Consider the following 144,179-nt stretch of genomic DNA (forward strand, 5'->3'; position numbering starts at 1 on the left):
GGGGTGCTCCAGTCAAATCCATGGCCTTTTTGAGTCCATTGCTTTCTTTACCCCCTCATGGCTTTTATTGGGCTCCGCAGGGTGGTTTGGCAAGGCGGGTGATGGCCAGTACCTGTGTGGGATGGCCAGGAGCTGCACCTTTGTGGGGACAGGCAGGAGCGTGATGTTTTGGAAGCCCAGTGCGCCAGGCCACCCACGTGCCAGGGGATGTGGTGGCAAGGTCAGCTTGGGCAGGTGATGTAGGGAGCCCTAACCCCAAAATGCAACGTAAAACATGACAAGCAGACACGGCGGGGAACCGGCTCCTGTATTAATGAGAGAGTGGCCATGCTGCTGCCAAAGGACCCTGCCTTACGGGAGGGGGAGGCAGGGACGCAGGCATGGGAGAGCAGCCAAGTGCCTCATTAGCTCGCAGGGGATGATGCTGAAATGATGATGTCCTGCCAGCCCACCGCTCCTTTGCCTGTGCCCCTGCCTGCTCTGGGGGGATGAAAGCAGAGGGGTGAGTTATTGCTAGGAGCAGAGGAGGGCTGGTGGGCATCTTCTGCCTGCTGCTGAGCAGTCCAGCAGAGAGAAGCACTAGCTTCTGTGTCCTGTGCCAGCCTGCTTGAGCGTGGATTTCACGAGGATAAAAAAAATGTGGGTTTTGCCTGGTTTCCTTGGGATTCTAAAGCCCCACTCCACATGGGAGCATGTGGCTGGGCAGGGAGCTCTTTGGGCAGCAAGGTCCTAGTCCAGTAGCAGGTTGCCCTTCTCGGTTCACCCAGAGGTCTCAAGGGGGCTGCAGGTCATCCTGCCTTGCTGGCCCCTCTCATGGAGGACCTGGAATAGCCAGTGCAGGATCAGGGGCCGTGGTGGGGGCAGGCTAGAGCTGGCGGCAGGCTGGGGGTGTGGGGTGGCACGTGCAGCCAGCGCGAAGGATGCTGGCCTGAGGCTGCAGGTGGGAGCTTCGCCTGGGCAGCGGATGAGTGAACCCCTGCTAACGAACCCAAGGAACCCTGTGGCGAGCAAGCCCCTGGCAATGCTCCAGAGCCATCAAAGGGATTCACCTGCAGATGACTCTGGCACCATGCCTTTCTGGAGCCTTCAGCCAGCGGCTGGCTCCCACCCAAGCACCCACACACCCAGCTGTGCTCAGACCCCCTGGCACCAATGGGCGTTGGGAAAACCCCCACTATTCCCACCCATGGGCAGCAGCAGGCAGGGGCTGCCTGCTGCCATCTGCGGGCTGCTGCTGCCCCAGGAAAGCAGGACTGGAGGAGATGATACAGAAATAATTTTACTTGTGCATTAATGCCTGTGGTGGGTTACAGGACTCTGTGTTGGAGAAATAATCCCCTCGCATCCTACCCTGGCGATGTTTTTTGATGGAGTGCCACCAGCACCAGCCCCAAAGCTGGTCCCAGGCTGGGTACCAGGTGATGGGAAGTATCCAGGAGCCATGTGCAGCCCTGATGGCTGACGACCTGCTCACTGGTGCACCCATGGGCACAGCGCTGCAGAGCCCAGTGTGCCCAGGCAGTCTCAGCATTGCATGATGGGGATGGTGGCACTTCTCACCTGACCAAGGAATTCAAATGTGTTGGTGCTGCAAATTAAAACAAGGCTGGGGGAAGAGCTGGCTGCAATCATGACCATCGCTCATCCAGGTTCAAAGCAGAAGTGCTGCATTTTTTCCTGCGCTGGTGATGGTGACATGCCAGTCACACTGCTGCTGTCAGTCATCTCAGCCTGATGCTCGTGAATTGAGGAGGGTCGGGATGTGCCAGAGGCTGGTTCAAAGCCACCCACTTCAAAAGCTGCCTTTCGGCCCTTTCAGAGGTTAGTTTCATTTTCACTTATGTGTTGGGGCAGCAGGATTTCTTCTCAGTGGTCCAACACTGTGGTTACAAACGTGGTCACTCTGAGCTGAGAGCCACATGGGGTTTTTCCTCTTTTTTTTATTTTCCCTGACTTTGATGAGAAATATGATGATTGTGTTCCAGTTGTCACTACACTTGATAAGGATGACCGAGGAGGTAAGTCATTTACCAGTATCAGGGACAGAAAATGACTAGTGGGACTCTAAGCTCGCTGTATTAATGGCCCTGGAGTACAGGCTGGCAGGAGCAAGGGAAAGCAGATGAAACTGCCTGCTTTTTGGCTCTGGTCCTTTGGTACATGTCATTGCTCAGTTCAAAATGTACTTGGAAAGCAGCCCAGCCTATATGCAATTTCTATACTAAACTCCCAAATGCAGAAAACCACTGCCCAAGCAGTGTCCATTTATCCCCTGCAGTGAGCTGAGATGCTTAACTTATGTTAGGAAAAAAGAAATGGCAAATTGTTTACAAACTAAGATCGCCTAGATGACAGAGCCACTTCTGAAATGCTCCCCAGTGGTGTGCATCTTGGGGAGCACTGGTGGTGGATGGGCAGCACCTCTGCCTCGGTGGACAAGGAGCTGTATCTGCAGGGACCAGCTTCAGAAATTCCTGCTACAAAGCAGAAGTACAGGGCTCTTCTTGCACGTCATGTTTGTGGAGGTGAGGTGGCTCCATCCCCCAGCTTGCATTGTCTTGTGTTGCATTTTAATCCCAGGGCTGGTGCTGACAATGTTTGGGCAGTCCCAGAGTGTGGAGTCAGCAGCTGGGACAGCGTGTGTGCCGTGGGACTCTCGTTTCCCTGCCACACTCACACTCACACTCACGTGGACAGCTTCCTCTGGGCTTGGGGGGGGAAGTCCAGCCAGCCTGGGCTTCTGGCCTCGGTGGTGGAGGGGGATCTCCAATGGTAGCTGGAGAAGCTTCATTTCCGCAGAGAGCCCAGCGTCTCCAGAGCCCTGCACAGGCACTGCAGGCATGGGACAGATTTAGCGTGAACATTTCCTCTTGTGTCTTTCCGCGGGCAGGATTGGTGCTGTGCACTGCTGACCTGCGCCTGCTCTGCACCCCACCCAGTCCCCGCTCACCTGGGCCCTTGCAGGCCCAGGAGGATGCGACCTTGGTTGGTCACTGAACCAGTATTTGTGCGTCTGTGTGCACTCGCATGTGTATCTAACCAAGCAAGCCCGCCTTATCTCTGCTCTTGCCACACTGAACTCAGCTGCACCAGGTGGATCCTTACGAGGTTTTCCTTGCTTTACTTTGTGCGTTCGGTGCACACAGTGCTCTTGCATTGCTCCCTGGAGCAGCACGAGTGTTGCAGCTTACAAATCTAGGCACATACTTGTCTAAGCATTGTCTCTGTGGCGTTTTTCTCCCCCCTAGTAACTTTGTGAAGACCTGAATGGCCAACCCCCTGGACAGGAAAGCTCATTGTGTCCTGCATGGACACCACAGGGTGTTTGGGAAGCTCTGACCCACAGCTATAGTCAAAGCGTTTGGTAACTACAGGGAAAAGAACTGTCAGGCAGGCAGAGATGAGAGCAGGGACTTCCCAACCCTGGGCACTTGATCTAGCCACAGCACTCACAAACACCAGCTTCTGCAGCCTGGGAAAGCAAGCAGAGGCCAGCCAGCCATGGCCTTGCTGTCACCCATCCTTGTCACCAGCAGCTGCTGTCTGATTTTTATTCCTCCACCCAAAGGTCCCTGCAGCTAAGGGCCTGAGTGTCCCCAGGTGACTGATGTGAAGAGCTGGTGCCCTGTGCTGGTGGAATGATCTATCATGTCCCATCCATGAGCAGCTCAGCTGTACCCCAGCAGCCAGCTGGCCACCCTTGCTGCTTAGCCCCGTCATGCACAGCAGGCTGCAGGGTGGCGACCTGCAAACTGGGCAAGAGGCAGCACTGAGGGGGCTCCGGCCCGAAGTGGCCCAGGGGGTTTGGGAGAAGGGACTTGGTTGACAGTGCTGCTGGCACCTGCCCTGGGTACAGACATTAGCTGATGGCTCTGAAGTGTTCTACCACCTGTTCCTGCATGGGCTCACAGGAAAACAAGCCAGGGAACCTCTGAAGTGAAGCATCTTGTGAAAGAAGCTGCTAGCATAGACCTTGCTCAGCTCAAAGCAGGCCAAGTCCTGAGCATCAAAATGTCACTAGACATGGCTTTTGCATCTGTGGCTGAAGGACATGTTGCTGTTCTTATCCTGGCAGATCTTTCAGCCTCTTTCAGTGCTTTGGTATTGGAAAAATTGGCTTTATTCAAGGGTAGTAGAAATTCAGAGAACTTGATGGCATGGTCTCCTGTTAGGCATGACACACGCTACCGTCTCATGGGGCAGTGTCCATAGGCAAAGGCTTCTTCCTGGTCGGTGGGGAGACTCCATACCCTTGGGGCAGACATTGCCCAGACATCAGCTATTTATCTTGTCATCCCCTCTTGTCCGGCCCAACGTACAGCGTTGCTTGGTCTGAAGCAGGTGGTGCCCAGGAGCACGGCAGGGCTCTTCTCAGTGGCAGCTGCCCTCTGCTCTGCACCCTGGCTTCTCACAGTTCCTGAACCAAGAGGAAAAGCTAGGCTATGGCCTTCAAACCACCGCACCACCAAGGCACTAAGCTTCTAAGCAGTTGTCTACACCGTGGGGGTGAGGAGCTTTTAACCATGTGTTCCCCCCTGCCTCAAGGTGGTCCCTCTGTGGGACAGCATCCTCAGGCGAGACTGCGCGAATAACAGAGCTATCGCAGCCTACCCGCAGCAGTCATTTGTAATTCTCGCTTTCCCTAACCTACATGCATATTTAAAGATCAGTTAAGTAGATGAAACCTTAAAATCCCGTCTAACATGCTTCTGCCTGAGCACAGGACCCAGTGCATCAGCACAACGCAGTCCTGGGGGGCTTCTGGCTGCTGTCTGGGGAGTGATGCTAAAGCCCTGGATAGACCAAGTCACAGTAGAAGGGAGCCTTGAACATCACTCACTCCTTGACGTGTGAAAATACTGGGGGAAAACCTGATTTTCTCTCTGGCAATTTCTCATGGTAAAATGAGACGGCTGGGCTGAAGAACCCATGCGCTGTGAACCCGTTGGCTGACAGTGGTTTGGCAAGGCCTGTCCCGGAGCTGGCAGTGCCGGCTGGTGATCTGGGTGGCCACAGCTCCTTGCCGAAAGGGTTCCCCATGGCAAAGCTGCACCTGCTGAGGTTTGTCCTTGTGCCCCCAAGCAGAAGCCTGCCCAGGCTGAAACCAGGGAAATGTGGTGACCCTGATGACCTGCTGGCGATGTCCTGCCCAACAGGAGGAGGGTGTAGCTGTGGCAAGCTGTGCCAAATGCCACTTTGTGCTTTCTTTAGCTCACACCATGAACCCACTATCTGACACCTCACCAAGCATTGCTTGGGCCCCTGGGTTATTTTTTTTTGTAGGGCAAGTGCAGCCCCCGGAGGTGAGAACCCATTAAGTCAGGGGACCTCTGGTCAGGTTTTTCATGGCATACCAATGTACAAAGCCATTTCTGAGCCGCTGAGAGCGTGTGCAAGAGGAGGAAAGAGCTGTCAAAAGAGCTTATTTTGCTTTCCCTTGTTCTTGCTTCCCTGAATGCTTCATGCCTTTCTGCGTGACTGGAAGGCAATGTTAAACTACCTCTCCCCATCGCAGTGTCCCCATCTGTAAAAACAGGAGCCGATACCTGCCGATTTAACGTGGGGCACGGCAAGGGTGACTCCTAATGACTTTAAAAGTGCCTCAGAGACAGCAAGTGTAATAGGCAGCCTAATAATTAGCACTGTTATTTGAATACAAGCCTGAGTGGCTGGCAACAGGACTGCACAGTAATACTCTGAATCCCTTCATCTAGTACCTGCCCCTGAATGGAGAATTGGTGCTGGCATCTGGTGCAGGATTCGCAGCTTTCGATGGCAGCTGGGATCCAGGCTGTGACTCAGGTATTTTGTGCCCAGATCAGTCACCTCATCAGTCCAAGATTAATCATGCAAATTCAGCCCAAACACTGCTACAAAGGTCTTTGCTGGCCCACCTCAAAGTGAATCACTCCTTTTTTAATACCTACCTTTTCTTTGATGACCTCCCTCACATCAGATCTTTTTTTTCCTGCTAGATCACCTGTCTTCTAAAAAAATAATTACAGCAGGGAAACCTTTGAAGTTGTAGCAGAGAGGCAAATATTGTTTGTATTTTACCCTGCCTATTAAGCACGTAGCCACATCAAAGCCCTCATTTACTTTGCCATGGTATTTCTAAAGAAAACTGGTTAGGAGTTACACACCGGTGAGCTGAACCGCAGCCATCGCAGCGAGCTGGCCCTTGGCTCAGTGTGCACAGGCATTTCAGCACGAGCGCATCCTTCTCTCCCCTCTTAGCCTCCAGCCCAAGTTTGCTGTGACTGAGACAGCAGGTTTGTACCATCAGTGGCTGTTATTAGTCTGACAGCTGTTTGCTAGGGAGGTGCATTTGGGGCATTAAGCTACCTGATGCTTTCAGTGGCAAGTAACTTTTTAGTTCAACTGCAAGAAAGGAAGAGTCCAAGCGGAATGCCTTTGCCTGCACTCTGACTAGCAAAAGAACAGAGAAAAAAAGAGAAAAAGTCCAAATGGGTCTGTCCAGAGGGAGGACTGTAGCATCAGACTCTCTGGAGCCACCCTGAAATCCTTCATCCCTACCTTTTTTATGGTTTGGGACTGTTTGCACCCCATCAGGGATGCTCTGGCAGCTGCACTTTGTACTGGGCTGACCACGTGCTGCTCCCCTGAAATTAACTGGCATTTCTGGGGCAAATTACACAAATGGATTTTTTTAAGCATGATTTTAAAACAAATGCAAATAATTCCGTCAATAAACTGAATCAGTAAAGGTTCAGCTGTTGGAGAGGGGTAAAAAGGGAGCAGGGCACTGCATGATGATACTGTGACCAGCTGGGAAATGGTTAATGGTTAAGTCATTAGTGGTTAAATGGGGCACCAAAACAACTGGTTTTGGGGTTACCTGTGGTAGGGAACAGGACCAGTCGTGTTTCTGCAGGCCTGCCAGGCTGCTTGGAAAATGGGACATGAATTAACATACCCATTTTTATCTGGTTTAGCTATTATTCAGCATTTGGGCAGCTGTTTTCCTCCCTAATCATAAAGGTGCGCTTTAAAGAAGCAGAGGGCAATATGCCCTGGGGGATCTGGGGCCAGAGACCTGCAGCCAGAAGCGGGGTCCAGGCTGAGCTGAGGTCCCAGCCCCGAGCGCTGGAAATCTCCCTGAGCTCTGGGAGGTGCCCGCAACAGCTGCCTGGGAGGGTGATGCCGGGGCCAGCCCTTCGCTCCCTGCCTGCAGGGTGAGCTCCTTTGCTTCAGGCCAAGCGACGCCTGGTTTCACCAACCCTGATGCACCTACTGGGGCTGCAGATTTGAGTCCGGGTCATGCTCAACCTTTTCTGCTGCTTTTCCAGGTGCAACAGTGAGTTTTGCCGATGCCGAGCACCGCGCATGGTTTGACCCCACACTGTGGCAGGCTGTGTCCCCCGGCGGGGAGCTGGAGCCAAGCGGGAGCATCTTTTCAGTGGATGAGGAACGAGTCCCGTGCAGCTATGATGATGTTATCTTCCAGCCCGAAACCTCCTTCCGGGTAAACGTTGACTCATCACGGCAAGTGATTCACGTCCGCAGCCTCTCTCTCATGGGCCAGGTAACATGGGGATGATGAGAAACCAGCTTGACACCTCCTTGCCAGGGCCCCAAAGTAGGTCAGGAGAGGAAGGACCACCAGGGATGGAGGAGCGGTGCTGTACGGGGAGGTGGGGCATTCCCACGGTGCTGCAGCTTCAGGGGCTGCTGCTGCTGTGGATGGGCTCGAGGATTTTTTTCCTCTACCGTTTTGTTATCGCCTCCCTCCCTGCAGTGTGGGAGCACAGGTCATCTCACTATTCACATTGAAAAAAATAACGGCCAACGTGCATGGGTCAAACCACCAGAACATGACATCTTCTCTGGCATCCAGGGGCTGCCCCCTTCCCAGGCATGTGTCCACAGCTGCACAGCTGAGGGCCCCTCTGGGGACACCTCCCTGTCACCCCAACCCTAACATGGCCTGTGGCCCGGCAATCGTCTCCCAGCTTTGCTTCGGTACTGTTCTCTAATTGATTGGAGGGATAATTATAGAAACGCTGGCAGTCTTCTGTGCTTCAGCCTAGGAATCAGGCACACGCCGAGCCCCATCCCTTGCCGGTCGGAGGAGTGAAAGATCACAGGCATCACAGCAGCAAACACAGGCTCCTTCCAGGAGTGGGAGATGCGGCAGTCATTTCATAACTTATTTATTATCTCTACACTGCACTGCCTGGGATCTGTCATTTTGGGGGCAGGCATTAGGTAACTGCTTTTTGAACAATAAACTCAGCCAGTGTCCAGGCAGGTGCAGGCAATTCTAGACAAGGCAGCACCTCGATGGAGCTCACCATGGGCACATGTAGCCCCAGGGATACAGAGGGGAATGCTCTTGGGTGCTTGGAGTGATGCTGTTCCTGCTGATGCCTTGGGACTACCCCATGGCACAGCATCCCCCTCAGATCTGCGCCCCACCCCCAGGACTGCAGCTGGCTATGCACTGGGGCAGAAGCTGCTGCGGAGCAATGAAAGGAGAAGGTGCTTGTTGGTTTCCTAAAAACTGAGCTTATAAGCTACATTGGCCCTTTGGAGCCAGCCCACTCCTTGCTTTGCGGGGGGTATTTTCAGCCCAGGGCATGAGAAATCCTCCTGTTGTGCCAGGGCATGGAGAAGCCTCCTGTGGAAGACAGCAGGTGAGGGAATTGCCAGCAGCTTGGCAGGATGAGGCTGGTCCGTCCAGCTCAGCCTTTGCTAATGCCAAGCCCACTGAAACGCTTCCCAGATGGAAGGAAAACACCTCAGATCCAGCCCCTTCCTCCCAGTAACTAAAAGCTGATAACTTGAATTCTCTGGGCCAGCAGAAAGAGTGAAAGCAAGAAGAAAAAAGTGCCCAGCCATCTCATGACTTATTTATAGTCCTTTTTGTTTGTTTGTTTTTTAAATTAGAAAGGGTTTTTCTGTTGGCCCTGTGGAAAAGCCCGGGTGGGTGTACTGGCAGAATTTTCCTGCTGCGCTCACTGCCTGCGATGGGGCTGCCCTAAGGTGGCCATCAGCCACGGCACTGGGCACCAAGGCGGCAAGGCCAGGTGCCTGGGGACAGTGCTGGGACCCGGCTGGGGATACTCACCCGCTTTGTTGCTCTTTTCCACGCAGGAGTTCAGCAGCCCAGAGGCCTGGGCTGGGTACCTGCGGGATCCCTCCGCCCCGCTGCATTTTCACGGCAATGGTACTCTCCAAGTGACAGGCACCGGCTGTCCTGACAAGTCTGGCTGTGCCTGCGGGAACGCCCCGGTGAGTCCTCCCATTGCAGTTTGGGGGGGTGCCATTGCAATTTGAGGGATGAGTGACTGATGCTGCCCTGCTCTCCTTTAGGATGGCCACCGCATCTGTGCGGCCCTGCTTGGGGTGTCAGGGCGGCAGTGCCCGGCGCCGGCGTGCCAGAGCCCTTTGCAGCCCCTTGGCCACTGCTGCAGGGTCTGTGGTGAGTGGGGGGCACAGCCCTATTCCTCCTACCTGCCACGTCAGCTGTCCCAGCCCCCTGCCCCTGGCTCCACATGGGAAGGCTTGGTGCGGGGCATGCTGCTTGCTGTGGGATGACGGTTTGCTGTATCACTGTTCCCATGGGTCCCGTTAGCATGTCCCACCTGCATCCCCTGTGCCACCCTCCTGGGGCATCTCTCTGGAGCATCAGCCTGGCTTTTGCGAGCCTGTTCTGAGCTGCAGCCCTTTGTCCCTGCCTCTGGTTTATCCTGTCAGGATGTCACAGCTCATCAAGTTAATAGGGCTCTGCTGAGTTTTTGCAGTGGAAAATGCACCTGTTTCACCATAATGTCAGCTTCCCAACAGCAAGTTTGTTTCATTTCATTTAAAATAAAACCATGCAGATTGACAGTGTTCCCTCTGCAATGGGCGCTTCTCCATTAATCTATCTGGAAGGTTGCTAAGGGGAATTTTTCACACGCAATTGTACCTAGGTATTTGGTATATCATACCAAATTCATTAAAATGCCACCATGCATTTCTCTGACAGGTTTCTAAAAGCAGAGCCCTTTATAGCCTTTAGGAGAATTTCATCATTTCAACAAATGCTTACTTGCATTTTTTCCAAGGCAAATATTGGACTCGGTGACTGCAGTACAGTGGTATGGGGAGCGAAGGTGTCCCCTCCTCTCTGTCTTCCCCCCCAAGCCAGAGTAGTGTTGCTGAAGTGCAGCCTTGCAGCCCCAAAGCCAGTTCTATGCAGAGCTTCCTGGAGGGATGTGTGGGAGAAAGATTTCCAGGGAAAGCTTCCCTCCAGAACATGGTGGTAACCAAAAGCCTTTCATCAAACCCAGTTGATAAAAAGACTGTTGAGGGAGGGAGAGGTTTCCCTGGGGCAGAGCTGCTTGGGCAGGGCTGTGGAGCCACCTCTCCTGAGCCCAGCCAGACCAGTTGCATACTGGAGAGTCCCCAGTGCCTTTCACGGCAGTCGGAGCTGTGCTGCCGCAGCAGCTCTCTGCCTGGGCTCAGTGACAATGTCGCATCTGTCTCTTTTCGGGCTGCAGGAGCCACTGTTAACCTGGATTTCACTCCCGATTTTGACCTGCAGAAGTACCGGGACAGAGTGGTCCAAGCCTTGCTGAGCCAGGTACGTCACCCTGCCAGACTGGAAGGGGCTAACGGAGCCACGAGCCACCGGCCACATCTGCCGGTGACTTGATGCTGGTGGGGCTGTCTAGTAGGGCACTCAGTGCCAGCACTGCGGGAGGTTCAGCCTCACCCCCCACCACCCCGCAGGGCTCACCCCCCACATTTGGCCTCTTGGATGTGCCAGCTTGCCATGGGGGCTGGTGCAGTGTCCCTTGTGCCCCACCACAGCCACGCTGCCCCTCTCACCACAGGGCAGGGACAGCTGCCGACAGGCAGATGGGGAAGGATGCAGGGGGACTTGCTAGAAACCCTGGTCTAGAAAACACAGGAGGCCAGGTCTAGATAACGTGGGAGGTCAGGCCATGCACCTGGGGTCATGCAAACCTGCTGCAGGGGATGCTGTGGCCTCTGGGAGATAGCTCCCAACGCTGGGCTGCTTTTTCATTCCCCAGTAGGCAAGCACTGGGTGGGAACCCGCACTGGTCAGCGTGCAGATGCATGCTCTGCCAAGCATCACTCCATGCTACTGCTTGTCAGACACGGCATGACATCCCTTCTCCTGGCTGGGAGCTGCCAGAGGAGGAGGTGTGCTCTGAGTTACACTGGAAGGATCGATATCAGGGTATTGCTCCATTGATCCTGAGCTGAAAGCCTGCTGCCTGCCCTCCTTACAGCTGCACATGTCTTAATACAGCGTTTAATGGGTGTGCTACATGAAACTGCTTTCTTGGCACGCTCACCTCCGTGGGGGATGCTGCATGCCAGGTGCTGGTCACAGGTTGGAAAGCAGAGGGGATATGAACCTCTCATCTGGGAAACGCAAACACAACGGCACTGAGGTAACAGTGACGGCTAGCATGAAGATTTATAGGTGGGCCTTACTGGTGCATCCATAATGGCTGTCTATAAAGGTGACTAATTTCTGCCTACCACTCTCATGGGCTTTATGCATCTCCTTGTGTTTTGAAAAGCCCAAGTACGCTGGCGTGCAGATGGCCATATCCAAGGTGCACAAAGAGCAGACCTTCCTGGGAGTCATACCTCGAGGTTCCGTTCCTCTCATCCAAATTGTGCTGATTGATAATGGAACAGGAGCGCAGATGGGCACCACTGCAGAGCAACTGGCAGCAGACATCGTGGAGGACACAGCACAGCACGGTAATAGTGCCGTCCTCCCCGGCAGGTCCCCCGCAGGCTCACATAAACCCCCTGCTGTCTGGAGCTCCTTGTCCCCTGCCAGCAGCCCACGTGTCCAGCTGGGCTTTAAATGTCTCCAGGAACGGAGACTCCACTAACAGCTCCAGGCAGCCTGTCCTTGCGATTGACCACTGCTGCAGTAAAGCAGTTTCTTCTTATATCTAAATGGAATTTACCGTATTTCAGGTTGTGCCCATTGCCTCTTGCCCTGTCACTGGGCACCGCTGAGAAGAGCCTGGCTCAGCACTCCAGCTCTGTCTTGCCAGGGCAGAGCAGAGGGGAAGGGTCACCTCTCTTGACCTGCTGGCAACCCTCCTCATCCTGCAGCCCGGGATACCATTGTCCTTCTGTGCCATATCTGGCCATGGTCAGCTTGGTGCCCTCCAGGACCCCCGGGTCCCTCTCTGCAGAGCTGCTTTCCAGCCAGAGCGCTGCACGTGCAGGCAGCCACGAGAGCTGGCAGATGCTGATGAGCACGTAGATCACAGCCAGGGGACATGGTGGTTGTTGTGTACGTAGCAGGCTCACATGGGCTTGTCCCAGTTGAGTCAACCCCTGTCCCCGGGGAAAGGTGATGAAGCAGGTGAGCAGTGCCAGACTCAGCTGCAGGCTCCCTCTGCCTGGTCTGTGGGGGGATGTGTCGCCCTGTCCAGTTCTCACCCCTATTTCTTCCTGCTCTTTCCCAGGTGAAACACTGGGCATTTCAAGTGCCAGACTGGAGGTGGCCACTGGCAGCACTTTCAGCGGGCAAGTGGGGAGCCATGCCTTGAGCAGGATCACAGCAGGGATGGTCTCGGGGCTGCTCTTCTGTCTGCTGTTCCTTGGGGGCATGTTCTTTCTCAACAGGAAGGGAAAGCTAAGGTAGGTGTGGGGTTTCTGCTGGCAGCATATTGCCAGGCTTCTGCTTTGGGCCATCTGTCACCCCAGGCTGTCCTTCCAGCTATCCTGGTGGCACAGGAGCATGTGGTACTGCCCAGATCTCCCACAGTGGTGGCCATGGCCAGGCAGTCTGCTATATTCAACATTACTGGTTCATAGAAGCATAGAATGGTTTGGGTTGGAAGGGACCTTTGAAGATCGTCTAGTCCACTCTGCCACTGTGGGCAGGGACACCTTCCACTAGCCCAGGTTGCTCAAAGCACCATCCAACCTGGCCTTGAGCGCTTCCAGGGATGAGGGATCACAGCTTCTCTGGGCAACCTGTTCCAGTGTCTCACCACCCTGATACAAAAGAATTTCTTACTTACATCTTCTCTCGGTCTACCCTCTTCTAGTCTAAAACCATTGCCCTTGTTGTTCCTCATGGTTTATTGGAGGTGAGGTAGCTGAAAGGCACTTCTGTACCCTTGGGCTGATACTTCAGTCTCCTCCATGACTGGGAGGATTTGCTTCTTGGCATGGTGCAGCATGCCCTGGAGGAGCAGGGCTGCTGCAGCTCGGCTGCAGCTCTGCACAGCCTGCACGTGCTGCCTGGTGGCACCTCCTGTCCCTTGTACCCATCAGTTTGCAGCCCTGCCAGGGGGTGGAGGACTGAAACTGCCAGTTGCTAAATAGAAATGCATCAAAATAATGCAAAACAGTCTTTCCACAGTTTTGTAGCCATGAAAGGGAGTGTGAGCATCCAAAAGCAAATGCAGCTTCTGGTGCATTAGTTGCTCATGCTGCATGGAGAGCGGTGTGCATGTCCCAAGGGAGGGATGGCAGGGCACATGGCCTGACTGCATCACAGCTGTGAGCTGGTCAGAACCGCCTCTTCTCCATCACCTTTTCTCCTTGCAGCTTGGAGACGGGCTCTGGTGGTGAATAGGGCATCCCAGCAGTGCCCATAGCAGGTGCTTGGGGCACCCACTTCTGCTCCTCGCTCATGCACCCACCTTCATGTGGAGGACTTTGCAGGGTTTAGTGGCAGACCTTTTTGTGCGTGAGGCCATCCTCTGAGCCGCTATGGCTTGTCTTACCTCCCTGAACATGGGTGAGTGGGTTTAGACCCTATGCATTTTATAACCACGGGGGTGGGAATTGCTCAAATTGCATGTGCGAAGTGCACTGATGTCTGCCAGGGGATGATGAGCTCACCAGTGCTCGGGCTGGACATGTCACAGGCTCATAAGTCAGGTTGTTTCTTCCCTCCTGGTTCCTCCAACGGGGTTTTCTCACTGCGCGGCAGCAGCCGTGGCCAGGAATGCTTGTCCTGCCGCTCAGCACGTGCTGACATGACATTTCCTAGCAATAAACCCGCGCCTTCATTTAATTTCTAAATAAAGCTCCCAGTTCCATAATTGCTACTTGATGATTTATCTTCCACTGACACTTCTTTGGATGCCGGACAGGCCTTTGAAACCAGCTCCGTCAGCAGCAGGAGGGAAATTCATGTATCTACAGGAGACAGGGATGAACCTGAGCTCAGGCTACGTCCCCAGCCGACCTGCTCCTGCTGCGCGTCCCTGGGTGACTGTCCCCGGCTGTCCCTGGCAGGGCCCTTTTGGGTGGTGCTGCAGAGCATCGTGAAGGCATCTGATACCAGAGGGATGCTGCAAATTGGGCAGGAGGTGCTGGGAGCCTGCAGAGCCTGCCTCCACACAGCAAAGCTGTCCTGACCACCAGTGAATTTAGCTTGTTTCCACCAAAAAGGGCCTGGCACAGCCTCCCTGCAGGTAGACAGCTCCTCCAGCTGTGTGCGCAGAGCCTGAAGGCACAGGGTTTAAATATCCATGGGCTCCCAGGACCTGCGGGGTCATGTGCGAGCCCACTGCTTAAGCCCACCCGCACCAGGTGCCTGCTCCAGGGAATGATGTTTGGTGACTGGGACCCTTAGGATAAGAGTAATGAATACAATAATAAAAGGAGTGATGATGATTAAGAGGATAAAACGATAACATAAAAATAATGTTAAAAGTGATTAGTGTTTGTTGAGATTGCAGTGGGAACTGGTGTCAGCTCCGCGGCAATTCATTTTAGGCCACAGGGGGAGAGTGATGGCTCCAAAGCAAAGCCTGTGCTAGGGTTGTCTGCATCTGACAAACAATTCCCTCCAGGATGCAGGTCCCAGACATCCAGGCTTAATGTTTTTTGCTGGATATGGCAGCTTTTCCCTGGGAAAGGGTACAAACATCCTATTTCAAAGACAGCCTGATATTTGCCCCCTAGTTTTCCCATCCACCTCTTGAAAACGCAGGGTTTTGACCAGGGTAGCTGCTGGGATGTGGGGGATGTGGGTGGGTGATGCCCAGGTCTCTCCTCAGGTTGCCTGCCCTGCACCTCCACCGGCCCTGGGACAGAGCAGAGGACCCGGCGTCCCCTGCACCAGCCAGTGACAAGGGCTTCGACAACCCCATGTTTGACGTGGTGAGTTACCATTTCCCCAGGACACAGGGCTGTGGGCAGGGGGTGGTGGGGGCCCAGCCAGAGCCCACTCCAGTGCCAGTGGGGGGGCAATGCAAGGTGCAATGCATCTGGCAGGGTTCCTCCTTTCCCCAGGCCAGGAGAGATCTGTGGGACGGTCCCGCCGTCCTGCAGGTCACCAGCTGTACGGACTCAGTGCCTGGGTGGGTTTTGCCAAGGGTTTGGCTTCTTTCCTTGCCCATCAGTTGCCTTTCCTTCTCTCGGTGCTGCAGGAGCCACCAGTCACTGACCCTGGAGAGGAGATACCGCAGGAGATGGCTCCCAAAGACCACCAGGTCTTCTACTTCAACCCTCTGTACAATGCAAGCGAGACAGAGGCCTGATTCTGGGGGCAGCCACCACCTCCCCGGGGACACCATCGCCTCTCCAGCCCTCACAGCCCCTCACATCACTCCTGGTGGGATCTAAACCACAGGCAGATCCCAACTGAATAAAAGTGTCTGCACGATGAAGGAAATGACAGCAAACCTTCGCCATTAGGGATCAGCCACACAGGCACAGCCTCTCTGGTGTTGCTTCTGGGTTTTAAACGGGATTTTGTAAGTATCAGTCCTATTGAGACAGTTTGACATTGAGATTTGGGTCCCAGGTGATATCTGGAGAAGCTGGGGTCTAACTTGGCATGCTGTGCTTTAGCCATACCATGATGGATTTGCCAAGGGCATGTGGCAGGTTGAAGGATGCATCCCTGGATGTGTGATGGAGTCAGTGCTCAAATGCATTTCAAATGCCCAAATACTTTCAGGGCTTGGACCTCTTGGGTTTAAAAGGAGATTATTTTGCTTTCCAGCAGTGTGCTTGGTGTTGGGGGATCTCTGCTCAGGGTCCCCTCTTCCTCCTGTTGGGGACCTCACTCCCATCCCCTGGGCACTGGCACAAGGTGCAGCCCTCAGCAAGTATTTCCCTCCCCATCCCCTCCACTGAGCTACCTGACTCACTCCTTCCCTCTGCATCTGGGCTGACAGCTGTAAGACCCCTCTTGGCTCTTGGATTTGTCGTGCTATTCCCTGTGGCGAGAGACTGCATCTTCTCCTGGTCCAAGGGGAAAGAGGTTTGGTGCGGGTGCTGGGGGTGCCGGGCAAGGATGCAGGCTGGCACCAGGCATGCTGGGGGTGCTGAGTAGGGATGCAGGCTGGCACCGGGCATGCTGGGGGTGCCGGGTAGGGATGCAGGCTGGCACCGGGCATGCTGGGGGTGCTGGATAGGGATGCAGGCTGGCACCGGGCATGCTGGGGGTGCCGGGTAGGGATGCAGGCTGGCACCGGGCATGCTGGGGGTGCCGGGTAGGGATGCAGGCTGGCACCGGGCATGCTGGCCAGTCTCTAATGAGAGTCAGGGCAGTGGTGCCGAAGGGCCTTGCTAGCAGCGGTGTTCATGGCCTGGCGTGTGTCAAGTACCCTCAGCTGCCTGCAGTGTCAGGCAGCACATCCTTATGGGAGCAGGTCTGATGGGTGAGGCTGAAATTATGGAGATGTATGCAAATTGATGCAAATTTACACGGTACTGGGTTTTCAGCAGGGCTTGTTGGCGTATTCCATGAGGAAGCAGCTATTTTAATTTTATTATATTTTGTTCTTGTCTCTGGAAGACATAATCTCTTCCAAAGGCCTGGGAATTCATCAGAGCCCTGACGAAGGGTGATGGGCAGCATGTGGCGGGGAGATCACCTGGGGCCCTGCTGCCCCCTGCCCACAGAGGGACTTCAGTAACGAGCAGTACGAGCAGTCAGGACACAAAACACAAGCCAGGCAGGGAACAAGACCATCTCCAAGGCCCTGGTTGCTGCCATCGCTCTGCAAGTGGGACAGAGCCCGGCGGGGAGGAGGTCTGTGCTCAGGTGCACACTGCTGGGATTTCACCATGCTCACCTCTCTTGGGGGTGCCCGTCTGGCAGTACTGGGAGGAAAAGCGACTTGCCCAGGCAGGAGCTTCTGCTGTGGCTGTCGGGCACTTGGCGCTGAATGAAATGGTCACCAGCCAGGTCAAAAAGCAGAGAAAGCCATTTGCTGCTGCAGGAGGTGGCTGACATGAGCAGGTGGGGAATACCCAAGTCTCACCATCCCGTGGTCCTGCAACAAGTGCATCTCTGTGGAGTCTGTGGAGAGCAGTGGCCCAGGGACAGGTCCCCAAAACTCACCCCACAGCACACAGTCACCCCCATGAAATGAACCTGAGGAAGACACACACACACACACACACACACCCCCACACCCACACCAGCCCAAGCTCTTGTCTGGACTTCACGAGCCAAGACAGCACCCCGCAGCTGGGGGAGGGGGTGCCAGTGCAGGCACAGCACAGCGCAGGGTGCAGGGCAGCGCGGGCAGCCCGTGCATTGCTCGCCATCAAGGCGCTGGTGCCGCAATGTTACCATGGTGCCTGTGAGAGCAGCCGCAGCATCCTCTGGCCCGGACCGCGGCTGGGTCTGGCTGCAGAGAGGGAGGGATTCGTATCCGTAAGGGTGCTTTACTTGCTGCCTCTGAGAGCCTCTTTGTGCTCTTTTCCCCCTTTCAAATCACTTCATGGCAAGTGCCTGTACCACCTCTAGCTTACAAGCCTTCAAGTACACACATACAGACGATTGATTTTGCCATGGCTCAGGCCAAGGCAGTGCTGTGTGCTGGAGGCTGTTGTACCAGGCAGCCCCGCACACCAGCGCTGCCACCTCCAAGGAGAGCTCAGGGCCGGACCCCAGGGAGCCACCGGAGGGAACAGCCTCCCTCCCCGTGCTGTTCCTGGGCCTCTTGCTCCAGGACTGCACAGGGTCTTGGCGGTTGCAATCCCCACAACGTGCGCTGAAGGCAAGAGCATCCCATGGCCACATGTTTGGAGAGGAAAAAGACAACCCACTGGCAACAGGAGGGAGAAGAACCCACTGGCAACAGGGACCACTGCACAAGATGGCAGCAGGATAGTATCTCCCCCCTGTGAGCTGCTGAAGACCACGGTGCCGCATCCCACCTGGGCGCGCAGGGATTTCAGGGTGAGGAAGGCAGGCATGTGCCTGTGCGGTGGGATGGCCTCCAGGGACGTGCAGCTGGCCACACAGCTGGCACAGAGGGAGGCAGGCCACCTTCCAGCAGATCACCGCCTGGTCACCCCTCTGTATTGGGGTGTACAGATTTGCTGTTGGCAAGGCTTCATTTCTAAAACGCATTACCAGCTCGAGGTCACTTACAATAGAGGCTTTAATTAAAGTAGAGATCAATTTTTTTCAGCCTGCTAGCAGAGCACATTCTGTACTTTTCCTTCAGGAGCCACGTTCACTCACTCGTACAGAAAGCATCACAGGGAGCAAGGAGCTCTGCAGAAAAAACGGAAGCACCAGAGTCAGTTTGTGGTGCTGGGGACCAACAGCTCCCAGAAAACCAGCTGTATCCATCACCACTCTGCGCCCCAGAGCCCAGCGCAGGCAGGGTAACACAAAGGGCTGCAGTACCTAAGAGTCTCTCCTGGGATCCTGCCTAAACAAGGAATTTAATGCTCAGACATCTTCGGTAAGCAGCGCATCAGGTGGGTGGTTTATGCCACCTCGTCTGTGCGCAGCACACGGCTGGGCACCTGATGGCTTTGTTTTGCTCTTGGTCCTGAGAGTCAGGGAACCCCTGCTGTGACAGACTAATGCAAAATGCATTAGTGTTAATGGCAAGATCTCAGGAGTAGCTGCTTCCTGGGGTCTACCTGCGCACTATTAATGGACACCAACTCGTGTCAATGTGCCTTCCCTCTACGGGTTACAGCTGCTCACAGAAGTTGTGCAAATCTGGATTCAGACGGTGCGGCAGGCAGGAGAGCTTAAAATACCACCGAGCCTACAAACAGACTTTGGCCAATGCATTTTTTTAATATTTTTTTTTTTTTTTTTTTTTTTTTTTTTTTTTAGCAAGAGGTAGCAGCAGCGAAAGGGAGGGGACTTGGCAGGGTCTGGCAGCACCAGGGTGCAGGAGCTGGCCAAGGCGCTGCGGGGTTGCAGCAGAGCTGTGGCCGTCTCCTCCATCAGCATTCAGGGCTCCGTACTGCTCTTCCTCAGGGGACTGCAGAGCAGGGACTGCATATGAAACTGGAACGCAACCGATGCTGCAAAACATCTGAGGGGTTTATCTATGAGAAAAAGACCAACAGAGCTGCATAAACCTGTGCAGTCAGGTGACAAAAAAGTGCTGCAGCTTATTGGGGAGCAGGGGAAATATTTGCTGCAAGGATGGGGAACGGGCTGATAGCTGAGTTCATGTTCCTCCTCTGGCTGGAGCGCAGCACTGCAGCTCTCCCTTGCTGAGCACGTCCTGCTGTCTTCTGCTCCTGTCCTCAGCTAACCCTGCCGGCAACGCTAGTCTGAGCATCATTCGCCACTGGGACATGCTCTGCCAACATCTGGCTTTCCCTGGCATCCTGCAAAAGCGCGCAGCTGATGTCCGGTCTCGTCATCACCCCTAGTCCCCAGAAACACATTCAGGAGGGTTTTGCAAGGGAGCACCGAGATCGTGCTGGCTCTTTCCAACCACTGCACCTTCCCTCCTGCCTCCCCGATGTGGTACCTGTGCCCACTGCACCCCTTCCCCTGAACCAGAGCCCCTCCAACCCCAGGCTGCTGCACGGCCCCGCTGGCGGTGAGCCCAGGCCACGGGCAACAGCTCTCAGCCTGGCGGCGAGGGGGGCAGCGGCTGCAGCTCCGGCCCCCCGAGCTGTGAGGAGCCCAAGGCTGCCGACAAGAGAAAGGGGAACGGAGAGGGAAGCGCACATCCGTGCGAGCAGGCAGAAGGCAATGCAGACCTCCTGCCACTGCAATGGAAGGCAAGGGCAGGGCAGGCGAACACTAATATTGGTATGTCCTCACTTCTGCCTGCCGGAGCTGCTTCCTACAGAGCAGGCAGGGTGTGAATTGAACATGAGATGTTCCAGTAGCCTGGCATGCAAGGATACAATCTATTTTTTCCTTTTAAAACAGGCTAAACTCAGCAGCAAGACCAGTCGCGGTGTGACACCTCCCTCCGACTGCCTAACTGCACCCGAAGGTGCAGATCAGTTCCCACAATCACCTTTTCCCTGAAACGCTTCCCTGCTTCTCAGCGCTTTAGACTAGCAGTGCCAGCTCTTAAGACCTTTATGCATCTGCTTTCTCCCAGGGATGCCTAATCTGGTGTCACGCAGAACGAGGATGCCTGGAACTTTGGCATTTCCACACTGAAGTCCCCTCCCCGTGACTTTGCTGTGTTAAGCACTTACCCTGCAAACACAGAGCGAGTATTTACACAGCGGTGTGTCCCCAGCAGGTTGCAGCTATTTCGGAAGCTGTTTGTTCTCGGCACATCTGTGCTGTAGACAGAGGTGTTGGTAGATGCTACCCAAGAACTAAACTTGTAAGTGACACCAGGATGTATTCCAAAATACACAGCCTTTTGGGACAAAGATCTGTGCTGGAAGTGACCAGCACGTTCTAGCAAGTGGTACACCCAGTGGCCCAGCTTTGGGACCTGATGTAATGCCTCTATGAAAATGGAATGGGCAGAGGAACAGGCAGAGACCAAATTATCCTCGTTCCTTGCACAGCCCAATTCCTCGCTTGCGATACTAGACTGGTAGCCTCCAGGGAGATGAAAGCGCATCCTCAGAGGAACGTTTCACATAGTCTCGAATCTCCCCACTTCTGAAAGTTCTCCCAAGCGCTTAGGAGGACTCTTTAGGTAACAAGAATCAAAAACCTTAAGGGAATAGAAGATTTGCAAAGGGCTGTGGTGGAGGACTTGGGGGGGGGGCGGAGAAGAATAATGTATTCATACTGAGCAATTAATTTATTTTTCTAGAAACGTTCTCCTGCTTAAATTATAACCAAGCCCTGGCACTGCTGAGTGCTATGATTTAATACCCCCATAATTAAAGACTTTGTTGTCATCCAAAGTCCTCACTGTGCAGAGAAAATCAGCTCAAGAGCAGTAGAAATGTTTTTTTAAAAGTCAAAGGCTGATTAGCATGAATACTTGCAAGAAGGCTTCCGCCACACAGCCCTCAAACCTGCTGCCAGCTATCACTCCCACCCTCGGGACAGCGTGGGCGCGCGTTCCCAAGCTGGCCCACCCCAGCCTGCCAGCCTTGCCCAGGTAGGTTTGGTCCAGCAAGCAACAGAGGGTCCAAAATACCCACCTAGGCCCTCCCCATTAACACAACCTGAAGTCGGAAGGGCGAGACAAAACAAGAAGTAATTCAGGAGCAGAGATGCTAACCCAGGATACAGTAGAAAAGATGTTGGCTCTCTTCAAGCTACAGTAAGCTCTGTGGTGCTCAAATACTGGAGCACGAGGGAAGCTTTAAAAAACCAAAACCAACCTATATTAGGGCTGCACCATTCACACACCAATCCTTGGAATGTCCCTAAGTGTTTCTTTGGGACTACTGCTTTGACAGTAAGTCAAAAGTCTTTATTGTTTTATCGTATTTAAGATGCCTGAATAGATCCTGCAGCCTCCTTATGATGCTCCAGCCGTAAGGAAACAGTCATATAATTTACAAAGGAATTAACAGGGCCAGCGTCTCAATGAAATGACAACTCTAACACAAACAGAGGGCACAAAATTTCAACGCTGTATTCCACCAAAAGGACTTCCATTGCTCCTAAACATGCATTTACGTCCAGAAACACACACCTTTCTCATAGCATTCAGGTACGGAGCTTCAACGTATCTTTCAGTTTATGTAAAACGTCCATATGAATGAAGTGAATTTACCATGAAACTAAAGCAAGTGTCAGTGGTAGACTGTTTTGACATGTCAAGACAGACGACTATGAACTTTAAAACCTCCCTCTTCTGCTTTATTGACAGGTAAATTGTTCAAAAATGTTCTCACAATTCAATAATTACAAAGACTTAGACTTACATTAAAAAAGTAAAAACCAGAAAACCCCCAAAGCAGTAGTGTCCAGCTCTAACTGAGCCCCTTTATCAAGAATCTGAGAAAAAGAGCAAGTACTGTCGAACACTTAACGTAACAGGATTAAATGTTGACTAGAACACTCAGTTTAAACTAAAGATAAGTGCACGTCTATACAGTGTTTCAGAAAAGAACATTAGCCATTGGTATACCATTAGCCCATTTAAACCAAATTTTAAATAAGTGACATCCAACTGTCAAAAAATTGGCACAGAAGGCACACTAGTGTGACAATGACAAACTGGATATGCCAGCCACTGAATTAATTACAAGCTTTTAATGAAACATGGTCACAAATCTTTGATTACTAAATGTATAATACATGGAAGCATGAGATTAAATATACACGCAAAACATCACCACTGCACGTGGGCCATAGCAAAATATACAGGAGTGTGTTGTGCATTTTTCTACATGATCAATACTTGATTAATAATCATGGGGTCTTCATGCAGGTGAGGATACAATTAATGAGAAAAGCAGCACCCCCAGTTACAGATCCTTCACGTTCCACTTTGGTAGCCAATAAAACAGACTGATGTTTTAGTGCGATATAGTCCCTTACATCAAGCAGACTTCAAGGGCAATGCGTCCACAAGAAGGCTTGCTAGCTAAACAATGTAGTGTCCTTACACCAAAAAACCCAGGAGAAATAACTTCTCAGAAGGAGACAGGCAGGAACTAGGAGTAAAATTTTTTTTCACAGCAGTAATTACCTATGTTTTAAAAGCCCTGACTAATGACTGATTGATGAGGACTAAAAAGCAGGGTATAGGTAAAAGATAACTGGCAGTAGTCCTATGTACAAGACTAAAAAGTTGGTAGAAAGATAGAAAGACAGTTATGCAGCTGTATATGTAATGGCTAAAAGAATTAAAAGGCCACAAAACTATAACCAACTTTTAACTTCCTGGTGATTCTATTGAAGCTGGAAATGACCTACAGCTTCCTAGCATTCTCCTTAAGATTTAGGAAACAAAGAGTTACGGGAGAAAGGAAAAGTGTATTCATCTGAGGATGTAACTAGACCTGCTCGCATTTCCTATTTAGAGGTCCAAATTGTGTCTAAAAGGATTTCCTGCTAATGAGACATTACATCATTCTATAGAAAAATAATATTCCTGATATTGTAGCAACATTATCAGTATCTCTCTCTATTTCTTTTTCGGCATAAGAATAAGACTATTTACTGGTGGCCTTAAATGCTCCTATGCAATAAAACTGTCACAGCTGTGCAGAAAGGAATCAACCGTAACTGAGCAGTGAACAATTCTGCATAAAAAGCTCAATCACTATTTAGTAAAGAATTTTCTTCATTTTAATAGTTTGTATCTACAATCTGGATATATAATTATTCTTGTACAACACTAGAGATTCAGTGTCAGTCTTGGCACTAGCATCTGAGACAGCTTTGCCCTGCTCTTGGAATACTCCATGGAGTAGTGGATGATTGAAGCCAGAATGGTGAGAGCAGTAGTGTTATGCATCACAGGTTGACTGGTCCAGTCCATCCAGCGTAAGCTGATTCCTATGAGGAGAGTTGGGACTTGGGGGACCACTCGGATTTGAGCTGTTGGATGGAGTAGAATGTTTGGTGGAGTCTGAATCAGGCTGTTAATGAGAAACATAAAAAAAAAAAAAATTGCTTACTTAAAATCAATTCTTCACACTGAAAAGCTTTCAAAGGCACTCAAAATTTGGGGTGAGCAACACCTACAAAGCAGTGTGTATTAGATTCAATTCATAGCTAAACATTCATACAAGTAATTCCATTATTATCAACAGGCTGCAGTGTAGTCCCTGAAGGTGACCTTCTGATGTACCAGGAATTATGGCAAAGTACGTGGAAACTGCTACATCTCAGGCTTCTCTCCTTTAGCCATTGAAAAACTTTCCTGATGGAATGCATCCATCTGTCCACTGTTGCTCTGGATTTACCACCCTGTGTTTTCCAAGCAATTTTTATAGCCCAGGAGCAGATCTGTCTGCCCATACAAACCAAGTAACAATTACAGTCAAATCATCTTCAGTTTGGTGAGAAGGAAAGAAACAAGCATATGAACTGCTTACAAAACAGCAACAGTGACAAGCATGTGAAATGCCTGACAAAAGAGCGAAGGCTGCCAAGTATCAGGCTGGAGATCTGGAAACAGAATATGTTTACTGGAGACACCCTATGTCAATGTCTAATAAAGACAGTCTATCCACAGTTATTTCCCCAGCGTTACACTGGTTGTTGGGTATTTGCCTTCACAGATTGGTCTCACTTCAACAGGATGGCTGGCAAGAGTCCCCGCTATTTTTGGTGAGCTGCAACTCTGAGCACTGCACACGTTCACTGCTGACGAAATACTGCATTTCAGGAAAAACTGGTACCGTTGCAGCAAGTTATTTTCAAGAAAGGGAATATACGTTTAGCAAATTGATTGAAAGGTAAGACCCTTCAAGAATGCGGTTCACAAGGTTTTGCATGGCTCAGACAATAATAAGATCATACATAACAAGATTATCCTAACATGATCCAGTTCATGCTGCGATAAAGCCAAAAGCCATGGGAAAAATAGTATAAAGCCAAAAGGTGTTATTAAAGCCTCCCTTTCTGAGTTTCAAACTACTCTTTGTTTTAATTCAAGAAGTCGTAAGAAATTGTAAGACCTATCGAAAAAGAAAATACTATTGTAAAAACCTTAGAATGCACCATTACTTGTGCCTACAAACAGCAATTATTAGACCATGGAATGTAACGGAATTTGAGAAGGATGCTGTACAATAACTAACTCGAATGACATAGACTGTCATCAGCACCTTTGAAAACCCAGGCAGTTTCAAAACCTGCTGTGTTTACAGACCCCTATTTTCACATGCTTTTAATGGCTTACTAAAGGTGATAAAGGAAATGGGAGCATGGCTGTGATCAGAACTCTGAGCACACGCTTTGACTTGCGGTGTCCTAAGGCATCCTGCAGAACTCTGGTTTCAGAAAAGCACCCTTCAAAATCCAGAACATTATATGGGCCTGTAGTTGGGTACCAAAAAGTGCTAAAAAGAGGCAAAGACCTTGATCTAGGAATTTGCCTCCCAGGAATAATTCCTAACACTTTCCTTGCACAGGCAGTGCTTGAGCAAAGCTTGGAAGAAGCTATATCCATGATAAAGCAAGGAAACAGAACTCATACATCTTCTCTCCTTAGATTCAGGGACGCCAGTTTTGTACAGCCAAGACATTTTCAATCTGGTGACTACTGGCGTATACTTTTACTCCTGTTATAAACAGTTCTATGTTTTTTTAAAATATAATTCCTTCTCAAGTTACATGACAAAGTGTCTTCCTTAAGGCAGCACAGAAAATTACTTAACTAGTTGTATTACTTTGCTATTCTATGCTAATAGCCTAGAGAACATTTTTAGGAGCTTTGAGGACATTTCATCAATTAGTCAAATTTCCCTTGCCTACAAAGCTTAATCCAAGACATAATACTTCTTAAAATACCACCATAAAAAGATCTTTTCACAGCTTTGCTTTTGTGCTGGCACATCTAACTTGTAATCATATATTACAGACTGGAGAAAACATTTGTGGAAGGAAAACATCTCCATAAAGAACTCAGTCTTTATGAAGTATTTCCTCAGAAATTTAATTTATTGGAAAAAGAAAACAAATCTACAGCAACAGGATAGCATCAGTCTCCATTTAATAACAGCTACTTTACCTCTTTGTCGAACTCCTGGTCAGGATCAGACATACTTCGGGAAGGCATGGCTCCTCCCACATCACTGCCACCTGGAGAGGAAGAAGGAAAAAAACCAAAAGGCAGGTTTACACCTCCTGTTGAAACCATAAATTACAGCTCAGAAGTGACAAGCTTGCGTCCAGCCTTACTTGACGAGGGCCATGAAATATAGGTTTTGTTCCTCTGCTGCTGCTGCCGTGAGACATTAGCTGTAGATGGACATGGTTTTTCATCCTGTGCAGGAGGTAGGACACTCTATAGTTGAAATGAAAGACCTTGTTAGCCAGCAACAAAAGCTATCCTACTAGGAGTTGTTACTCATGAAAACTTTACTGTGCTTTTGAAGCTATTACAACCCAGTGTTGGTAGAAAAACTGAACTTACTTGACCACATCCACATATTTTCAGTAACAGACACAAACCCTGAGAAAGACAGAGAAAGAACTAAGCCCCATAGCAGCCACTGGAACCTGTCAGCCAGCAAACCCTCTATTAAAGGGGCAGGGACTGTACCAACAGTTCTGCTTTCCTTCCTCCTCCTGCTGAAAGGACAAATGCATTACCCTCATATACGCTAGCTGAGAAGGACAAGAGAAAGCCTGACTAGCAGCTATAAACAGAGGGTATAGATCATAAAAGTGTACCTTTGCACCTTCCTCTCATGGATTTAACACTAATAGCTCACCAAATGCTGTATTTGTTAAATACAAAATAAAAATAATGCCTATAAAGCACTGCAACTTACGTGCATTTTAATTACCTCCACAGCATCAGTTTTTCCCCCCCTTGTTTTTGCTCTAGAATTGGCAAAGTGCCACAAGCACACCATTCCAGTTCCTAACAGTTTGTAGCTACTCCTACCCTTGCTAGGGAAGCAGAGGAGGGACAGGAAGAGGAAGAAAGCAGAGGGGAGCCTTGCAGTGAGGAATGGTCACTCTGGAGAAAGATTTCAGCAGAGATACAGCTCATGTGATAGACATGCTCAAAGCCTGTTGGAGGTGATATCAGAGCAGAATGTTGAGAGGATGAGGACGAAGGAAATTCATTCTGTTATTTTAAGAAGTCAAACAAGGAAAAGGAAGGAGGAGAGACTGATTATTTACAAACTACTAACAAGCTCCTGGCAGTGATATCTATCTCTTTCAGTCTCATAAGTCAGCTAACAGTATTTCCTTGCACAGGATTTACAAGCATTGCTCATCACGAAGGTCCACCTTTCTCAAAATGATTAAAAGAAAAATCTGGTACAGAGATAATACTTGAGCTCCTTATTGCTCATCTTCACAGTTTTTTGAGCAAGAATAAAGGCACATACACCTCCCTCCCTTTTAAATGTATTTTACCAGTGGGAGGTCCATGAGAACCTGCATTCCATCTCCTGGTCCCATATGAGCCACGTGGTTGAAATTCGTTGGGTTAGAAATCATCTTTGACCTTAGCTCAGGGTCTCTAAGCATTTCCCTAAAAGAACAGAGTGGTTTTTACTATTAGCATTCCCAGTCTGCATGTTATCATGTATAGTAAGTTACACACCACGATTAAATTCTTACCGCCTTTGTTGCAATCGCTCTTCCTCAGGAACCTTAAATACAAATCTTCTTTTGCTCCTAGTCCGAAGCATTTGCTTCTTGCTATTGTCAGATGTTTCTGGCACACTGAGGACAGCTCCTGCTGTAATATCACAACACAATTTCACATACATAGGTACACCTTGACCCAGACGCATCCAATACAAGTTTCATCTCATGCAAAGGTAACGTGACTTAAAATTACTCAGCTTTGTATCATTTTCCCATTTCTCCCCTTGGGCAGTACTCACCTGCAAACTTGTTCTTGAAATATATTAGTCTTGGTGGCTCGCAGTTGAGGAGATTCAGCGTGCCGTCCATGTTTAATGGTCTGATCTGTTTTGAGGAAGGAGACAGAGAATTAACTCAAGCCTAACATACACTGTGAAGAAATATCTAATTTGGAATTAACCCAATGAAGATCTATATTCAAAGAGAATTACTTACCCTTCGCAGACCAATAGTCTGGACCCATTCCATAGTGTTGACATCAAAAACATCAACACCATACTCACTATATACTGTTACATATGAAGAATTGCAACCTGCGTAGATTAAAAACAAACAGAAAACCCTAATGTGGTTTCAGGAAGTCCAGAACTGACACATATTTGAGCACATTTCAATAGTTAAAAGTTTTCCACTATGTGCAAGACATATTTTAAAACACTTTTTTCCCAGCCCCACTTTCAAACAGGTATTTTTGTGATAATAGATTTGCTAACAACTGCCAGCATCATGGAAAGATTTAAGTTTGACCCTTTCAGTATTTTTAAACTTCATATTATGATTTCATGAAATTGCAAAAAAGTTTTCAGATGCATACGAATTTGCTACTTGGTAGGAACCCAGCAGCTATCTTTTCTACAGATGCAGATTACTTCATTTCGGAAGCAGCAAACTAACTATACATCTGCTCTGTGCACGGGAAAAGAGGGCCACCATCTGTGAGGTGGGTCATGAAGTCATGATGTGGATCTGTTCTCAATTTCCTTCCTCTTTTGCTAACAATTATCTAGATTCAGATATTAGTGTGCAAGTTACTTTTATCAGGTTAACCAGGAAAATGTCACAATGTGTAAAGCCCACAACCCATTTTCTCTTTTATTTATTTTTTTTTAAAACGTAAAAGGCAGACAAGTTTATTGTAGGTCAAATGAAAAGCAGAGATCCCTAGAGCCTCATATCAACATGCATCTGCTCGTGTAAAGACTGTGTCCTGATGTAAAAAGCGGTTACTAGAAATTTATGGGAGCTAATAGGGAAAAGAGCTGCTTCAACAAACAAAAGAAAAATTACCTAGTAGGTCACTAAAAATACATCACAGAATCTCCTGAGAAGAACTGAAGTAAGGTTGCCATGCCATTTTTTAAATTTGTTCACAGAAAGCCTTGGACAGCCGTCATAAGTATGTATCCCAGAAATTATGTACGGTCAAGTAGTTATTAGATGGGGTCACAGTTGGCTTGGCTGTCCAAATCAAGGGAGACCACTGAGCATTCAGAAAGAAACACCAACTGCTTCTGCCTGGCCAGCTGGTAGCCAAGGCCAGCACTTACCAGTCAGAGCTGATAAGCTGGATCAGATCTCAGCTGGTTCCCAGAGACATATGATAGTGTCTGCACTGGGCTTGCTCATGCTACAGCTTGGAGACCTGCTGGCTCCCAGTCTTTGCACTGCGCTCAAGTTAAGCAGTCCCACAACGCCTGCACTGACTCAGCACAGAACCAGCACGTGAAGCTGGTTTAACTGCAACCTGGACAGGCCACCCGAGGTAATGGAGCTGACTGCGCTAGCGCAGACCTCGGCCTCTCCTAGCATGAGGGACTGAACGTCCTAGAGACAAATTCTCCACCATATCCTAACACTTCTCTGTGACATGGTCCTTTACCACAGCAGAAACTGCAACAGGGGGAGAAACCACTTCCACTTTGACTAGCTCCTGATGGGGCAGTTAAAAAAAAAGCCTACAACACTAGTGGCAGACACCAGGACTGAGGAAGGAGGACCGGGCTAATGAAAAGGGAAGTAATCCAGTTTCCTTTGGCAGCAGCAAACGTTGCTCCTTCTACAAAAACAGCCCCAGGCTAACACCACTCAGGACTGCACACACAAGGATGCTGTACAACAGTTTACAGTAAGAACAGCTGGTAATAATAACAAAACCATTAACTAGCAAGTCTAGTTTGCTGAAATGCAAAAAACTGTAAAGCTGATAAAGGAAAAGGAAACATTAGCTTTGGCTAATGGTGTTTTAAAGTAAATTTGCAACTACATTGTTTCCTTGGGCCTTTGCTTTGGAATTCTGGACAGAATTAGGTCAAAGTAAAAAAAGCAAACAATCTCAGTTCAAGACAATTAAAATTAAACAAACTGCTATCAGGGCCTGACCTGATCAAACCAGCATGCACCTGACTGCTTGCTGTACTGTTCAAACAAAAAGCTACTTCTTGCCTTCAATCATTCAAAACATTTCAATTGCTATTTGAGCTCCAAATAGAAATCCCAGTTTTATCACAAACTGCCTTTGACTACCAAATACTGAAAAATGCTCTGCATGTGCTTCTGTCCTAACTAGCTGCTAAGTCAATGCTCCTGAAATGAAAAGAGTGGTTGAAAAATTACCCTCCACCTGCCTATATTATTTTTGGAAATTCTCCCCCTAAAAACAAAACCAAAAGGAGAAAAAGTGCTACCAGTTCTACCAAACCCAAAATTTTTACTGCTTATTTTGTGATCTTCATGAACCTTTAGAGTTGTTCTTCAACCTTCTATTGTACTTTGAGTATAGGACACAGAGGACATCCTACAGACACCTAGACATTTACACTCTCTAGGGGAGCAAAAATCTTCACAGAATTTCACAGACCAGTAGTCTTGCACTGTCCTGCCTCCAGGACTACTCTCTGTAAAAGTTGTTTTGCATTCCATATTTTGTTCTTCTGTGTCCTGTAACAAGACAGAGCTTCTCTTCTTGCAGCATCCAGGATCTCAGTCCAGGAGATCATAAAGTCCAAAACTACCATTAGGAAGAACTATGTATCCTGTTAACTCATCAAAACTTCAATTGTAGGGATTGAAAGACAAACCAAAGCAAAATAGAATACAATGCTGATTATTTCAAGACAAGTAAAGCAGCAACAGGGATATGGCAACAGAAAAACATATACATACTACAGGCAACAGGAGTTGCAGGCCACATTAGTTCCTGCATGCGTGACCTTCGACCTTGCGAATCGACGTACACTCCCATATGGCTGAAGCAAAGCAGGTATTCCTCATTACTGAGCTCCACAGCACAAAGGGCATCAAAAGACTGCTGTGAGAGGAAGATAAGCGAGGGGTCATTAGGATTTACCAGGTTTATAGATTGTCCATCTCCCTGGATGGTCAACAGAGAGAACCCAGACTGGTAGCCAACACAGAGCTTGTCCTTGAACACTGTCATCCACTGTACAGTTCCTGGAGCCTGAATTTCACTGAATTTTTTGTGGAAAGGTTTAGTTCTGTGAATTTCATAGCAAAAAACTTGTCGTTTAACAGCCACAAACAAACAAGTTGAAGAACTCTTCTTTAGTGTTCCAGTTGTAATCAATTGGCAGCCTTTAGTTTCTGCAAGCTTAATGTCAAAGTTTCCTTCTGACCCATCCAGAGAGGCCCAGGGGTAAAGATGAACATGATGGTTCCGACCACAGATGAGGATGATAATTTTCTCTTTGGGAGCAAGCTCTATCTGGTACACCTTCTTGCAGTCAGCAGCTCGGACTATCACTGCAAAGGAAAGAAAAGCTGCCCTAAGTTAAACAAGAAAACCATCAGGCCTGGAAACATTGCAGCGTCACATACTGATGTCTGAAAATGAATCTAAACACAGACACCAGATAAGAAAGAGCACTTATTACATGTTTGATGCTCTGTTATTAACTCTTAGAACAAATGAGGAAACAAAGCATTCCTGTGACTCTATTGAGTTACAGGATACAAAGTCTCAGCAACTCGACAGAAAAAGGCTGCTTAACATCTGGGATAAATGGAGAGTTTTTTTATATAGTGTCATCTGTACTATCTATACACTGCAAGATGCCCTCTATCTTCTGAAATGGGTCCCACCTTCAGGAAAGTATCGGTATCTTCAGTAAACTATGGAGGAAGACCAAATTAGCAAAACACAAAGAAAAGAAACAGGAAGTATTTAATGCTGATAATGGAGGATACAAATTTCTGTACTGCCGGCAAATGTCTCAGCCTAATACAAAAGCAGTACAGTAAGTGGGTGTTAAGCACCTATATGGAAAGGTAAAAAAAGCTGTGTGAGATGGGAAAAGGATAAGAAGAAATGGGCTTAAGCTGCAGGAAAAGATGTTTAGGACAGGCACCAGGAAAAGCCTTCTCACAGTAAGGACTAGTTAGGCTGCCCACGGAAACTAGTTTCACTGTTTGAAGTGTTTTTTAAAACTGAGTTAGAGGCAGCTAAGGGGGTTATGTACAATGTGTTCTGCTTTTGGGATTGTGGGTATACAGGCACTTTCAGGAAAGCAGTGAGCATTTCATGGGTTACAGGTAGAAGAGGCTAAGCGATTCCAAACTAGGAAACCTAGTACGCATAAGCTAATTATATTAAAATGTTACTTTCATTTTTCTGTTAGCATTCAAAATATCTGTGAATGATAATAATAATAATAAAAAAGAAATATTAACTGGAATTTATATGCATTTTTTTCAGTAACAGTTGAGTAACTTTGCCAAGTTACCAAATTCTGTAAATTCTGTAACAAGACTTTGGCTGTTTAAATCACAAAGCTTTTGTGGCATCCTCCCACTTGCACAAATAGATGATATGTCTGAAGAAACATTCTATGAAATAACCAGCTGTTGGAACTTTGCCACCAAGATTATTTTTTTCCCCCCCCTAGCTCTAACTCCAGCTTACAGTTTACACTATTTGTCAAGAACTAAGTGATATTCTGACCAAAGACCTTTGATATTAGCAGCTGGCAGTTAATTAACACTGAAAATTACAACTGCCATAAAATGGAAAAGAAATTACAATTTATAAAAATGTTATTAACACGTAGGAACTGGACACAGAAAACTCCTGCAAAACGTCTTTTAACTTAAACCCAAAACTTACAATTCATTTTCACATTTACATATGACACAGTGATACAGATAATTGTTCCTTTATGAAATGACCTTTCAAATTAAATGTACGATTTTCTTTTATGCAAGAAGCTGTACTGGAATCTTTGGAATTATCTGCATCTATAGTTACGTTTATATCTAAGTACTTACAGAATGATGACCACTGGAAGTTTACTCAAAGGAATGGCATTTATTACTGCCAAAAAGAATTTAAAATATCTGTTTTCTCCATGTATAAAGCAGTTTCTCCTGGAACTGGACAATGGCTTATTCTAAGCAAACGGAAGCAATAACGTTTTGCTTTTTGCCCCAAAACCACATCCCTAACTTCATTTGATTTTGCACATCAAGTCTTTCAGAACCTGTACTCACTGCTTTACTTGACACTGAAATGCAAGTTTAGCATGACTGCAATCCAACTGTCAAATCGCTACAAACTAAATTGCCTTGAAAAAGGAAATTAAAATTCTTCCAAAGCTATATTTAAAGAAGTATCCTTTTTGAAATTTGAATGACAATGACTAAAAACAGTCAAAAGGATATTTCAGGAGTGTCTCAGTGATTTTTCCAAGCTGAAAAAGGCACCTTTTATTTTTACAAATCTGTATCACTGACTTCAATATCCTCAACTTCCAGATAGTTAAAAGACACCAGAAGAACCTAAGCTCAGACTTTATAAACAAAGTGAAAAAAAGGTGAAGAAAGCATTAGGTCTTTTGTTAGAAACAATCCTATCAGACAGCCATGGCTGTTAGCTCTTACACCACAGAAAGTATGGATTTAGAATGTTGTCTAAATTTAGAGTGCCTAATGAGTTATAAGAAAGTATGAATTTCACAAGGTATGTTTGGTGCTTTTAAAGTCAGAGAGAAAGAAATAACTTGGAAGAGATAAATAATAGTAGATTACTGTGTCCTAAATCTGCATTGCTTCTTGAAAATATATTACTTAACTTCTGTAAAAAAAATGTTTAAAATTGCATTTTGTATGGATTGACCCCAAACAATCCCCATGCTCATGTGCTAGTAGTTCTTTTGGTCTCCGTGCTCTCCCCACCATACCAAGGCATGTCTCCCATTGTTATCTGTATTTGTGCTCAGTATATCAGGTTAAAGGGAAAAATTAATCCCTTACTCCCTAGCTGTGATGCCTAAGAATTCAATGACAGAGGGATATGCCTGTGCTCCCCAGTGACTGTGCAGCATACGCTTCGCTGTGGTACCCGAAGCACACTCTGTGAATTTCTGGAATGCACATGCTAAGTCTTCATGAAGAACAGGCTAATCTGATGCCATTTTTCCCAAAGCAGAGGGCAGAGTGCATCGAGAACAGGAAGGAAAAAGCAGGTTCAGGAAGAAGCATAGGGTCAGGGAAATAAAGAGATAATGGAAAGGGACAAGCAAGGCATTTGCTTTGGCCATTATTGGTTTGAAACAGAACATGAACGGCTGTCAAGTTTCTGGAAGAAACAATGATACATGGTGGCTTTAATGAAAAGTCTACAAATGCTTGTGCTTATTGCACTAGCTGTCTAACTTCTAATATATGTCAGTTTAAGTCCTCTGATGATGCAGGTTGGAGTAAGTCTGTTTCCACATCAAGTTTTTCTCACTCAGGTTCTATTTAGTAAGTGCCTGGTAATTGATTGTGCATCAACTGCTGCTGTGTGTGCTGTGCATGTTCTGTGTGCTGAAGCGTTTTGTTACCTGCTATGGGAACACAGTTAAGGTGAGATTGTGTCAGAATATGCCCAGTAACTCATCCCTTTAATTTCAGCCAGTCAACTGAACGTAATGGTAACGACCAAATTAGTGCTTATACCTCACACTCACTTTTCCTTCTCATCAGTTAACTGAGTGCTTAATACTTACTATACATGAAGGGCGGTTGTTGTGCAACCTATGTTGTAACAGCACTAAAAGTTATGGAGCTCATTATTCCATATGTAATTACTGCAAGCATTATGGCCTAACTTACCGTCACGGGTCACCTCTATCACATACAGTCCTTCTTCTGAACCAATTGCTATTCTATCTCGATCTAAATCAGGAAGGAAAAAAAAAAGGCGATTAATTCAGCTACACTTAATCTCACATTTTTCCAGCTGTTCAAAGCAAACAGTCTGTTTTACATTTCTGGACAAACAGATTTTCAACACCAAATCAATTTTGCTTAAGTTCATGCAGTCTGTCAAAAGCATGCTATATAAAGTATTGCTAAAACCATCTGTTAAACAACTAAACAGTATCATTTACTCCAAGTAGATGAAGAAATCTGAATATGAATGCAAGATTAGCACTTCCCCCCATTATTAAATTCCTATAAAGAAATTCAGCTGAGAAATTTATTTCAAGGTGTCAGTGCTCTCATTACAGAAGCCCAACTAAAAGCTCCAACCCTCACACACTTCAAAAAGTTAAACCAAACATACCTACAATAGCAGCAGCTAAACTTGCTTTAATAAGAGGCAGTGTACTGTCATAGGCTTCTTGTGGAATATGCACAACCTGGTTTTTCAGTCTGTTTTTGTGCAGGATAGACTGCAACCCTTCCAGGATTCCAACCCACTTTCTCTTCTCATTCTCATTTTCCGTCAGGATCAGTAGAGAACAAGACTTTGAAGGCAAACCTAAGAGAGAAGCTGTCACCTTTTAACAGACAGAGAAAGTGAAATTACTAAGAAAATAAAGGCCCTTTTTGTCAGTACTATATACTTCACAGAACTGTGGTAGTAAAATACAGTTTTTCATAACAATGTGATGATGTACCTGAGAGGTATGCAACATCGCACACAGCTAATATGACCACAGTGCTTCAAAAACACCCCACACAAGCCACAGCAGTTTTGTTTGAAAATACTCAGTCTTGCTCAGTCATTCTGAATCCTAAAATATGGGCAAGGAACGCTACATTCCTTTCCTACAATAAGCAATACATGGCAGTAAAGGGCTCCTTCCTGCTCTGAACTGGAATTTCAATAACATGCCATAATTTGTCCTGATCCCTCCCCTCCCCCCATCTTTTAATAGCTCATTCAAAAAGACACACATGCTTTCCAAATCAGATGCATTTAAACTCAATGGTATTGCTATGATCATTTCCAGATTCTGATTTTGCTACTTAATTTTCACAATATTTGTCCAGGGGGAAGAGCACATCATATCTGCATTAAAAGCTCTGGAGAAAAGCAATGATTTGAGACTGAAGCACTGTACTGCCCCACTTCTTCGTGTTAAAAAGAAAATCACTACGGCTTCACTAAATTTTTGGGTAAATCATCCTATAGGTATCAAAGCAGAATGTACTCTGAATAGAAAAATTATTCAGGAACTTCCTGTCACCCAAAGTACGCACTAACTAATTTCTTAATATTAGGTTTGTGTCCTGTATAAAGATACAAAAGGGTTTGTGAGATCATGGGAACTATGCTTTCAGTCACAGACAAACAGGTCACCAGCCAGTATCAGCCCTCAAAACACACTATTAGAATAACAATAGTTAAACAGAAAAAAAGCAGCAAAAGGTGCAAAAGTGCAAAACTGAAGGTGGCAATATGGAATAACACACCTTCAGCTTATATGCCTTGATAAGAAAATCATCATAAATAATAGATGATGCAGTTATGCAACATACACTGAAAGAGTGAATTAAGTAATAATATTCATCTTAAAAGATAGAATATATCTGAAAGTAAACTTGGGACAATAAGATGTCAAAGACAGAACTCCAGAAGTAAGACAACAGTGAAAAGCAGCAGGAAAAGAACTGAGTAGTTTGCAGTTGCTCATAGCTCTTATTACTCTGCATCAAGCTTTGCTCACGTCTAAACTGTAACTAAGCATTAACATTTTAAAGATGGATAGAGGCATAATGGATAATACTTCTAAATTTGACAACCAAACCAAACCAGACTTCAGCTATGGTCTTCCCTTTGAAGCACTACCATGTATTACTGCTCAGTCTTTTGAAGGTGGCATCTTACATGCAGTTAAATGTGGAAAAAAATGGGAGAGCTGGTCATTTTATATATATATATATATATACACGTATGTATATACACACACACATATATATATATATAATTATTCATCACACAAAAATCCAGTATCTGATATGAAATTCAAGGCTTCTTAACTCCAACTGCTAAGCTATGGAAGGACTCCACTACAGACACTCTCACATTATTATTAAAAATGTATCGACGGCAGCACTCAGATTGCAGCGTCTGGATGCAAGGATGGCATCCAGCTTTAAAAACTGGTTACCAAGGAGAGATGTTGGAGTCTGAGATAAGTTCTTCCTCTTCTTGATTTCATGGAGGGTCAGAGGTTGCAATATTTTAGTGTCTGGCAGCATTCTGATATTGCTTTTTTCTGGCGGAAGATCCAAAAGAAATGAAAATCTCTCTTTGGTGGGCCACCAATATCATCACGTGTTATGCGAAATAATACATAAGAAAGAAGGACCACATTTTTACAGAGGTGATGTAAAGTAACAGTTTTAACTGTTGCACAGAAGCTACTCTATGTCAATTATGTCAGCAAGATGCAAATCTAGGATTAAATGAAATTGAGAAAACAGACTCACTGCATCAGATATTACTGGTTTCCAGTTTCAGAAATTCCTTCTTTTGAAGGAGTACATAAAACTAACAAAAGAGGTGGACTTTGGCAGCTTCCTCTTGTCCCTGTCAACAGTGTCTCTAGATGGATATACTCACCAACCAGGCTTCCAGCTAATTCGTCAGATCATTTTAGCAGGGGATAATCTCATCAAACTGTGCAGACATTTTGTTACGTCTATCCACAGAAGTATTTTTACATGGGGATACTTGACAAAAGGGGTTTTTTTGGTTGGGTTTTTTTTTCTTTTTTCTTCTTAGATACTCTTATCAGTTAAAAACTGCGGGCAGAAATTAGAGCAGCAAGTCAGGCAGGCTAAACTGTATGGATGCCTCATCCTTAAACGAATCAACCACCATTCTGCATAGCTCATTTTCTCTCCTCAGAAGTCCTTTCCCATAGTATTCCACATTTGCTAATTTGAGAATAAGAGCAGGCAGATGGGAATAAAAAAGAAAAAAATTAGAAACAAGTAAGAGGAAAACCAAGGTAAAAGTAGTAGTAAACTGAAGGATGAAAATACGCTTCCGGAAATATTTCTACAAAAATGAGGAAAAGGAAAGCCACAGAAGCATTTAAGTAGCCAAGACATTTTCTAAGTAAAACTCTAAAGGACCAAATGATTGGGACTGCATATGACTGCCAGCTCTTTGGCTTCCATGTTTCACTGATTTGATTCTGTATGACTGATGATCACACTGAAAACTGAGATTCTGAATTCAAACGCAAGGGATTATAGATGTTGGCTACCACCACACCTTTCTCCATATTTTAAAATTCCAATTTAAATATAATTCACACAAAACCTAAGAAAGAACCTGTGTTAAAAACTAAATACAGCATTCAGATACAACATACAAAGAAGATATTATAACTAAGCTAATTATTTTATTTTAATTTTTGTCTGTTATACTTAAATATGAAATTAAGGAAACAAATATCAAATGTTGTGGGTTTTTTTTATACAAGTCAATACATGGAAAAAAGAATCAGTGAGCAGAACCCAGCTTCGCCTACTCTGTTACAGCACCAGTCCCTTAAACAAGGGTCCTCCCAAAGCTAAGAAAGAAAAACCAGGTCCTGGTAACACCAATGGAAGAGGAGACAAAAAATATACTTAATTATAATCAAGAGAATAAAAAAAGCCAAACTTTGTCTACAAAGAAGCAGCAAAAGACGTAGAACTTTGTTTTTTACAATTCAGTTCTAAGAGGAGCATCATATTGTTCTCCAACATATTTCACCACCTCTTGTAAATTCTTATACTTCGTAACTTGATAAACATTAAACATGGATAACTTACTTCAGTATCAAAACAAAACACTAGTGTTTAAGTTGTATTTTCTTTAAAAGTAAATTGGTAGCCATACCCTGAATATACAAGGGATGTCTTTACGAGTTGCGTGTATTACATCCGATGCTAGGACAGAGCTCACACAAAAATCTTCATCTCTAGTAAGAAAGAGAGCAAGAGAATCACACACATGCACACACTAACATTATTCAGCAAAATCTAATTGACCAACTGTTTCAATAGGCTGCAATCTCCTAACACCACACAGAGGTCACAACTGTAATCACTGCTTTGTTATGCTCTAACCATCCCTGACCCAAACAACTCACAAGCTTTAGTTACATTTCTACAGCATTTAATACGTGAAACTCAGTCCACCTGAAGTTAAGTGGGGTGGCTTTATGTAGTTTTTGTTTACCAACCACACCTATTCTACAGTTAGCAGCAAGAATATTGCTCTTCCAGCCCAGCAGACACATTATAAATGAATAATTCATACCTCAATGTGTAGCAAGAGAGGGGCCTTTGGAAAAAAAGAAAAATCACATAAAAAGCTCTTGGCAACATAATTATAGTTTGTGGGATTCAAATAAGGGTTTTCAAAACAGCTGGATTTTATTCTCTATTACATTAAAATAAACAGACATCAGAACAACTTTTGCATTTCAGAGTGCTCCACCCCAGAGGGCTTGTCTACACAGGCCTTTTTAAACTGAATTTGACCAAGTTGATCACCATAATTGCCAATTTTAGTGCAAAGATGACAGTAATGCCTGGAACTTGCCCATACTAGAATTTAGAGCTGTGGTGGTTAATGTCTATTAAAACATCTAAGAATCCTCAGAAGACAGACTCAAAGAGGCAGCTACAATAAGCAGATAAAACATGGGACAAGTTGGTATCGTATCTAGCTGAGCTGCTTCAAACAATGTACCGATGTGAATGCTGTTATCTGCAATACTTCCGTGCCTCTGCTCCCACGGCCAGCATGTCAGAGAGCTGACACTGACAGCTCTCAGAATAAATGTGAGAACAGCAGTACCAGTACAACCCCAGAGTACTGTCTGGAAAAAAAAAATCCAGGTGCTTGTGAATGCAAACTTTATATTCAACATAGATAAAAGATGCTGTAACATTAAAAGGTATTACACTTTCTTGATATTTCCACAATTTGAAATATAAAACCTTCCTGGTTACTCTGATCAATGCAAGCTCCAGATCTTTTGTAGACAGTGTTCAGTCGTTCCCTATCAAAAAATAACTCCCATGAGAAGGCAGGGTCAGAGCCACTTCCACTGTAAATTAGTTGGTGTTTTTCTGAAGACTATTTCAGTTTTTCTAATGTTCCTGAAATTACTGGCTATGGGATGATCTGTGACTCAATGTTGAGGTCAGAATGCAGGAGAAAAAATTATCTACCAAAGTCTATTTTATTTGTTTTCCACGTGTGCGTATGGAACTCTAGGAAGAAGCATGCTAATAGCGTAAATATTAGTGACTGTAGTATGAGTGATTTCTTGTTGAGCCAACTCTTTCAGCTTACGCAGTCTACGTACAGAACACATGGGTTTTCTCAGACCAGAGCTCCCATGATCTTAAAGTTTCTTGTGTACTATAAATAAATATTCCTGTTAGAAAAAAATACAGAGGTTTTCTACTTTGTCATAATAATACCAACCTGAGATCCAAGACCTGACTTGCAACAACTCCAGGTTGGGTGGATTTCCCTTCAGGCACATCATATAAGAACAGCTTACAGTCACAGACAACTGCATAAGCCCTCTGCCACCCCTTCTTAACTCCTGTAGGCTTTGGGACCTGTGAATAAATAACTGATTGCTTATTAAATGTAAGCACATGTAGTAGACACAGAAAGCAGGGACATTTAGAAAAGCTTATATTTAGGATCATCAGAATTAGAACACGTTCTACTTGCCCTTCAAAACGGAGTGAAAAATGTCAAGTAATCAAGCAATTATTTTTCTTCCCTTAAGTTCAACCATTACTTGATACAGTTTAATAAATATATTAGGTACCATGAGGACAAACAATGGGGCTTGTATATGCCACAAATGGCACAATGGTAGGACAGTTTACCTTTTACATTATGCTTACATCAACATTGACAGAAACTCTTCCTTAAAACATGCTTCCCCCCAGTCCTACCGCTGCTTATGAACATTGTAGCTACTAATCTACCAACCTCTAGCTCTTGTAGTAAAACCAACCATTTATCCCACATCCAAAGCAAAAAAGGTTAAAGAAGTTACAGAGATGGCACACAAAGCTTCAGGCATTAGCACAATTTAAGAGATCTGTTTAAACATACTTAGAGGTTCCAAGCTGCATAGCTGTAAGTGAAGTTTAGTATTCTTCTCTTATCCAAGAACAAAAGACTGTTACCTTGACATAACCTTTATAGGCGGTTCCTATTCCTCTTTGCACATCTACTCCAAGAGGCCTTTTGGCTTGCTCAGGGGGTATGGGGCAGACCTGAGGTGCACTATCCTTGCAGGAAACATGGCATGCAAATGAACACACTAAGTACAAAAGAGAAAATTCACAGTGAAATGCATGTATGAGTCAATCATAACATGAGATTAACGTAGTCTACCCTACCCTTAAGCTCAGCAAATTAATTAATCACACTGAAACTGGCAGTCAAATAGCAGTGTGATAGCCCACTACGCTAAAGGAGTGAACACACCTAGATATCACATCAGACTCTTCAAAGTGCTTCTATTTTCTCTTTTAAGCCTATTACTTCCATAAGGGGCAGGAACTGAGTCCACATTTCAAGGCAAATTATGAAATCATTTTCCAGAAGGAAAAGGACTTGGTCAGACTTACTGGTGTTAAGCGGCAGCTAACCCACTCAGAAGGAAAGGGTATTAATAAAGGAGAAATAAAAATTATGGGGCAGTGATAGGAGACAAGATAAATATAGAAGGTGTTTAATTTGATCCAAGTATACAAGAATACTGCAAAGACAAAGTAAAACTAAACTGACCAAAAACCAGAAAGGGTTATACTAATTAAACACAGGCAATAGACTTGAAGCATAACAGTAGAAACCAGGAGACAAGGACTGAAGCACTGCATGGGGAAGGGGGCATGTATTTATCTCCCAGAGTTCAAATAAGGAGCAATCATCCACACTAATAGTTGTATCCTTTCTTACCATTTACACCACTTTGCGCTGCACCAAGGGACAGAGGTCTCTAGGTCACTTGTCTATAGAGTACTTCACACAGAAAGAAACTCAACGTATGCCACTTCACGAGACAGACTACAAGGACTGCGGAATGAATTAACATGTCCTATCGAGGCATCTGACCCACAGTTATAGGTCAGATCTTTCCACAGAGACTGCCTGGTTTGTCCCAGCTACCCTGTTTCTACCAGTAGGTTTGGGAAGGCAGCAGGAGAGTGGCACAGCGCTGTGATCTATCCAGTGCACCCTCCTAACCATACTGTTGGAAGTGGGCATCTGGCAGATACCTTATGTGCATCTAGTCCCGTAATTACAAAGGGTCGAAGGATTCCAGGAGACCTGGAAACAGCCTGCTTCTGCTGGAGCCACTGACTGAGCTACAAAGCCCCTTCTCACCATAACTAAGGGAACAGCCAGGAAGAGAGGGCACCCCACAGCAGGCTGCCTGGCTCACTCTTTTGAGCTACAGCCTGCTCCCAGGAAGACAGGGGTTACCAAAAAATCATGCACTCGAAGTACTGCAGGAGCTCCCCAAGACGAGATAATCAATTCAGTTCTTTCAGGAGGCATCATAATTATTTGGGAGTGTGCATACCAAGGCACACCAGTTGCAGAATAGGGAAAATCCACAGGATATAGCCAGTTCTACAGGCCTCTGGAAGTGCAACTGTGTTTTACCGTTGTCTCCAGCATTAAAAAGACAAGGAACTGGGAAAAGCAAGTGATTGGGAGCAGAACATGGCAAAGTTTTGTTCTACTGGAGTCATCTCTATTCTTGCAGGAAGAGATGCAAAACAAGAATTCAGAACTGTCAGCAACAGGAGACAAAAGGCAGCCCGAGGGCAAGTGCTGGCAGAGCGACAGGTGCTCCTGGGGAAGAATCCCACCAGAAGATCCTCCAGGAAAAAAGCCCTGAAGGGCAGATGAGGCAATCTGAATATGATACTCAAAGTGTCAGTGGAGAGGGTGCCACTAGGAAGAACTAAGCTGGGCACAGGAATAAAGGTTATTTATACTGTAGTCTCTTCAGCAGATTTGTGGACTACTTGCTGAGTTCATGTGTCTAATCAGAATATGGGTAAGTACTGTCAAATAAAAATACCTCCATATACTCAAAACATGGAATTCAATAGTGACACAAGCATTAGAGGAAGCATTTTAAATAAAACTAACAGACAGCAAGACAGGCTACAGGCCAAAAAACCTAGCAAATAGTCCTCCCAGTGTACAGGGTTTATGATCACAATAGCACAGAGCAGACAGCCTCAGATTCATGTTACCAGAGCATTCCCACAGTTTTCTCCACTACAGAAACAGTCCCAGCTTGCCCCCCTCCAACTCACACTGTAACAGCACTAAAGGTAACAGAATTAATTAGTAATATGAAAGGGAACCATGAGGGCTTATATTAATTCTTTGACTTTAGAAGTTTAATGATGATGCAAAAGAAAGGAGAACCATTCAGTGGCAGCCACCCCTCTTTCATTCCCTCCCCAAAGAAATGGTTGCCTTAAAATATATTAGTGTTTTGGGATGATTTTTTCAGGGACTTGCTGAAAATATAAAAAGTTTAACTGACTCACCGTCACAGGCATAACCTTGTCGAACTAATCCCACCATAAGAGAGGTGCAATGACTACACTGAGTAGGGCTTGTGAATGACTTGATACTGAGCTGGTGAGCTTTAGGCTGAAAGATACATTCAGGATAAAAAAAAAAACAAACAAAAAAACACAAACAACTCTTCACTTCCCGTACTTAGGCAATGCAAGCATCTCCCTTCACCACCCTCCAGTATATCAGAGTGTACATTATGAAACTTGGGCTTCTCATAAGTAAGCTAGTTTGTAAAAGCTGCTGTAAGACAACAGTAATAGTTTTATTTCCAACTACTTAAGACACTCAAACTCAAGCCTACAAACAACTATTTTTTGCCATCCCCTCTGACAAATCAAAACTCATCAACTTGCATTTGGAAAGATCTGATTAAAAACACAGACCTAACAAACAAAGACATGACAAACCCAAACAGACAAGAACAAACATGGAGGGCTGATTTATAAATGGTATTTTTTCCTTTGCTCTTTAGAATAAGGTTAGCACAGTCCCCCTACCTTTGGTACAGCTAGAGAAATGGATTGAATGGTGGGGGAAGGAGCAGCAGGCATCCTCTGAAGCCGAATTGGTTCCTGAATCACAAAAAACTGTAATTGAGCAAAATGAGGCTTCAAGAATTTGTTTCAAGACTGGGGTGGCAAAGCTTGTGTTCTGATTTTTTATTTTTTTTTACATTATCAACAATTCAATCGTCATAAACATTGCCATTCTGATTTAATAGAAACAGATTGTGTTTTAAAGCACTCACAGGAAAGCCTGCACACTAACAAACAAGCAGCAATACAGAAAACATATGAAAATGAGGTACATCAACATACACAGAGCCAGCAAAAAGGTTTCATTTGCAACTGTCCCAAGAGCAGGTGCAATTAACACTGACACATTGCAAAAAAGCAACATTCAATCCTACATCTTCATAATGAATGCTACAATATGTATTTATCATAAACAAGACAAAGAGACTTTCTAGTGAATTACTCTTCAGGGTAAAATAACGGCTCTCTTACTTCTTGTTGTTGCTCTGCAGTTACAACTGATGTAGATGGTGAAACTTCTGATTTGGGACCCTGTGTTTCCTGCTCACTAATAGAACTGGTCTGCAAAAGTGACAGCAAACATGTTAGATACAGTACCACAGATCTGATAAAGTGCTCCCACATCAACAAAATAGAAACAAAAACCAATGCTGACTTCTATGTGACAGCACACATGCATCTAACAGCTTTCCAATCTGAAAAAAAAAATAAAACTTTCCTCAAAACAAACTCTGCCAGAAGAGCTGTAAAGCTGCAAGTACTGAAATGCAAAACCTCATAGCAGGCAGCATAAATGCTGCAACAGCCACCTACTCCCAGCAAGGCTGTGTCTAATCTCTTGCATGCAGGTATGGAATGTTTGAGAAGCCTGGCACTCATCCATAAAATAGTTTATTTCTCATGGTAGCTTTCTACACTAGGATTTTTCTAGCTCACAGCAGCCAGCAATTCTACCACAAGAAAAATTCTTAAAGTAGTACTACATAATATTTTAAAAAGTTGCTTAAAAACAGCTGGCCTCTGTCATTAAAAGATTCAGAGCTACATAATCACATTGTCTTGTATTTCACTAAAATTTAAGACGAGTATCCATTACAAGCCTTCTACTAATTTCACACTTCAATTAGCAACTACTATTTGCCAGCGCAAGGGGGAAGTATGCTACAATTCCAGAGCTAAAGAAAGCTGGGTGTGGAAGTAGAATACTGTATTACTGTACTCTGAGGACATCATGAAAATCATGATTAACAAACACCAGATTAGCATTTACACCAATGATGTAATTAGCACTAAAGGCAACAAGTGATGAAACACGCGCTTCCCAGTCGGTTTAGACAGGAAGATGGTTCAAGTTCATATTAGCTCACTGAATATGTTCAGATATTTGTTTGGGGTTTTTTTTTTGTTATGAATTGTTTGGAAGGGCTGGGCCATTTAACATCAAATTGTACCACTATGTAATATGAACTATCTAAAAATGCTAAGTGTGATTCAGCTTTAGCTATAAAGATTGTCAAAATATAAAACAGTAAGACTGTAAAGAGGTATTAAAAGAAAACTAAACTAGTTCTATTTAGTGGATTAAGTTATAGAGAAGTTAAGGAAGCAAAATATCTAGTTTTAGAAGGCCATTTTTACTATGACAGGTCACAACAAAATAAGGAGACAAAACTACTAACAAAAACTTACTTCTTCCCAAAAGGCTAGCAGAGAAGATGTAGACGAAGAAGAAACAGAATCCTTTGTTGTAACGAATATGAGGGATAAAAACGATCACTTATCACCCACAGGAAAATTTCAGATAGACTATTAGTAGGCTAGTTAAATGAAATGTTTTATATGGCCAAATGGTATTTATTCAAACTAAATTAACCCAGAGCAGATGACACGGACTATCTTTATAGATACACGTGGAAAAAAAAATGGTAATGGAAGTCATTAAGTACAGTATCAGCAATCTTAATGTAATTCATCAGAAAATGCCACCTGCATTTCCATAGCAACTATGTATTTATTTCAGGACCTGTAGAATGGAATCTTGATTAGTTACGGGCTTGATATTCCACGTTACTGATTTAAGTATATCTGGTACTTTTTAAAGGGATGTTTGAAAACATCAAGGTCAGTAGATAAAAATTATTATTCAGATACTAGCATAAATCATGTTTCTCTCTTTCCCTTCAACTCATCCACATAGTACATCTTGCTGCTTCAGCAAGAAAGCCAGAGTGGACATTTTGTGACTGGGAACAGCACACACACAAAGTGTATGCAATATCATAGCATGTCCATAGGTTTCCTTTTTAGCAACAGTGACAATTTGGGGGAGGGGGGAAGACATATTTCAGATACAAAATATAACCATACTGATGAGGTTTTAACCTGAGCCCCTTTAACTCTGCTCCATAAACTTAACAGATTATTCTTTCCAGTTCAGTTGGTTTTATCTTGAACTGTCTGTATGTTTTGCAAACAAACAAAAAAACCAAAATAAAATCTTCACAGATCAAGAGTTCATGAAGTAAGGAAATGTGAGTCAATGTTGCATTTAACAGCTGCTTCCTCTGGGAATGCACAAACCTTTTCAAGTGAAATGCACACTTGGAGCTGTGATTTGTATGATTAGTTTTCCAAGGATCAGAGGGTGTGTGATGATAAACTTATTAAACCAACATCTGTGCGTCCTCTGATTCTCTTCCCACTTCCATCTAATCTAACCACTCCATTAAGATCTGGAGCCAACAGTTTTACATATCTGCTTAAACGCTCCTTGAACTGTGTAAATACTTTTTCTTATATTAACCAGCATCTTCCCACTGCAAAACATTTAATCCCTTATTTGTAACAAGGTGTGCCAGTCTTCCCCAAAAAAACTGAATATATATTATTTAGCCAAACATTTGAGATAAATCTAAACAAAGAAGCTAGAACGGGAAATAATTAATGTGAACTTCTGGGAATATTTCCCAAAGGTGCCAGCTTCTCTACAAAACACCAAGCAATCTCACATCTACTGGGCATTCAATTCTGTGTCACACTAATTTGGCTAATACACCAAACACGCCACACAGTGCCCAAGTGTTACTTTTATGTAATAAAAATATAATTCAGTTATCACATTTTAATAGTTAATTTATGTAATCACTCACTCTGAAAGTCAGATCACGTGCAAGAGGAGAGGTGTTGAAATATTCAAAAATGGAATCTTGAAAGTCTGGAAGTTTGAGACCTAAAACCCAAAGCAGAACAGGCTTAGCTAAAAGGCAACATCACAAGTGGTGTTAGAACTCTGTTAAAACATGGTAATTTTAATTACCTGAATCTGTTCTGTATTTTTCTTCTAGCTTTTTCTTCAAACCTTCCATCTCTTCCAACAGTTCCCTATTTTTTGCTTCTGATTCCTTTAATTTACTAAAGCAACAGAATATGATCAAAATGCAAACTGAAATATCTCAAAAGGCAGGAATGCAAGTGCACAGAGTTGTTAGTTTCTGGTCATACATGTCAGAGTTTCGGAAGATGCTTTTTCTTTTCTTTTTTGGAGGAGTGGTGGTGGGCTTTTTTTAAATACCTTTTTTTTAAATGCTGATTAATTTTATTTTTCCCCTGAATAGGCACCTTACTACTTGACTAGACAGTGAAAACTGTACTTGAGACTCACGCTGTCATTGCAGATATCTGCCGAACAAAATTATTCTAATAGCAGTTTGGCTTCTAATTCCCAAGAATGTCTGCTCTCCAGGTAGTCCAAGAAAAGGTACTGAATTTGCTCTGACACCTTTTTCCTCAGGTGCCTGAGATCAGTGTCTATTTATCAAGCTACTCAGAGCAGTGAAACATTTACTTGAAGAAATGTTTATAGTTCTCATTCGACTATGTAAGAACTGTAAGTCTGTAGAATGGGATCTTTTTGGCCAAGTCCAATATCCCAGGCACAAGGGGCCGTTTTAAGAAAATTGTTACTAATCTAATCAACAGTTTAGAGCAGTATGATAAAACCTAAACAGAATCAAAGCTCTTATTACCTTTCAAAAGACATGTTTGCATCTTTAACTTTTCGTAGCTCTTCTTGAACCAGTTGTTTAGCACGAATTTCTGCATCCAGGGCAGACTGTAATTCCAGCCTAGCTGACATATCCAACTTCTGACTGCGTCGCACTTTCCAAAGTGGATCCTGTTGCATTAAGTTATTGAATATTAATATCAACATCAACTGTCTAAAGATATTCCTGTTCTTGTTCGAAGACATAAATTAGCTTTCACACCAAATCAGATAATGCTGTTTTAATTAGTCATGGGCACTATACCTGCTGCATGGAAATCAGTCAATAGTCAGGCTTTGTTACACGAAAACAAAGTAACAAGCAATTTTTATGGTCGTTAAGCCACTAATACAATAAACTTGAAACCAAAATGCTGGATTACTGAGTATGGAAGCCAAATTGAGAGAACCCATTGAAAATGGCTAGTTTTCATTGTCCAATCTAGAAAAAAGTATAAAACTTGCATACTGGCATATTGAATTGTCAAACATGAGATAAATGTCAGTATTTAATGTAAAATGTACTTACATAAAACATACAAAGAGTGGCAAAATCACAGAAAAAATTAAATAATCCAGTTCTTGAGATACCCAAGATACCTACAATGTGTGCCTAAGTAATTCTTACACTTACTAAGTAGCATACACTATACTTCTGCATACGCCATGCAATTCCACCCTACTACCCCTGAAAAGCTAATATTCCAAGCTTTTCCAGTCATTTTTCAGTGTGGACTACATTTTTGATATTCCCTAATGGATGCTTCTCTATTCACACATGAAGTTGCAAATAACAGTCATGAAAATGAGAGGCATTTTTTTATGTTGAGAAATAAATGCCTTAGATCAGGTTCTGCTGAAGTTACAAAACCAGCTGTAATACAAAGAACAGACAGCATTCTTTATTCTGGCAGTAGCCAAGAAGCAAATGCCAACTGCATTTGATCTGATCTTTCTTCCTATAAAACCACTCAAGATTACAATTGTCTCTTAAAGATGTAGGCAAATGTTAGCTCATAGGAAGTTATAGCTTTCTCTTATTCTCGCCTATTTGTAGGTTTGGAAGGAGTAAGTAACTTCTTATCCGTATAAACCAGCAGCAGATGGACTCTTCGCATGGCAGACTGTGCTGACTGGCATTGCTAGGGTCATGGGCTTCCATGACTTGCTGCAAATGGCTCTCCCTTTCCTGATGCAGGTATTTAGTACCTGCCAAGGCAAAACAAGTGTTTTTGTCTTTAAAACCATACTCCTTTGTGAGAGCTCTTGTTTTGCAGTTGTTTTGGGGAATTCATGTTACTATTGTATGTAAAAATTATGGCATAAAGTCTCATTGTTCTGCACTTAAATAAAGCTACTTAAATAAAGCTCTCAGTGTGTCACTAGTTTGTAAAAATATCAACCAGCTAATACTTGGTCAGAAAAGAAAATCTGCTTTTTTATCTCACTGTAACAGCAATTAAAATTATTCACTTGCATCTAACAAGGTGAAGTACATTTCTGTACTCCCCTTTAATGGTTTAAGTTATTATTTCTTCTCTCTTCTGTATTGTTTAAAGCAGTTTGTTATGGCAGATACTAGTATGAAACAACCATCCCTGTAATTATCAAATTCTGATCAGATTGTCCCTGCCCATGGCAGGTCATTGGAACTAAATGATTTTTGAGGTCCCTTCCAACCCAAACCATTCTGTGATTAGCTAGATGGATTTCTCACAAGCAATAGATAAAAACTGGAAAGCAGAGGATTTATTATAAAAGAATTCTGATTATGAACATATAGCTGGAACTAAAAATGTAGCTTCTTAAGATATCCCCAGGACAGCCTGAATGCCTGCTGTTTTCTTACCAGTGTTCGTGACCCCAGACTGGAACTTCTCAATGATTCTAGTTCTTCTGTCATCTTGGAAGCTAATGCTTGGAGATAGCCACGAGCATCCTTCTCATCACTTACCCTGTTGTGTAGTTACAAAAAAACCCTTAATTAACAGTTTCATCACTCATAGCACCAAATACTGTGCGACCAAAATCAGAGTGCCTGCACTGGATTTAGGGACACAACAGAAATGGACAGAGCAGGGAAAAGTCTCCCAGCAACAGAAAACTGAATAAATCTTAGATTGCCTGCTTTAGGTTTTTCTTTTATCTGATTCTCTTGATTGTGGCAGTTGCTAGGGAAACTGAAGTTTCCCTTCCACCATCAGCAAGAGTTCTGCAGAGATTTACTGTTATTGTTTGGAACATGATCTGCATATTGCTTGCTCAATTTTTATAAGGCTACCTTCAAGTCCTTCTTGTCTGGCATACTGAAAATACTTGCACACAGCTTGCTAAAACAGCAAGTAACAGAGGGAAGAAATGACCTGTGAATTAAGTCCACGTGCTTGTCTAGTACAGCTAGTGAGGTTCTATACGTTAACATGGACCTTTTAAATCAAGACTATCTTCCTGAATGAATTTATCGAAATATTTCAAATTGGGTGATTTAATGATCGCTTTAGAGACAGAAGCAAGTTGACAGCAAAACTCTGTTCTTTGTATTTAATGTACTTGTACAGTACTGACAATTTCACTTGTCAGTACTATTCAGCAATACTAGAAAGCAGAAGAGAAATAGCTAATCAGCACACAGAAGTACCATGCTTTTGTTGATCCCAGACACAGAGAAAAGGGCCTTGCTGTGTGGGGGGGTGGGGGGGGGTGGGGTGGGGAAGCTAATCAGTATTTGAAGTTGAAAGTGGCCATCTAGATCTCTAAAGAGCACATACCACTGAATAATTTCTGCGATCTGAGCTTCCCAGTGAGCAACAGACTCCTTTTTTGCTGCAAGGTCTTGGAGCTCATCTTCTAGCTGTCTGTTCTGTGCTGTTAATTTGTCCACAAAGGAGCAGAGCTGAAACAGAAGATGTCAGCTTCAGACTTTTAAAATATGCGTATGTCTACACACCTATAGAATCTGAACAAATAAGACCACACTCTGCTATCTGGAAGTTCTAACACAGACCAAAGAAATGGGAGGGGTTCTTTTTTTGTGGAACCGGAGATTAGCTCCTGAGCATAGAACACCATATTGCCAGTTCACACAAACCAATCCAAAACAAAGGAAAAGAAAAAGCAGGTATAGAGATCATCAAGAGGAATGAGGTTCAACTGTAAGTCATCAGGAAGTCAGACAGTCTTTGTAAATGCTTCCCTCTCTGTGCAGCCTTCATGAAGAAATCAGAAAGTGGTGCCCTGAGTTGTGGGAATCAATCCCACAAAGAGCAGTACTGAGATGCTGCAGCTACTATTTAGATCTCTGACATTTATATGGTGAAAAGGACATTTTTAAAATTCTGATACTGCCTGAACATTCACAGATCCTGTTCTGATCAACGAGTAGACTAATTCAACATCAGAAAGTAATGAAGAATATTATTTTGTTTAAACGTCTTTCCTAAAATAATTACCCGTTCGTTTTCTGTTGTTAGCTTTTTGTTATCTTCCAAGAGCATAGATCTTTCACGCTCATATTTCTCTTTCATTGTTCCTACCGCTTCCTCCATTTCACTGTGCCTAAGGACAAGAAATAGAAACACTTATACCATAACATTCTTGAACATGTAGACTGGGATTTTTAAAAAGGAATCAACAGAGTTAAGGTGAAATACCAACCCGCACAGATACCTATGTAATGCAATACACAAAACCCAGAAATCCCTAGTTAATGAATCATGCCCAAAAGCTTACCTCTCTCGCTTTGTTTTCTCTAATTTATCCTTTAATATCATGATTTCTTTCTGCAGTGCAAGTTGATGGCTCTCTGAATCATGTACTTCCTTTTTCACATTTTTCACTTCCAAAACATGTGATGCTTCTCGTCGAACCAACTCCTCTTCATAGAACAAGATTTTCTTTTCCAGCTCAGACTTAATTTTGGAAAGCTCCTGCTGATGTTCTAGTGTGGCACCTGCTGCCCGGCCTCCCTGCTTCAACTGCAGAAGAAGAAGAGAAACTATCAGGAAGAGACTATAATCTTTATACTTTGGGAATATTATTTAAAATTGGAATTGTCCAATCGGTGGCACTTGGGAAAAATTTTTATTTGGACACTGAGTAATTTAAAAGGTACCTGCCTCTGCAAGCATTAAGCCCCATAAGTGACTGCTCTGCTTACATGACGCTAATAAGGGGTTCAAATGGGTTACAGAACAGATTTGTACCATGCTGGTTTAGTATCTGCTAAGAATTTACATAAACTGGACATTTTCAAGACATTAGTGTCTGATGAAGCAGTGAAGTGTTTCAAGCAAAAAAAAAGCAAATAAATCTGAATAGGTTAGGCCAGGTTTCCAGTAATGCCATAGTTTTTAGGTTTCCCACAGGTATTAACAGTTAAGTAAGCAAAAATATTGCAGGTCCTGTGCCACGAGTAAATATTTGTCACAAAACATGTAACCTTTAGAGCTTCCAGTTCGTTTTCCAGTTGTTTGGAGAAGACCTCACTGTGCTCACGAAGCTTGCGTTCTTTTGATGCTTCTGCTACAACTTCTTCAAGTTGGGCTTCCAGCTGTAACAATAGCAACTTTAAGTCATTTCAACATTAGATCGTGCTATCTGTACCATTCATTTCCCTTCCTCCGTACAGATGAGCAGCAAGTTTTCCTTTATTTCTATTTTACATTACACCACTGTAACAATCATCTCAATATCGTAACAACTTGTTTACCTTCAGTGATCCAGACATCCATCTCATGCAGTAGAACTATTATTACATGACTTTTTGTACCAATATGAACTAGGCAAGTATGTGCAGGGATAACTGCAGAGCTTCTATTAATGCTAAGAGAAGGAATGGTGCTAGGAAGTCATTGCAGTTGTGAAAAAGTCTCTCACATTTACAGGTCAGCCCCATGCCTCATTATCTGCTAATGCAGTTTAAAAATCCCAACCTTTGAGACAAATTATTGCAAGATACTTCAGATACAAACACTGAACAATTTTACCTTGCAATTATGGAACAAAATAAGCTTCATCATCCATTTATTGACTTCAGAAACTAAGGCGACTTTTGCAATTCAAGCAATAGTGGCACAGTTTTAAAACCTGACAGGAAGAGTAAGATTTGTTTTTCTGCATTTAAATTCAACTGGAAATATTGTTTTTTAAAAGGATTGTATTTAAAATTATGGGCCAAGATGATGAACTTACAGACTATGTTCTGAATAGAAGACTGATACAGCAGTTAGAAAAGGGAGAATAGAGAAATTTGTTAAGAACAAAGACAGGAGATTGTAAAAGCCCTCCATGGAAATATTTACCTGAATAAGCAACAACACTTGAACGCCTGCTGCGCTCCGCTCTAGAGACGAGATGTCACAACCCTACGCATCAAATATGGTACCACAGCCTTTTTGCCTTTCCCAGTTAACTAGCACTTCATGGACAGAAGTCTGAGAAACCACCTCTTACTACGTTTTCATAGACTGCCCTTGAAAAGTTTTCTAGCAATGTTTATAAAACTCTTGAATTTAATTTCATCCAGAGAATACATAAAAATTGATGATTTTTCATTGATTAAAACACTGGGTTAACCGCAATAGTCGTTTCTTATGCTTTCTCCTGGTTATCCACTCCATCTTATGTAAAACTATAAACTACGTAGAACACTAATTGGAAATTCACTTGCTTAAAGATATTACATGCTCTACAATGACTAATGACAGAGGAAGGAAAACCATATATTTAGTCTGTATCACTATTCCTCCCTCCAGCTGAAGAGAAAAATTCAGTTAGAAGAAGTCATCAAAATACTCCAACCAAAGCACATGAAGACACTAAGCTTTTTAGGTTTCAAGCTGACTATGAGTCAGAGTCCACAAGAAGCAAAACACAAGAACTAAGAAGCTGGGCATATAGCAAGAATAACTTCCTCCAGATTAAAGTCAGCCTGAGCACAAACAACAGCAGCAAAAAAAGACAGATGACTTGGTTTGTTTCCTGATACATCAGTAAAACATTGAGAAACAAATTCAAGATCTATTTTGTGGACTGTAGCAAAGTTATATAGAAGAGTTACTGGGATAATTTCTTACAGATGAAGACAAAATAAATTATCATGAACAGTCCCAGTTTTTCAATGCAATCACGTATGAGAAACTGGATAAGCAGCAGGTGAAACACATTATTGTTAGCTATTTTATCAAGCTACCTCTTTTCTCATCTTCTCCGATTTACGGATGTCCTGTCGCATAGCATCAATTTTCTGCATGCTCACTTCCACCTCCTCTTCTTTGTCGCGAAGTTGCCGGGACAGCTTCTGCTTTTGAGACCGCAAGTCTCCCATCCTCTCACTGAGCTCAGAGAACTCCTGCACAGCTAGCTTTCTTTGTTGGTGGGCATCCCTCAATTCTTTGGATTGTGTCTTTAATCTCTCTGAGGCTTCTACAAGTTGCTGTTTTAAATTAAAAAAATATCATTAAAAGAAAAAAAAAAAAGGATCTGAATTCCATATATTCCTTCCAAGAAGAGAGGAACTGGACCTAAATAAACATGACTTGAAAGCTCAATCACCTCACATAGCTTCTAATTCTTAATTTACACACCTTTTTTTTTTTTACTGGCTAAGCAGCTGCAGTAACATACCAAGACAGCATTTATTGTGCTTCTAGTGTGGCAGCTCCAAGAGCACCTTTGGTGTTCCAGAAATCATTCTTATAAATCTGATCACACAAGGCCACCTCACTTCTAAATAACTATAGATTACCACCATGTACCGGCACAACAGTAGTCTTTTCTAAAGCAATGTTTGAGCACACAGCATGTTCAGGGCAGCCAAATACACTGTACCAGCACTGAGATGCTGCAGCAAGTCTTGTAGAAATTCTTCAGAAAACTGAGGAAGATTCCTTAGAACAAACTGTGAAGGTCCAGTACTTTAATTGAAAGTATGAAAGTTGTTTCCTTTACAGCAAGTAGTTTAACAAAAATTAACAAGATGAAAATACAGGTTTATTTTCTACATAAAATCATTTGAGAGTAGGAGGAAAAAATATAAGAAAAAGAACAGAACTAGACAACAGAATAAATGTATACCAGCCAACAGACTTCTAAAAATTTCTGCTGTTGGTAGCAGTATTGCAGAAGCATTTATTAACTTCCCAAAAGGGATGTGTTCAAACCAGGAAGAGCATATTTGACTTCTCTGCTACTCATACATTCAGGTAAATAACTCTTAACAGTAGTTAACACATAGAATAGAGACTGTTAAATTCTAGCAGAGAAAAACCCCAGAGATTTTGGGCCATGGATTGGGTTTGGATCCATCTAAATGCCACGTGAACAATAGGTTGCTAGACTTTTCTAAAACTAGCTATTTGAATACAGGTAGCTTGTTCTGATATCCTTGAAAGTGGTATGTAGTATATGTAAACCCCTATTTACTGTATTGCAAAGTCTTTTCCTGACTTAAACTAAGATACTATTACATTTCAGGCAGTGGACAAAGGTGTAGTTTACATAACAGTAAATAATCTCAGCAATTACATAAAAGTCATCCAGCCTTAAGCAGTAATTGAACCTTTTGGCATTACAAAGAGTAAGTGGACTCAAGCTGCAGCAGTGACCTAGCTCTATTAACTCTTGAGTATGTATGCTTTTTGGTACTACAGGATTGATAACTAGCCATACATCCGAGTTTAACCCCTGTGTATATAATCATAGAATCATTTGGGTTGGAAAAGACCTTTAAGATCATCAAGTCCAACCATTAACCCAGCACTGCCAAGCCCACCACTAAACCATGTCCCTACACATCTTTTCCACACCTCCAGGGATGGAGACTCAACCACTTCCCGGAGCAGCATGTTCCAGTGCTTGACAACCCTTTTGGTGAAGTAACTCTTCCTAATAACCAGTATAAACCTCCCGCAGCACATCTCATCCTATCGCTTGTTATCTGGGAGAAGAGACCAACACCCACCTGCCTACAACCTCCTTTCAGACAGCTGCAGAGAGCAAGAAGGTCCCCTAAGCCCCCTCTTCTCCAAGCTAAACAACCCCAGTTCCCTCAGCTGCGCCTCGTAAGACCGGTGCTCCAGACCCTTCACCAGCCCCGTTGCCCTTCCCTGGACACGCTCCAGCCCCCCCGTGTCTTTCCTGCGGCGAGGGGCCAAACTGGACACAGGATTCCAGGTGCGGCCTCACCGGTGCCGAGTGCAGGGGGACGGTCACTGCCCCGGCCCTGCTGGCCACACTGTGTCTGACACAAGCCAGGATGCTGTTGGCCGCCTTGGCCACCTGGGCACGGTGCTGGCTCATGTCCAGCCATCACCCAGCACCCTGAGGCCCCTTTCCACTGGGCAGCTTCCCAGCCTCTGCCCCAGCCCGCAGCGCTGCCTGGGGCTGGTGTGACCGTGCAGGACCCGCACGGAGCTGGGTGGAACCTCCTACAACTGGCCTTGGCCCATGGATCCAGCCTGTCCCCATCCCCCTGCAGAGCCGCCTGCCCCCCAGCGGGGCAGCGCTCCTGCCCAGCCCGGTGGCCTCTGCAAACCGACTGAGGCTGCACTCGATCCCCTCGGCCGCATCGTCGATAAAGAATCAAACAGGACTGGCCCCAGCGCTGAGCCCTGGGGAACACCACGTGTGACCGGCCGCCAGCGGGATGTAACTCTGTGCACCACCGCGCTCTGGGCTGGGCCAGCCAGCCAGCTTTTCACCCAGCCAGCCTGCGCCCAGCCAAGCCCTCAGCAGCCACTTTCTCCAGCAGAACGCTGTGGGAAACGGCGTCAAAGGCTTTACCAAGGTCTGCGTAGACCAACATCCACAGCCTTTCCCTCATCCACTAAGCGCGTCACCTTGTCACAGGAGATCAGGTCAATCAAGCATGACCTGACCTTCATAAACGTGTGCTGGCCGGGCACGGTCGTCTGGCTGTCCTGTATGTGCTGCGTGACGGCACTCAGGATCATCTGCTCCATAACCTCCCCTGGCACCGAGGTCAGGCTGACAGGCCTGTAGTTCCCCAGATCCTCCTTCCTGCAGATGGTGTCACATTTGCTAACCTCTGTTCACAAGCAACAGGTTCCGCAAGAGCCTTCCCTCACTGGCTCCCTCGCCAGCTGTTCCAGGCAGTTGTCTTCCACACACTACAGAAACATCCTGGACTGTTTCCTCTCTGCTATGTCGTATTTCCAGGAGGCACCTGGTAAGTTGAAGTCCCCCACAAGAACAAGGGTAGCAATTGCGAGACTTCTCCTAGTTCCTTGTAGAATATTTCGTCTGCCTCTTCATCCTGGTTGGGTGGCTTAAAACAGGCTCCCACCACGGTATCTGTCTTGTTGGCCTTCCCCCCAGTTTTTAGCCATAAATACTCAACCTTATCATCACCACCATCAAGCTCTAGATAGTGAAAACACTCCCTAACATAAAGGGCTACCCCACTGCCTCTCCCTCCTTGCCTATCCCTTCTGAAGAGTTTATAGCTATCCACTGCAGCACTCCAGTCATGTCAGTCATCCCACCATGTTTCTGTGATGGCAGCTCTATCACAGTTTTCCTGATGTACAATGGCTTGCAGCTCCTCCTGTCTGTTGCCTGTGCTGCTTGCACTGGTGTAGATACACTTCGGTTGGGCTGTTGATCCTGCCACCTTTTCGTGTTGAGAAGCTCAGATTCCTATGTGACCATACTCAGGCACTTTCATAGTTTCAAATACGTCAATACCCTTTGCATCTTTGCTCTGCATGGATGTCCATGTCTTGCCTCCACTGAGATGGCAGACCAAAAACCTTGCTGTCACACCATCCCTCAAACATTGGCATACCACCCCCAGGCTTATCTCAAGTGAGCCTGGTTTTATCCCTTTCCCCCTTAAATCTAGTTTAAAGGTCTTTCAATGAGCCCCGCTAACTCTTGTGCAAGGATCCTTTTCCCCCTTGAGACAGGTGTACCCCATCTGCTGCCAGCTGGCCTGGTGTCACGTAAACTGACCTGTGATCAAAAAACCTAACATTCTGTCAGTGACACCAGGCTTGGAGCCAGGTAGTGATCTGCTGGCTCTTCCTGTTTCTTCCCTCCTCATTCCCTGCAACTGGAAGGATAGAGAAGAACACTACTGGTGTTCCTGATCCAGTCAACCCGAGGCCCTTAAGCCTCTCTTGATTGCCCTCACACCTCTACTAAAACAGTTAGGAATAATTCAACAGTTAAACTAAACCCATTCTTTAGGTGTTCCAGCAGAACACTTAAAAAAGATGACATAAGATGCCTATCAACTTCCAAAAAAAAGAAAATGTGCTACTTTGGAAAATGACTATAGTGTTAATGAAATCAACAGGTTCACTGACATTCAGTATTGTTTTAAAAAGCAGCATCTAAAACACCAAAAGTGCAATCACAACAGAACTGTTCTATAACTACTTTACATGGCCATTTTTAAATATATCTAGCTTTTGATCAATACCTTATGAAGGTCCTCCTTTTCTTGCCGCAGTACTCTGCACTGTTTTTCTAGTCCTTTTAACTTGTGTATAGAGTCTTCATGTTCTTGTCGAAAAGCCACTGCATCCGCAAGCTGTCCTTCCAGCTTGCTTATATCTGTAGATTAATACATACTAAATGTAACTGGTCCAAAATTTACACCAAAATAAAGCAAGCAACATTACTGAAACAAACTGGTATTACTTTCCTGGGAAAATCAACAACTTCCCTATTCCCACCATTTTAGACAGTTTAAGGTAATTTTGGGGCACTGACATCTCCAAATAATTTTAATTTTCTCAGACGATTAAAGAAACCCTCCCAAAGACTGTGATCTCTAAGTGAAAAAGCCTTAGCACAGGGCTTTGTTTAATTTTTGAGGAATATAACTTCTAGCCCTTGAAAACATTAAAATAAACTTGAGTTGTTCTAATTCCAGTTCTAGCAATTTGTCTCCTAAATAGTTTTCATTATATGGCAAGCAAGGCTACAGTCAGTCATTAGTGCATCCAGCAAAACAGGAAAGGATTATTTATTTCCTAGAGTAGATATGAACTAACGATCTCTGAATGGAATACCATCCTGCACGAGGCAGGCTGGAGACCCAACTGCCCATATTCCTGGCAGGATGTTCTCTTGGTAGTTCCCTCTTTACTCTCAAAGAAAATTAAACAAATTTGGTTTGCAATTATCGCCTTGAAGTGCAAACTAACCATGTTTATATACCTCTGCTCAGTCTTACGCCTGGTAAGAAAACGAGCTACCATTTTCCGTTTGGTTTTAATTACTACTTCTTTTAAACAAATAAATAACTTGCACAGGGAATAACTGCCTCACTCAAATTCCACTGATGTCTGTGGCAGAACAGGAAATTAGGCCTATGTATTCAGGGACCCCAAGCACTGCTGTAACAATTAATGTATTATTCCTTTTCTCACTTCAGCACGAACCTCCTCCCACTCTACATGAACCAATACTACTTCTTTTTAAGCCAGATCATACTGCTAGTTTTTATATTTAACAGGACACCATTGGCTGAAGAGCCAAATAAACCTGAACCATTTGCAGAAGGAATACCTTAATCTATTTGGACTCAAACCTAACTCCAGAATAAACAAGAATAGCTTTTTGGAAGGATAATCTATGTAGGAGAGCTGAGCTGATCTTTACAATGCATGCACCTACAAAGGGGGTATATTGCCAAACTTTGGGGGACGGGGTCAGCATCAGCAACTCAGCATCTGAACATTTACGCTGTAGTATAGGTCCCCTATAAACCTCTCAGCCAAGTCATTAGGATTCACAGCTACTGTTTTGTTTATCACTAACTCCCACTTAAAAATTAGCGACTACCCAGGAGGTTTGTACGGATAAACTAATAGCATTGTCAAGCAACAGATTTTCGGTGATCTGGATGAGTCAGTTTTCTCTCAGGACAGATGCCAATATTTTTCTGCAATGCTCAGTGCTTCCTAATTAATGCATCACCAGACAGAAACATAAAGGGAGCAGGAGCTCAGAAACATTTAAATGTGAACTATTATTATACATCCCCCCACCTATCCCCTTATGTTACTAAAAAGCAGCTAGTATTCTCTCCCCACTGTCTCTTACACCGGCCTCCAAGCAAAATTCCTCCAAAACAACACTCCTCCCAAAAGGGAGGAGTAAGAAAACAGGATCTCCTGAGATTTTTAGGGAAGCAAACATCACACAAAGTATTTAACTAAACTCATCCACACAATTCATTGTATACTAGACTTGCCATGCTAGTATATGCTATAAGGGCAAGCAAGTGGAAGAAAAAGTGCTCAGCTGGAAAAACCAAAATGCCTTTTACTACTGAACAAGACTTTTAAAAAATGTTTTTTTAGCACCTCAATAACATTAATTCTACTTATTGCAAAAGCACAGTACATAATGTTACTAGGAATAGAAAAATAAATTGCTTTACTATAATTACCATGCCAGAGGCTTACCTGTTAATTTGTTCTTCAACCGTTCAATTTCTTCATTTAATTTTTTAATCTCTTTATCACGGCTTGTACTTACTGTAACACACACTGGACCTTGGAGGTTCTGCATTGTCTGTGTAGATTCTTAAAATCAGAAAAGAAAGGAAAAGGTTTTCAATAAAATACATTCCCAGTTCCTCCTAATGAGCAGAACTAAGAATCCAAACAAATATAAACCACTAACCTTGCAGTTTTCTGTTCAAATCCTGCTTTTCTTGCTCTAATTTCCGTATTTTCTTTTCATAGCCTTCTATTTGTGAAGTGTTCTTTAAGTCACGCTGCACATCTGTATCTTTGGTTACAGTGTCAGACTGCATTGCACTCTTTAGAGTGCCTCTATCAGATAAAGAGCTGAAAACAAATACATAAGTTGGAACATTTTAATAAATACTCACAGCAGTCTACAGCAGTGACATGCTGGGATTCCACCAAATACACACCTTAAAGTTACAAAAACAATTAGTGCAGTAATTGTTACTGTTAAGACAATTGTCAAGGTAGACAAAGTTGTTATTCCCTAGCTACTGTGTATGCTGCTGTAGAACTACAGTGTCTGCGTTCAGGGCTTTGATGATGTGGATGTACGTTGACTTTACAAAGTGTCTGAATGATTGAAAGTGTCAACTCTCCCATGCCAAAGGTTACTACTGCCTGACAGAAAAGCAAGCAGGCAAGCGTGCCTGCACTGAGCATGCTGATGAAAAAATACCCAAAAGTTTAAAGTGTGACAAAGATAGATTTAAGTTAAGCCACATGATCTCACTGAAAAGCATGAGATGTGTGTACTGGGTTCTTTCTGAAATAGTATTGCATGGGGTAACACACACCTCAGCAAACGGAAATAATGGAGTAACAAACAGGGCAGAATAACTTTATGATCAGACACAAGTATACATTTGAGGGATCTCTGAAGTCAGATGGAGACCATTTCAAAGATGTGCAAAGTGAGCCACTTTGTCCATGCTCAGAACCATCTGTGTTAGCTTAGCTTACCAGCAGGACTTTGAAGCAATAAGCTAATCCTGGACTACTCCTGGCAGACATTAACATGGACAAGACTTGTTCTCAGGCTCTGAATGCAGGAACAGCAAGTTTGTACCTCATTTCAAGTGACACATCTAGTCCCTTAACTTTCATTCATTTCAAATAGATAAAATATTAAATACACAAGGATCTAATCTTGGCAAGCATGATCAAAGTATGTTCATCACTTGAAAAAAAAGGGGATAAAGGTTTTTCTACAGGTACACCTATGGAAATCAACCTTTCCACATGTTTACAAAAATGAGAATTTACTAGAATTAGCTGCAATTGGGAAGCAAGTTTAATGAAAAACATATCATTTGCTTACCTATCAGTTGTGTATGTGAACCCAACGAATGGTAAATGCAATCCAGAAAAGCCTGTATGAGAACTTGGTGGCACCACATCCTGCATGAAAAGAACATGCATGAAAACCCCAAAGAGAACCCCTACAGAGCTAAAGGCATTTGATTTAGCCTCAACAGTTAAAGACAGACAATTAAGGGAAAGACTTTTCCTAACATATACCAACTGAAACTGGCAGTTATGCTCCGTTGTACAACATTCCATTGTCCCTGAACGCACTTTGTTTTAGATTAGGTCACTTAATATAATGACCTGAATTTAGGAGCCTCTTGAACCAGCACTTGAAGGGCAGCATTTCAACAAGGTCAAGGCACAATGCAATCAGTAAAAGAAAATGTGAAATTTCAATTCCCTAATTAAAGTGACCTGACACCAAAATGCCTACTGTTTTCATATGCTAGTTACTGTTAGATATGTAATCAAAAAATGTGCCCAAAGGTCTTCATTTCTTGGAATAAAAGCTGATGAACAAATTACCACAAAAGCCCTCTGCTTCTCCTGACCCGAGTCTGTAAAATACTACACAACAGAAACAGAGGAAGGGAACACCAATGTCCCCACTCCAAAACCACAACCTCCTGGTTCTTAAGTCAGTGGAGAAGTACCAGCGTGAGGTCTCTCACCTGGACAGCTGTGACTACAAGCTGCATGGGGAATATATGTGTATTTCTAAAGACAGATATATTTATTTTTTTCATCACTAAAAAGGAATCAATCCAAATACTAGCTCCTTGCAAAGGTAAACTAAAAGGGCAATTACCTTTTTTTTTTTCCCCACCTAAATATGTTTTAACTTTGACTGACCATGTAACAATAGTCCGTTTTGGCAACTGCTACCATTTAGAAAAGCAGCTCACAATTTCTGACAATGCAAAATGTCAAAGGGATGAAAAACTTGATTTTTTCACATTCAAAATTACTTATTTTTCATCTCTTACATTACTTGTTTTGAAATAAGTTCTCACTACTACCTCACAGTGCAGCAAGGTTGCACACTTGCATTAGTAATATTTAAAAACAAAGACTCACTGGATTTCTTAATACATCATCATCTACATCAAAGTTTGAGGTGTCAGAAGGACTGCTAACATCTGGAATGTAAGGTGCTTCTAGGTTTCGGATGTTATCCCAATTAAGTCCCTCAAAAAATGCATGAGACTTAAAATCCTCTATTCCATTCTGTCCCAGTCTACGCTCCCTGCTGCAGATAAGTCGCTGAATAAGATCTTTTGCTTCTTCAGATACATCTGTAACATGGGATGGAAACTGAAATCGTTCCTAGAAAACAAAACAAATAGAGAAATTTTTAGAGAAGGAATCTATTACATTCAATAGTAGTTTCAAAAAGAACATGCTAAATTACACCAATGAAACTGTTAATTAATAATAAAACGCTGTTCTTCTAATTCCAGCAAGCAGTGGTAGAGCATAATGCAAAACATTCGGTGACAGACTTTTTGTCTTAAAATGGATTTTGAGGACAAGTAATCATTTCTCAATTTCTATAATACAGATCTGTTCAAAACTAACTGCAATTACAGTAACTATTTGAAAAAGCAGACTTTTTTTTTTATGACATACAGGAATTTTGACACACTACGATATATTAAAGATCATACAATAAAGGCAGATTCTCACTGGTATTCTTAGTCACAGACCCACTACCTCCCGAAGATGTACTCCTTGAGATTTTATGATTTCAACTCTTCAAACCCCATGATGGTAGTCAATTCTTTACAAAATGTTGTTCTATTTAAGGATGTATTCTTCTCATTTATAGGTTAAATAACTGTTTTTCTCACCCAAATCTAATCTACATTTAGCAAAGACTTACATTATCATAAACAAAAAAACGATCTAAAAATTGTACTTACCACTAACATTTGAAATTACTCTAGATAAAAATTGGGAAAAACTTTTCTGTATTTTAGCTTGCTACTACTACCACTGTATAGTCAGGAAAAGCTTTTTGGTTTGGTTTTTTTTTTTTCCCAATAAAGGACAACAGCATGTATGTACCTTTTGTAATACAACTTCTCGAATTTAAAATGAGATTAGGGACCAAACCAGCATAAATGAAATTAAACTTTAAGCTTCTGTTGAAAAACATACAATCGTATTGATTGTGTATCCAAGTAAGATTAAAATATTAAGTCTGCAGGATAACAGCTTCAAAATTCTTCCCAAATAAGTTTAAGAGCCAGATAGCCAGAGTTTACGCTGGTTACATTTGCAACCAGTTAGCTCACTGAAGAAATTAAAGCAAGAGAGAGATTAATATTCATCACAGCAAGGGTGTCAGCTCTGGCAAGGATTTCACGTCTTGTCCATCACTGCTTCACTGTGAGAGCACAGCATTGAAAACACCAGTAAACTGCACTCATTCTGGGGAGAAGAAAATGCAACAATACACCCTATGCAACAGCTTCTGGCTGCCTGGGATGAGTATGCACATAAACACATCCTCTTAATATAGCTCTTGAAAGGACACCATGAACTAGTTTAGTTTACTCTTCTCCAGTGTTCACAATGCACAAAATGCACTGAGAAATTCCAACACTTCTCTGCCACTTTGACCCTGGACAAACCCCCGACCTCATGTCCTTCATGCAGCTCAGCTTCATGCTCTTCTACCACTTCCACTCTGGGCAGCTCCCCCCGACTCATGTTCTTCATGCAGCTCATGTCTACACTGGTTGACTTGCCTGTTCCCCTTTTTGTACTCAGTATGACAGAAAATGTGCACAGCTGTGTAAATAATGCATTACTTCATTTCTCTTGCACAGTCCAGAGGAAACTTTCAATGCGCCTAACACAAGATTTGGCTTTAATTTCTATTTTGTGATGAGTACTTAGATTTTCCAACAAGAACATTAGCATTTAGAGAGAAATTCCAGTATGACAAAGGATTAAATTTCTGCAGTTCAGAGAGACAAACGCTCCTAAAACCTGAACCAACAAACCTACACAATATGGTCCTATAACATCATCAAAAAGCAAAGAACTACTATCACTTCAATATCTTTAAGTGATAACAGTTTCTCTGTAAACATTATGAACTCAGTGAATACATAGAGATTTAACATAGCTCTTACTTCATGATTCATAATCTTTCCATAGGTTTCCACTAATGACTCTGCATAAAAGGGTGTTTCACCATACAGCATTTCATACATGCAGACACCCAATGACCACCAGTCACATTCAGGCCCATATTTTCCCATTCCATCTTCCATTGCTTGCAGTATCTCCGGGGAGATGTAGTCAGGTGTACCCACGGCTACAGATGACTGTACCTTAAAAATAAGGCAAATATAATTCTCGTAATTTTTATGGTTCTCTCAGCAACTTTCTCACTCACACACTAGTATTTCTGCCCAGGACACATGATTTTGGAGAAGTTATAAAAGCACAGCAACAAAATAAATATTACGAAAGTATCAAAGACTTCAAAGATTAAGTTCCAGTCTACTTCTACATAAAATTGGTTAATATATTTTATTAGGAACACAGTAGAAACCCAAAATAATCACAGCTATTGTGAAAGCAGAAAGACAAGAGGAGAGTATGTTTTGCCTTTGTGTCAGTTTGTATTTTAAAACTGCAATTGGCTGCCAGAAATTGAAATGAAAAACTAGTAAATACTGAGTTCAAGTCCTATGCCCCAATTTTACAGTTTCATTTGAAGATCACAAAACAAAGTCCTTGGGCAAACAGAAACAGTCCCCCTATTTTTATTATGTCAGAAAGTGGTTTAACGCTTATTGCATAATGTGCAATTGGATTCAATACAGGGATAAGGTGGGGAATTGCCCTGTGGCCAAGTATTATGGAAACCCTGACCATCAGGGCAGTGGCAGAGCAATTCTAATCTCTAGGAATATGTTCTCAGGCTTCACATAGAGTTCTAATGGCTCCTTCCAATTTATTTTGCACTTTAACATGTTAAATCCGTGGCAGGCATTTTATGATTACAGAAACTCAGCAAGACCTGAGTTTATGCCAAAAACGGTGAACAATGTTTCATGCCGTATGTTGCCAGGACTGACACCCATGCAAGCACCCTAAACTAGACAAACCAAAAAATGTCACGAGTGATTTAGCTTTTAGGGGTGTATTCAATCTGGTGCACAAGATGCCCAATTACCACAATGTTGCTGTTCTATTTGTAAAAAGCATATAAACCAAATTGCTTACTAATTGTAGAATCATAGAATCATTTAGGTTGGAAAAGACCTTTAAGATCATCAAGTCCAACCATTAACCCACCACTGCCAAGCCCACCACTAAACCATGTCCCTACACATCTTTTCCACACCTCCAGGGATGGAGACTCAACCACTTTCCGGAGCAGCATGTTCCAGTGCTTGACAACCCTTTTGGTGAAGTAACTCTTCCTAATAACCAGTATAAACCTCCCGCAGCACATCTCATCCTATCGCTTGTTATCTGGGAGAAGAGACCAACACCCACCTGCCTACAACCTCCTTTCAGACAGCTGCAGAGAGCAAGAAGGTCCCCTAAGCCCCCTCTTCTCCAGGCTAAACAACGCCAGTTCCCTCAGCTGCGCCTCGTAAGACCGGTGCTCCAGACCCTTCACCAGCCCCGTTGCCCTTCCCTGGACACGCTCCAGCCCCCCCGTGTCTTTCCTGCGGCGAGGGGCCAAACTGGACACAGGATTCCAGGTGCGGCCTCACCGGTGCCGAGTGCAGGGGGACGGTCACTGCCCCGGCCCTGCTGGCCACACTGTGTCTGACACAAGCCAGGATGCTGTTGGCCGCCTTGGCCACCTGGGCACGGTGCTGGCTCATGTCCAGCCATCACCCAGCACCCTGAGGCCCCTTTCCACCGGGCAGCTTCCCAGCCTCTGCCCCAGCCCGCAGCGCTGCCTGGGGCTGGTGTGACCGTGCAGGACCCGCACGGAGCCGGGTGGAACCTCCTACAACTGGCCTTGGCCCATGGATCCAGCCTGCCCCCATCCCCCTGCAGAGCCGCCTGCCCCCCAGCGGGGCAGCGCTCCTGCCCAGCCCGGTGGCCTCTGCAAACCGACTGAGGCTGCACTCGATCCCCTCGGCCGCATCGTCGATAAAGAATCAAACAGGACTGGCCCCAGCGCTGAGCCCTGGGGAACACCACGTGTGACCGGCCGCCAGCGGGATGTAACTCCGTGCACCACCGCGCTCTGGGCTGGGCCAGCCAGCCAGCTTTTCACCCAGCCAGCCTGCGCCCAGCCAAGCCCTCAGCAGCCACTTTCTCCAGCAGAACGCTGTGGGAAACGGCATCAAAGGCTTTACCAAGGTCTGCGTAGACCAACATCCACAGCCTTTCCCTCATCCACTAAGCGCGTCACCTTGTCACAGGAGATCAGGTCAATCAAGCATGACCTGACCTTCATAAACGTGTGCTGGCCCGGCACGGTCATCTGGCTGTCCTGTATGTGCTGCGTGACGGCACTCAGGATCATCTGCTCCATAACCTCCCCTGGCACCGAGGTCAGGCTGACAGGCCTGTAGTTCCCCAGATCCTCCTTCCTGCCCTTCTCGTAGACAGTGTCACATTTGCTAACCTCTGTTCACAAGCAACTGGGACCTCCCGGGTTAGCCAGGACTGCTGATAAATGATGGAAAGCAGCTCGGTGAGCACTCCCACCCGCTCCCTCAGCACCCTTGGGTGGATCCCATCTGGCCCCATAGGCTTATGTGTGTCTAAGTGGTGTAGCAGGTCACTAACCACTTCCCCTGGGATTATGGGGGCTTCATTCTGCTCCCTGTCCCCGTCTTCCAGCTCAGGGGGCTGGGTACCAGGAGAACAACTGGTCTTACCATTTAAGACTAAGGTAAAGGCAGCACTAAGTATGTCAGCCTTTGCCTCACCCTTTGTCACTATCTTTCCCCCCACATCCAATACAGGATGGCGATTCTCCTTAGCCCTCCTTTTGTTGCTAATGCATTTATTCATAGAAACTTTTTTCATTGTCTTTTACAGCAGCAGTCAGATTAATTTCTAGCTGGGCATAGTTAGGCCTCCATTTTGAATGACTTATACTTCAAGCCTGTCATGGCTTCTAGGTTCCTGGTCACCTGTGATTCCAAGACATAAATAATGTCAAATTTCTATTATTTAACAAAGGGTCTTTGGACAGTTCACAAAAATCCCATGAGGACTCAAATGGCCAGTAGGAGAAAAGATGAAGGACAGAAATACATAGCAAAGGATAATAATAAAACAAGAGGATGAAGATGTCAAAAATGTTTTTATAAGTATGTTGAGTTGTACTCTTCCCTCAATTTTTAACAGGTCAATAAGCTTACAATCCATCACCTCCCTCATGTACACTGGCAATGTCTAATAGCTTTAGGACCAGCAGCTCACTTAAAAGCTCCCACTACCAACATCCCAGTTAAATTTTGCTTCATACATACTGTGCCATCTTCACTCATTTTCAGACAGGACCCAAAATCTGCCAGTCGTATGTGGCCGTTCACATCCAAGAGAACATTATCAGGCTTTATGTCCCTGTTATAAGAGAAAGTGAAAAGATTTGACTGTATACATCATTGGCTCTGTTTGTAAAGATTAATCTTGCACAGAACAGGAAAGAATTTTATGTTGGATACCCACTGATGCATACTCTTTTTATTGCACTACTTACAACCCCCTCCTCCTCCTGCCTAAAACTTTGCCCACAAAATTGAAGCCTTGGATTACATCAGATTTTCAATCTCATCAAAGTTGAACTCTGAACAGTCAAACAACCAAGCAGAACAATCACTGTGAGTCATGCCAACTGTAACAGATAGGCAGTTCACTTCAACATAATTTCAAGATTATATGCACCACAATATACTGTTTAAAGGGAAGAAAGATAAAAGAGGAAAGGCAATCTTTTAATCTCATGATTTATGCCAAGATTTGTAACTAACTTCTTACTTCTTATCTAGGAAGTTTTTTTCCTGCTTCTCTAAATTTTATCCAGCATTGCTTTTGGCCAGTAATTTTCATTTGCTATTCAAGACTTTCTACACGCTACTGCACAGCACATTTGCTTTTATGAATACCTGAAGACCCTTGCATCCTGTGTACATGCAGCAGTTACTCTAATAAGCCACTGAATTCCTCCAGCTCTGGGATTAAGGCAATGCCATTTCAACAGGATGCAGTAACATTAGAAAGCTTCCAATATCAAACTGTGTCTTTCCTGGTTTTATATATATATTAGCAGGGTATAAAATGATACATAGAATTTTAAGGCTACTAAATGACAGGGAGCTAAAACTCCCATTTCATTCTAGCTCATTACTTTACATTCCTTTTTGATATCAGGAAGGTAGCCAAAAAGGATTTACTGAAAAGCATGTTAACTGAATTTAGTCAACCAATTAACCACATTTTATTTCATCACTTTGTACTAAAATTCACACAAAGTATTAGTAAAAGATCAATCCTTCAGATAACTTAAGACAGTCCTGATACATACTATGCTCTTTGTTTTTTTTTAAATTAATAGCCTCAAAATATCCCAAGTGATTTTTAAGAGCACCTGGCCAATATGTTTGGGAGGCGGCAAGAAAGGAAGAGAGAAGAGCAAGTGCAGAAAGCAAAACAGCAAAACCAGCTCAGTTATCCACCAATTCCACAGGCAAAAAAAAACCATCCATGTCTTCCAAGGTAACATATACCAGTCTCCTTCCCTTTCTTTAGCCAACACTATCCAGGATCAGCTCCCAACAGCCTAGCATATCATCATGCCTTTTTAGAATAGTTATCTAAGCTAGCCAAAAAAGATAACCAAACCTATAAAATGGTCATCTTGTGTTACTTAGGGTTATTTTAGATTTCATATTTATTCAAATAATACTACCTATTAGTACTAAATAAAACCGCATGTGCTTTACCTTAGATCCACCAGTCCTGTCGCACTGTAAAACAATGTGGTTTTTTTTTTCAAATGGGAAGATCCAAATGCCACTACATGTGCCCAAAAACTTAAAAATTGTACAACAGCTTCAGCTTAATTTTTGAGGAAGAGAGCAGAATTACTAGGAACAAGGAAAAAAATGTGCTCTAATACACCTTGCTACATAGATGTGGAAGCTGACAAGGTCTGATTTTTAAGGTGCTGAATTCCACTTTCACACTTGAGGAAACTTACGAGAAAAACCATGATAGGTTTAACAAAGGGTCCTCATGTGTAAAAATCCTGCCAATCTGATAAATCTTTTCCAACACAAACTTGAATTAACACTTTTTAACCAAGGGCTAATGCTTTGAAATTAATAACTGAAACTTTACTAATACTGGTGCTCATTAGCAGTATTAAGACAAAATAGTAAATGCTAATCTATGCCTGTCAACATAAATTAAATGCATACTTAGTTGTTATAATAAAGAAAAATATGCACTAACCCAGAAAATCAAATCATCTCGCTATGTTTTCCCGATAAATTCATTCATCATTTTCTGTTGTTAAACTCATTCCATACATTTCAGTTCCAGATATTGTCAACACTTTCTTACAGTCCCATAACCGCAAGCCAAGCTCAGCAGGTGCAGAGGACTATTAAAACTTATATAAAACTATAAACCAGTTTGGTTGGTTGGTTTTTAAAGAACACTGCTCACTGGGCCTTCCGAAGCATAAGCCAATCCCATCCAACACATCTGCATGCAAAGTAGAAAAGCAGAGATCTCGCTTGCCTAAGCGAACACTGCTTCTGTTCAGAAAAGCTTAATGCCTCGTCTCTGAGCTCCACTGTTTCCTATCTACAGCTAACAGGTCATATAAGCCTTTAAAGGGTCCTTGAAATCCTCTCCAGAGCAATCATGCTTCCTCCTAATCAATTCCAGTTGCCAAGCAGTAATTTCTTGGGCATTCATACATCTCCTATTCAAAGCATATGTTTTGGCCTCAAAGCCATTCATTCCTTCTGCCACCAACAGACATTCATTCAGCCCCATTCAAAGATGTAGCTGGTCAGTTAGTCAGGCCACCTTCCCGAGAAATGGGTGCAATGGTGCCTCTAGTGAACTCTGAGTTCAGAACATTTTAAAATCCCCACACACTGTCCATGTTTACTCACAGGTGTATTACAGAGTTTATCTTTGATCTTTTAAGGTTTTGAAACAGCTATCAAAGTCCAAACAGAAGAGTTCAAAGCATTATAGTTTGAGATTTCTGTGTCTTTTAAACATTAATTGTAAATAAAAATCCAAGAGGAAGCCAAAAAATGAGCATATAAAGTGTACTCTACCTTCCTGACCTGCTTCCTCTGACAGACAACAAGGAATATTACATACTTTTAACTACTTACTACAGAACACAACCTAAGTTAACATGATGGTAGGCACTGATCCGGAATACACATCCTTGTGCAGAAACAATTAAACTGGCACATGCCTACTCATTCCAAAAACGGTTTGAGGATGATCTGAGGTAAACAGATGCACTGATGTTATCATGGGCTTACTGTGCGTAAATTTTGCAGAATGCCTAAACATTTGCAGAGAATTCAAACTACTTTAAACTTCTACACTGGCTTGGACAAAGGCAGACAAATATTCATTAAATGAATTGAGAATAAGTCAAGAAGCATGATTAAAAATAAAAGCTTTAGTAAAAAGTTAGATAAAGGTCACTGCTTCTAATACCAATCCATCAAAACTTGATATTCAAATGTAATAGCTTATACAGCTATTATACAGTATATAATAAGCAAGTACTCACAGTAGTTTGCCTGTGGCTACAGTGCCCATTTGTATACGTAGCAATACCTTTAGGATTAACTTAATATAACTGTACATATATTTTTTGCCAAGTGAGACAGTATTTTACCTGTGCACATAATGCAGCTCATGTATGGAATGTATAGCAAGCACCATTTCACCAATGTAGAACCTAGCCATATCTTCAGGAAGCTTGTCTTCAAACTTACTGAGAAGTGTCAGTAAATCACCACCAACATAGTAGTCCATCACTAGATACTGAAAAGGGAAAAATAAAGCAGTCAAGTACAGAAACACAGCTGGTAAAAAAAGAAAAAAACAGAGTTCATTAGGCAATCCCTGAAAAAAAACCTTTCACTGATTTTTTTTCTCCCTGTGCCTGGGGAAACCAGTCAAAATTTGTAATCTTTTTAATTACTTTTATTTGCTTATTTAGTGTAAAAAGGTATCATATTCCTTTAATACACAAGAAGGATGACACATCAGTATTCAGTTCTTATAATAAAAAAATAAAAAAAACAAGACACGACAGCAACAAACAAGTAAATCAGTGTGAGTTTATTTCTGTTTTATCTACAGTGTCACACAAAGAAAATGCTCTCGTATCACCAAAATTAATGGAGGTTATCAACCCTTAAACAGGGCATTTCCAGATGATGCAGGAAGAAAAAAACAATAGTTAAAAAGAATACTTAATGCAATCTAGTCCAAAATATATCTTTTATTACTACTTTTACTTTTGGCACCATTTTAATACTACTAGTTGTTCCAAAAGTAGGATTCATCATATCAACATCTTCAAACACTCATCTTGGCACATGCCACATCATAGATGCATAACATAGCTGGCAGGACCTTGATGACACTATAGATTAGGGATGCCCATGACAAGCTAGAAGCACTGTCAAGCCAAAGGCACTACAGTGGGAAATATAAAAATCAAACATTAATGCCCTTTCGAATATATTTCAATGAAAAAGTAAACAGCCTCCTAGGCCCATCAGCCATTATTCTATCCACGGAAAGGACCAGCACAGACAGGGTAATGTGAAAGAAAAGGACTCTGACTTGCTATTTGTTTCTCATACCACATAAAAATAACTACGGTTTTAGTTATTTCCTAGCAGTATCTACCTAAATACAGACAACAAATAATCAAGTATGACTTTATCCAGTACTACCAGTCCTGAGCAATTTTGTTCACTGCTTCCCAAAATGATTTGATACCTGGTTTTAGGAATAACTTTACTTATTCTGGAATTAACTTTTCAAAGCAGTCATCTTATCTTTCTCCTCAAGGTAAAGTTACCTACAATCTACTGTCCCTGCCACAGATTTATCTTCCACAAGGGAAGCAAATTAAAGAAGATAGGAACCCAAAAGAATATAAAGTGCAATATTAACCATTCCCTCACTCTCTATTGGCTTAGAAGACTGACTCCAAAAGGCATAGGTTTTGATATTTTTCTCCATCTTATTCAAAACATAGCTTAACCTGACAGGAAAATTTCATCACTTATGTTGAAATTAATCAGCTCATATTGCGCAACCATCAAGGAATTTTAAACATGTGTTGTAACACTGTACACATGTAACAATTGTGTTTGAAAACAAAAGGCTACAGATAGGAAGCAGCGATCTTTTAAAAGGGATACTGTATTAAAAGTATTCTATCACACATTCAAGGCTAAGAGAGCTTCTAGAGCCTTCTGTGGGAGCTAAAGTATCCTGCCTAAAAGACAAGGTAACACACTTTCCTCAGCTCCCACAGCATTCATTAATCAGCAAGAACTCAGCTGACTCATGAAATGAGGCACTTGGATCAGAAGAAGATGATGAAGCCTCTTCTGTAAGAAAGTCAAATTTTACTCATCTCCCAATTCACAACGATCTTCTTGCCAGGAGGCACTTCTCCCTTCACATGGGGTTAAAATAAAGGCTATTCTGATGCTGAAATCTGAGGTATCACATTTCTTCCAAGGAAGTGACTACATCAAACACAGGGAGAGTAGTTGGAAATCAAAGGGGAAAAAAAAAAAAAAAAGACATCAAAATACTCTCTCATGAATACTCAGAAGCCTTTAAAAGGTTGTCAGCAGGCAGACACACATAAGCCTTTCTATGTGAATGAGACTGGAAAATAAAGTTTGTCTGTTAAGTCACAAAAAGACTAACAGATCTGAATCTGGAAGAACTTCAGGTACCATGTATGTTTCTAATATTCATGGACTATATTTTACCTATACCATACGGGCTTCAGCAAAAATCACCAAAGGCTTACTTAACCTATCTTGACTCAAGCTGTCTCTACGAAAGCTTTCTAAACCCCACACTAACATTTCCATGCAATGTCATTTAAGAACTGACTGTTTAGAAAACACTACCACGTGGTGTATTTGCCTCTAAAATATTTTAAAACTACAGGAGCAGAACCAGAAAATTAATTCCAGAACAGAATTTTTGTAGAATTTTGTGTTTCTTGCTTATATTTAAGTTCTGCATCATCACATGCTCTACTGATATTAAATAAAAGAAATAAAACGCCAATTACTTTTAAACCCCAATTACTTCTAGAGTCTCCAAGGGCAGCTACTACTTTTCTACCTTAACATCTTACCTTCTCATTATTTATCTCATTCTGAACCCTTTATCACGCAGCCAGAGGAGGATGGCAAAGCCCTAGGCATTGGAAAGACACCAAGGTTCTCTTTCTGCTTTGGGATTAGCTTATATGGTTTTGCATTTTTAAAAAATCACTAATTTGAATGCACAAATATCACTAGGAGCAGATACCAGAACCTAGAGCTTTCTTTTTCAGAGGACCAATGTCCACTCCAGGCTGGAGAACCAGGCTCTCTTGTCTGTTCTTGTTTTGTTCTCAGCTTTGCATTCCCACTCTACAAGGATCAAGGATGAACAGCATGGCTAAAAAGTAAACCAATCTGCCCAGGTTCTAACACGGCAGCACTCTCTCAAGATGTGATAAAACATGGCTATAAACTTCTTCAAGCTGAGCAGAGAACTGAAGAGAGATCTTTTAGCCTCTGGACAAGTAAACCACTAAGATAGTACGGAAGAGAACCTTCTGCTCTGTTTTTTGGATGAAAATCACACTGAAAGGTGTTTCACTTTTTCTTCAAGCATCATTTACAATAGAGTGACTGAGATGCAGATACACTCCATCTGTGAGCACCAGACACAAGATGGATGCTGAGTAACAGACCAAATTGGAAGGCAGCATCTTAGCACATGCAGAACTAGATCTCAGGCATGCTGGGAATCTGCTGACTTTGCCTGCCAGGCAGAGTTGTTGCTTTCTTAGATACTGGATCTCAAATTAGATGCTAGATCTCTAAATTCTGCTGTCAAGTGAAACTTCAACATCTAAATATCTTCGGGAACTTCAGGAAAAGGAATGTATTATATTGCCATAGCTTGCTTGGAACAGATTTGTGTAAGATGGTATCAACACCACTATAGCCCTCTCTGTACTGTCATTACTACTGCTTGCTACCTTGCACAGCTAACAATTTTTTGTTAGGTAGCTGCATTCTTACAAGCTACTTGGAAATATGTTACAGGATCTTAGGTTATTTATATGCAAGTCTGAAGGCTCTTTGGTTCTGAGGGGATTTGCAATTACGAGCTATCTTCATGAGGCAGTGCCACAGATAACTAAAATTTGAGAGGTTGAAAATCTCGATTTATCACAATGAATTCAATGGACATAAATGAGGGTCTAAGACCTGACTACTTATTTGCTTGTGATGTGCTTGTTACTCTGAAAATACTTTTAACATGACGGTCAAAATGATTTGTTTTGTTTCAGCACTTGTGAAAATGTTTGAGTATTTTCTGTTTCATATGCCTAGTTCTTGAACTCATTGGCAGCCTTTTATCAATACCTTTTTATTATTATTTATAATCATGAGTTGCTTCTGCAGTACTATCTAAAAAGGTTAAGAAGGTGAAAACTTTCACATTACAACTATGTCAGTGAAAGAAATAGTAGGTTTGCAAACCCAGCCTCAAGCAGCCACACAGAAGCTCTATGGTTTAGTATAACTGCAATATGTTGGGGCTTTACTGACTTCGCTCCTGACCACTCTCTCTCGACTCCCATGACTAAGGTAAACATAGCTTATATGTTATAGCTCTAGTAACCCATCATTAAAAAAAGTAATAGGAATAATGACTTTCTTTATAAACAGTTGCTGAAGTCTCTCAAACTACTGAGATGACCAAACTGCTACTTTAAAAACTTATTTTATTTAAATATTTTTAAGAAATAGGCTGGTTTTTTTCTTCAGGCTTTTAAAACACCAGTATAATCAGTTTTATAAATAGAGTTCGCCATTTTTAAACAAAATCTTGCTTCAAAAGACATTCTGAAAGTTTAAAATAAAATTAAAATACTTCTTACTCTGACAGAGTTAATACCTCTCAAATTATTTAGTCACAGCATTATCCAATATTTTATGCAAGGTAGATTAGTTAATTTAAGGTGCTTAACTAAACCTCTGTATGCTATAGTACTACATGACTTTCTCAGTCTCCTGGAGTTAGTCAGTCCCTTTCAAGTTTTTCTTCAAGGAGAAAACAGGAGTGTTGAAACACCACTGCAAGGCATGAGGTGGACTGATTTATTGCACTAATATCCTTAAATGTACTAAAAATAAAGTTCTTTCATAACCTAAAGCTTTTATTTGCTGATGAATCAAACATACCAAATAGTTCTCATCTTGAAAGGCATAGTGCAATGTAGTAATCCACTGACAATCTCCATTCACCAAGACATTTCTCTCCTCTCGGAAGCAAGCTGTCTAAAGGAAGAGAGAGGAAAAAGCCATTGTCAACATCAACAAGTAGTTTTCACAGGATGAATATATATGGATGTTTTATGGGATTATTTAAAATTACTGAACAGAGGTCTCTGTTCATTGGAATTCAGTCTGCACAAGTGACAAGCCAGGGAATCTCTGCAGGCTCGTAGTCAGGCATTCAGTCACGCTAATCCTGACTGCGACCTTAAAAAAACAAAACCCCCAAAAACAATCGACACACAACACACACATCCACAAAATGCCCACAAACCAACACTGAATCTTTGTTTCATAATGTATTTTTAAAAGCCAGAAAAATGACAACTTGTCACTGCAATCTGTAGCAGAAAGAACATGGCTTTAGGAAAGTAAGCCTGGTTCTTCTGAAAAAGATCTTTGTGAAAAGAGAGTTTCACATATATACTTTTCTTCCATTACAGTTCCAGTTCCAGACACTGCCAACACACTATAGGAAATAAGAGATTTTACTATTACTGTCTTATCTTTGACAAGCATAATACATTTTCATTTTCAGTCTTTCCTCTACTTCAGATAGCACACTGCAACACTTCAGAGAAGCAAGCTCTGTGCAACAGGTTTTCTCAGCATCTTTACATAAAACCAACTTTCATAAACTTCAAGTGAGTCATCCTTAATGAAAATATATTAACGTTTTCATTGGATCAGAACCATCAAAATGCAGATCTGACGATTCTTCCACTACTCTCAATTCAGAGAGCCATTGCTAGGATATTCAGTAGCTGCAGATTCAAGTGTTTGGGTTCCAGACACTGATGGACTTTATTTTTCTTTTTTGTCATTGCCACTTGTCCAGATGTCTTAGAAAATGTACCATGGAAGGCACATGCCCAGGAAGCCAAATCCTTACCATATACTTATCTTACAAAGGTATCTCAACCATTTTTCCCCACCAAGGAAGCAAAAGCCAGTTTACATTCCTACTGAAGGCAACCGTACTGTAGCCGCACTGTGAAGTTAGTAATTATTGGTGCAGAGAGATGTCAATTGTAACTAAACGTTAACTGACAGTGGTTTAACGGTTTATGAATGCAAGGCCAAAGTATCACTCTACAAACAGTTTGGCAGCAACAGCAGCTCTAAGTAATCCTACTCCCTGCCCTCAGCACCAGAGCACAGCACTTCTCAGTTCTTCTGGCACCACAATGTGAGCAGGCTGCCAACACAGAAAACTAGTTTGTTTATTTTCAAAGACATCAGTTCCTTGATCCAGTTCACTGTGCAACCTCAAATAGCCAGGGAATGTTATGAACACTTCAAAACCAGTAATGCTGCTGAACACTTTGCATCATGAATTCAAAGTATAAAACACTCTTTCTCTGCTTACACTAGCTTAAAAGGCCTTGAGACGTGCCTTGAAAAAGCATGACAGGCTACCTAACCAGCCAGTCAGGACTTATTTGGAACTGTCAACAGTAACATACTAATGACTATGTAATTTGCTGTCAGAACAACCAATACAAATGGTCCACCTTATCAACATAAATGCCGTATCTATTTTTGCTTGCAACCCATTTAAGGATGTCAGCTGATATTCACTAATCTTTCCTGTATTTTAGCAGCTTCTCACCGTATTTTTTTTCTTGCAGCTAGTACACAAATGAGTAGCGTTTAGATAATTTTCTGCTACATTTATTAAGTCATACAGAACAAACATAACCCAGTATGTTCTGCTTAGACCACTCATACAGTGGATAATAAAATACCTGAAGTCTGCTCTTCAGTGGAACTGCCCACTTAAGAGGCTACTGTATCTTCGCAGGCTTCATTTTAAAAACTAACAAGTTTTAACAGATCTGGGAAATTTTAACACCCAGATGTTTTATGAACTTGGTATGCAGGTTATAAAGTCTTGCTTATCCAGAAAAGCCAAATCAAGCGAGCAAACCGATCAGGAAAAGACAAAGAGGCACAGCAGCAAAACCAGTTCTTTTATTATCCTTTGCAGATGAGGAAAATCAGCAGAAAGAAATCTTAGCTGGACTGTTACTTGTCTTACGTGTGTATTGCGAATACTACTGCTCATTATACATCTTTCTTGGTGGATAACCCTTTTCTGTCTCTTGCCCGCCTGTGAGGGTAAGAGGAGTTAGTCGTGCAACTTGAAGACAACTTGTAAACAGCTGTCTTCTCAGGACATCTGTACATGTAAAAGTTTCAGCTATTTAAGTATATAATTTAATTAAGTCACTTTAAAAATGACTGAAGGAAGCCAGCATAGCTGTATTTCCATTAGAGTTTGGGAGCTCCCTACAAGCATTTGGGTTTAAAACAATTCTATACCGACCAATGAATTAACCCAACTGAAATCTGTGTAGAAAGGGCACCAAATTTCCCCAATACCGGGGAAGGATTCACGCAGAACTGCTGATGTAGCACAGCCAAGAGTGTGAATTCTCCTGACAGCTCAAAGAACAGGCATGTAGCAGTGGCTGCCGCTGCTTGTAAAGAAGAGCATGGGCTGATGGACAGAGTGTGACTAAATCAGGCAAAGGCAGTGGTGAAGAGGTGCTTAACAAGGAGGAGAAGATTTATTCACAGGAAAAGAGCTGGCACTGACTCACTGAAAGGGAGGGACTAGGAAGGGTAGGCTGGGGGGAGGTGGTGTCAGGAAGGGGACAGAAGAATGGGACAGGGAAGGGTCAGCAGGCTCAGTCCTCAGCAAACAACTAGCCTTCGCCCCTTAACAGAATTGCTGCAAGTACCAATGCACTACATGTGTTTTCCCCTCAAACCTATTGCTCATTTACCTGCTGACTTATGTAATATTACATTTGCCATAAGGTTTTCGTCTACTGTGCAAGAGTAGAAATATGCCACTTCCCACGGCATATTCTTAGTAGGTCCTTTCCTAATCTGTGAAGTACCCATTCACATTTACATAAATTGTTGTGACAGTGTATGTCTCCTTTCCTCAAAAATACCTTTCTTAAACACATTTACCTTCTTAACATGTTTTGTTTTACAATGGGTCTGTGGATTCCAAAATATTTATAGTTTCACCAGTTCTATAAATCCTGTTACAAACTGTAGGATGCAAGGCTCCTTAATGTATGCTTTCTGAACACAAGACCTTTTCATAATGTTTTAGTATACAGCTGTGAATGTCATAGTAGCACCAATCTCAGCTTTCATGTAGTCTTTAACTTGCCTTTATTGTAAACAAAAATCTGGCCAATAAATTCAGGGTAAGAACTAGGGCAGACTGTCTGGTGAATGAATACACAGTAATACTAAGAACAACAGATGCCTGGAAGCGACTGTCAGACTTGATTGCATTAGAACAGCTTAAGAAAAAAAGAAAAAAGAATGAAGCTCCTATGGTCATGAAATAATTCTTCCTAATCTGGAAGAGCTTCAATGTAATTTTCTTAATGCCATTTTAAAAATTCTCTGCATTAAAGAACCATATTACTTACCTCTGCCCTTTTAAGCATTTCCCATTTATTTAGAATTTTCATTGCATAAATGCGCTCTGTACACTTCATTTTAACAACTGCAACCTGAAATAATAAGATACCTTTATTTAACAAAAGCATGGTCAGAGAAATACAATTTTCAAACAGCTTAATGTTCACAAGTTAATAAAAAAAATTACTAAGGAGTCAGCGGTCAATTCACATATTGATAAACTATAGCTCGAATCTTTGTTCCTTCTATATTCCTCCTGCATTACTACTATGTGCTTGGTACACAGTACACCATGTGTGGTCAAGTGCTCGTGATCAAGTACATGGTGGATGATACAGGAGAAGCATGAAGCTTTTCATATGAACATGCATAGTAAAGCTGCATTGTTTGCCAAGAAAAGCGATGCTTGTACGCCATGCCTTCAGCCAATGAGGCAACATTTAAAAGGACAGCCTGAGAAAACAAGAAAGGCTGCTGTGAATAGAAATACACTACATTTGACTAATTTGTCTTCACATTTCAGGTTTCAGAAACTTGATAGATATTTGCAAATTACTATGCTTTTGTGTACTATATACAGATATTTTAAAAGAAGCAAAAACAGTATTCATTTAGTTATTCATCATTTTGCTTGAAGCATTTTACTATGCATCCTGTGTATTAGACTTGCTTAGACTGGTCTATTATGAACAGTAGCTGTACAGTGGAAGAAAAACCAGAAGAATACAAAAACTTCAAGGCTTAGGAATGCAAAGACTTTATTTTCACCAAGACTTGTATTCTCCAAGACTTGTATTCTCCAAGACCAAAACTAATTCTTGTAGTAAAAAGCCATCATTTCCACAAAATTCTTCCAGTTGGCAAAAGAAAAGCAGGCATCGCAACCAAGACAGCAACATTTTCACAGGACTATACATGGACTGCTTGAATATTTCTGCTGCTTCTCAGCTTGTCTCTAGTTCAGAAGTGGAAAACCAACCAGCTTTCATCACTTCCAACAGAGCTCTGAATAGCAGTGGGAAAACTAACAGAAATCACAACAGCTCGCCTCTTCTGTTGCTTAAAAACTCTTTATCTGTAAGGGATTCAGGAGCTACAGCATCTCTAGGAAGATGCTGACTATAAACCAAGGTTGGAATAGTATGTCAAGCAGAGCAACACTACACAAAGTCAGAAGTCCTGAGGGAAGAGGGAAATACAATACCTCCCTGCACCTTACCAGTAAAGAAACTCCAGATGAGGGGCACGGGGACAACTGTCCCTCCAGTAACGCAAGAATGGGATATTCTTATTTAGACAGAAATCTCACTCTGCAGACACATACCTAAGCTTTCCACCCCACAGTGAGTGAAGCTCCACTCACTGGGTCACGTAACGGATGAATGACACCTGCCCACTGTCATGTAAGGGAAACACACCTTAAGGAAGGGACCAGCAGGTACCCATCACAGGAAAGACATAGGAATCTGGCCCTAAACACAAGCTGGGAAAGACACGGCGTTAAGAAGCAGCTTCTGTAAGCAATGTAGAATATCCACAGCTACACTACATCCCAGTGTCTCCTGGCCTATAACCACCTCCTGCAGACACTGCTTGGGCCGTGGGGGAAGGAGGATTAAGACAAGAAAGTCTCAAATATGTGAGGTTCCTTGGCACATATGAAACTGTTCAACACTGACTTTCAGTAACAGCCTAAAACGTTTAGCCTTGCTCCTAGCCTCATCACGGCCTTGCAGTTAAAACCCTTGCAACAGCCGCTCTCCACAGACTTTAATTGAATCATTACCCTGATACACCTGAAGGCACACTGTAAGTCAAACTGCACATTAAAACCTTTGAGAAACTGCAAGATGCTGACATTACCCTCTACACATTTTAAACTCTGTTCCATAGAGAACGTGACGCCTTTGGCAATATGCCCATCTCCACTGAAGGGCCAGGCCAGAGCGGAGCACCCTTACCTCCTGCAGATGAACAAAAGCTCCGGGGCAGAAGCAATTTGCAAGCATCGCTCCTTGAGCCCTGAAGTCGCAATGTTCAAGTTTCATTACACCACAAAATTAGAACTGCTTAGCCATTTAAGTACAAATGTAGTGCACAAATCAGAACCCAGATATGCATTTACTGCACTTTATTTAAGGCCATCGCTGAAAGCACTGCGGGATGGCAGAAGTTTGAAGCCTGCTCAGCTGCTGAGGAACGATGTGAGCCTGGCGTCACTGAGCCTGGCGTCACGGAGGACATGCACAGCTGAGGAGCTGTGCAAACATTAGAACAAAGTAGTAAATGAGAGCAGGCCTGGAAAAAGAAAAAAAAAAAAAAAGAAAAGAAAAAGGAAGCCAAATCTGTAGGATCTATTTAGCAGTTCCCCAGTTGCTATCTATATTAGCACTATTTATTTTCAACTGAAAGGACTGCTTAAAAAAGCCCAATTTAAACTTTCTGGAGGAAGACAATTGTCTTCTGTGGAAGAAAAAGTAGAATTAATAAAAGGAAAGTCGACTCATGTTTTCACATTAAGTGGTTATCAAGTTATGGCACCAGTAACACACTGCTGCTTCAGTTGTAAGGGCGGCAGTGGGACAGCTTCTTGTGCCAGCAGAAAAATTCATGCAATCATAAAGCAAAATAGGTAGCTCCCCAATAATTTTATCTCTGAAAGGAAAACCGAAAGGTGCAGAAGGTGCCTTACAGAACAGAATTTTGGCCTGACTAGACCTGACTCCTCAACCAACTCTAATCATCTGGATTTTTTAGAAGAAAAACAAATAGAAATGCAAACCCCAAACCTCATTTCTCTCTAAACTGAAACAGGGAAGCACAAAATAAATTATGCCATGATAAACTCAGTAACATTAAAAGCAAGAATACTGTTGCAATATTGAAAAAAAATCCCACACTCTTTGTTCCATAGAACACCTCAGTGTTTCCTCAAGTTAGCTTTCTTTTACTTTCTTCACCAGGTAGCAGTATTTCTAAGTTTACATTCGTCACGTAATGCTTTGGCTGCTTCTGAGATGCTGTGGTGTAGTTGTTTTTTCTTACTTTTGTAAGTATTCCTCTTTCTCTGGCATACCTCAAATTCAATTACAATTACCACATTGACCACTTTGCAAGATCAAACAAACCTCTCGTATTGCAATTGTGCTAACCATGCAAGATGTCAGGTTTTAAATAAGACGGCTCCTACACTACATACCAATCTACCACATCCACTAACATAATGAAAAATACTTGGTGTTCAGAGGTATTCCAAAAATTTTTACACTGCTACAAATGTCTACTTTAAGAACAAAATCATTGCTTCCATCTTCAGAGTTTAAAAGTCTACTGGCCAAACCAGTGCTCATGTTATGCACAGACTGTAAAAGACCAGGATTTAATTTTGATGCTCACTCTTCCTTTCCAAGGCTATTAAAACTTACACTGTAATAGAAGTTTAAAAAAAAGAAAAAGAAAAAAAAGAAGTATGTTAAGGATAATGAAAGAAAAAAAAAAGGCACAAGCAGAGGTATAAAATAGCTTCTGAAGAAGAAAATTCAATAACCTAATCTCTTCCAGGCCAGGAAGAGATAACAGCTATGACAGGCACACAAAACCACAAATGTTGCAGAGAAGATGAACGGAGAACAACTATTTGCTGTTTCTCATAACACAGATATTGAAAAGCATCAAATAAAAAGGTGGAGAGATTAAGGAAGCATTACTGCTAGGCAACAGTTAGCCACAGGCTGCTGTGGACACCTAAATATACAGAAAGTATTTAATCACATGCTTAATACCCAAGTAGCACACACAGCCAAAGTCTCAGTGCCTACTGACCACTGAGTTCCAGGTGTTGTGGAGCCCCTGAACGCTCAGCTGCTGGAAGCTAGCTGGGTTCAGCTCTGTTCTGTCCTTGGATTCTTTTCCTACATCTCTCTAACTAGCTAAAGGGATGGGATGTAGGCTAACTAATCCACACACCTTTGACCCAGAACAACTACTTTTGATACCTGTGTCAAATTAAGACAATTACAACGTAACCAACTTGCATCTCATTATGCTTGGTTGCAACTGAGAATCGGGGGTTCCAAAATAACAATCACAGAGTGGCTTGGTAGAGAAATTTAGGTGATTCTGCTTTACTAAGTCTTAAAACACTCATAAGGAAAAATTCCAGACGCAGGGGTTCCCCCAACACTGCAACCCCCCTTTTCCACGCAAGCCTGTATCAGACTAAGCTGTTGCCAGCTCATTTGATTACCGCCACTGTGACTCGTCATGCCCAAGATCCACAGCAACAAGGACACTGCAATAAAGATCAAGTATGTTTCCTCACAGACCTCAGAAGGCCTCATGAATCCTAGTGCCTACACTTCAACCAACTTTAGACACTTACATCAAAAAAATGTATGAGGACTGAGGCTAAAGCATGAGTGAGAGCCAGCTGTGGGAACTACATGTCACAACACCCTATCAGATTTGTATTACTTCTGCCATCCATTTTCTTCCCATAATTTTTGCCTCAAAGCTCTGTTTCACTTGTACTGCAACAAAACAAAAAAAAAAAAAAAAAAAAAGAAAAAAGGAACCAGTGTAGCTAAAATGGTATTTTTAGACTTTGGTGAGAACTAGTATATTGCTTCTTGAATCATTTTATAGAAGTATTTTGCTGCATTTTGATCTTCAAGACCCACTTGATACTGACATTCACGTCTGCACTGCGCAAAGCCATCCTAGGACAAGTTCCACCTTCCCTCACACCCCGATAAAACCCACAGGGTGGGAATCTGAGCCAAATCAGCCTCTACAAACATGACAGAATTTCGCACCACCATACTCTGCCCTTTGCATGATGCGATCAGCATTGGTAAGCAGCATCAAGTGACAAATTTTCTTTCATGTAAACAGTAAGTATGATATAAGAAAGCACAGAAATCATTTAAATGCAAGACTATGTCCAGAAAACAATTAGATAGTTAACTAAAAGACTTCTTGGAAACCATGCTGACATTACTTTCAAATCAAAGAAAAAAAAAAACAAAACTAACTAGGGCACTATTCATGTTCATGGCACATTAAACTTCCAGGTAAAACATCCTCAAGGACTGGACTTGCAAGAATAAGGTGAAACTCAAACACAAAAAGTTCTCAGCTGAAAAGAAGAGGAACACAGACATAGAGGTGATAATTCTCATGCAATCAGCTCCTAAGAGCAGGTAGTTAAGAAAAAGACAAACACAACTCTGGAATTCATAGGCAGATACACACCCCTATGATCGGTAAACATTACTGCCTTGTAGAAATACAAACTCACTGGTAACTTCACACAGAGCCACACCTCAGAGAAATAAACTTTATCTGGAGCAGGCGTGAAGGAGGATATTGAGATCATCAAGGAACTAAAGAGCCTCTCATATTACCTGGGAATTGAAAAAGCTTTACTTGTTCAAAAAAAAAAAAAAAAAAAAAAAAAAGGAAAAGGTGGATATGATTGCTACCTACAAATAAAATTGGAAGGACGGACATTAGTAATAAGGATAACAGCAGATAAAAGATCTGCTTAGGCTAACAGACAACAAAATTACATGGATAAACCCGTGTAAAATTACCATGAATTAACCTTTGGCAGGAACTTGGAATGGCTTTAGACATTTGAGCTGAGATTTTAGACAAGCCTTTCAACCAGGAGAAGAGACAAAATGTCATTTTAGATGTAAACAATTTATCCGTAATGTCTTATTACCAGATTCATAATTGAATATTACAGTCATTTCCCTCAGTTAAAGCTTGTATATGCCACTTCTGCTGTACTATTTCTGTCTCATGCTATTGATACCTTGGACACTAGCTACTGAAAACACACTGCAGGAACTGCTTTATCCTCCTGATACTCTTGGATATGAAAAGTCTTTGATATGTAGCTCATTAGTTAACAGTTTTAATACTGCATCTTTGAGGAAAAACTGGTCTGGACTGCTGTATCAGATTTTTTACGTCTATTTTACATTTAAAATGAGCAACCAGAGTGCCTTTTGGTAGGGTTCACATGCCACGGTGCACGTTTCCAAAGTAAAATCTTTTTTATTATTATTTTTATTGAACACACGGTGCAGATCTTCATGTTGTATATATAAGAAATCACAAGTGCCAGCCAGAAAGGTTTTGCAAAAGAAGAATAAGGCCTCGAATAACACCTAAGCTCTTCCTTAGCAATCGGGGGGTGGGCGGGGGGGGAGTGGCTGCAGAGACAACTGGCTGGTCCAGCAGCAGCACTACAATGAGCTGTGTCTCTCCAGCTCCTTGCAACCTGCCTGTCGCCATAGAAACTTGCTGCTGCCACACAAACAGACACAGAGCTGGGGAGGACCCAGATAGCAACCAGCTCTTTTGAGGCATTTTCCAAACAAAGCAGCTTCTTTCTTCGTTCATTTCCACAGCAGAAAATAGCTTGCTTTGATTTTTTTGTGTGTGTGTAGAGCGTACTATAGAAAAGCAGTGCTAATTAAAAATTTCTTCTGCATTGCATTCTGAATGCTTTGACTCTTTGAATAGCTGGATGAGAAGTGTCATATGTTGTGTGCAGTACTTATGAATTCTGTTAAATCTACAATGTAGGAAGGTATGGCCCCTGCTGGGTACCCAATACCAATCCCCAAACCTTCTGAATAGGTGAGATAGCCTTAATTGCAGTCTGCAGGCTCACTGTGCCCCGGGTTAATTTCTATGTGTACATAAAAACATTAAACTGGATACCCTACAGCTGTGATTACAAGGTGGAAAAGGCACAAACAGCTCTGCATGTCACTGCCAAGCACGACTGTCCGCAGAAAGCTTAGGTTTTGCATATTCACTTTTGAGTCTCACTGCACCCTTAGCCAGTATCTCTCTCATTGCAAACCACGTAATTTATCAGAAACCTGTGGTACACAGGGGATCAGCCCTGTTCTCTCGTTCATTATTTATTTTCTTCTGGAAACACATTTTTACATCTGTTGATTCCAGCTATGACTCTGACTAAGCATCCTGAGTTGAGGTGACATGTGCTGTTACTAAACGCTACACAGATCAAGTCTGTACAGAACATCATTTACATGCAAAGGTATTTCTAATCCATCCAGAGCAGTAATACTTAGGTGGGGCACATTAAGAGTTTTAGTTATTTTTGTGCTAAGCAAGACCTAGCAGTTCCACCCTTCCGCTGGAACCGCAGTAAGCGTTGCTCATTCAAGAAATCCTTACTAACAAACAAGGGAAGGAAAGCAATTGTTCCAGTCTCATGCTGCCAAATTTCCAGGAGGTGTCAGCCACGTTATACAATCCAAGTTCTCAAACATGGTACATCTTGATACGGTTCTTCCTTCAACAACTGCTCTTCACTGAAATGAGTTAATCTACAGCAGTGTGCCTAAATGGTCCTGTATACAAGGAAAAGTAACCTTGAAGACCTACAAGTACATTGCTGAGAGGTCAGGTGATGCTTGCAAAGGAGCAAGTGCATGGATTTAGAGCCAGTCCCCATACATGCGACCCCCCTCCTATCCCTCCCACCGTCCTGTAGCACTAGTACTCCCAGTTCCTGTGGCATGCGAACACCAAGCACACAGAAAGAACTCCTTAAACTGGCCTAAGTTTCTCAGATAAGCACAATCCCACCAAGCACTGGTTCTCAGGACATTATTTCATTTCAAATAATGGTCCACAGTGTTCCTAGATGGAAGGAGTAATCAGGCACATGTAAACTTCAAGCCATAGGTAGGTTTCAGGTTTTTGTTTTGGTGGGGTTTTTTAAAAGTCTAAAAGCTGGAGGAGTTTTCCATTGTGTGCTCATATACTTTAAATCTTCTCCTAAAACGTGTATTTTCACTAGTTAACAACAAATATCACCCTACAGAACATACTCATTCTTGTCTACAAAGACAGACTTCTACATTACTTTTATTAATAGAAATCAGAATTAGGATTACAGAAAACCATTTTATTTCTGATATTATTTCAGGGGACTTCTTAATTATTAGTTTTATTCCTCATGGAGGCTGCCCTTCTGTGCATGAGCTATCTGACGATATGATCCACAAAAAAGACTGAAAATAACATTGGGGCACTCACAAAAATGTTCCATCCAGCTGGGTATACACCCAGGTAAATATACCCTAGGAGATGGGAAAGAGCCACGAGTAGTTTATCCTTCTTACAGCTAGCATTTCAAATTATACGCTGTTCTGTACTCAAAGAACATTTCATACTTTTCTTCATAACTATGAAACTTCTGAAAAAATCAGATTATGTTCTCAAGCCAGTGACTCCAGGAGTCAGAGCCTTAAAGGTTGCTGTAAAAGATATTCAGACATTCAGTTTATCTGCATGCAAAGTGGCTGGCTTAGTTCATGAGAAAAAGAGAATTGCGTGTTTTAGCACGTAGCTAGAGAAGAAACCTCTAGGTTCTGAGCTAGGCTATTTCTGTCCCAGCATAATAAGAGCTTTAAGAAACATTTTTTTCTTCTTCCTTTCTCAGATCTCCCATGCTATAAAAACTTTCACTCAGGTGGCTTTGGATTACCAGCTGAGTTTTGTTCTCATATTGCTGGAAAAAGTGTAAAGAACCAGCTTGAGCTCTGCTGGTTTGAAAAGAAGAAAAAAAGAAAAAGGCACTGACATGCCAGTACAGATATGTACCGGTGATTATATCAATCTGCCTTAAATTAGATACTGATTTTGCACTTGTGTTCACAGGGACAAGCTCACGTGGTCTCAATCCTCTCTCCAGTCAAAGACCATGTTTGCTTGGCTTATATGTTGTGTGGCAAAAATGAACCACTAATCCTGACTAATAACTAATATCATGCCTTTACTTTGTTTAAGCTCTCTTTCTTCAAAGCTACTGATTTGTGCAAAACTTCTTTGGTAAGACTAAAGCCCTTGGCATTCTCCAAACAGTAGCTGAACTGAGAAGAATGGAATGTAGTTTTCATCCTTTTTGAAGTCTGGCTTGTTTAGCTGTTCAGCATTTAAACTACTTAATTCTAATAGGAATATGTTTAGTTTAATTCTGATTAATTTCTTTAAGCATTCTAACAAATATTTAATAGATATTTCTAAAATTTATTTCCAGCAGATAGTTGTGTTTGGGTGTTGTTGTTTTTTAAAACAAGAACTAATGAATAATCTTATAACCTCTAGAATTCCATCATCTAATTTCTAACATAGTTCCTATGTATGTATGAATATACTATGGAAAAATTATTTACAGCTCCCCCGTTCCATTTTCTGAAGCATTGCTTCATACAAGTCAGATGCCACAAGCCCCTCTCAACAGATTAGATTTTATTTTCTTATTATGGAATGTCAACCTTTATATAATAACAATTTTATAATGCCTATAATTATTTGGCAGTTACAGCAGTGCAGTATACACAAGGGTCAAAGGATTCATTCATAAGCAAAAAGCATTAAATTTTCTCTGGCAAGTGGGATTAAAGTATAATGAACTTCAAATCAATGACTCCTGCATAATTTAAACTGATCCAACAACTTCCAAGCTGCTACAACTATAAACTAAAACTTCTGTAATTAAAAAGATGGACAAGACAACATGAAACTGACAGATAACTAGCCCCACTGACTTTGTGAGCAATCACAGCTCTAACAGAAGGATGAAATTAAAATACTTTCTCATTTCACTTCTGTGAAAGTTCACTTCCACTGGGCTGGATGGGATGTAAAAAACTGCTTTAGTTAAAAGTTCCATGCTTTTCCAAATGAAAGACTATGAAAGACACTGTTAATTCAGGCACTCCAAACACTATTAATCCAAGTTTCCAGCCAGAATGTGTATCTTTCAAACACCTTAAGACTCTTGATCCAAAGCTAAGAAAGGTCATTCTAAACCTCCTAGCAAGTATAAACCGAAGTCTCCTGAAGTTCACATAAATGCTTCTTCTGCTGTTGTACTGAGATTTCCAGTTGGTCAATTCTGTAAGGGGAGAAGAGCATCTTTTTGAAAAAGAACAGAACAAATACTATGGAAAACAGCCATTCCTTAAAGTTATACTGTGTGAAGGCATTCCCAACACTGACTCCATCTACAAGTCGCTATAAAGTGTTCCCATTTTTGATAGCTACAGCATTCACAAGTCTAGTTCTGAGAAGATCCAGAAACCATTTCTAATCCAACCAGAAGAGAAACTGCCAAAACACTAATCTAAAATTCTTTAGGTATCAGTGGTCACAGCCACTATAGCAAGTAATTTGGCACAGCAAGACAAGAACAGATGAAAGTAGCCTGTGCTGAGCCTTCCCATCCATACTGTGCGCAGTTCAGGAATTTTGCTTCAGACAATATCTACCCTGGTCTCCTGGACCAAACATGCTTTGAAACTGTTCGGAGAGTCAAACCCGGTGATTGATTCTTATGTAATCCTTAGGGCCAGAAGCACATTTGGTGCACACCTGGCACAGAGGTTCTGGTTTACTTTCCTCCAAAAGAAATGCAGCTTATGCACAGCAAAATCATTCTGCAGTAAGTGGGGGCAGTCTCTTCAAAACTGTGCTACTGCTTTGAATCAAAACCCTAATGGAGAGGTAGACAGATACCTACTACTGTCTTGATTTTCTATGCCTTTTATCCACTCACAAACCTCTCTCCTCAAACCTCTTTTCTGGGCTTAATTTGCAGCTTTAAGTCCTTTCTTAGACTTACAAAGTGTTTCCCATTTCTGCTTTTTCCGGCCAAACTCTTTGCAGTAACTTTTCTCTCCAAAAGCCACATTCAAATAATAAACACCAGCTGAAAACAAACATTCAAATGAAACAACCAACTGATTTTGATGCACTATTTCCACTACCCTAAGATAACACTTCCTTTTTTGTAACATATGTTGCAACTCTTTAAGTCCAACATCCACTGGAAAGTGAACTTTTTTCTTACAAGTCAAGATGTTACTATTTATCTGGTCATTTTACTTAAAATGCTCCGGTTCCTTCAGCAGTGTGCTCGTGATAATCACGTGTGAACTACACGATACCTCATAACATCACTAGATGATGGTACAGATGAAGAGATGTTCTTGAAACACTAATTTCCATCCTAGGTGTCCACTTTCCTCAAAAGCAGTCTCTGAAGTAGCTTAAAATTATGTGGATATAAAGCTATTACTTCACCCGCTACCACATGCATATGCACATGGTAACCTCACTGCTTTCTGAACCTAGGTCAAGTATAGTCACAGCATTTTTCTGCCTTAGTTTCTGGACTGCCTGTGATATCTCTGTCACACAATCAAACCCTATGCAAAAGAGCTGGATGTGTCCAGGGCACACCATGGTCTGAAGAAAAGTCCTGCATGGCGCACAGTCCTGCTCCCTGTGGAGACTACACGAGATGAAGATAAGGAAGCCTAGCCTTAGCCACTGGCAGCAGCAGTTGCAACCAAGTGCTAATGGGCTGAAGTGAGCTGCTAATGGTTGTCACTACATTTGGCTTTAGTGTAGCACTACTTAAAAGAAGCTTCCTGAAAGAAATCTAAGGCTTTTTTTAATTCTAGAAATTCTCTGTTGCTGATAGCCATGGCTTTAGTTACACATACTTAAATGCTGAAAGGTTTGCCTGCGACATTCTCCAGAAGTCTCATGTATCCTGTGCCTACTGGAGTGGAAGTGCTCATGAATGCTTTTGCCAGTGGCAAGTCGTATCAGACTTCTGATGAGACTTTCATCAAGCATATTAAGAAGTAAAGCTTCAGTTCAGGGTCCTGGGACTGGCGAGTCCTCAAAACACAAGGCGTTCCTATCATCCCAGCATGATTCAACTTGCTGTCCAAAAAACAGATCCAGCAGCCTTTGATCTTCAAAGATGACAGGGAACAGCCTTTGAGGCAGCCAAATGCATCTTTCTGCATTACCAGATTGCTACAGAGACAGGCAGATGGGTGAGGCAGCCTCCACTTTCCTACCATAGAAGCAGCCCAATTCTGTGTTAAATTACAGCAGCACAGAAGAGTACATATGGCAAGTGGGAGAAGAGATTCCTAATTCAGCTGTGCAGCTGCTAGGTGGGACCACCCTGATCATACACACATTGAAGAGACACTTGTTTTGCTACACAGAAGTCAAAATGTGCTAGTCACAGAAATGGCAGGACTGGACACTAAGTACCCTGCTTCAAAGCGACCTTTCAATGGTACCGAGCTATGTGCCACATTTGGAAGTATTTCAACACATCTGTGTGAATCTTTTGTCTTTAGGACAAGTACAGGTCAACTGTAGCAAGAAATCGGATGCAGAAAGGATGCAAGTTACATTCCTGCAACTGAGAATAAAAATCTCTTACCTCACCAAATGCACCTCTTCCAATCACTTTTATAATTTCAAAGTCATCTCGGTGGAGTTGCATTTCCTTTACCAATTTTGTAAATGGTCTTGCTGTTTAAGAGGGAAAAAAAAAATAAATTATGAAAAGAAATACTGTAAGCCAAAACAATACATAAACCAGAGGTCAAAAGTACTCATATTGCATACCCAATGCAGTATTTTTTCAACTACTATTAGAACTATAGAAGGAAAAAAATATTAATTACCCTATTTAACTAACACTTAGAGCTTTTAAACAAGTTCAATCCTATGACTGGTTATGCCTTGTTGCCAGTGAGTAAAAAGCAAAGTAGTCTTTCAGAAGGATTTTTCCACCCCTTTCTTCAGGGTTTTGTGAACGAGTGAAAGACCATGTGAAAGGGAGAGAGCCAATTCATAACTGGTAAACCCCAGATAAAATCTGTCCTATCCTTGAGCCACTAGAATAATTCTCTTCTTAAGCAGAGCTCAGCTTTACTTTTTATTATTTCAGCTAGTACCAGCTAAAGCTTTAACAACCCACTCAACAGCAATGAAGCCATTTTCCACAAGATCTGTGGCTAATTTCAGATTTGTACTTTGAACTATCTTTTCTGTTAAGCAACATTCACCAGATCTCAATTAGACCAAGTGTGGAAGGGCTGCAGCCTAAAAGATATCCAGCAATTAACTAACCTACACCTTGTTCTGTTGTTTCCACTGGATTCGAGACATTTCTCAAAATACCTGGTTGATAAATTCCACTGTACCTGCAGATACCATCAATCTTCTCCTCTCCAATACCCATTTGAGTATTTTATTTATTTCTAGCATATCACAGGAAGACGATTAATGTTTAGATACAACATTTGTTACAATTCACTAGTTTGATTATGAAGACCAAATCAGTAACTGGTACAAGCTAAACTGCACAAAAGCAAGCACACTGTCTACAAAGTCAGAAGCTTACCCTTCTAAGCACAAAAGATTGCTTTTCTTCACCTCATCACAAACATTACAGATTGAAGTTTTTAAACACATGTATTTTCCCCATTTGCAACTGAATAAAACATCACAGAACTACTCCTTGTAATTCAGCCCAGACTCCTGTTTTACCTCACCTTACACTACAATTAAGCTAATGAGTTATAAGCCAAACAGAATCCCTACAAGAGGGGTCACTGCCTTGACCATCTATTTCAGATGCTGACACAAACAAACCAAACTTTACAGACACACAGAAGATACGGAATTCTGAAGATTACAGACTTCAGCATGAAGTCTAACCAAGAAAGACTGAAAACCTCCCAGCAAAAATTCATATAAACAGTAAAATGAAAAAATAGCTGCACTAAAGAATAGCCATGCTGCTTCTTTGTACTTAGGAAAGGTGTTACCGAAAAGGTTTCCTCCACACGTTAATACCCCTTTCACTGGATGTTTATTTTCTGTCCAAAGCATGAAATTTAAGAATGAGACTCTACTAGATTTTTTGCTAGATTCCCCATTTAGGCAGGGCAGAAATGCCTACCGCAGTCTCCCCCATCACAAGCCCACTGAGACCGTCATCCCCAAACTCCAAATTTTTTTAACAGACCTACCCAGCAACACTGACTCAAACCAGTTAGAGACCTACACCAGTCCAATCAGACATCTAGACAAGTAAATACCACTGCTGACAGCTGTGACATATACCAATTATTTCGCAAGGTTCTTTTGCATCCTTCCCTTCCCATCAAGTCAGGACAGATTTGAGGAAATGCAACTACAGACAACAAATAAATGTGAAAGTTCCGTTATCAAGCTATGGTTCGCTATTACAGAACACGGATCATTAGACTAATTTTGCAGAACTTCAGCTTCTGTTATTAAAATTCAAGGGGAGGGGAAATGAAATTCTCTTAATTTTACTTCTGGGAGATAGTAACACAACAATTATTTTTTTTAAAAGGAATAACCAATTTTAGCAATAATTCTAGTCAGTAAACAGAATACCAAAATAATTGGTTTAAGTATTTATAAAAATCCCTGCTGCTGTAAATTGATCACCATCAATTTTCAGAGTAGGAAGTCAGAAACCTATGCGAGTTTGAGCTGTCTTGTACACTTAGAAAACATTTTTTCTTGTTTTGTCAACTGGTGACAAAATATTTTATTTTGTCTACAGTTTTTCTTGCTTTGAAATGTATCAAATTTCACCTTGCTAAAACTGGGATTCAGTTTAGGAATGTATTAAGTTGTACTGAGGCAAGTGAATTAATTTCAGTTTATATTTGAAAAGATAACAAATATTGTGTTCCAAGCAGAACTGAGTAAACAGAAGAAACGGTGTCTGCAGAGCAGGGTATTAAGACTATCTTTCTAGGAATTGTATCCTTGAAGAAGGAAGGATTTGCAAGACCACCATTTCAATTCAAAAACCTCAAGAGTCCTAAGTTGGTCCTGCTTTTTCCATCTCAGTTGGTCAATGAAGTCCTACATATTAAAATTAATTACTTTAATGTATGTAAATGAGAAAAAGTATTCCCTCCTAGAAGGAAGTTGCTATTTATGCACTTAACTATGTTGGCTTTTAGTATTTAGCAGGTGTTGGTGTTCAGAAACACGGCAACCTCAGCGGTCTCTCTTGGAAAGCTACGTACCAAACATGAATATTTGAATGTACAGAAAAATTTTAAACTGGATAGGACTTCCTCCAAAACAGAAAGAATTAAGTCTTTGTCAAGGCATCTATGATTCCTTAAAAGTAAATTAAATTTGAAAATAAAACCTAATATCCACAGAATCTCATCATCACAGTTGACAACAGAGGTTATGCAGCAGATAAGAGGTCACAGGAGACAGCACACCAGTAATTGATTCAAACCGATAGTTGCCTTATCGTCATTTCAGAGTAGAACTCCATTTACACTGGGATATGACTGAATGCTTTTAAGTACTGGACTGCAAAATTTTTACCTCTAAGTAAGTTAAATCAAAAAATATTTCCACTTTGCTTTCCTGCTCCCTCCCAGGAGGCTGCCATTCCTCAGCCCTCTAATACCCAGATCAGTAGCATGCACAGGACTGACAACATTGAGTGAGCAGAAACTTGCACCCTATCAGAGAGCTGTTTGCTGTACTTGCCAGAATGATGCCAAGTGATATACCCACCACTATATAACTCCATGTAAATACGTGTATATAGATATATATAAAAATATAAAAACCTCCAGCTTCTCCTTTCACATACCACTATTTTATAAAGAGCGAACTCAAAGCAAACTTCTCTCCATATACTGGAATAAATAATTACACTTTACTGATTAGTTTTGATCCTAATATTAAAAGCAGGACTTATGATCTGGAGTTGATTTAATACTTAATGAAAGCATTTCATCCTGGCAAACAGATGCATTAGCTGTGCTGGGGGGTTTGTTGGCAGTGATTACTGAATTTTGTTATATATACTGTTGTCAGGGTAACATTAGCTGAGAGTAATTGCAAGAGTTTGTTTATTCATGACTGTGAGGCTGTAATCAGAATTTGGAATAGGTGTTCTATGTGCAATATATTTGTATGCATCACTGTTTTCTCTCAAGCAGATTTTGCATTATTGTACTTACACTTGTTTGAAAGAAGGGTGTTCTCCATAAGGCCATACAAGAAAAGTATAAACCAACTAATTTTAAGGAGCCAAGAAACGTATGCTCTCAAAATATAATACAAAACAGTAACAGTCAATGTTTTGATCAATATTCATAACAGGAAGTGAAATGCCAGCATTTACTACTTCATCGCAAACCAGGGTATGTATGAAAGACATAATTCTCCACCCACAAACAAATTCTATTCCAATCATATTATCTTCTTCCCGTGATAGACAGGATTAGGATTTTTCATTTGCACAAAAAGAAAACATCAATCTGAATAATTTGAAAACATAATTTGAAGCATAGTCATAGGTAACTAGGTTTCTGACTTAGGTTTGTGAGCTGGCGCATCTACACTGCAGTCAATTTGTATTATGTCACCTGATAAAAGATATTTGAAGACTGTTTCAGAATGAGTAAGAGTTGCAGGAAATGTCAGCAGAGACAATTTGACATGGCAAAGTGGGCACTCTGCGTTGCTATCCCACAAATGGATGCAAAGTGGCCTCTGTCAAGATTGGAAGCACATGCCAAATTCTCCCTCATTTCTGAAAGCAAGACAGGGAAGTATTCAACATCACCCTCAAAAAAAATAGTAGGAGAACTTTTACCAAGCTAGAATGTGGTTAAAAATGAGAAATGTTAAGGTATATTTTGGATTTTTACTTTCTGTTCAGATTCTGAACCATTCAGATTATGTCAATAATTTACTATCTGGAATCACAAAAGCTAGCACCTTTACATTACAGCAGACAGAAGATGACTGGCTGGGTTTATCATAACTACTGCTTCAGTGGTGGAGTTACCCAGTGACTCTAATTTGAGGACTCCTGCATATTTTTTTAGGCAGTGCAAGTTTCCAGAAATTAAGTCACAAAAAAAAAAAAAAAATCACTGAGTTGAAGCTGCCAAATGTTCAAGAACATCTGATGTTTTGTATCATTGGCAGCTTCAAGTTTTAAATAAATGTGACAACTGCAAGAAAATAACACACAGACTTAGAATTCAGGTTGAAAGGGACCTCAGGAGCTCTCTAGTCCAATCTTCTGCTCAAATCACAGTTAATATTGATTTCAGACCAGGTTAGTCAAGGTTTTGCCTGGTCAGGTCTCAAAAACTTCCAAGGATGGAGACTTCTGTGGCCCCTCTGGACAACCTATTCATTATACTGGACAGCCCTGCACTGGACAGTTTCACAGTTCAGAACTGATCTTCAAAGTGATTTGGGGTTTAAGTCATTATATAACACAATCATAACACTGAAGTAGATCTACCCAGAAGGTATGTCCCAGCTGTCTGGTCATACAGAAACTCATCTGCCACCACGCTCCCTTTATCTACTCATCCCCTTTACAAAACGTTGTGGTAGGAAACTATGTGAATTGCAAAATATTAATGTCAGGGAAACAACAAAATGACGCAGATAATTGTCTGTGGAGCCATACTCCCACCAGGCAGATCCAATATTTTATTTAAGATGTTTTCTTTGGAATAAGAACATGAAAGAACAGCAAGTTTTACCATTTCCCTCAACCATCCCTCTTAACCGACATTCTAGAAATCAAGTAACTTGTTTGCCCTTTGTGCACCCTTTTCAAAGAAACGGCATTCCTCTGATATTGCTACTAAAACAGTAGGCTGGCAGGTTTAACAAGTTGGTGCTTGTATACATGTCTTGGGAGATACCCACACCCAGGTAGCCCCAACCTGCTTACTAGGGTGATAAATACCTGTTACAACCCACACTTGAGTTTTAAAGAAGTACAATCCTCTTGCTACTGGATTGTGAAATTTTCCCTGTGTTTTAGAAATGTAAATTTTTGTTAATTCTTCCATCCTTTGTTGACTCCAGTCTTAATTTTTCCAATTATAGGCCTTGCCTCCCTTTTCCTGTACTGGCCTGTTTCCTCTTACTGTCCACCCTGTGAATGTTTTTTTTTGTTGGTTGGTTTTTTGGGGTTTTTTTTTCAGTCTGGTTTCCTAAGGAAATAAATAAGGTATGTGTGATCACACCGTTTGGCAGTCCCGAGTCCATTCCTCCCACCCAGTACTTTCTGATCCCAGTAAAGACCCTTAATATCCTCTTCACCAAATTTCATGAAGTTGTCCAAAGAAACCAAGCTGCTACAAGTTTTATAAAAAACCTGGCAGTGAACAGCGAAGACACCCACAGCATCATCTCCACCAAGGGAAAGGCTGCAGCAGGAATACAGCAATGAGCTGCTCAGCTGGGCAACCGGCACACACTAAGGTGCAAAGCGGACACACCTCGCTGGCCCTAGTCACGGAGAGACGGGACAGCAGAGCGATACTGACACGGAAGATGGACGAAAGGATGCATAGAGCAGAAAAGGGAAGGTAGCAGGGCAGGAAGAGCAGGGTGTTACTCCACTGGGCCCAGTAGAGGAGATAGATCCCAATGCTACAGGAAGCCAAACTTCACCAAAGTTTTGCTGTTTACAAGCAAAAGGTGACACATTCTGTATTCTCTGACGCATTTTCTGCCAGGCCTTTGACTTCTGCCATGCTCTCCCACCTGTATTTATAACATACATATGCGCACTTCACTTACTCTGTCTGCCTCTTGCTCAATGATCTGATTCTTCATCATTCATCAACATCCATTAGACTAATTCAGTGGTGCAAGACTTTGGTTATCATTACAATGACAAGCTCCACTGGGTTAAAAACCTGTGAAGCACAACCTGGCTACCTCTTGCAAAGCGTTAACAGCCCTCGCAGAACACTCTCCTGGTACAGGACACTGCTTCACATGCTGTCAGAATCCCCTGTGTCTCCCGAGCAAGGCCATCCAGCACTCTATAGTGCCTGGCTAGTCAGTACTTCCTAATATTAACATGTTCTCTTCTAGCAGTATTTATCTGAACTGAAATGCCAGTAGAAACAATCATATACATAATACAACACCAAGAGAGTCTGAATCTTCTTGAGGCTGACTGCCAGCATTTTTCAAGAGAAAAAGTGGTAACTATTATTAAATTAAATATTGTATTGTGATACTTAATCTGGTATAGAAATGTTTTTTTAAAATACTCCAAGAAGTAGCACAGAAAGATACTCATTTGCAGTCATGATTCTGAATTTTGCTTCATTTTTTGAAAGCCTTCTGACATATGTGGCCACTTGCTGGCACTTAAGAGAACCATGAGTCTGGACAAGATTTGGATTAGATAATTACATGCAAAATCCTCAAAGGTTTAAAAGGATAAAACCATTACTACTTTTAGGCATAAACCAAGACAGAGTGCTCATAGCTTCTGCATTTTGATCCATGAGCAACAGTATTATTAGTTACGGAAGCACTGATGCTGGCATTTCAAATTTGTATACTAGTTTGTGGTAACTACACGAAAAAAATTGTTACCATGCTAAAGGCTAATGGCATCAGGAAATATTTTGAAGGAAAATACTGAGTAGTAGTTCTGGTGCTGATCCAATTAGCATCACTAAATTTGCCAGCAGAAGAGCAAGGCATTTACCTTGAACCACCACCTGTGTTCACTGTTAGTCTTTTTGTGTGGGAAGCCCTAGAAGCAAATACCACATCGGACTCAGTCCGCAGCAATATGCTACCATTTGCCAGCTCATTGATGAATGTTACCACCAGCATTTAATACCTGGCTATCTGCCCAACTAGCCCATTCGATGCTTTTCATGCTTACAATGAAAGGACACCAAATACTCGATATTTGTACAAATACTGAGGAACACATAGATGATTCTGAGTAGTCCAAGCCTCAAAATATCTTGCCAATTTAACTCCTGTGAAAGCCACCGTGCTTGTCTAAGAACTAGATGGCAACAGAGTCCTAGCAGGCAAGAGGAAGTAAGTGCTGGCTTACACAACCAGGAACAAACACCAAATAACTATTTGCTGTACTCATATAAGAGAGTAGCTTACCTATGGAAAAATAATGGTTAGGTAAAATAAAAACCAATCAGACCTAAAGGTAATGGCACATGCTAATGCTACAATGGATGCAAGCACAAGGGAGAGAAAGCTTGTATCTGAGATCTAACAGAGGAGGAAGCTCACTGCCCCATTTCTCATACAATCATTTAGGTTGGGAAAGACATTTAAGATCGAGTCCAACCATCAACCTAACACTGCCAAGGCCACCACTAAACCATGCCCCACGTATATGCAAAACAGATATACTGGTGATCAGTTTTTATTATTATAATTACAACCTTCAGAATAGGCTTTGCTTCAAACTTTTATCACTGTGCTTTTTAGTCAATGTCTTGACAGCAGAGAGTACACTGTATTTGAGCCCTTTTCCATGTTATTTTGAAAGCTGCATTGTTCTGGGGGAAAGACCTGGCACTGGCAGAATACAAATTGTGATCTTTCACAGACACATTAACTACATTTGTATTATATATGGACCGTAAGAACAAAAGAATGTTTTTAGTATCGTTTAGTGCTTTCAAATAATCATTCTTCATTAGCACAGCGATTGACATTTGTTTCAGGATGTTCTAGGGAACAGTTGTCCAAAGAGATTAAATATTTAAAGTAAAACTTGCATTAAAAGTTGAGTTACAGGTTTGTTGTTGCCTAATATATAATTAATTGGATTTTAAGACATTCTTTTGTTTGGTAAGGAAAGCTATAAGTGTTTGACACTTTGGAAGTGTCAGCACGAAGGCAATGCACCATGCCAACAAGTCATATACAGGCTCTTTGAACTACAAATTTTACCTGTGACTGTCTGATAACCCAGACATTTGGGACAACTGAATGGGGAGCTACATGACCACTTTAATCCAGGAAATCCATTCTGCTGCTGAAATAGTTCCCCCTTGTTCCTTCCCACCACACTCCACTCTATCATTAATGTTCATGTGCTATGTCAAACCAGAAAACATTTCCAGGTGAAAGCTAACTTGTCCATCCCATCCCCTCCCACTGAACCATTCACCCAATGCGACTCACAGCTGCGACACTGCAGCCCCATCCCAAGGCAGGCAGCAGGACAAGGCTGGAGAGGGGCAAAATGGTCTTTTTTAAAATTGGTGCGGACATGCCTTGGACCGCAGTGAGCACTCAAGTGCTACACGAGAGTCTGTTCCTAGCCAACCTACAGCACATTAGGACAGGATCTTCCAAGATACATGTCAAATCATTGTGAGAAATGGATGGCAACAAACACCACAGAATACAGTCTCTTTTTAATACAGCTTTCTTTGTACCTGAATTTTTCTGTACTCCTAGTCCAGGGCCAGATTTTGCAGGTGTTGGGGAGGCTATTTAAGCCACAGCAAATGGTGCTCACATATTGAAACACGTTCTTAATAGAAAAATTGTTTCTGGCTTCTACATGAATCACTAGTTCCAAACAGTAAAATTTCAATGATTCAATTTCTTTCATTCCATAACAGTTATAAATATTGCTAAAATCCACTTATTTTACTGCATGATGAATAATCTAAAAAGCAGAGTTAATTTTTTTGTAGAACAGTCTGAGAAGTACAACTTCTTAGAAAAACCATTTGATACTGTCACTTTTCAGATATTTTCAAACTAGAGATTAAGAAAATCTCAAATTTGAGCTCACCCAAATTTCAATAACATATGAATGAAACAATTTCAGACCCAGTACCTCTTGCACACCCTACTAAGAAATAAAACAATTCCAGTCTGTTGACCACACTGTGCTGATATAAACTTACATACACTTACATTAATGAAGCCACTTACATCATCAACGTATAAGGAAATTTCTAGTTTTCTGACAGCGTGCTTTATATGACCTTAACAGTAAAACTTTGCAAGACAAGCGGCATGACTGTTTTATCAATTGATTACAGTAAATGCACATCTATTGTTTTCTCCAGATATATGCAAGATGTTCTCTCAAGTTACTAAAAACTTAATACATGCATTATATAACAGAACGATTCATACTTTACATTAGTGCTATATTTACCACATGCCACCTCCTTTATTTTAAAGGTTAGAGGCTTCTATTAGTAAGCTCTTCTTGACAAAGCACCATGTACAAATGCACTTACAGTGACAATAGAGAAATCCACCTTATGAGGTATCCTTTTTCTCTGCTTATAAATTTAGAGTGATGTAAAGATGCAGTTCAGTGACACAACTGGACTGCTGTGACCAGAGGGGCAGTTTCACAGATCTGCTCTCTTCCTTGCATCAGCTGGTCTCACCTCACTGACCTGATTCTTCTCACTAAACCAGCAGAAACCCAGCCTACCAAGACACATAATGTAACTATCAACCTGTAGTTCAACAATTGAATCATCATCACTGAAGGGTTGGGAGAGGCTGCTACATCAGCGCCAGCAAGAAGGCTAAAGGAGCACAGCACTGTTGCAGAGGCCATCATCTTAGGTAGCACAGACCAAGGTGAGGTGGGATGCTCACAGCCTTCACAGCAGCCTAGCGGCTGCAGAGGTGACCTGCCTTGGTGCTAACACCCAGGCACCTGCAGGGAAGGCTGGGTAAGGGAGCAGAGTCAAATGAGAATTACCTTTTTCCTGATACTTCAGTTCTCAGCCACATCAACACCATAAACAAGGAAATACAAGACTAAGGGGAAAGGGCGTTAGATCAGCTAAGTGCTACAGAACTGCACCTGATTTTTTTTATTTTCTTATAAAGGCTCAAGGCTGCAACACTCTGCGTATAAATACCCTGAACTGTTTTTCAATTTCAAGAGTTCAGATAGCAACAGCTACTTTAAGCATAGGTGTGGCACATCTTTCTCTTCACTGCACTTCCTTTTAAATGGCAGCAGGCAGGAGGACATTTTCTCAGACATTACTCGCCCTGTTTCAGAACTTCCCTGGAGCTCCAGACCTAATTAAAAGGTCAATGAAAATCAGATTTTTGCCATAGGAAAAGGCCATAAAGACATGCGACCAGGCACTAGAATATTTGGAGTAGCTCATAACTTGAGCAGAAGCAGGGAAGAGGAGGATTGTCTTTATATCTGCAGAGAATACCAAGTCCCATGCCAAGATTTGCTACAAATTATAGTGGGAGGCTCAGAGGGGGTTTTTTATTATTATAAATACTTCACTTATTCAGCTCCCTCTCAAGACCAGGAACTCCAAAGCCAAAGACATTCTGCCTTGCTCTGCTCCTTCCAATGCCCCCGGCTGGGAGCAATGGAGAGGAAGACCAGTCAGAGCAGCACTGTTTTCACTGACTCAAAAGTGCTGGAAGTCACTACCAACACAACACAGGGCAGGCAGGGCGTTAGGAGCACAGTCAGCCATCTAACAGAAAAATCCCTGGGGTTTGGGTATTCAGAAGGCGAGTGCATGTCCAGAGGCCAGGATGCTTCCTGACACTTACTTGCTCAGGAAGGATGTAAATAGAGTAGAAAGGGAAGAGAAATACATCCCTCACCTTTCCAAGGCACAACGGAAAACTCTACCCAGATAAAGCAATGTGCTTCTAATTTCACTATGCAACTATTTTTTGTCTGACACTGACTCAGCACATTTCAAAATTTGGCTGTATCTATCCCCAGGCTTTCCATACACTACAGTTAAAATCTAAATTGGAAAAGGAAAGTCTAGATTTTGCAGGGGAAATCTATGAGGAGATCCTAAACCTGACCTTAGGTATAGAATTCTAGAAATGGAGTCAAACTGTGTGGTACGTGGATCATTAGCAGCACAGGTTTTTAAGAAGTGCTCACAGCTCAAAACAAACAAAAAAAAGGCACAAATTGTCATTATTAAGAAATAAACCAAGAAGCCTGAAGAAATCTGTTTTGGAATTTTGTCTATTTAAGTTATCGTTTGCTAAATGGCACCAACTAATTACTCTGAAGTTTCAAACTGGCCAAGACCATAACACTTGCTATTAAATAAGAATAAAAATCCATCTCAACCTTGTTGGCAGAAGGGTATTTTTTTTAATACACATTAAATAACCCTGAAAGAAACATTTTGGATTAACGAGAACTTGAAATATTAGGCACATCACAGTTTATGTATGTTCAAATTTTTCAACTGTCCTTTAAATCAAATAGTCATCCTTAGGGAAGTCAAATCCTGGAACAGTTAAGAGTGAATTTTTAAAAATCCAACTGATTTAGAGCATGACTAAAGATAACATCTCATGTATATGCAAAGCATACAGAACACGAATCTAAAAACAGAACACCATGCCTTTTCCTAGAGACATTTCCACGTCTCCAAGCATTATAAATTCAGCTTGCTCTAGTACAGTCGGGATGGAGCTCTTCCTTCTTCTCTTCCCTCTTTCTGCATTTTTGCCACCCTTTCTTATCCAACTTTTTGCTGATTTATGTATAATACACACTGAATAAGTTATTTCGTTTTATCTCAGTATTTTGTGTATCAAAGAACACACTTCTGCTTTTGGTTTTGTTTAGTATTTTTAGCCCACCTTTTCCTAACATCTTTGCCATGATATCTTTCGGAAATTCTTAAATCCAGTTTCTAGCTCATGATTTTAGACAACAAGCTCCCAGTAGACTGCCAGCCCACATGACACACTGTTCAACAGACATGCTTCTAGGCATTCCCAAACCACTTGCAGGCTCCTGGAAGCTTCTATCTTCCACACTACCATTCCAAACCAGAACATACCTCCCATTACTGCACGCCCCAGCGTGATCTGCAGCAGCCCAAGCTCCCTGGCTTCCAGCTTCTCCTTCTTTCTTGCGTATGCTTAAAGCCAGCAGGAAACAAAAATCTGTTCATCATCCTTAGCCAATACTAAAATTAGGGCCAATAAAATATGAGAAGTATTTCAATCATTACACTCACAGTTGTAAATACCACGTTGTACCTTTACATCTCACATTTTCAAGGGTTGCATATCAAATGAGGAACATCCCAACAAGTTTTTATATCAGATGCAGTATCAGATAGAATGTTCTGCTTTTAAGCTTGTTTTTTTGAAACACAATTTTTCAGTTTTGTACACTCCTCTTTAATTTAAGAGTAAGATTATACACATGCCATCTTCGTTTAATAAGCACTACAACCATAATCCTTTCACCCTAAGATTTATTTCCATACGTTTAAGCAGAGGATTCATTTTCTTTCCTCATTTCCAGCCCATCATGACAGCTGTGTTGATTTCAAAACAGAAAATCAAGTACCAGGACACTCAGAACAAGCTTGTAGTAGGCTGGCAATCTCAAATCTTCATCTATACCTCAGGCTCCATTCTGTTGGCTCCCAACCTTTTCCTTTACTCATACTTGAAAATAACAACCAACCATCTGGATGCTCCAGTGTAACACCAGGGTGAGCACCTGCATGCCAGTACAGATGCAGCTGGAAAAGCCTTCCAGTGCAGATATACTTTTACAACTTTCCCATTCCAGAGTAGGAATCAGTGAAGATGCATTAACTTCATTCCAGAAATCTTCTGACACAGTACATGGCCTCTAAGGAGGCCACAAGCAGAAGATGAGAGCACAAGCAGCAGAACAAGGAATTTCTGCCAATCTTCAAAATACTTTAATCTGTTGCAACATAACTGCACGCTAATACAGACACTGAGTCAACTATTTACACAGAGAAAAGCTAAATCGTTGCCTTTCTACTTCCTTATACATCATTTTAGCTATACCCCCCCATTCCCTTCTCTTTTTCCACATAGAATTTAATATTTTCCTTTACTAATTTATCTCTGGTATCATCTAAGTAAACCTTAGCTTCTTTGCCCATTCAGTGATTGTTTTAGCTCTTAAGTAATATTTTTCCACTTGCATTGACTCATTTTAAAAAAACATTCAGTCCCAAACCACAATCTTCTAAAGACTCAAACTTTTCATCCTTGATACTGTAGTTCAGACACACTAGTTTCATTTTTGATCCCAGTATTGTGGAGCTGAGGCTATGTAATCCTTTTGTTCCATAAACTACTTTGAAATTTTCTAATGGAAAAGTCTGGAAGAAATGTAAACTTTAATTTTTTTCCTTTTTCATCTCCTACAGTTCTTGACATTTATGCCACTTACGTCACTGTTTTTTTTAATCTACATGAAACAGGTGCTAAGGACCACTTGTTTAGTAACACATTGCTCCATCACTGGGTTGCCACTGTGAATCCAGCAAGGACATGAATATTACCAAAAAGTGTTTTTAATCTCTCAGTAGTTTCACAGCCTTTGAAGTAACATGCAAGCTTCGATCTGGTTCTTATGGGCAGGTACACACACAAGTCTGCGACAATGGTCTCCAAGACAGGGATACCACGCAGCATCGAGGGGAACGGCAGCTGTGGTTATAAAGCTTGCATTTTTGTTGTGCAAATCTTATGTAAAGGAGTTTAAGCCTTGAACTATTCTGGCAACCGTCCTAATGTTTATGCCCTAACAGCCACGAAATTTCTCTTCTGTCACAACTTCTTGAAGTTTAACTCATTTCCTGTATAAATTGAGTTTTAAAACCAAATTCATAGCAGCATCATTTTAAAAAAGTAAAAATCTAAGTCCACAAAACCTTTAAAAAGAAGTATCAGGAACAGCTATGTATTGAACTATTTCACCATATTATCTGCATAAGCAGCAAGTGTGACTTTGTCACAATTTCTATTATGATGCTCAGACTGTTACTCTTACATAGGAACAAAAATATATCTTATTATTTTAAGAAATTCTACAGTAGCAGTTTGTGCAGTTACTGGCAAAAGTTCACCCTGAGTCACTGTTCAACTGTATTTTAAAGGAAAGAAAGAAGCCAGAAGTGTTTACAACTGTATTATATTATCCAAAATTTAAGAAGTTGTCCTTTTCTGAAGAACCATTCTATAAGAACTACATTTTCAAAGAACCAAGAAGTCAGTTTGGAGTCTCATCTTTCTTATATGAACATAATTTAACATATCAAAACCCCCAAAAGTCCAGTCAGTTATCATAGAAGAAAGACTTTTTTCTTTGAGTATCGTCAGATCCACCTCTCTCCTTCAAAATCTCATTTAACAACCATTTCAGTACATTAGCTCAACTTAACAGTTTTCCTTAAAGTACAGGCTATCGCTTCTGGAAGTACCAGGTAAAGACATCTTCTGGCCTGAGCACTGTTCATAATATATTGATCAATATTTAGGACCTCAAGTGATGCTTTTCCCAGTCCTTTCTAATTCAAGTACCTGCTTAGTTTTTATTCCATTACTGCAAATTTTAGTTCAAGTACTACGACTCTTGAACAATCTATTTCTGGACAAGTGTTAAAAGATTACAAGTAGACAGTGTTGATTTCCTCTTCCACAAATTGTTATGCACAGCTATATTTATTTCCTTGCCAATATATATTTTTATAAAATCACAAAAGTGATAAGTAACAGTCTCCACCTAAGTCACTCAGAAAATGGAAAGGCTAGGTTCTTAAATGTTATATGGAACATGAGGGGGGAGGGAGAGACAAGGGCAAGGAGATTGAAGTAAGAAGTAGGTCTTGCCCATGCTTCTCTCTTGCAGAAAGATAATCCATTATCTTTCACCAGCTGTCACCCATTTCAGAGCTTCCCACAGAGCTTTGAAGGTAAATTACTGGAGCATATTTTCCAGTAATGTCTGTATTCTTTATTCTGTAGCTATCAAGCATATACTTGAAGTAAGAGCTATTATTACCAATGTGCACAATGACATATTACAGCCCCTGACGCAAAAGATCATTGCAGCAATGCATGTACAAGCGCACATTGCTGTTTTAAAGACATCACTGCAAAGTGTCTTCTCTAAATACAAATAGGAAATAAGAAGTAAAAAGTCTGAACAATGAAACAAAAGAGGAAATTAAGGGCATGAGAGGAAGAGGATGATATTTCTCAGTAGTTTTAGGCAGCAAGACTCGGTCCAAAAAAGAAGTTATTGCCATTACTTCACTCTGCTTTTTCCCCCAAGGTACCTCCCGAGACAGAAGCAATACACTGCAGTACACTGCAACCAGAACACAGTGTGAACAACTTCCATACATCAACTGCTAACATAGCTGATAGCTCACAACCACAGCATCTGAAACAACTATACAACACTTTGAACAAAGTTTCCCCTGAAAAATTAACACACGTTATAAACAGCTTACATACACAGTCCTTGCCCTAGAAGGATAATGGACCATTACATGGTATAGTACTGTCAGTTAATGCCTTCACAACATATGTTCTCTGGCAAGGATGTCTACCAGACTTACAGGCATTTAGGAATCACGAGAATTTTGAAAAATCTTATTTTCCCAGAAGTTTGCTGCCAGCAACATACTCAAAAACACAGATATAAATTGATTGTTTGGAAAGCCAAGTGTCACTTCGGATACTCTATTAATAATCACAACACACCACTAATAAAGGATTCAGTTCTTGGGTTTTGTTCCATTTGTATGTTGTTATCCTCATCATTAATATCACTTCCCGTGCTATTTTCTATATATCAATGTGATTTGTTTTGGTTAGCTAAGTGCACTATCAAGAAAGAGTATCAGCTTTAAAACCATGTTGCAAGTCTGACTTCATCTAAGTCAGAGGAAACCAAACACTGGCAAATATCTCCCGTTAGATCTTTACAACTATGATGAAGACTGCTTCACCCTGATGTTAGCAACTGCTTAGTCAGACTCCTTATAATGTCATATGTAAGGACATTAGGAACTCTACTAGATAGAGATCCCTTTGTGATATGAGAACATATCTAGCAGAACAGCTAAACCTGTATTTATCATAAAGGATGATTCAGGCTGGCAGTCATGCAGGGATTGCAGGCTCTTCTGACAGCTCCATGAAACGAAGCTTTAAAATACTTCAACTGCTATCAAGGCTAACAACTACACATAAGGAAGCCAACACTTGGGAAAAAGCACTAGACATAAAACATAGGTGCAAAGTTCTTGAAACCTGTTTCGGCAATTCTCTTCCAGGAACAAGGAAACTGGTGCTTTTATTAAAACACATAGAAGAACAACATGAACAAAATTTAGCTTCCAATCATTTACAAGCCTAAAATTTAGTTAAAAGCTTGTCAATGCTCATGTTCAGACTACATGGTAAAATGCCAACCAATCAGGCTAAACACCTAAAATTACCAAAAACCGAATAGTAAATTTACACAAGTTGTGTCAACTACTTTATCTGCAACAGTAAGAAGATTCTGTTTCACGTATTTCTTTTCATTCTGAGAAGTATCTATCAAGAACAACTGTTTTCTATTAAAGCATCTAGGATGTTACATAAATTTCCTAACACGGGGGAAAAAAAAAGAAAAAAATATATAACCACAGAACAATTTTAGGTTGGAAGAGACCTCTAGAGATCAGAGTCCAACCTCCTACTCAAAGCTGAGATAACATTAAAGTTCAATCAGGTTGCTCAAGGCCTTGTCAAGCTGAGGTTTATCTGCTGGGACTATCACCCCTCTGGGTGCCTCTTCCAGTGCCGACCACCCTCAGGAGGAAAATTGTTTTTCCCCCCCGTACACAGTCAGATTTCTCCTTGCTACGCCTGTGTCCATTGCCTCTCCTTCTTGACACTGCACCTGAGAACAGTCCACCTCTGTGTTCTCCGTAACCACACGTCCTGCGGTTCAGGATCATGACCAATTCCCCTTCTCCAGGCTCACCAAACCCAGGTATCTCGGGCTCTTCTTGCACTTCAGGTGCTTCAGGCCTCCAACCACATCAGTGGTTCTCTGCTGGACTCACTTCAGATTCCTGCTGTTCTTTCTGTACTGGGAAGCCCAGAACTGGACACAGTACTCCAGAAATGGCCTCACAAGTACTGTAAAGAGCAGAATAACCACTTCCCTCAACCTACTGACTACACTCTTGCTGATGCAGTTCAGCACACAGGCAGCTTCCATTTCTACAATGAGGCACTACTGAATTTTTCAACTAATTGTCTACCAGGATCCCCAAATTTTTTCTGCAAGGCTGCTTTCTAGATGGCCATTCCCCAACGTTTACAGCTCCACAGTGCAAGATTTGGCACTTGTCATGTCAAACTTCATGAGGTTTTACAGTGTGAAGGAAATATAATGCTGGTATGGAAAAGGTAAAGTATAGAATGTAATCTCTACTATCCCCACCCTCACCTGAAACATTAAACAAAACCTTTATGATGTTTAATACTACCCACAAGAACAGGAAGCTTATAACTTATAACCTGTAGCTCTGATACCGTCAAAATCAACCAGGGCACTTCTGCTCCTGGTTTGAGCCACCCAAACGCATGCAATACCTTTAATGTTGAGGATAATTACTGCAAAGCCTTTTCCTAAGAGCAGTAAAAGCTTCTCCGTCACCGAACTTCTTTTAAAATGAAAAATCCCCCCCTTCCCTCCTTCTCAAAAAGTGTTGGGTCTTTCATCTTTACAATTCACATCAGACACAGTCAACTTCAGGATGCACAAGGATTATTTCTCACCAAGGGCGCAGATCTGCCTGGGTCTTGCCTGCCTGGGTCAAGTATAGCCCTGTTGGTACAGCACTACACCCCAGCCAGTAAAACCCCGCTGGCCCATAATAACATACATAACAATACAGTAACATAACAATAACGAGCGATAACCACTCAGTTAAGCCCAGTTGCCTTAATAACCAGTAAATACCTCTAATGGTAAGATAAAGACAGTCTGTGGGAATGATATAGCCTACAGTTAAGTATCCCCTCTGTATGCTGTCCTTACTATGTTATCTGGAGTACCAGGCCAGCAGAACCACAGTTTAAAAAGAGCTGTTTGATACTGTCATTATTCCCAACTTAAACATTAACTGTCCAGGAAACTAAAGGCTGAACTTGTAGGAAATGGAAATCTTCAGTTACACAATAGAGTAAGTTAACGCAAAGTTAATTCCTCTGTGCAGCAATGCCATGCCACAAGACTTCAGGCATTTTGCTACAAATAGTTAAAGCTAGTCTGGAAGGAAAATGTGCTTCTTCCCTGTGACACAACAGGCTAACTCATCTGCAGCTTCTCAGAAAATCTGCTCTGAAAGATGAAGTGGTGTGAGTTTAGGAAAAATACCACATTACCCATAAAAGGCAAAAAGATTAAACAGCACACACTCCGGCCTTCACTCTGCATTTATAACCCAAGACCTAGCAGTTACCAGCTACCAGTTATTCCATTAGGACCTTTAGATCACTTTTAGTCATTTGTACACAAAAATTTTCTTCTCCCAGCCTCCTGTAGTAAGTCCTATAAAGTAAGGTTCTGAATCACAAAAACGTGGTTTCCCCCTTTTAAGCAAGTAACTTGAGAGGGTCACAGGGCAACAAAGCCATTCCAAAAAGGACCCACGGATAGCCAGTGTGCAGTGAGATCCCTCCTTGCCTTAAAGAACATATAAACTAAAAAGAAAGAAAATGTGGACAGATAATTACGTTTCCATTTCATTCAGGTGCAGTGCAAATCATAACAGACTGCATAACGGAAACCAAATTCCTTAACTGAAATTTTTCAATGCAAACCTCTTACTCGGGTATAACTAGTCACAGAAAAAAAAAAATACATTTGCTACTCTTCTCCAGGTTCACAGCCCACTTAGCACAACTCTAGAAGGGATTCAAGTTCTCAATGTTTAAAAAAAAAGGGTTCTTTGCTGGGAGAGAGGTTTTGTTGTCTTTTTTTCCAGTACTACAGGGTTTAAACCAATTTAGGTAGGGCATGATCTATTTTTTATGTACCTTTGGAGAATTTCTAGTGACCCAAAGCTTTTCATTAAGTCTCATCTATCCAGAAGAAGCATACAGTTTAGTTCTTAGGCTAAGGGACCACTACTAGTAGGGCAATCAATGCACTAAAAAACCTCCATACTTCTATAGTGGTTGCTATATTCTGGGTGAAGTTACACCACCTATAAAAAGAGTGAATCCACATCCCACGAACTACACAGTCCCAAATAAAAGTACAATATTGCCAGAATAGTTCCAATGCTCCTTTAAGACTGACTTCCACATATGTACTTAAGTGAGTTTAAAACTGGTTTCATCTTACTTACTACTTCATCATTCACTGAATTTTTAAATGAAAATTAGAACAATATAACTCACGTTTAAGCAGAATTAAAAGTCCAGACAGAATTTTGTATAGACTTTTCTAAAATCCTAAACATGCACATCTCGCTAAACTGGCATAAACACATTTCAAGCAGGACTTCACAAAGCAGTTATCGTTTACATTTATGTTGGAGAACAATTATAAATGGTGAAAAGAATTAGGGATATATCTGGAATTGATGCTGCTTCTGATCTTTCCTCTCCTTGGCCTTTTTGGGAAAGGCAGCTATACATATTCAGCCCTCAATGGCACTGCACTTAAGCAAATCAAGTACTTTATCTCAGCCTTCATTAATGCACACCTGATTAATAAACTCCATACATTTCCAACAATTCAATACTTGGTGAAGACATCCCCACCGTTTTCAAAAGCTCAGACTCCTTTACAGAGGTCTCGGGTTGGGCATCCAGAGGTACTAGTCACATTTGAAGCTTTAGGCCATCGTTAAGTAATAACATGTTTTAGCGTTAAGACCCTGATGACATGAATGACAGAAATTAAGATCTCAGGCACTTCAGGATGCCTAAGGCCTCAGCTGGCAATGACGGATGCACACACTTAATCTGAATGCGCTCTAAGTATATCTACAGACATGATTACTGAGGTCTATGCAAAATCAGGGCTTAAGAAAACAGCATGTAGTTTCCTATACAAGAAAGCTACATTCATTATAGCGAACAAAGATCTTTATAAATGAAGGCTTGCATTCTGGCAATCTGCATATGCTAATGAGAAAAACAGAGGAGAATATTTTAGTATTAGGAGACAGCTAAAATGAACAGATCATGTTGAAGCACAGACCAAATGTACTTAGAAATTCTTAGACCTCGAAAAGCTTTTTAAAATTAAGTCCCTTTTCTTAACATAAATGAACCAACCAATCAACAAGCTTAGAGCTTCAAGCTCTTTGGTAACTACATCAAGAATATATTGGAATTCTCAAGTGTACCTTATGAAAGGCTTAGAAAATGAATCTCAACTCTGTTTAAAGCATTATCAAAGGCAAAAATACAGCAAAAAGCTTTAACAAGTCCCTTCTGTTTTTCTAAATAGATTTGCTTGTAGTCCATCATCTTATTCACTTTTCAGACATGGGTAATGAAAAAGATGAACCCATAAAATTTTTCCTAATCCTAGGCACTATATTCTGTTAATGGCTCAGATAATGGCACAATTGTTTAGGTAAGTACCATAATTCTCCCTTTTTGTAATACCCATCTAAAAACAGCTTACATTAACTGCTTCAAATTACAAGCAACAGATAAAATGTAAATTTCATAAACTTGAAGAATCTGTAGTAGTTTAACATTCCCAACTAACCTCAACTATAGACCTACATTACTAAACCCAAAACAATTAATATATAACCATAAAGTAAAAGCAACTTGCTAAAAAAAGCTGATGAAACAAGTCTCTTCAGTTCTGACTCACACAGTTAAAATCATTTGTTTCCAGTAGGTGTAGAAGAAACTGACTCACTCCCACATGTGAATTATTTGCAAAAAAAAAGGTTAGTTCAACTTCATTTGATAAAAAAGTTCATTGCACTGAATCTGCTGACTAAACTGACATACAAGCCATTTCCACTGCTAATACATAACTTTGCCAAACCAGGGAAGTTTTAAGGACATAAATTATCTTTTGCAAAATGTTATATCTTAATATTACCTATAAAAAAGCAATATGAAAATAATTTAGATTTCTACAGGAAAGTCAGAAAAAAATGTTAAATTTACGGATGCTTATAAAACTTCACTTCTGCATTCTATACTTTTATCATGTACCATGAGTGAGAAACCACTACCTGCACGCATTTTTTTCTATAAGACAAAACTATCAATGACTTATTTACCCCTTTCTGAGTTTTCATTTCTAAACAGAATTAAAATAAAAAATATAGGTCACAGCCTTTAACATACCACATAACTCCTCAAGCCCTCACTAAAGACTGTTGCTATTTATTAGCAACTTCATCCACAGAAGAAAAGCAATACTGACTTCCTTCTGTGGGACAAAAGACAAGCTTCACCCAAGATGCCTGTGATCTTAACAGCACATGACAATGTATCTCTCATCCTCCAGACCACAATGCTTTCCCACTGTCAAAACATGACTGCAGCATTCAGTGCCGATGCTTCACAGCACAGTCTTACAGAAAGTCATTAAAAAGTATCGCCTCACTCTAAAAATAACAGATTAGAGAACAGATGTACTGTAAAGGCTCCATCATACCTACCGCAGCAGGCTTTGAACCTCATGCCTTCAGATCACTAGCCCTGACTACAATGCATTCAAAGCTAACGTGGCAGCTTGGGCTAGTTCAGCATGAATTAATCCTAACATGCATTTTTCAAAAGGACAAAACCAGTTTACTCAAAGCATAGAATGCAGGAAACTGGGATTCGGCAGCCATGCTCACACTCTTCCGCCAGATGACCATCAGACTTCATTAGCAAAGATGATCCGAGCTACAGTGCCCCATGTCCGACCACCAGAAAGCATTCAGGGAGTAGGAGAGGGTTTCAGCTGCATCAACACCGCACTGTGCACAAAGAACGTGTGGCTACCACCACCACTGGCCTTTCCAGAACTTCTGCAAGGCACCTGTAGCTTCACCCTGCTCCAGTGGGCCCTCATCCCCATCCTACTGCTAGCTCTTGTATCAGAGTTGTAAAGGCTGTTACAACAGGCTTTGGTGGGTAGAGGATGGAAGTAGAGGAACTTTGGCCAGTGTCTGAAATTCAGTTTTCTTGTTTATCAGTTGTCTTCATTATCCAACCACACTCACTTCACTCATGCGCCCAGTGGGCTTATCGCTCACTGCACTGCTTTTGCCTACACAGAGGAGGATATTACACAAGCTAGCAGAGCCTGAGGTCCCTTCCTGGCTTTCTATGTGTACTTCTGCAAGCAGGGAAAGGGGGAGGAGTGCTAAAGGGAAAGAAGAGAGGAATTTAAGCCCTCAAGCCAAGAGATAGGACATGTTATCAAGTGACAGTTTTTCCTGGCGTAACCCAAAAAGGCCAAAGAAAAGATCCTCATAAGCAACCCTCAAAGTCTGACAGCTCTAAGGTCATCTCAAAAATACCGAAGGATAGTATCTGCCTCCTACACTAACAGCACACTCAGCCACACACCGTGTTCCCACCCTCTCCCCACACTTTTTCTAGTACATCAGTGCCTGTGGCAGCCAGAGGACAAGGTCTACCCTGCAGCTAGTTTTGAAGATGCTGTAATGCAGGCTGGGAAGACCTTTTCTCAAGTCCACATCTACACTTCTGAATACAACTGCTTTCAAGCTGAGAGAACAGGCTCTACACTCTTCTGACAGAAAGGTGACCCTGTAAGGTTCTCCCTTCCCTCATTAGATTTTTTTATTATTATTTGGAAGGTTAAGGTGCCTCTTTAAGCAGAGCTGGAAGGAGGAGAACGTAGGCCTGGGAGCAGACTTCCAAAGTTCACAGAGCCCCCCAAAAGCAAGATCCAAACTTGAAACACTAGTCCTGACAGCAACCCAAAGTTGTGAGTCACTGCACCAGCACAACAGCAACTCTTTTTGGTGAACTTTCTGCACATGATTTTTCTACCTACGGTCCAGCTTCAGGTCTAACAGATACATACCCTAAAGTGGCAGCCTGAGGCTAGGCTAGAGAGGTTACTTTGAGCGCTCTGCATTTTCCCTCCTCTAGCCCAGACTGGGAATATATTGCTTTTACTACACCAGCACCCGCTGCCAATTATGCCAGACTGTCTTCAAGGGCTCAGCCACAGATGCTCAGCTGGCCTACTCACACTAATCATCTGCAATCTTCTTTCTTTTCCCCACAGCTTCAGCCCCCTTAATTTCCTCTCAGGAAAAATAAAAACCAAACACCCAAACAAAAAAACCCGCACCAGCACCATCCAAAAGCAGAACATCAGTCTAGCTGGGTAACAGACCTTGCACAAACTGAGAACACAGAAGGTAAGTCAGCATTCAAACAGACAGCTCGTAACACAAGAGAAATAGCCAGTGCACCTGCTTCAACAAAAAACAAATACAACAAATAAAAATCCAAACCACATTTTAGATCAGTTTAAACTACTCTGACATTGGGTTTGGGTGTTCTTACAGAGAGGACTAGCCAGTACACAGTCCAGGGGCGAGACAACACTGAATGAACTATGTGGGGACATGTGCCATCTTGCCCTCTGTAGCGTGCCAGCAGTACAAAACAGGGTCAGAGGAAACAAAGGCTGGAGCAAGAGGGTCTATGCAACACCAAGAGCATTTTGAATACAAATAAGGCCCATTCCTGTTAGACTCTTCTCTGAACACGCTTGCCTACTGGCTGCAAACTCTGCCAAGTAGCTCTTCAAAAATGGAGCAGCCAGTTGTGCCAGTCCCTGCTGACTGGAAGTAAGGGGCAGTAAGCACCAGCCACAGCCAAGTAAAATAACTCCTGAAAAACAAGGTGATGTCAGACACGCACGAACGTGATGCCAGCCAGCAAGGTGCCCTGCAAGCAGCCACACTAGCACAGTGTTATGAAAGATTCGGGTCCCTCAGTATGATGGAACAAAAGGCTCCACAGGGAGGAACATGCTGTACCAGAAAGCCAAAGGACAAGTGATGCATGGACACCTGAGCTGCAGCCATGCTGCTCCAGCACTCCGGTACTTCTCGTCACATGAAACAAAGGACAGCATATATTTTTTGCAGGAAAAGTCTCTTAGGAGGTCCCTCTGCAGTGCACAAAAAATACCACCCCGCAGCACCCAAGCACTGGTGTGCACCACAATCCATCGGAAAAGTTTGAAGGCCATGCAGCCACCTCTGTGCTTGCTGATAGCTTTAGGTAGTCTTTACTAGTGGCCTAGGTCACCCTTACCAAGGGCAGTACCTCCAGAGACTCCCAGGGCCATGCAGACTGCTTTACAGGCTTTCTAGGACCCAGGACTGTCGAGTTCCAGCACCTCCCCAGATGCCAGCTAGGCTGCTCTCCTGACAACTGGAAGGACGAGCAGAGATGGTCAAGCAGGTTGGCCTCAGAGACACAAGGGCTGTAGCAGCCCAGTTTCACCGATGACTTTCAGAGGAATGAGCAAGTACAACTAGAAGAGGATTCACTGTTCAGATTCCTCACAATTTCTCACTCTAGGAGCAGCAGATGTAGCAACAGTTTAAAAGACACTAAGCACAGATTTGGGAAATTCTTTCTGAACATGTAGACATGGGTCTGTTATCTAACAGACTTGGATTCGATTCCCACTGAGAATACTGAGCATTATTTCAATATCTATTATATAAGCAATACAGTGATAACCAATTGGGCAAGACTTTATTCAGCAGGAGTTATAAATAAAAATAACTAGAAGAAAAGGGCTTTTGAACTCCTCACTTGCAGCTCTTCTCCAAAGATACTTAGCATAAAGATATGCGTATTATACTTCCAATATAGGGAAACAATACAGTCTGTCCGAAAGCTCCATTCACCATGGGAAAGCTACAATTGCCAAGGTTAAAATGGCAGTCTTACAACATTTCTAAAGCGATGGAAGCCACAGGCTGCCTCAAGGCGAATGGCCACACCCTACGCTCTTCTATGGTTCACAAATAGGAAGAGGATTTTGAAGAAAAAAGCCTGTGGCAGGACTGCCAGGAAGCAGCAGCAGGATTTATAGGACAAAAGCAATGAGATCTACCATCTGGGGCTCACCAGCCTCTGCAGGTGAGGTGCAAGGCTTCTATAGACAGGGAGAAGGTGGCGTAAGTGTCACAGGATAAACATGGGCCTTAATTTTCTGGACTCCCCACTTCCCCTCTCCAACAATCACCAGCTCCAGAATACAAGCAACATCATGCTGCTGTCAGAGAGCAAAGATACCCACATCCAGCAGCTACACCACACAACTCAGCATGTCCTCTGCACCCCACAACCAGGAAAAAAACCCTCTGCCTCAACTACCATGCCTGAACTCTATTTTCTCTTGGCAATTAAGACTGCAAGCAAGTCCATTAGCCATGCTGAATCATTTCAAGGGAATTTTATGTGCATGATACCTCACACCCAGTTTTAAATCCAAAATAGTAAAGAAATGCTTGTTATATAGCTCAGCTTAATTTAACCTTAATACCTATGCAGCTTATTTCCATTGTCAGCGATGTCTCCATTTTGTCAAAAGGAAATTCCTTCTGTCTCCAGTTGATAAAGAAACACCAATCTTCAAAGTATACCCCAAATATTTAACTACACCCTCACGCTTCTACAGACACACAGCAGCACACAAAACTTGTGCACATCAATCCAGAATATCTTCTAACAGAGAATCAGGCTGTAATTAAGCCTGCACATCATGACATGAGGAAGACCAGCATGTTTGGCATGGTATTTTCCTTATTAGCTGGAGGCAGAAACAAGTTCCTTGTCAGTGGAAACCTACTGTGAGGGCATTAGGACACAGATAAAAAGTGTCTTGTTGGTGGCATGTATTTGTTTTTAACAGCTTGAAGGAATGGAAGGAACACAGAGTATCAACTGTAATTGGTTTTAAGTGTATTCCTTGTTGACGGAACACAAATATACAGCAGTCCAGATTTAGACCCATCCCCTTACCATCAAGGGCCTGGATTATAAACTTTTATCCCTACTCTGCAGCACCAGATGGTAGCTCACATACATTTCAATTATTTATTGAATAGGCACTTTGTTATACTAGGGTAATCCCACACTGCAGCAAGAACTACACACTGTTTTTATTGCGAGCTATACTTTTCATCAAGTCAGTAACCTTTTCATATTCAGTGAACACAATAAATAGAATTAAAGGAAGCGATTTTATAAACAATTGTATGATCTGCCTCCATCACACACAAAATGACAACGCAGGGATCAATCAGTAAGACACAACCACCAGCAGTGCTATAGAAAAAGCGTATCATTCTTTGGCCTGCCCCAAATCCTTTCTTCAACTTCAGTGCTCAAAGTACCGTCACAGTCTTGATCTATCACATTTAACAGTTTGTAGGTGCTCACTCCTACAAGCCATCAGCTTGAAAACAGGAGTACAAAACCAGACTGCACTCTGCTGAAGATGCACAAAGCTCCCACCACAAAACAAATAATCAATGTTCCCCAGGCTGCAGCCTTGCAGGGCAGATGTGATAAAGTGGTTAATTATTCAGTTGGCAATCGCATTACTGACGTCAATGGAAGAGTCCAGGAAGTGAATCCTCTTACTTTGTTAGTGTATGACAAAGAGTGGTGGTCCCCACAGAAATTAAGGAGAACCAGCTGTCCCTACATGTTAGCGCTCTGGTCTGTATGTAGTGCTAAAGACACATATTTGCATTTACTGAAGTAAATAGGCCCCTCCTTGTCCCTTAGGAAATCCTTTGTTTTTGGTTTTGTTTTGGTTTTGTTGTGGGGTTGGTTTTTTGTTGGTTTTTCTGAGGGCTCTTGAAAAGCCTAATTAACTGTACATGCAGGAACAGCTGATAAACGGGACAATATACTCATGAGCAACAATGTCTCCTCCCTCTCCTCCAATTCTTATTCCTCAGAGAAGTTAAGTCACCTTCGTCTTACATTATTATTCATAACTTACTCAGCTGAATAAACCAGTCAGCCACCATGGCCGTTTTAACATAAATTCACTTAGGCATGCAGCAGGGAAGGATCTCTAATACCCACATACCCGTAGTCAATACTCTGAGCTAAACAACACTGGATAGAAAACTTTCATCCTAAGCGTTACCCCAGGTACCCCCACTGCCTTTTGTCAGCACCGCCCGGACCACCGGAGGTTTCTCGTTATCAGACCGCTTAACAGCGGGACACCATTAAACAAAGCTGTTATAAAGGCTGCCTGGAATGGCTCTGTCCTTCGGGGGCATGCCCACATCGCAAGGACTGCGCGATGAACGAGCGGTAACTGTGGGTCCCCTCCGACAGCGCCGAGCCGGGCACAGGAGCCGCCTGCTCCCCCTCCCCGGTGGGACCCCGCCGAGGAGGGCTGGATTAGCCTGACGTTTCGGGCTAAGCCGAGCCAGGTTTCAGGCCAAGGACACTCCAGGGCTGCTCCTGCCGCCGACTGCCAAACGGCCCGCTGGGGGCCGAGGGGAGCCGGGAGGAGACCTGCAGGGGTCAAGGCCCGGCCGGCGGCGGGGGTGTTCCCCAGGGAGGCTCCGCATCCAGGGGCGGCGTCTCCCCACCCCGCCCGGCCCCGCCGAGGTCGGCAGCGGGCAGCGCGCTCCCGGGGCCGGGCAGCCACCCCGGGCCAGCCTGCCGCCCCTCGCCCGGGCATCAGGGCAGCGGGGGCCGCCCTCCCCTCCCGCTACCCGTACCCACCCCCGATCCCCGCGGGCCACCCCCGCCCTCCGCCGGGCTCACCCCACTCGAGGAAGTCGGAGACGTATCGGTCGCGGCGGAGCGGCGAGTCGCGGCTGCACTCGGCGTAGACGCCGACCAGGAGGTCGAGCAGGGTCTCCACGCTGAGCACGCTGTCGTGCCGCTGCGGCCCGTCCAGCACCAGCTGCTCCAGCCGCTTCAGCCGCACCTTGGCCGACATGGTGCCGCGGCGGCGGGCGCAGGGCAGGGCAGGGCCGGGCCGCTCGGGCGGCGGCGAAGCCGGCTGACGGCGGCGCGCAAAGGCCCGGGGCGCCGCGCTCAGCCGCGCCGCACCGCCCGCGCCCCGCGCCGCCTCCCGCCCCTCGCGGCCGCGCCGGGGCCGAGCGGCTCTTTCCACGGGCTCCGCCTCAGGCCCGGACGGTCCATGGGCCGGACGCGGCCACCCCCTACCCCCGCTCTGGCCTCCCCCCGGCGGCGGGGAAGGGCTGCTCCCGCTGCTGCTCCCGCTCCTCCGCCCCGGCAGCGGCGGCCCCGGCAAGCGCGGCCCGGCGCGTCCCACGGAGCGGCCCCGGCGGCCCCCGGCCACGCCCACCACGCAGCGTCCGCGCGACGTGGGCAGGGCCGCGCGAAGCCGCGCAGGAAGATTGGGACGCGCGCCGCGCCGTAGGGGGGGGGGGGGGGCACCGCTGCAGCGCCGCGGCAGATTCGCCACGGAGCGTGTGAGGGGCGGCGGCAGCGCCGGGCGCACGTTCCCATCCGCACTTTCGCCTCCCGGCGGCGGGGCACAGCCTGCGCCCCTGTGTCCCAGCCGGCGCCGTCCCAGCAGGGCGGCGGAGGCGCAGCAGGCCCCTCCTCACCAGCCAGGCAGGGGCCGCGGTGCTCTGGAGGCCGGGCAGGCTGCCCTGCGCCACCCCGGGCCGCGGCTTCCCTCGAGGAACGGGGGTGACCCCGCAGGCTGCCGTCGTCCCCACAGGCCTTCGCTGGTGCGGGGCTTGGGAGGTTTCCCGGGCCGTGGCTGGAGCGGGGCCTTCCCCTTGCCGATTCCCTGCGCTGCGGCCGGACTCGCCCCGGTGGAGCTCCCACCACAGGCGCGGGGCTGGCGGGCTTCGCAAGGCCCCGAGGCAGGACACGGTGTCTGGAAGCTGTGGCTTTCTGTGCCTTTTGAAACCTACCTGGTGATAGGGCTTCATTTCAAAGCAGCAGCAGCAACTCGCCTGGGCAAATAAGAGCCCTGTATGTTAACAGCTGCTGCCCACACTTCCTTGGAGAGCGGAGCTGGGTGTAAGACACTCAAACTTTATGCAGTGCTTTTTTTTTTCTTTCTTTCTTTCTTGATTACAGCTTATTCTGAGAACTGCTCTCTGTAGAGGCTGCATCACCTTAAGGCAAGATGCTGAGTAGCTTGAGATGGGAGTTTTAAGTCTCCAGGAATGCAGCCAGTCAGGTCCTGATGCAAAGCTGAACTGGGAAGGATGCATTTTACTTGCTTGTCTCCCCTGGTGAACAGATGGAGTGTTGTGTGCTGAAATCATCCCACCGGAAAGAGAGGCAGTTCTGATGCAGCTGGGAAACCCCCTGTCCCCAGGAGCTGGAGCTAGAGAGGGGGTTGTACCACGGTAGCTGCAGTTGCCAGGGGTCCTTTACAGTCAGACATGACACTGTCGAAAGACCTGAGCATTCTCAACCATCACCTTCAGGACAATGGCTAGGCCAAACCCAAGCAACGCTGCATGCAGGGAGCTGCCCTTTTCAAAGGGTCAGGAGAATAACCAGATGGAACTAGATGCGAGTATTGCATAGCAGAAAGTGTTGCTCCCAACACAATAGAGGTCCAGCAGATTGGTACAGAAATACTTGTTTCTAGGAGCCCTTGCCCCTCGGGCATGTCTGATGATAGACATCTCTTTGACACCAAATACCTGTTCTATCTGAGAACTATTCAGGTCGTAATAATACTGTGCTGTGCATTTGGACCTACCACCTGGATCAAGAAGGTACAGGCTTGTTGGGACCTGTTAATTCTAAAAACTGCAAGTAGATAGAAGATCCCATGAATCATACTTTTCAACCGAGAGCCTGTAATTTCAAAACAAAGAAAAACCACAGTGGACTAAAATATAGATCTGATTTGTTTTGGTTTTCCTAAATGACTTCTATCTCTTTGTACTTCCTTCTGCAAACATCCTCTTGAAAAAATGTGTTCACAGCGTATCTGGAAGTTTTCATTGTTCTTTCAGTGTTCCTCCCTGGTTACAGTTGTTTCACCTGACCTCAAACTGTTTTAATACCACAGATACATTCATATGCAGGATCCTTAGCATTTTAATAATCCCAATTGCTTTTCTGGTGCTGTTGCTTTATGTAAAAGTGGAGTTAAACATTTTACACGTATTACCACTTTGGAGACTCATTTTTGGGCAGTTGATCAGAGTAATGGCTAGGGAGAACAGAGTTTTAAGGTTCCTGTTACAATATCTCTCTTTCCTCTTCTTATCTGTTCCTGCAGATGGTGATTATCACCACCTCCTTCAGCAAGGAAGAGATTATGAAGGGAACTGAGGCTGTATGAAGAAATAAATAGCCATTTTCTGCATACCAATCGCTCTAATGTTTCCAGTCTCCTCAGTCTGTTTTACATTAGTAGGATTCAGGGATTTCAAGAGCTATTACACCAGTGACAGAGAAGAATCAGGTCCTGTGCTGGGAAAATGACAGATGGATGACAGATGATATTGAAGCCAGCTTTAACAACTATGGAAGGTTTAGTACATCAAACCAGCATGTCTAGGATTATTTATGAACAATACTGTAGGTATTCCAGAATTAGTGAAAAGATTTCAAAAACTCCTGCAAAGAGTTAAAAGATTTGTGTATTGTAAATAATGCTGGGGCTTCACAGCAAGGTTTTCAGTTACAAAAAACCTACGTAGCTGAAAAGTGACATTCAGTATACATACTAAAAAATGTATGTAAGCGTAAAAATGTAGCTGAAGGTATTCTGCTTCTGTTACTCATCTTTGCCAATTCCTTATACTAAAAATAAATGTGATCTGGCTAAAACGAATTAAATGATCCATCTTACCAGTTCCTTTTTCCTGTGGCATATTTCAGTGGAAAAATACAGCCCCTTTTTCTGGGACTGATCTGATTTTTAAAATCCTTCTTTTTTTGTGAGAAAAAAGGTAAGTGAACAGGTTTTCACTTATATATTTTCTGGAATCGTTGTAGAACCACAGAACTGAAGGCATAAAGTCCATATGGCTACTGAAAAGTTTGTTCAGAGCCAATCAACTTAGGTCTCTTTTTTTTTATTATTTTTGGCTGTACTCCAAGTAACTTAGTAACTAGTGGAGGGAGAAATTTTGTTACAGAATTTTGATGGCAACAGGAAATAGCTGTGTCACTGCCTTATGATTTCAGGAAAATCCACCCACAGATCATTTTGGAATTGAGAATAATAAAGAAATATAAAGAGTATGGGCAGAAATTGCAGACATAGCTCACTAATAATGAAGACCCCCATGCTAAAAACAACAACAAAAAGATGTTGCAAATATCTACTTTGGCACATTCAGACAGTTAATTCTAGAAAAAGAGAAAAAAGCATCAAGTTGCAATCTTTTGTTTGCATTTTGTTTAAATTGCTTTTACTTTAATAAGCAAAGGGGAGGCTCTGAACAGCTAGAAAACCTAGCTAGAAGACCTAAATATATTCTGTTCATTAAGGAAATTAGATGAAATTTCTAACTGAGAGAGAAGTTGACTAATGTGCAGCAAGGGAGGAGTTTTCTAAGGATTCAGAATGCAAAACATAATTAAATTGAAATCAGAGAAAGATCATAGTAATGAGTTCCACAGGTAGAATATAAGAATGAGTTAAACATGCCTAAAAGGAACATGACTGGTCTGTATCTTGTTGTTATCATAGACTTTCCTTCCGGGAATTATTTTTTAGGAAACTGTCACCTTTCCAGCTCTGTTTGTATTTGGCAATATTCTTAAAAATTACTTCTTGACAAAAGCTGTGTAAATCTACAGCTGTCATCCATACTTGGAGCTAAAAATAGTCTGTCAGTGGGGGCTGTCTTTGGTGACATTGCATCACATAAGCCTGAGCACTGAGCTAATGTACTCAATATTAAAAACAACTGTGAAATCACCATTGGTGTTATGTTAGCTGTGATGGGAATTACATATAAAGTTTCTCAAAGAAGACAAAGTCTCTTGTTTTTTTGGTGATGAATGCTAAAACTCTGCTTCAGCTTCCAGGGAGCTCTGTCTGCGTCAGCTCACTGGTAATACAGTAGCTGAGCAAGGGAGTTTCACAAATGCTCTTGTCTTTGCACATGATGATGAGCAAAGTGGGATGGAAGAAAGGGCAGTTGCTCATGGAGAAGTGCTGGGAAGGGCTGAGGGTCAGGTCATTTTCAGTTTTCACTAAAATGCTTTCTCATAACAGTAAAAAAAAAAAAAAGGCAGCAAAGCCATTTGGCAGGCTACCTTCTGTTAAGTGCATTCTGCCATTAAGTGCAGTTGTTGGCAGGGCTTCTGTTTTGATTTTGTAAATATCTAGATTTTAGTTATGGTATAACCCAGCATTTTGAACTGGAAGTGAGGCAAACTGGGATATGAAAAGATTTTGCACTTGGTGCATGCTTTCTTAAAGAAAAAAAACCTAAAGAAGTGAAAAATCATTACGTGTATTAGTAGAGTTTTTTAGGGATACTGTCACTTCTGACTGGTTTCTTTGTAGGATTTAGGGAGCAGAGTGCCGTTATAGCAAAGTAACCATGCTAATCCCTCTTCTTCCAGTCTAGATGCAGCAGGTTGCCATACACATTGCTTTTTTCTCAATATTTTTTCTTACTCATATAGTTTTCTTACTCAATAATTCATGCCTATTTAAAGTTCACCTGAAAGAGGGGAACTTGCCTCCCTGCTGCTGTTTCAGGAAACTGTCAGTCTTATTGATCAGTATGTTTCCTGATTACGGGCAGTTTAATACAAGGAGCCTGAAATGGATCACATCAAATTAACGGGCTTCCCATTCCATTCATGCTTTGAAAGCAGCATTAACTGAAGTGGGCAGCTGCTTCCATCAAAATCATTATGAGGCCACTTGTTCTTTTTTTTTTTCCCAGAATTTGTCTGAAAATGACTGAAGTGTAGGGAGGGAACTAGGGGTTTAGATGAGGTCATTGTCACGGACTTCTGGAACAGAATGTCGTTACTACATTCAGGCAACACAACAACTCATTTTTATTTCAGTTCTGATTTCAAGCCCACAACATCCTAAGGAAAGCATTGGCTCCATGATCCAGTCTGTTTAGGCACATGTCACTGTTGAAAGAGTGACAGAACAAAACAGAAAAACCTCCTTAGACTCACGCTACATGAAGGGATCTTCAAAGGAGGTGGAAGCAGTAGTACAGAGATGATATTAAAAAGCCAAATACTCGTCAACAATTACAGCATCTTGCAAGTAGCAGTACCATGTCTTGCTCTCTGTACAGCTGCCATTTTGTCATTTAATAGTGTTGTGTTACTGCAACTTCACATCTGCCAGACTCAGTCAGATCAATCTTTGTACAAAGTGTGAAAAGCATCGTGTTGCTAGAGGCAATTTTTTGCGCCTGAGCTGATGCTATACTAAAATTATCCAATTTTGTTTTGTGGGCTTTTTTATTTTTTCTAGATACTCTGGCGCTCTGGTTCAGCCAAGCTGACAGTAGTACTGTTCGTTGTACAGAATAAGGCAAGTTTTAGGTGATAAGTACAAAAAATAGGAGATGTGTTCCCTTTTTTTAGCTGATCTGTAGGATTAGTTCTCCTGTGTTGCTGAGAGTAGCAGTGTTATTCTTACTGCATTTAAAATTAATACTGCATTTTACTAATTTCTGTACGTCTTGAGAGGAATGACTGGAGATGAAAAATAAAACTTCTCCAGTCGTCTCTCCTGAACCTTTAAAAATCTGTCACTGACTTTAATAGGAGTGTTCCCATGGAGATAAGCACAACTAAGTCTACCTAAAAGGAAAATAACTGATCTGCTTTGAATGAAATATTTTTGCATTTTAAGTAATGTTACTTTAATACACACTTCATTCTTCTATGACAAAGTGCTCTTTGTTTTTCAAAAACTGTATAATCAAAATGAAAAGCAAGTTCTATTGTATTCTCTTCCCTGGTTTCCTGTCCACAATGGACAATCCATAGATAATAATTCTGTGGTAATGAGAAGTTGAAATCAGAAAATATTTCAATCTATTTCTAAGATACAGGCTGAGCGTAACTAGCATTCAGGGAACATACAGTTGTACCCTGCCCTAAAAGCAACAGGAGATATTGTGCAGAAAATGCTTTTACTTCTTCAGTAATGATGACCTGGCAAACCATTCTCAGCCGATGGTTTTTTATTATAAATCTCCAGGCACTGGTCAGAAAGGCAGAGGTGGGACCAAAATGGCTACAATTTATTCACAGTGTCCTAGGTCTGGGAAAAAATAACTGTGCCAACTTCAGCATCAAAAATATCCTGAAAACCTGCTCCTGATAATTCTGCTTCTGATAAATCTCACTTTTCTGTTCGATAAAACCTTCTTCTAAAAACAAAGTGATTTTTCTGACAATGTGTAAAGACGACATTTGGCTCCTATTAATTTGCTCTGAACAGGGATTTCACTCAAGCTTCAGGCTGATCTTGGCTGCACCATGACACATCCCGAGGCACTCAGTCTGGGTTTCAGGAACGCTACTGTCTTTGGCTTCTGCCTTACCCCATCTCCGCAGAGCTGCGTGGAAGCCCTCTGCCCCACGTTATGCCAGCAATTATCGAGATTTTTAACAACGCTGACAGCAATTCAGGGGAGACCTGAACTTCACAGCACTGCAGGCAGGTGTGAATGCTACCCCTGCTTGACTTCCCTCCTCCCAGCCACCGCCAGTCCCTCACCCCATGGGAAATATTAAATCCCCCTTCCCACCTCCCTGCTGGGGGCTGGCTCCCTGTCAGCCCCTATGTCAACCCCCTTCTCTTTGGTGCTAGTGATAAGCTACTTACTCATCCTCCAGGTGTGAGTGGTGGCACCCAACTGGACCTTTCGAAGTTCTGTGGAGATCTCTTTTACCTTGTTTTCTTTTTAGCTCCATATAGTTTCCTCCATACAATGCTGAAATGATCCACACGTTTTAGAACAACTTGAAATTTTGAAACTAAAATCTCTGATGAGCTGCCTCAGTTGGGATTTCAACTTTGCAGACAAGACCAAACACAGCCTTACAGGTGTGGGTGCAATTCCTACTAACAGGGGGGTAGAGACTGCATCTGCTAACTGTGCGTGGCAGTGTCAAACATACATTTTATGGCATCACACATGTCTTACCAAAGCCCTGTGACAAAAGACCGGTGATTAGCACATGGTGCTAAGAGCCTGCAGCTGCAGGAGAGAAGGTCCTCCAACCAGCAAGCACCATGGGAGGAGCATCAAGGAGGGATTCCCCAAGTAGCCTTGGGTTCAGAGAGCTGCTTCCCTACCGTGGGATGTGAGGGCAATGTATAGTGTAAGAGGTGGCAGCTGTTTTGGTTATCACTTGTTCTGAGTCTGTTAACTGTGATGTGGAAACGTCTACTTTTCTGAGTGCAAAAATGAAGACTCTGCGGTGGCCGTTGCCACAGGCTGTGTGCTCAGGCTGGACAACCCAGAAAAGCATGAAGCTGTGACTGCTCTTTCTGAGAGGATCACCTCAACTACTGTGTGCAGTTCTGGGCCCCACAATTTAAGGAGAAAGTTAAGATCTTTGAATGGGCCCAGAGGAGGGCAGCAAAGCTGATGAAAGGGCTGGAAAGAATGTCCTGTGAGGAGTGTCTTAAGGACTTTGGGCTTGTCTAGTTTGGAGAAAAGGAGGCTGAGGGGTGACCTCACTGCTCTCTACAGCTTCCTGTGGAGGGGAAGTGGAAAGTGAAGTGCTGATCTCTTCTCCATGGGATCCAGTGATGGGACGTGTAGGAACAGTTCAAAGCTGTGCCAGGGAAGGTTCAGACTGGACATCGGGAAGGATTTCTTTACTGAGAGGGTGGTCAGACACTGGAACAGGCTCCCTAGAGAGGTGGTCGATGCCCCAAGCCTGTCAGTGTTTAAGAGGCATTTGGACAATGCCATTAATACCATGCTTTAACTTGGTCAGCCCTGAATTGGTCAGGCAGTTGGACTAAACAATCATTGTAGGTACCTTCAAAATGAAAGTTTATTCTAAATGGACAATGCTTCTGTTCCTGATGTTAAGCAGGAACAGGGTAGGTCCTCAGCTACAGTAAATTGTCATGACTTCATTGGAGTCAATAGCAAATTGCAGAGACTCACTGTGTCAATAACTAAACTCCCCAGGGCTGATCTTCAGCTGATAGAAATGGTCATAGCTTCATTGAAATCCACTGACGTCCACCTGACCCTGAGGTTTTGCTATTGATTATGCTGGGAGTTGGACAAGACCTACATTTAATTTTGTGATGGTCCAGGAACAGGATACATTATTTCAAAGCATCCATCATTACTGCAATTAATTGGTGCCTGTCCTGGGCAAGGCTGTCTCTTTCAATCGTTAAAATGCTGCTTGCTGATCTGTGATTTGCCCTGCAGATGTAAAAATCTGCACTGACATAATATATGTAAAGCAGAAGGGGTTTGACTATTTCAGGTTTCATTTAGGTGTGTAGCCTATGGTTGCCTCAGGTAATACCAAGGCACTACTTAATCATGATAACATGATTAAGATGCAAATCCACATGCCTAATTTAAATACATTTGTTCTCTGAACCATCCACCTGGGTGTAGTTTCTAAGAGTAAATGCAAAGTACTCACAGCAGGCTTCAGCTCAAGCAGAATCTCAGGGACAGCTTCCAAATGTAATCACTCATTGTCGTAGTAGAAGGTTGAGGTCACCTTTTAAAAAGTGCTGGGAGGCCAGGTGTTACACATGATCCTCTCTGCTTGCATTATGGAATCACAGCTATCAGAATAATTGGGCTTGGAAAGGACCTCTGGAGGTCATCTGGTCCAACACCCCTGCTCAAGCAGGGACACCTGGAGCCGATTGCCCAGGACCCTGGGCAATGCCTTCAGGGATAAGAGAATTATTTCCAGGGAAGGAGGTACCACAGCCTCCCTGGGCAACTTGTGCCAGTCCTTGGGTCACCCTCACAGAGAAAAAGCGTTTCTGGATGTTCAGATGGAAACTCCCAGGTTTGTTTATGCCCATTGCCTCTTGTCCTGTCACTGTGCAGCGCTGCAGAGAGCCTGCCTCTGTCCTCTCTGCACTCCCCCTTCAGGTATTTATATGCATTAATAAGATCCCCACTGAGCTTTCTCCTCTCCAGATTGAACAAACCCAGCTCTCTCAGCCTTTCCTCATAAGAGAGGTGCTCTGGTCCCTTAATCATCTTAGTGGCCCTTCCCTGGACTCTCTCCACTACATCTATGTCTGCCTTCTACTGGGGAGCCCAGAACTGTAAAAGTGCTCCAAGTACAGCCTCACCAGTGCGGAGTAGAGGGAAAGGATCACCTCCTGCAGCCTGCTGGCAACGTTCCTCCTAACACAGCCCAGGATACGTTTGGCTGCCTTTGTCACAAGGACACGTTGATGGCTCTTGTAACTGCCTTCTCTGCAGGAAACAAGGTTTGTGCAGGAGTGGAGAGGATATCAACCCTGAGGCCAAGCCCCACGGTTAGAGAACCTGCTGAGACACTGCTCAGAAGGGCTGATATGGTCTTTCCTCTGAACATAACAAAGAGTGCACTAAGCTAACCAATGGATCTACCTTGCCAAGTCCTTACTAGTCATGTTCACCCATCTATCTTGCCCCCAAATTACATGGTGTGTTACCACTGAGAAAGCCTCCTTGAGGAGCAGCCGCCACTGAGCATGGTGATGTGTGGCTCCCGTTGTAGGATCCTGCTGGGCCCCTGGCAAAGTGTGAGGATGGCATTGGCAGGTGGCACACACAGGAACATGGGGCAGCAACCCAAAGGTCTGAGCCACCCTGAGCCCTGGGTGGACACCTATCCCAGGATTTTGACCCTGATGTCATGCAAGCAGACTCGTGTATCTAAGGTGCCTTGTAGCAGCCCCTGACCTACCAAGAGGCAGCCCGGTCAGACTGGTCATCTCCCCCTAGCTTTATTGGTGTTGCTGTGAGTGGCTGTCCTGTGTGTGTGGGACAGGCCATGACATTGGCAGTGGACTTGGCAGTGTTAGGTTTACAGTCGGACTCAATGATCTTAAAAGTCTTTTCCAACCTAAATCATTCTATGAATTTAATACAGTTGGCATGCAGTCTCCGCTTAAACCCAGGTGTCTTGCAAGTTAACAGCTTGTCTTGTTCTGCCTGCACCTCCTCCTGCCTACTGCATTTCTCCTTGAGAATAACTCCTGAGGGTCTGGAGAAGGTTTGCTTCATTTTCACTACCTTGAGGCAAGGCTGTGGGCCTCATTCATCACAAAGCATAAGCTCTAATGGTGTTTTAATGGCCCTTTCTAGTTAGTGTATGACCAGGCAGAAGGGCTTTTGTATTCCCATGGGCACACAGCTAAACCTCTGGTAGTTCTGCTTGCAGACTACTTCCCCCATCACACCGAAGGAGAGCAGCCTGATTAAGACACCTGGTCCTTTAGGCTGCAGGCTGGTCGTATACTTACCATCTCTCCTATAAAAGCCCTGATCTGTGAGAAGAAACTCAAATACACCTTGGGAAAGCACCAACTTTAAGTGCACCAACAATAAGTATGTGCAAATGACTTATAGAAAAGAACTAGAAACTTGGAACATGGAATGTTCTGATCTTATGCAGTTCAGGCCACCTCCAACATTGCATTGCAACCAGAGGAGTATCACAGTCAGGAAACAGTTGAAAGAGCTGGAAGACTGTCTTTTAAAAATGACCAAAGCCACTGTTTTGTAGAAGAACCAAGCCAGCTAGATATGCAGAGTGAGCATGTATTATGATGAGCCTGGGTTATTAGCAGTCACTGGATTGGAAGCCCTCAGTGAATAAATTTGCTGTTTCAGGACAATAAAAGAAAGCCTGGCATCTGCTTCGTCAGTAGTCACTGCAGAAGTGAATGATGAAATAACAGGAACAGTCCATGAAGAACTGTACTGATACATGCTGGTTTTCTCAAGTCTATTGTAAGAAACAGGCAAGAGAACTACCAGTGCTAAAACAGGAAGAAACCAATCACATGGTGAAAGAGTCCTTGGGCTATGGAGTTACAAGGGAATGAGATCAGCTGACTGTGCCTCACTTAACGATATGGCTGTGCAGAACTCCGGAGATCAAGTCACTGTTAATCATATCAGTCGGTTAGCATAGATCCAGGATGGAGAGGATTCATGAGCAGCAGAACTAAGGAACCTTTTTGCAGTGGATCTGTGCCCTGTGCACTAGTGCTTATTCTCCACTCATCCTCTGCATCATTTCCACAGCAGCATCCTCAGATCTGCTCTGCATCCAGCACTCCGGTCCCGTACCCGCCTCTCCCACCCCACCCATGCTTCCCGTGCCTCTGCCCTCCACCCTGCAGTGTGCCAAGTCATTTACCACTGCCTTCTGGCAGATCACAGTATTTCCAGCCCCCCTCTTGTTTCCCAGCCTCCTCCTGTGGGCTCTCAACTGAGTGCCACGAGCATCCTGGCTGTGTTTGTTGCCAGACCCGGTCGGTGAGGGCTGGAGGCAGTCTTGCCTTTCCCCCTGGGAGGGTACACACGCAGCGCCTCCCTGCTCTGTTATATCACCCACTTGCACAGAACTTGCAGGAAGACAGCATCTTTGCTATTTCTGTGCTTTTGCCAAATTTGGTAGAAATCGGGTTCAGTAGTTACTGATGCACGGGGAACACCAGACACATAACCAGATGACAGGTTGCTAAGGAAATCAGAAACGACCAGAACACCAGGCGCCTGAGGAGCGCTGACTGTGATTTGTAAGAATGCCGATAGCAGAAATACCTGCATGATGAAGAAGCAGATGAAGAACAGCCATAGAAATACCCTGGAGGCTTTGAGGAACCCAAATCTAGATAGGGACGTCACAGAAATGCTAAGAAGAGTTTGAGGTTTTTGATTGAGTGTTGTATGAGGGTTATGAGAGACGCTGGTATCTACAAGATATACACCACACGGGGAAGACAACACAAAAGCAGCTGAGGATTAACGTGCAGTACGATGGATTGTTTGCATTCAAAATCCGACTCAGCCTCTTGTAGAGGGATACGGTATTGCTGAAAGTGGGTACAGAAAGCTGATAGGATGAAGCAAAAGATATTTCTTTTGTGGCTTGCCAGACACGATGGGGCAGAGTAGAAGTCCTAACAGCATGTGAGCATTTTACAAAAGTGACAGTGAAGGGAAGAAAGCAAGTGGAAGTGGGTCCAATAAAGAACAAAAATGGGAGCTTTTAGTTCTAAAGAATTCAATTGCAGAAAGGCAGAGGAACACTTTAATGAGCTCCTCAACAGAGGGGTGGGCAAAGGTGAGGAGTAAGTGGCTGTTTTCCAGACAGCTGAGCTGTTTGCAGCAGAAATTTTGAAAAATAAAATGCAAAAGATGCTTGGGAAGCTCAGGACCACCAAAGCAGCAGGGCACAGAGTGTTCCTACTGTCTGCTACTTTAGAATTACTAAAAAATGGGTGGTGGAGATAAGATGAAAGCCTTTACAAGCTATTTTTCCTGGCTTGGAGGCTTGAAACAATAATGGAAGTGTTAACTGTGGCCTAAATTACGTGCCCAGTTTGGAGAAAGGAGGAAAAGAAGAGTGTGAGAACGTTAGAAAATGCTCTTCAAGGCCTGTAAGATGTAACTGTGACACCTGGGAGAGGCAGACCCCTCATGCCAGGGAGCTAGTCATGCTTTCCCGAACACAGGACTGGAGGCAGTCCATGATGGTTTTGCTGCTGACAGCCCTGGAGGCCTTTTGGCCAGTGCCCTGATTTGAGGAGCAGCCTCGGGGCTCAGGCTGGGCAGACAGGGACACACAGCCCTGCGCTCCCCCCCCAGCTGCTGTGGCTGTGCTTTTGATGTATCTTCTTGTGTCTGCTTCTGGATGGCCTGTGAGTTTCTTCTCTGTCTGTCAACCCTTGTCACTCAGCTCCAAGCACTGCCCAGACAAAACCCTGCTGGATAGAACAGCTGAATTCCCGAGCAGCCTCCCCTACACGAAACATACCTTTACTGCATCTTAAAGATCCCTTAAATGGGAGAGCAGCATAGAAACCTACCATAGCTCATGAGATTTAACCCAGTCCTAAACCAACATTTATGGAACTACTGTTTTTTTCTTTTTTTCTGTAATCTCAGCAAGATGCACCTACCACAGGCCGTATGGTGCGGATTCTGCATTCAGTAGCACCGCCAGCGACAGCATTATTTCTCCCAGTTTTATTGCAGCTACATACTTAGAGCTGATGAGCTCAAAACTTCTGTGAATAGGACTCCTGAATACTTGGCAGTGTATTGCATGACAGTGCTATTTGCAGCTTGGCACTTCTCCCTGATTTATTGTTTCACATCAGTCACCAACATTAAAGCCCATCTCGCCTTTACTGGCTTTGGGTCAGAGACTGATGCCCTGGTTCACTTCGAGAAGCACCCAGCTCTACAAATATCCCACTGACACTCAAGGATCTCCAGTTCAGTTTGCAGAGCAGGTGGTTACGAAACTGTCATTTGCTTGTACATGAAATATAACCATGTAAAAAAAATTCCAGTATGTAATTTTCACAGTCACCTTTCAGAGCAGAGCTGTATTGCACACAGACCAGCTCCCTTCCTGCTTATTAAATCTGACTGTTGTCTTAACCTGTAAATTTTGGTAACTAATATTTCATATCCCAACCTAGTAATTTAAAAATACAAGACACTACAGATAAATAAAGTTTTAAAATCAAATGCTTGCTGATTTGCTCATGTCCTAACCTCCCCTCCTAAGCTGTTTTTAAGCCAGTTGTCTATCTAACTAGATGCTTTACTGCATTATCATACCACAGCCAATAGTTAATTCATCTTTAACTTTTCTTTTTATGAAGTGGTTTTTTAAAATCTTGGCAGAAAACATCCTCTCTATTTTCTCTTACTATCATTCCACTAACAGCTTTGAAACGTTGCAGCAAATTAGTTATGCAAGACTTCTCATCATTTCACATTGTTTGTCTCATCATTGTAAATAAGGCACTGAAGCACTGACTTACCAAGACCTGTCTCAAATAGATTACTGCATCCTTCAGAAATAACAGTATTTTCTTCCTAATACATCTTTATGTTGGGTGCCGTGTCGTGTCCCTACACACACCCCACCCCCACCCACCCCCCGCCATATTTGACTGCATTTTTCTTTTGGGAATATTGTCTCACTCTGACAGGATCAGTTCAAGTATGTTTGAAATCTGCAAATTCTATGCTGACTTGCCTTTAATTGCCTCTGATGTTTTTCACCTTTTTGTTGGGCTGGCTGGCAAGTTTAACCAGCTCTGTGTTCCCAAGGTAGAGAAAAAACAACAGATTTCTGCATCTCCTGGAATCATTCCCCTCAGCAGAGTTGCTGAAAGGCTGAGGAACACCAGCCTTCGTCCTGGCAGCATATCATTGCTTAAGCACACTTTATAGGTACTTCAACTGCTAGGACATATGGTGCAAAATATGTGCCGGCAAATCATTTCCAACTGTCACGGTCTTTAAGGCCCCGAGATACCTCATTCGGCAGCCTGGGCTGCAGCAAGCACATTGCTATGTCCTGTGGCATCCTCCTTTTCCCTGACTTACATCCACTTGAGCAGAAGGACAACAGTAGCAGCAGATTGATTGCAATATAGTTACCACTTTTTAACACAGAAGGCTTTATTTTAAAATTACATTTGCCCTTTATCTTGTTTCTTGCTTGTACCTGTCATGTTGATAGCTATCAGGTAGGGAAAGAAATGCAACCCCAGATAACCCAGCAAACAAACATGTGATGGGCTAATTTTTACTGAGGAAGTTTTTTCCATTTTGCAAGGATTCAGCAGCAGCTGCCATAAAATATTTGAATATCTTTTTTTCCTGTGGTAGTAGAATAAATAAGGAGTTGTCAATGCTTAGGAAGAAAAACAAATCAAAACGCAGATACTTTCTTCAGCTTGGTAATAAACCTGGCAGTTTACTGTTCCAATAAAAGCAATGTATCTAGGAAAGCAGCAAGTACAATTAATTCACACTTGACCTGACGCAAATATCCAGGGATGCAGAGTCATCTGAGCTGCAAGGCAAAAGCAACTTAATTCTTGCTTTTAGGACACTACAAAGCAAATGAAGTGCCCCGAAATGGCCTTTACATGCAGGACACAGCCAGGCCTGCCCAGCACCGCCAGTGGCACTTGGCAGGCGTGCGGTGTACACTGGCTTTGGTGTGAGTGCTCCTGCTCGGTTTGCTCAAAGCTGGCTGGGCTCCACTGTAGCTGGTAAATCGGCAATCCCCTTCCCCCTGGGACTCTGGCACAGTGTGCCACACGGAGCGGTGCCACCAGCTAGCGCTGCTGCTGTGCGTGGCTGGCACCCCGCGCTGGCGTGCCCCGGTGGGCTGCAGCCCACTGCCCGCCCAGCTGAGCCCAGACTAGCCCAGCCGCTGGGGCCTCTCCTCCTTGCCCATGGGCTGCAGTGGCTGAGGAGCCTTCTGGTCCTGCTCCAGAGAAGCCTCTCTGAGCACAAGCAGGAGATGCCAGCCCAGCCACTGCTCTTCATTGCTGGCTGTTGCTCACCACGCTGCAAACAGCAGGTTTGGTGCTGCAGGTAACAACCTGAGCTCTGGAGAGCTTGGGGCCATGTCCTTGCTGGTGCAGACAAGTGCATCCTCCTTCCCTACCCCATGCTTTCTACACAGGTGTCTTTTACTTCAGCTGGAGGAGAACAGCAAAGGAAACCAAAGCCAATACAAGCCCCTGGGAGGGAAAGAAGATGGACTGAGGTCTCTGTAACACACTGAATGCCACAGCCAGCAAGGGCAATGCTTACAGCTCTGCTTCTTCCTAGGGGAGGTGTTACTGAGGGCTGGCATGGCCAAATGAGCTCATGGCTCCACACCAGCAGAGACCCTTGAGAGCCAGGCTGTAACTCAGCCGGCAGTAGGTAATTTTTTCCAGTCTGAAGTAAGATGGGCATCTGTAGAGAAGGAAAGGGGGATGGTGCAAGTCACCCTGTGTCCAGCTCACCTCACAAGGACTCCTGCTTGTGCACGGGAAGGGACAACAGCCGGTGGCTGTAGAAATGGAGGAGCGCAGGGCAGCTGTGCCTGGCGGAGCCTGGGCTTAAGCCCAAGCTGCAGCCTCAGTCTCCAGAGACTCTCTGTGCTTGCTGGAGAGAAATGGGCTCCTCTGGGGCTCAGTCAGAGCAGAAATCCAATTTGGATGGCCAGATGTGCCCTCTGTTTCTCCTCCTCTGTGGGCATGGAGGAATGCCGCTTCCTCCGAGTGTGCATGTGTATCTGTGTGAGACATGGGCAAGCTCAGTAGATGCTCAGAAACATTTAAAACATTAATCTGAGTGGTCAAAATCTGGAAGTAGACACAGAAATAAATAGAAAAATGCCCCCAGAAGTACACAGAAAATAGCTAGTCAAGAAAGCTACAGATGGGAGCAGTTTTGAATTAAATACCACTTAAAAGTGTGACTGTTACTTCAACCACAAAAGAGCTGGCAATTTGGTCTTACGCCACAACAGTGACAGTGTCAGAGCACGTGAGAGATGCTGGGAGTGAGCACATACAATGTAGCTGACTCTTGGTGGGGAGGAAGAGAGAGAAAAAGGGAAAGATGGTCTTAACCCTCAGTTTGTGGTTGAATAGTACCAGACCTCCAGCAGCAAGACCTCCTCCTGCTGCTCACTCCTGTGTGGGGCTGGGTGCGTGGTGCTCTGTCCCTGCACTCCTCTAATATGGTTATTTGTAGTTCCTCCGTCTATTTCATGGTGAGACTGGGCAGGGCCAGGAGTGGAGGGGGCAGAAACTGCTATCGTCTTGCAGGGCCGGGTGGGAAGCGAGCAGGGCCAGGGAGATACCTGCAGAAGCACCGCTGCTGGAGGCGACGCGTCCTGCATCCCTGGGCTTGGCAGAATGGTTGCATAGCGAGGTGAGGCACAAGGTATAGGAAAATATCTGGGTTTTCTCCCCCTGGGTTACAAAGAACACTTTGCAATTAAGCTGAAAGAATTTTTTTCATAGCAATTGGAGTGACAATTAGTGACAATGGCAGGCAGCTGTTGTACTGTGACCGCAGCTTATTAAGCTAATCATAATTGTCTCCCTGTTACCTTGTGCTCCTCCCTGTCTGTATGGGGCATCCATCTGTTGTCGCTTGTTCTGTAATTAAACCGGAAGCTCTTTGGGGCAGGGACCATCTTCTCATTGCATCTTGCACAAGGGGGTCCCAATCAGAGCCTCTAGCTGCTCCTTCAGTGCAAATAAAGTGGCAGTAAATAAGGGAAAATACTCTACTCTTCAATATGAATACCCGTTACGGCTTAGAAAGCATAACTACTAAGGAGATGTGGTTTGTGAGAGGGAAATGTGCTTCATCAGAGGACAGAGACGTGTGCTTTGCTGCTGTTGAAGGCTCCAGGGTCACAGTGACACTGACCCTCCTGCAACTTCGGCATGCCAGCTCCAGCATCCTGTGGGAGCGCAAAGTCTTTGTCGCCAGAGGAATTTGCCACAGGTAGCTTATCCCCTGGGCCAGGGCCAGCCCCAGTCAGCTGGGGGGACACAGGAGCTGTAACCCTGAAGTGCCCTTCCCTGACAGCCTTGCTCCCTGCAGCTGTACCCAGTGCCAGCTGCTGTAACTGGGGCATGTGCCGATGGCACCCTGTGTGCAGGGGTGTGTGTCGGGGGGTGTGCACACACACCTGTGGGCAGGACACAGGGGGAAGGACCTGGCTTGGGGCATCCTGCAGCTGGGGGAGTGCAGAGCATGGTACTGAGCCAGGGAGAGGTGCTGTTCAGGCTTGGGACGGCACATGGGCAGCAGCTGGACCCTCACCAGAGCCAGGGCAGGACACCAGGAGCTTTTGCATCAGGTCAAAATCGGGGAAGAAAACCCTCCAAGTGAGGCCTGCAGAGCAGCCCCTTGATCCAGGCAGTTCATTGATCACGTCTCTTGTTTCTAAAAATCCAGGTCCCTATAGAAGTGTATTACTTCACTGCTGGGTTTGTAATCTGCTTCAGAGGCCATAAACAAAAGCCCGCACCGCTAGCGCATACTTCACCAGGCGTCAAGCTTGGGATGTGTTAGTGCTCTCATTTTACTTGAAGCTCCAGGAGGCTGGGAGTTTGCCGCAATTAGCGTTTTATGGAAAGCCCGGAGGGTCAGGGGCCATCTCTTTCTCCTGCACTGCTCTGAGGCACAGCAAGAAGGGGTCCCACACACGGTGGGCACGGCAGCCTGAGCCACGCACGCCACGCGCGCCCGTCCCTGGCACCGCCGTCACCCCCCGTGGCATCCCCTCGGAAGGCAGGCGCTGTCTCCGCGAGCTCTCCCGCTCCCTGCAAACCAGCTGGAAAAAAAAAAATCCTCCGCTCCTGTAAGAGAATATTGCCAACCCGCCCCGAGAGCGCTGCACATGTTATGAATATTAATACTGAAGGCTGGGTGGAAAAAACACCCCGAGTGCCCTCTAGTGACACAGCATCCGAGCCGTGCCAGGCTGCGTCCGTGGGCTCGGGGCGGGGGTCCGGCTGAGGGGTGCTGGTGGCAGCCCAGGGATGCCTCAAGGGGTGGTCTGGGGAGAGGTCTTCGCGAGGGTGAGGATTTATAAAAATAACATGTGGCTTTGCCACTGCAGCCTGCTGGAAACCGCAGCTGGCCACGGCAGCCTCTGCAGAGCCTGTACATGCAAGCTGGCCCCTGAGAAAGCCCCCCGGTAAGCCACCAGCACTGTCCCTGTCCTGACACCAGCACCGTCCCTGTCCTGACACCAGCACCGTCCCTGTCCTGCCTTTTCCTGGCTGCCCTGGCTCAGCCGCAGCAGCCCTGTTACCCAGCTTCTCCGATTCTTCTTCGGCTTTTTCCTGCCTTGAATTCATGCTCCCCTGTGACACAGTGTTTTCCATGGAAACCGGTGAAAAAGTGACAGACAAATGTTCCTCACAGTGCTGTCATCAGCTGCCCTTTCAAATAAATGAGGCAAGAGAGACGGCCGGCAGTACCTTACCTCAGCCTGCTCCCCTCGCCCCTGCAGCAGCGGGTCTCCTGCCAAATCCCACTGCCCCAAGCACAGGCATCGCTCCCCTCCCTCCATGCAGCCCTGCACACAGCCAGGCTGAAGAAATCTCTGGTTTTCCAGCTGTCCCCTGCATGGGGACCTTATCTGTCCCAGGCAACTCCCTAGTTTTTATTGGGATTTTGGTGTGTCTCTCCATTCATTTTATTGCAACTGCAGCAGGCTCGGGTGGAAGCCTACCTGTTCCTTGGCTTCCTGAAGGAAATCCACTTATTGGGATAAGTCAAGTGAGGAGACAAATAGCTGAGCAAATTGTCAGCATCCTCAGCTGGCAGGCCTTCACTCTGCATGCAGGCTGGGCTGGTGCTGCCGTTGCTAAGATAAGGGAGTCAACTAAAATGGGCAGCTTGCCTGCCCATGTGTCTTCCTGATCCAATGTGGTTGCTTGGAACAGAGAGAGGCTCTCATGCAATAATACAAATTATCATCATAAGTCAAATAACAATAATAAATAGCTAGGGTGATAATGCTGATTGTAATTATTGTGTTTATTCTAGCAAAGCAAGACAAGAATGAAACGATGCTGAGTTCATCTTGTGAACTGTCCCTGCACACAGCCCTGTGCAGCGGCAGGAGGATCAGGATATTCAAATTAGCCACACACAGTTCCTTAGGGAAGTTTGTAGGTCACAACCTGTTCAGTCAGAGATACTGGCTTGTCTAAAACACGCCAAATATTCTGATGGTTTTCCACTTTTTTTTTTTTAAAAAATGAGCTTAAAATAAGTGAGATCTGAGTGGATTATTACTTGGCTTTAGTCTGCTGAAGGATAAGGCTTTTGATATGCATGGCCAGTTGGCAGAGCCTTTTCTTTTCCATTGATCTTATGCAAAACATTTAAACATATTGACTTGGAACCATAAAGCAAATCCCAAAACATTAATTCCAGAAAAAAGCCTTTTTTTCCCTGGGAACTCTGATTGGAAGATTTAGCCAGTAGATGCACTTGATTTATACAAGAGCATCCTTGCAGCTCTGACGTCTTGAATCTCGCAGCTGCCTTGTGAATACTGACTGCCCATGAAAGCCAGGATATGACTGCTGTGACCACTGGGCTGGATGTTATCCTGGAGGAGGACCCCAGGGTGAGTCTCTCCGGGGTCAGGAGTGGTGGGCCTGTCTCTTCCCAGACATGGGGACTGCACAGCAGTGCCTGCCGTCCTTCAGCTACTGCCAGCTGCAGCCTGCATTGCTCTGCAGAGAGGAACGGGCAATCACTACTGCAGGTCTGTGTCCATAAACTGGCTCATAAATCACCCCAGCAGCAGCCCAGGGAGGGGCCAGGAGCCTGTGGTAGTATTTATTCCTCATTTCCAGCCAGAACCCTCTTTCCAAAGGGCCATTTTCCCTGTTCTTAAGTCCAAATCCAGTGGCCTTTGCAGTCTTTTGCTCAGCACAAGCCAAGGCAGCACAGGATTCCCCTCGTTTGCTGCAGACCCTGCTCGCTGCAGCAGAAAACCATAACCATGCCCTCTAATCATGATGGATATTGTAACTGCAGCTCTGCACTGTAACCGCAGCGGGAGCAGGAACCATGTTGGCGAGGCTTCTGGCCACTTTCCTCCTGTCAGATGTTAGGTCTTTCCAGGATATTTCTTCCTCTGTAACAGTTAATGAATAGTATGAATGAATCGAGCAATAAGATGCCACATTACTACATTACTGCCTGTGACTGGACCTCTCCAGTCTGACAAACTGCAAATGCTCTTCTAAGTCAGTGGCCCATGGGTGCCCGGGGAGTTAGTCAGAGTTTCCAGTGCCCAGGATTGCTGCAGACAAAGCCATGGTGCCACTCCTGATGTCATGCAAACCGACGTGTAAGGACAAGCCTGGGTGTGGGGAGGAGCAGGGCATCCAGCTCACAGCCACTGGCTCTTCTAAGGAGCCCTGAATTTACAGATTGAACATTCCAGCTTTGCAGCTTGCCACCAAAGATGTAGGCTGAAATAGTTTGCTTTCCCCACCCACTCCCCCTTGCAAATTCTTAATAAAAAGTTAAGTATAAAAAAGAAGGAAAGGTAGCTTTTATGCCACATCCTAAGATCACCGTTAACACCAAGGTCGTGCCAGCTCGGAAGCCTTCCTCCGTGTTGAAACCATGCACCCTGCTGCCCCTGCCTCGACCACTTTGCTTCTCCCGTGTAGGCAATATTGATGTCTGATTTGTAGTCTTCTGCTGTTCGTGGTTATGCTTCTGCCTCCCCCTCAGCAGCTGCTAGAAAGCCCTCCCCAGATCCATCTGCCAACTGCAGCGGTCCCTCTTAAGTTGTCCTCAAAATTTTCTAACAGATTTTGTGGTGAACCAGGACATACGGAGAGGAGTTTAACCATGGGCAGCAAAGGGGCTGGTGCCCTCTGCTTTGTGGCCTTGTTGAAGTCCCCTGTCCCATCCTCCAGCATGAAGACCGTTGGGGAGGAGGGGACCATCCCTGGGAGTGTGTTTGCATGGCATCTTACCCCACATGACCCACCAAGGAGCCCACCAAGGCACAAAGAGGGTGGGAGTGGCATGCGCACCAGCAGGTTCAGAGGGACCACCAAGGGGATTTCAGCACAGAGATCTGGGCACAACCACCGACAAAGTCCCGTAGCTGCGGGGCGAGGAAATCATGTGCTTGTGTCTCCGCTAAGTACCTGCTGGTTGCCTTTCTGGGGCACAGGCTAGAGAGGCCTTTGTCCCTTTGTTCCGTGGCCAGAGGGGGCATTTTGGTAACGTTAAAGTTGAAAAGTAAATAGAAATAAAGTAAAAATAATGTGCCTTTGAAACAGGATCAGTGCTACGGTGGTGAATAAAAGTAAGCAATCCCTGCTTGGGGCTCTAGGCACCTGGTGAGGAATGGGTAAACTCTTACCACCCAAATGAGACATGAATAAATTGTGTTTACTTGCCTTCACCTTTGACTTTGATGTGCAGAATCAGAATGTCCAGACTTCCCGCACTGATGGAAAAAAGATGCCAAGGCTTCCTCAGGACACTTATGGTCCCGCGATCTCCCCTTCTTCCCCTGCTCTCTGCCCCTTTATCCTCTGACCAAACATCTGAATTCAAAGAGGCTGATCCTGGGGTAAGCCCTATGTCTTCACTTATTTCTATTATCTGGTCCTCTGAAATAAAAATTGGATCCAACAGCAAAGGAATGAAAAGACAGAGCCCAGCTCTGGCCACAGCCTTTCTCCAAGTGGGAGGCCAACACCCAGCCCCTCCCTGCTGCTCCTGGGCAATAAGTGATTCCTGCTGAAAGACAAAGGAGATGCTTAGAGGCAGACAGAGATCACATGCTGTTTCATTTAGCAGCACATTTCCAACTTGCAATACACTGAGTGGCCAAGCCACTGGCCAGCATTTATCCCTCCAGTAAAAGAACATGTTGGGAAGTGGATCGCAGGCTGCCAGGATGGAGACGGCGGTGATGGGGCTGGCTACTCTCTCTGGCACACACCGGCAAACGAATGTCACGCACTGTGCCCTGTGCCCAAGCTAGATGGGGCTCTGCAGCTGGGGTGGGTCAGCAGCAGGAGTGAGGGCAAGGAGAGGGGTTTGCTGGCTGCTGGCCCCACCAGGGGCTGTACCTCAGTGCATTCGCTCTGGCAAGGGTCAAACCCAGTGTCTGCAGGCTGCGGTGGTTTAAACCCAGCTGGAAATAAAGCACCACGCAGGCGCTCGCTCACTCCCCCCTCATCCAGAGGGATGAGGAGGAGAGTTGGAAAGGAACGTAAAATTCGAGGGTTGAGAGAAGAACAATTTAATAGTCGAAATAGAGTAAGAATGAAAGAACAATAATAACAATGATGACAATAACAGTTATAATGAAAAGGGGAAGGGAAAGAATAACATCCAGAGGGAATGGAAGAAAGGAACACGTGGTGCACAATGCAACTGCTCACCACCCGCAGACCGATGCCCGGCCAGTCCCCGAGCAACGATCCACGCGCCCCAGCCAGCCCCCCAGGTATATATACCAGGCATGATGTCCCACGGTATGGAATATCGATTTGGCCAGTTCAGGTCAGCGGACCTGGCTGTGTCCCCTCCCAGTTCCTTGTGCCCCTCCAGCCTTTTTGCTAGCAAGGCCTGATGAACTGAAAAATCTGACATCAAAGCCAAAACACAGCACCACACTAGCTCCTAAGAAGATAATGAACTCCATCCCAGCTGAAACCAGGACAATCTGGCAGCTGGACTGAATGGAAACCAAGCTGATGCTTTAAGCGAGTAGCCTCAGCCCCCCTGACAGGGCCAGCTCTGAGGTGGAGCCTGTGCCATCAACACTGAAAACAAGCCCCACACTGATGGCAGTGACAGCAGGAGCAGGCTCTTCTTCCCCATGGCATCTCCTGAGAGATGAGAGGCATCCCATCCCCGCTCAAAGAGGAAAGAGTTTACACTCTGTCGTGGCAGTGGCTGGTCAGTGAGCAGCGGCTGGTGCTGTGCTGCCTGGGGTCAGCTCTCCACTGGTGGTGCTGGTGGTGGCTTTGGAAGGTTCTGTTGGGGAAAAGGACTAGCACCAAATGAGGAAAAAAAAGGCTGAGTCTTTCTGTTCACTTCTCTTATGTCCTGTACTTCTGCAGGCTTTGATTGTTCACTGGGGTGGTTGGAAAGGCAGATTTATTCTGCCTTCAGCCCAGCACCTTGCATTTTGTCTTCTTTCAACCGGCAGAGCAGGAAGCCAAGACTGGGTGTGAGGTGTCTTGCTAAAAGATGGCAGCTTCTGTCAAAAGGGGACATGGGGGTCAAGAGGAAGGGAAGGCAGAAAAGAATTTAAGAACAAGAAGACAGAAATACAGAAACAAGAGAGGGAGAGGAATGCCATAAGAAAGCAAAAGAGAATGAGGAAAA

At 43.3% G+C, this 144,179-nt stretch overlaps 2 protein-coding genes across 15 annotated transcripts in view; one reads left to right on the forward strand and one right to left on the reverse strand.

The window, feature by feature from the left end:
* The window catches only part of AMN (amnion associated transmembrane protein), a 22,424-nt gene extending 6,700 nt beyond the window's left edge, over positions 1-15,724 (forward strand). Inside the window, exons 4-12 of the mRNA XM_056347789.1 lie at positions 5,715-5,802; positions 7,311-7,546; positions 9,118-9,255; positions 9,337-9,445; positions 10,509-10,591; positions 11,565-11,751; positions 12,477-12,651; positions 15,033-15,135; positions 15,405-15,724. Coding sequence (XP_056203764.1) covers positions 5,715-5,802; positions 7,311-7,546; positions 9,118-9,255; positions 9,337-9,445; positions 10,509-10,591; positions 11,565-11,751; positions 12,477-12,651; positions 15,033-15,135; positions 15,405-15,515 — 1,230 coding nt within the window. The 3' untranslated portion in view covers positions 15,516-15,724. The remainder of the gene's footprint in view (positions 1-5,714; positions 5,803-7,310; positions 7,547-9,117; positions 9,256-9,336; positions 9,446-10,508; positions 10,592-11,564; positions 11,752-12,476; positions 12,652-15,032; positions 15,136-15,404) is intronic.
* Positions 15,725-21,972: 6,248 nt separating this feature from the next.
* On the reverse strand, positions 21,973-120,626 carry CDC42BPB (CDC42 binding protein kinase beta). Of its 14 annotated transcripts, none has more exons than XM_056345163.1 (39): positions 120,091-120,625; positions 92,054-92,145; positions 79,752-79,835; positions 76,198-76,293; positions 71,580-71,728; positions 68,170-68,263; positions 64,843-65,043; positions 62,777-63,025; positions 61,710-61,789; positions 60,543-60,709; positions 60,323-60,442; positions 58,327-58,460; positions 54,073-54,315; positions 52,321-52,431; positions 51,612-51,856; positions 51,332-51,437; positions 50,651-50,775; positions 49,732-49,837; positions 47,866-48,014; positions 47,157-47,251; positions 46,990-47,069; positions 45,530-45,580; positions 44,312-44,401; positions 43,802-43,891; positions 43,271-43,376; positions 40,877-41,013; positions 40,152-40,291; positions 38,550-38,631; positions 34,989-35,205; positions 34,535-34,597; positions 30,590-31,186; positions 27,863-27,960; positions 27,667-27,751; positions 27,398-27,515; positions 27,191-27,308; positions 26,232-26,270; positions 25,997-26,102; positions 25,827-25,897; positions 21,973-23,727 (listed from the first exon to the last, which is right to left on the reverse strand). In XM_056345163.1, the coding sequence occupies exons 1-39, from the start codon at positions 120,266-120,268 to the stop codon at positions 23,596-23,598; spliced, it is 5,244 nt and encodes a 1,747-aa protein (XP_056201138.1). In that variant the 5' UTR covers positions 120,269-120,625; the 3' UTR covers positions 21,973-23,595. The 14 variants fall into 14 exon arrangements, 13 of the variants coding, with proteins under 13 accessions (XP_056201138.1, XP_056201137.1, XP_056201139.1 ...); XM_056345162.1 differs by having other exon boundaries at positions 27,398-27,518; XM_056345164.1 differs by having other exon boundaries at positions 27,398-27,518; positions 43,802-43,876; positions 120,091-120,624.
* Positions 120,627-144,179: the final 23,553 nt, after the last annotated feature.

The sequence above is a fragment of the Falco biarmicus genome, chromosome 7 (assembly GCF_023638135.1).
Source record: "Falco biarmicus isolate bFalBia1 chromosome 7, bFalBia1.pri, whole genome shotgun sequence".
Lineage (NCBI taxonomy): Eukaryota > Metazoa > Chordata > Aves > Falconiformes > Falconidae > Falco > Falco biarmicus.

Bases quoted from the DNA above. Each gene is read 5' to 3' on its own strand.
- CDC42BPB (XM_056345162.1), bottom strand. From the start codon at position 120,268: ATGTCGGCCAAGGTGCGGCTGAAGCGGCTGGAGCAGCTGGTGCTGGAC. The intron at 47,070-47,156 runs GTAATTAAAATT...TTTGGGTTTTAG, and splicing joins AAAATACAGAACAGATTCAG to GTCTCAAACTTCCAGACTTT. The intron at 34,598-34,988 runs GTATGTTTGGTT...TTCCTGATTTAG, and splicing joins TTTAGCTGCTGCTATTGTAG to ATCGAGATAGAATAGCAATT.